Here is a 144,179-nt window from a genome sequence, read left to right on the forward strand (position 1 = left end):
CTGTGACGTTGTATTTAGTGTTTTAATGTCAAAGAACTTTGGCGTTATGGACGCTGAATTAATTAAAAATTCAGAAGAAATACCGGATGATGAGTGCCCATGGCCGCACCTGGGAGTTGTTCAAACAGAGGAAGGAAAGGAGACAGCGTGTAAATGTAATGCAAACTTTGTTTGCCATCTGCAGTGATTTCGGCTTACAATACTTCAGCCTCTAATCTCAAAAAGCACATTATGGTAAGAAGACTTATAACCATATTTATTTGATCGTTTTCGTTTTTAATGTTGGGTAGACCTCACGATAATTTGCCAGAAAACATCACTTGAAACATGTAGGTATGTGACAAAATGACGTAATACGCACGAGCGCTTTGTTCCCACCGCTGTGTTCCCACCGCTGTGTTCCCAGCAGGTATTCAGCGCCAGACGCGTTGTTGACTTAGGAAATCTGTCATATCTTTGCTTTGTGAAAACCTCTAAAGCCCATATACTAGTGACATAAATTACTTCCTCACGTTGATTCTCACGTTCGAATTTCCAAGATTGCTGTCGTAAGAAGAAAGTTATAAGCGAAGCAAAATTTCTCTCGTGTTTGGCATTGAAATCCTCTATGAAGGCGAGTATTTTTTGTTTCAAACCAAATACTTTTGATAGAATATACATTTAACTTGAATTAGGTGAAGTTTGGGATTGATTGTAACATTCGCATGTGCTTTTTTTAAGATCCGCAAGTGACGTTGTTGTCAAAAGCAGAATCGCCCATTCAATCATTTTGGCTTCCAAAACTTCTCCGTTTTCATCAATCCGTGCATTATTTTTTAAAGTAATCATACAGAACGAAGGATTAGACTCTCTAGATTACATTATTGGCATAATTTTGTCAAACATATAAATAAATACATGCATGCAACATTCATGCATTTATTGAATTATTATTAATGATAAATAACATAATCATCAATTAATGTATTAATAATATCTGACCATTTAAATTGCTCGCCAGCATTATTAGTCAATTAAGAAATATTACAGAAACAATGAAATGTTTCTTTAATATATAAAAATACAGCTTTTATTTGAGAGGGCTTTGATTTCATATGGAAAGATATGCGTGGATTGATGCTCTCGGTTTCATTAATTAGTGGTTAATCAAAAATAATAACATTTATATATATATCTTTTAAAAAGATGTCATCTTAATCTTGGACTTTTAATTACATACAATGTGGTGTTTGAATTATGCAAATAGACCAAGAAATGAGAAAGTTATGATATTTTAAAGTGTTTGGTCAAGCGGAAGTTTTTCATAGTTTTATAGTTTTAATTGGGTACAAAAATGCCCCCTAATTTTCGAGTTAAAAAATTCCATAACTTTCTTAATAATTATCCGATTTTAATAATTTAAAAACCATGTTAAAGTTCTTTTTATTATCTATCATATGGTTATAATTATGTATTTATATTTTTTGTCACATACCTAAAACATGAGCTTCAGTTACCTAGGTGACGAGCACGTAGACCGTAAAAAAAGATTTAACATTGTAAAATGGCGCTCAAAGTTAAATTTCATGTCATTGTCAACATTGTATTATTCATATTGAATCAATGTTTTAAGCTTATAATAATAAACAGTCTAATAAGGACTCTTTTTATCAAATTCGTCTGTTGCCGCGTCCCACTGGCGTAGCAGTGTAACTGCACTGACAGCCTGTCTAAATTACACATATGTCAGTGCTAAATCATAAATGCTGATAACTTTTGAAATATTAGTAGTGTACTTTTGGAAAGCTTTCTTGTCCAATAATATTTTTAACTCTTTTCCCCGCCATTGACGAGTTATCTTGTCAATTAAGAAAAAAAAACATTTGCATAAAACGTGTTTCTGAAGAATTTATGTTAATGTGCAATACCGCGATTGTCCACTAGATAGCGGACTTAACCAATTTATGGATAAACTGAAGCCAAAACGTTATTTACTAATTTTATGTTTGATATTCGTTCTGAATCTGATCTCTAACTTAATTCCTTCACAAAAATGCAATTGTTTCAGCTTTTTGCTAAAAAAATTTGTATTTGTAAAGAAAAACACCAATATTTAAGAGTTTATAAGCAGGGAAAAAAAGGATGGAACGGTTTTTCAATTTTTTTATTGTTTGTTTGAAAGTAGAGGGTCTGTTCTTTCATTTGATATATATATTTTTAGAAGAAAAATTTCCTGGAAGCATTTTGTAAAACTTTTGTGAAAATCATAAAAAATGCTGGCGGGCAACTTTTCGAAAAATGGCTGGCGGGGAATGAGTTAATGTAAAAAAATCTGTTTTTAAATAAAATAACCCAACAAGCTTATTTATGTTGTATCATAATTCATTAATAATAATAACATTAGACCATTTTTATAACTTGATAAAAATTATATGAAGAAACAATATGAAATAATATAGCTGCTGTTAAAATCATATAACATTCTTTAAACAGACAAAATTCCTGTACTATGTGTTTATTCGTATAAAACACAAATTGCCTGTTTTTAATCCATTCATATCTCTGATTTCATTCAATGGATTTAATGTTTATTCAATAAATATCACCGGGTAAAAAGTAATTTGTACTTGAGTAATTTTTAAGAGGGGTACTTTGTACTTTTACTTAAGTACATTTTTAACACCAGTACTTTTACTTGTAATTGAGTATTTTTTTAGCAACTACTTGTACTTGTACTTGAGTACAAATTTTCAGTACTCTTTCCACCTCTGATAATATATATATATTAATACACACACACAATCATGTATGTATTTAAGATATATATATATATATATATATATATATATATATATATATATATATATATATATGTTAACAATAAAAATGGATATATAAATAAAAATGTTCTGAAATGAATATACATATGTGGGTGTATAAATATACATAATAATTACACTTAGTACAGACCAGTGCCGGCTGGTGCTAAAAATTGGGGGGCACATACAAACTTGAAATTAAAGGGGCGGTGAATTTGTCGATTTTATTGTTTTATACTGTTGCCTGATGTCTACTTATGATGTCTGCGTGGTTTTTTTTCATTCAAAAACATCAAAAACAATAAGTAATAGGCTATTTTGTAACATGGATTAGTGGCTCTCTGGAGAAATGGTTCGTTTGAAGGGGCGTGCCGCATTGAAGACCTGGACGTAAACACCCACTGCTATGATTGGACGGCTTCATTCCCCGTCATTACATGTGGGCAAATGTTTTAAAAACATTAAAGAGCACCAATTATGCTAATAAATTAGCACGTTAGCACGTTATTGTAATATCCCATAGTACATACGTGTTATTAAAACTTGAACTAATGCACTGTGAGTCTTATAAATTGCTTACATACCTCACCGATTTCTGCATGTCTGGAAAACGCTCGGTTTAGTTCCTGTCTCCGCCTCCCAAAATGTCTAGTGTATTCGGATTGGTCAGATGACTACTCAACTGTTATTGGTCAACTGGGTTCGGCGTGTGTTTGAAAGGTTACGCCCCTGACTACGCGTGGGTTTTCCGGTTCTGACTGAGAGTCACAGGCAACGTAAACAAGCGCTATATTTCTCTATAAACGATGGTGTCTGTACTGCCTTACCACTTCAAGCTCGATCCAGAGAGTTCAGACGGCCGTTACGATGTAAACGATCTCCGTCAATGAACGCGATTGGATTTAACTTTTTTAGGTGTCCTTAGCTCTGCCAGAATGCTAAACGAAGACGAAAATGTGTTGCAAAGACATCCAAAAGGTAATTATAACGTACTACATTACTTTGCAAACTATATGGAAACACCAAATGTAGCACATAGAAAGTATTTGTTGAAATGATTATAAAACGATTTCACTTATTAACATTATTTTACTATAGTAAACTTTATTATAAAAGACCGCTTACATACTATATTACTGTGCAAACTATATGGAAACACCAAATGTAGCACATAGAAAGTATTTGTTGAAATGATTATAAAACTATTTCACTTATTAACATTATTTTACTATAGTAAACTTTATTATAAAAGACTGTTACATACTATATTACTGTGCAAACTATATGGAAACACCAAATGTAGCACAAAGAAAGTATTAATTGAAATGAATGTTCTACATTATTTTACTATGGTAAAGTTTATTATGAAAAACTGCTTACTTATAAGTGCTATGTTTTTACTTATTAGGTTTTAAGGAGAATGCAACAGGTTCCAGGGCCTCTTATCTGCGTGATTCATCATCCAGGTTTTGCACAAATTGTCTAAATCCCTACACACAGAACATTTATTGTACCGACTATAAGCCTTTGAGGTGCAGGACTAGAGTAAGTTTTATTACATTTTTAAACCAATAACACTAAAGTATCATTATAGTAACAAAGTACCCAAAAGAACAAAAGATGCAACTTTAAAGAAAATATAATAGTCAGTCAAAAGTTTTTTTTATTTATTACAAATATATATTTAAATGTTAAACAATATACAAATAAACATACTTTAGTAACCATATTGTGCTCTTGTTTCAAAAATTGTTCAATTCATTTCTTACAGCTATCTATTCAGATAAATGGCATATCAAAGCTTTGTCAGCTGGTGCTATTTAAGACGACACTATAAGGTTATCATCCTGTCGTGTGTTGTTCTCCAGATACGCTTGGAGCTTCCTGATCAGATCGGTCACAATTTTGGCTTTCGACGACCCCTGCACTGAAGATGGCATGCAATCACGTCCTCCTTTGAAGGTCTCTCAAACTGTGATGCCAGGTCCATTGGAATCGGGGTTTCCTTCAGCTTATCTTCAAATACCTCATCAAACACAAGCCTGATCACATCCTCCACATAACTGTAGAAATATTGCAGTCAATAAATCTTTTGTTTTGATAATTTATTTCCCTGCTTCATACATTAAGTTTTTAATTATGAATGTATTTGAAATAAAACATTACTGCTTATGGTGTGTCACTTGTGTGTTTTGGGAACATAGCCTTGTACTTTCCCTCTCCTGCTTTTGTTACGGCTTGGTGACATTGTAATGGATGGCTGCAAGGTACAAATACCTGTAAAATATAAACAAGCAATTAATTTATTGTAAAAGTAAATACTACTTTATTTAACACAGTTACTAAAATACTTAAATACCTGCACAGCATTCCAATAAATGAGAAAATCAATTTTTTTTGCTGCAAATCTGAAATCTCAGGCTACGGACGGCAAAGGCATCCACTGATGATGATGATGGAAACATTGTGAAACGATGCTACTGCCTGGGTTCCTATTATTATGCAGAGAAAAAAAACTTTGTCATCATCAGTTATTCATTTAAGACTGTTAGTGGTTTCATTAGCTAAATACATCATATGTGTTACACACCTTTGCTCCTCATATGCCAGTCTGACTCCTTGTACTGTGTGTAATGATGTTGCATGTTTGCATACAGTGTAGAAGGATGTGTACAGCTGCGAATCTAGGATATAGACAAATAAAACAAACATGTATTCAGTCAAAAAGAAATATTATAACAATAGAGTACAACGACTATAACTCGTTAGACTATTCATTAAAACGTAAATGTATTACATATTACATGGCCCAACATTAGCAACACACATTATGTGTTTACTTCGTTTCAAAATCTAAGAAAGCTTCAAGTAAATACAACAGTTAATTTAGATAACTTTAAACAAATCATCTGTACTTAGAGTTTCTTGAGTTTGATCATGAGAACAAATTTTACCGGTAACAGTTTAGCTGGCATTTGTATTTGTATTTATCTTAGCAACTTAGCAAGTTTGTAAACATGTCTAAACCAACATCGATAAAAAAAAAACGAAAGCCTGCATAATTCAACATACACGTGTGTAAATATGGTACGTTGTTTATGAAATACAGTATTACAACACAAAACAATTAGCTTGCAAGCTTAGCTCTACACGCACATTATGTTAATCTCCGGTTACCGGTTACGTAATGTACAGTAAAAGGCAAATAATAAACATGAATACTTACAGTCTGTGATCCAGAAGTGCACAGTAATCCAACTTTCAAGAGGAGACGTCGCGCAAATCCAGCTTCGGTTCATGAGAAGCAGTTATTGTGAAAACTCCGTGAACAACTTCTGACTGGATTTTTCCGGAACCGTATTAAACATGATGTCCTCTGTGGAAGTCCATAAAGTGCTATTTTGCCCTCGCATCTAAAGAGACAGCGTCTACTCGAGAGATTTAATCGCTTAAACAATGAAACAAGAGTTTGCAAACAGAGTCAAAGCAGGGACTCCCAACCTCCGCCATTTTAGCTCTCTTCTGACTCGGCGCTCCCCACCCCACCCTCGTCTTTGAGGGCGTACCCAAGCAAAGCAGAGAGGGCTGAACTATGATAATGTTGGTCTTATCTACGTCACTAATCCCAGGAAGTAAACTGTTGCCTACAATCCGAGTGTTTTTTGTAGTCCTCGAACGTTAGAGACGATAACTCGCGTCATCGTTTTCTTTGAGGTATGTGCTTTTTGAATATCGTTAGCATGTACTAATACACACTTACACACAAAATGATGTTTAAAAACGTGTATCCCATAATAGGTGCTCTTTAATGTGATAAAAATAGCAGCCGAAAACAAATATGTTTGAGCCACAAAAGATTCTGGGTGCTAAATATGATACACATAAATGACAATAAGTATATTAAAGTAGAAACAAACTCGACGTGACTAAATTACCGTATACAACAGATTTTGATTGTGCTTGTGAGGTTGTTTTTACATACACGTAATGTTAAATACCACAGTTATATGATAAAAAAATAAGCTTTGTTGAGTAACTCATCTAAATTACCGTATACAACACAGTAAACGGGCATCAGAATCTAAACTGCGGCTGATAAATCCTTCCTTATAACTAACTTTGTATATTTCTACCTTTAAATTACAGTCGTATTGTTAAGTGTTGTACCTTTATTAATCGTTTAATGTTTTAAGTAAATTAAAACAGTCAAACATACGTGTTTAGACACGGATGTTACAACAGGACATATCAAGCAATCTCTTCTAACAAAGCAATAGTGAAACGCAGTAACTTAAATAAAGTAAAATGTCTTACTGTGTATAATGCTGTGTCATTGTTGTCAGATCCAATATAAGTGGTGCTTTTAATCACAGTCTTTCTACAAATCCAGCATCGACTTCTTTACAAATTAATCCGTGTACACAAGGTTAACAAACACTCCCCACACGAGCTGGAACTTCTTAAAAAAGCAAACTTTTTCCACGCATTTAATGTTATGTTCCAAGCCTCCGAATTAAAGTGTTTAGCTTCTGTGTTGTTCCCACGCGGTTCTTCCACAACCGAAAATGCGTTTCCAGTCTATCATAACAGATCACCGCGTCAAAATAAAAGTCTCTCAGAAAAAATGTATTTAAAAGTCATTTTGGTTAAATTTGGCAATCTTTAAAGACATATTTACTTGTTGAGATATACGTGTGTCACGCGAGGCTGTGGGCGGGGCTACAAAAGTGGTCCTTGTATTTGGGGAGGTGCTTCAATTCTACTTTGACGTCATAGATTTCCGAATTCCACACTGGCTTGTTTTACTGGCTTGGTGCCAAAAACTGTTATATTTCAGTAGCACGGACGTTTTCAGTTCTGAAACTTGCAGGATGTTCATTTAAGTATGATGGCCTCTTATATAACAAATTATCAAGTTAAAATTGAGTATTTGATTCACCGCTCCTTTACACTTTTACTGTATAATGCAGGTCTGTAAATAGCCATTTATCAGGTGATGAATATCATAACTGCTTAGCTAAAATGCTGATAATTTTACTGTTAAAGTCAACTAAAGCATGAAATAAATGTACTGTGAATATTAAATCTGAGTATAATGTGGGTTTATTATCAGTAACTAATGAACTAATCAAGGTACAGTAATCATCATACATCAGAGTTTGCGTTAGACTGTTTCACTTTTAAAAATACCGTCATAGTCAATTATCTGTCATTTCATGTTTTAATGATAATAATTGTTTTCGTTCACCTCTTCATTTCTAATCATGAACTTACAAGACGAGCATCCAAGTTCAAATGTGTTTATTTATTTGTGAAGAGAACAGACGACAGAGACTGTGCATCACTTTAAATTTTTTACATCACATGAAGCAGATTTATGATTTATTTTTTCTCGCAGTGACAGACAAATGGAATTAAATTAAACTCATGACACTGTGTATCTGAAACCATCTTGTGTAATAAATGCATAAAGGCAGATAAATGCAGACTCTTGTCATTAGATTTTGTGTTTTTGCATCTTTTTCAAAATCTTTTCTCAAAGTATAATGAATATTTACACAAAACACCAAACAAACAAAATCAATCACAGGGGAAAAGTCATGGTGTGAGTGAATGAGGATGAAATATCACAAAATTATGTTGATGGACCGTGTTTCCCACAGATCTGAAATTTACTTGTGGTGGTAGCTGGTGAAAAGGGCAATCATTATTATCCACCGACAAAAAATGGTCTACTATACATGTGACAAAGAACTAATAATGTGTGACACAACACAATACTTTGATTTATAAAACATTAATATTAATTTCACATTATAGTTCATTAATCTAACCACCCCAAACTTTTTTTGCCATAAACAAAGCTGACACTGTTTGTCACAGGGGGCCCCCAGTTTTATGACATTTTATAAAATACATTAATTTATCATGAATTCTGTGTAATTAAACCTAAAAAAATAAGGCTACTAACCAAAAGTATTTTTGTATAATTTAATGGTTTTTTTATCAAAATGTTGAGTTTTAGAACAGTTTTTGTCACAAATGTTCTTTGTGGGGCCGCGAAGGAATGCACCATACACAAGGGGGTCCACACGCTGAAAAAGTTTGGGAACCACTGCTATAGCCTATATAGACAGTGCAGGTCTATAGATTATAAATGTGACTGATGTTATGTTAATAACTTTTATAAGATAGGCACTTTTACTGCTTCTGCTTTCTATTTCTCTTTTGCCGATTAAAAAAAGCTTAATCCACTAATTATTTCAGATTTAAAAGTCTACTTGCTGTCCCGATGACAGACTTTACATTACAGCTTTGCGTTTTTTATATCCGGAGTCAGCTAGAGCTTTGCTCATTCAGTATAAGCACTGCTTTTTGCTACAATCTCTCTGCAAACTGTTTAGATTTTAGTAAAGATATGGTCTATTATTAGTAAGATTATTAAAAAATGGGATAAAGAAAATGAAGCGGCGCATGGTCGTGACAAGAGCCAGTTGCTATCGCCATAGAAACCGGAGGCACGCTGAAACAGCACTCGAGCTTTAGCGCTCACGGCCGTTCTCCGATCGACTCGGGTTTTACACACAATATTAATCAGACTTGGGACCCGAAGTAATGAACTAGGACCGACCCGGACCCAACTGACCATTTAAAATATAAACCCGGAACCGTACGGGTCCTCAGTGAAGAAAGACCTCTAATGGTAAAACTCTGCTCAAGTTCAGAAACATGAAAGGATACAATGTGACACTGAGGTTGCTTCGCGTCGCGCCCAATTCATTGAGAAACGGAGAGCACGTGAACGGACACTCAACCGGACAGACACAACGTGCTTGCACGCAAAATGAAGCCAACTTAGATGCTATAAACACATATGCACATAAGCATATGTGACCATTTTGGTTGCAGTGTGTTCTCTGGCTGCTCCGTATGTGCTGCTGCAGTTGATCCAGTTTGCCGCGCTGGATGATGAGTTTATGACGCGTGCATCATCTTCACGGTCACCCGACCCCCACCTCGCTCTCTCTCTTGCGCGCTCTCTCGCGCGCTCTCTCTCGCGCGCTCTCTCTCTCTCTCTCCAAAACACGGGTCATCCAGTCGAGTTCAGAAAATACGAAAATTCGTAAAGTGATTTTTTTTTACCTGGGCGGGTCGCAATTTACCTGGGCGCACCGCCCAAGTAGAGCCTATGTATGGGAAACACTGATGGATAATGAGGTTGATGAAGTGAGCAGCATTTAGAAGGAATAGTCTTATCTAGAATTGCAGGGATTGATGATATTAAGTCTTTGTCCTTTTAGTTGTGGTCTGGGAGTCTTTGAATAAAGTCCTTAGTCAGTTGCACTAATGCACCCAAGCAAACTCCTTAATCCAGCACTCAAAGGCAATGTAAATCACAGGTAATACAAAAATCCTCTACAAAAGAAAACAACTCATTAACATTTTATCAAAATATACACATTCAGTTTCAGTGGATGAATACATCAGATGAACTAAAACTACAAACTCACGGTTGAGCAGCAAACTAAACGTTTCTCAGACCAGGATCACCATTGAGAACAGCAGATACCATGTGGTTACTCAAACTGAATCTACCTAATCTAACCAAATTATCCGCTGTTGACAACCAAGTGTCATCACACATTTTAGCCGCAGGGACCTCTGTTCTTCTATAATGTCAAAGTGTAGTTATTTACACAATATACTCATTGTTTTTATGAAGTTATCCATACTTGGTACAGAGTGTACACTTGCGCGTTTGGCTGCTGCTGCTCACTGGGATTATGGGTCTCTGAAAAGCCCTCTATTACAGTTTCCTTGAATTTGACTGGAGTTATTTGGATTGTTTTTACATATCGAAGTTTCGACCAACCTGAAAAGCCCTCTATTAGGCTATCGTTTCCATGAACTGGGTATGGGTCCACAGTGAGAGGTTTTTCCTGGCAGCTACTCCATAATTCGGGCTGTCTGCCTATGTCTAACTACTTTCCGTCTTTGGGACTCTTGTACAGGGCTTGCTGTCGGCGCTGGCACACGGGAAAGCAGGCTATTGGCAAACCGGCTACCTGTCGGCCAGCAGAGAGCGAAGCTACGTGGTTTTCCGACCTTGCCTGCCATGATGTTCAGTTATTCCGCCTTACAGCTCCACAAACTCAACTCTGAAATCACTCCTGGACTTAACTATCCCATCATAAATAAACCCAGAATTTTGAGTCAACCCTTGATATGTCCAGTGCATTCCTTCAATCTGTTATCTACTTGGCAGCTGAATTTATAAATCTTCTTGACAGTCTTAACCTCACCCAAAATGTGAATGTTCCAACACACTCCAGAGGCCATGCTCTTGATTTGCTGATTACTAATTCCACATTCATCAGCAATCTTTCAGTGCATGATCTGGGCGTGTCCGACCTTAAGGCCATCTCAATGGAGCTAACTATCCTGTCTCCCCTCAGTAAGCCCAGTAGACAAATCAGTTTCAGGAATCCTAAAAACATCAACCCAGTCAACCTGACTATTGACCTCAGCCATCTCTGTATGGCTTCCCCACTTTCAATCACTGAATCTGTGGATCACTCTGTACCCTTCTGGACCCCCATGCCCCAGTCAAGCTCAGAATCGTCACTTTTACATGCTCAGCCCTATGGTATACCATGGAGCTCCGGCTACAGAAGAGAATAGGACATGTCCTGAAAAGGAGGTTCAAGGACTCAGGGCTTGCTGTTCACAAGCTAGCCTACTGGGAACATCAGAAGGCCTACAGCAATTCCCTCAGTGAAACATGGTACTGGTTTTATTCTCACATTATTAACAATAACCCTGGTAACTCCAAGCAACTGTTCTCAACAATAAATCATCTCCTTAAATCTCAGACCTCACTACACTTATATAACACGCAGTAGCAGTGTAACAGCTTCATCTTCTTCTTTAAAACGAAAGTAGAGAACATCTGCTCCCTTCTCTCCATTCCCCCTGCCTCCCCACCCTCCAGCCTCCCTGCTGCATCTGCTCCCCTCCCTCTCCCTCCTTCTACTCCCTAGCCCCTCTGCCCCACCAGTTGCATCGACTGACCCTCAATCTAGGACTACTAAGCTCCCCACCTGTGATCTGGACCTATTTTTCTCAGCCCTGATAAAAAAGCATTCCTCTGCACTTAGTCCCTTGTAGAGATGCGCGGTTGGCGGTTACAGCCGCGAACTCCGCGGAAAAAACGCGGATCGGGCGGATGACGTGACGAAAAATTATATTTTAATTAAATTCGGGCAGGTGGCGGATCGACTGCTTGTTATTAGCTGTGTCCTTTTAAAGAGTAACTAAACCCTAAACCAACTTTTTTTAGTTAATGATCTGTAAGAATGATGCTTTATTAGTGCTGTTCATTGATTTTAGTAATTTTTTTGACATTTGGATATAAAGTGTTTCAATACTACAATATATGGTGTAAAAACGTCTGAGTGCTGCCCTCTTCAGGTTGAACGGTGGCTACTGCAGTTGAATTTTCCCATTGGATGTTGGGTCCAAAAAATGACTCATGACGTAAGCAGGTTCAAGCTCACCACGCCCTTGTTACGATCTCACCACACACTTGATAATAGCTTAGTTCGTCCCCTCTATCTCCGTTGGGATCTGCCCACTTTTCTTGCATTTTTCAAATATTGCCAGTGGGTGGAGTCAGGCTCTGACCAGGGGTTTAGTTACTCTTTAAGCATGCGACCTTAAAAGGTGAGCACTCTGTCTTTCAAGGTGGCAGCTCAGAAGTTCGCGAAGAGAACTGAAATGAGATGGTCTAGCCTTCTGAGGACCCATTATTTGCGTCACCTGTTGCACGCGCCCCCAGTAGCGCCCACCGTGCCTGTCAGCAGAAAACAGCGGAGACATTTCTGACTTATTAAAAAAAATATGTAATCAAAAATATTAATTTATTTTAGACAATATGACACATTGATGTAGATTAAACTATTCAACAGTATATCAAATAATCAACCTTAGAAATATATGCAACATAAACAGAATAATATTAACACAAAACATAACTTATAACTAAAACAGTGACAAGAAAAGTTTTCTAATACACTTTTATTTAATAAAGGCTTTTATTGTTTGGGATAGCCTCGGCATGTTAAGGATCCATTCGTTCTATCATTAACAGCGCGGAGAAATGAGGACGCCATTTGACACAGCTCTTATCAACGCCGGCAAAGGAGGTACGTGGCAAACTCAAAAAATGAGAATTAAAAACAAAGGAAATAGAAGGTCAGAAAAGGGTTGCCTGGAATAAGTTTTACAAAGTGGTAAATCAGGATGACATCAGTGCAGACTATGTATTTAGGCTATTTATTTATTTATTTTTGCCCCATGTGCGCCGATCAGAGACTGAGTTCACTGCTGATATTCTAGTCTCGCGGCTGTAATCAGCAGCGCCTTGCATCGCCCAGTCAGCGGATGGGGGGCGGGTGCGGTTTTGAAAACTGGTCAGAAACGTTGGAGCGAATGGATGGTGGACGGATGAAGAGTTTTGTGATCCGGTTGTGGATGAAATAATAGCCCATCTGCGCATCTCTAGTCCCTTGATCACTAAAATCATCATTCAGTCCTTTCGGTCCGGCAATGTCCCCATGTCTTTGAAAACTGCTGTCATCAAACCACTACTCAAAAAGCCCAGCCTTGACCCTAATGTAGCTGCTAACTACTGTCCCATCTCCAACCTCCCTTTCCTGTCAAAGGTGTAGGAAAAGGTTTCTGCACAACTTCACAACCATCTCATAACAAACAGTTTTTACGCTCTAAGATGCACTTTTTTGTATGCGATTAATCACGATTAATCTTTGCCCAGCACTACTTGTGTCTTCTTAGTATAAATGTGTCTGTACATTAAATTATATTTCATTAGGGCTGGGCGATATTGTATAGGAAAACCATTGTGCATATCATTAGTGTGAAGGATAAATCATGCAGATGCACTGGGACAGATCCTCAGTGATGTATCCTGGGGTCATTGGGTGTTTCGGGTCTTTCAATATCAGATACCCTCACCCAGGCAACCCAACCGGAGTTGATGAGACCCCGGACTGTGTCCCAGCAGCAGTTGCCCACAGTTCTGCCCTCTTAATCCAAAGCCAACGATTGCTTTCTCTGCAGCTTCAGTTGTGGATCTGATCGCCTTTCTTTAAGCTTCCCCTGTGATGCCTAGGGTTCATAAACGGATTTGCCAGCCCTGCCTCCTACACTCTTCCACTAGCTCCTGGTACTTGGTGCGCTTTTTCTCATTGGCCTTGTCCATGCGCTCTTCCCAAGGCACAGTGAGCTCCAAGAAGATCAACTGCCTAGTAGAATCTGAGAATATATTAATGTCTGGACGAAGCCTTGTGGATATTATTCTGGTTGGGATCTTAAGCTGTTTTCCAAGATCCACTTCTAGTTGCCAATCCGTAGCAGTAGTGAGGAGTCTAGACTTTGCTCTGGGTTGTGGAAGGGCTTTCTCCCCAGCTCTAAAAAACTTGATGCTCCTTGGATTGTGGTGGCCCTTGATGGTGTTGATAGCTTTGGCTATGCTCTCAGCAACTCCCTTAAGCACCTGGTCGTGGCGCCAGCGGTAGTGCCCATCTCTGAGGGCTTTTAGACAGCTACTAAGGAGGTGCTCTAGGGATCCTCTTCCTGGACAGAGGGGAAAGGAGGGTGTCTCAATTTTGCCCAAGATGTGAAGGTTTGCTGGACTTGGTAGGACATCATAGACAGTTTGGACTAAGAACCTAATACAGTGGAAGTATCCTTTCCAAATATCGGCCCAGTTGATCTTACATTGCCGGACATTTTCCCATTTTTTCCAAGCTCCTTGCTGTCCCACTCCCACCATCCTGCTGACCCTACATTCCTCCACACCTGCCCACACTTCCTCCTGAACAAGATGTTGACGCTCTTTGCCTTGAGTATTGTCAATTCTTCCTACCGAGAAGTAGACAAAGCCTGCACACCCTGTTGCTATGGGCCCCACCAGTGCCTTTTGCCTCAGCCATGACTCAGCCACCTCCAGCAATTTTCCTGCACTCCTTTTTCTGTCTGTTCGCACCTGTATTCAAGCTGCTGCCACATTTGGATCCCTGGACTCTCTATATTGCCATGCTTTCCGTGTTCTTGACATCATGAACTCCTCAGTAAGGCTGTCAATTGGGATTTCCAGGACATTGCTGGTGCCATACAAGTCAGCACTGCTCAAACTGCGAGTTAACCCAAGCCATCTACGCAGATAACTGCTAATCTTTTTCTCCAGGGCCTCAACAGTTGTTATAGGCACTTTGTACATCAGCAGGGGCCACAAGGTCTGGGGCAGGATAGAATGTTGGTAAGTCCAGGCCTTAAACTTCCCAGGTAGACCTTATTTGTCCACCCTGCTAAGCCAAGACTCAAACTCTTTGCTAGTTTTTTGGATGGAGGCAGAATCCTTGAGGCTACAGTCGAAGACCTTGCCGAGGCTCTTAATTGGCTTCTCGGTTATGGACAAGATGGTGACTCCGGACAGTACTTGTCCACTACTTTCCCCCTTTTGAGCACCAGCGACCTTGATTTTTCTGGTTTAAAGGTCATCCTTGCCCAGTTGATGACATTCTCTAGCCCTTGAAGAATCCACCTACTGCCTGGTACGGATGTGGTGGTGACTGTCGGGTCATCCATGAAAGCTCTTTTTAGGGACTGTCACACTCCAGATTTCATCAAAGGGCCTCTGCACTCAACCGACTGCCGACTTTACAATGATGTTCAATGCAAGGGCAAAGAGAATGACTGAAATGGTGCAACCTGTAATTATACCTGTCTAACCAATTCCAGTCTGATACACCTGACACAGTGGTGGCTCTAAACCTGAACTTGCTATAATAATCCAGGATAAGGTCTGTGATTTTGCTGGAAACATTATGTCGCTGGAGGGGAAGCACAATGAGATTGCTAATGCATATGGCTCCATACCACACAATGTCCAACCATAACATTAACAGGTCTCCTTTTCCTTCACGAGCCTCCCTAATGAATTGTGTGATGACTCCCGTGTGTTCCAAACATCCTGGCACTCCCGGGATTCTGTCCTTCTGAACAGAGGTGTCAATATAGTTGTTCTTCAAGAGGTCAATGAAAGACAATGAAAAATAGCTTACCTTCAACATTCAGCAGTGAGATGACTCTTAACTGACTGATGTTCTTGGAATTTTCTTTCTTGGGGATCCATACACCTTCTGCGTATCTCCACTGCTTATCACTCCTGCACCTTTGTCCAGCTGGGCTCCCTTATGACAAATTCAACTGTATGAGGATGTGGGGTTATTAGGGCTGTGTGTGGTTCCAGATCCAGGTCCCTATCTGGGTTGCTCAAGGTGTTGTGCAAAAAAGAGTTCACCTCCTCATTTGAGCATGTAAGACTGTGCTTGTCACCAAGAAGGAAAAGGGGTTGGAAATAAAGGCAGCATGCTTCCTCTATGATGGATCTGTGTGGCCCTTTGGTTCCTAGCATAAGAGGGCTTGGCATTTTCGTTCTCGACATAGCCAAATCTCTCGGCTGCGTAGCTGACTATAAATGCCGTCATGGCCTCTAGCCGGCTGTCCACTTCTCCTTTAAAGGATCCTTCTAACATCGATGTCAAACTGTGACCACATGCTTCGGCTGTTAGCTGAATGCCACTTGATCCGCTTCTGTGGGACTATTCTGCATGGATTGGAGGGTTCTGCTGCTTGGAGGGACTGGGCTTTGTGGGGTGAATCCTGGCCAGGCTCATCCTGCATCTCACCAGGATCAGATCCTGTGCGCTGCAGTACACTCTCACGCTCTGTGCATTTCATCCTTGCCTGATGTAGATGCAGGTTCTTACATTCCTTTCCTGCAGATGCATCTTGCTTACATTGTTGAATGTCTGTTTGCCTGGGTCGATAACGTTAGATCTGTCCTATTGGGGGTTTCATTCTCCCCCCTCTAGGGTTCCCCTGGGGGTATATCTCAGAAGGTTTTTACGTAGCAAATTGGGTTTCTCCCTCACAGAAGATTCAGGTTGGGTTGCTGGCCCTTTTTTTCCCGGGTGCAACCTTCCTCATTGTCAACTGTCTTTCCAGTTGTCACCAGACTATCCTTGGTTGCCACCCAGTCTATTGCTGGGAGTCACTGACTGAAAACTGAGTCACTAAGTAAAGCCCGTGATTAGAAGTAAATTGCCAACACCTACTTTCAGATGGAGCGGCACAGCCCCGGCATCAGCATGTTTGAACAAAGGGGCACACAGTGTCAGTGCCAGGTGGCGCTTAGCAATCACATTGGTGTCTTTTAATTTCAATTTAAATCAGTTAAGTCCTGCACTTTATTTTCTCTCGCACAGTTCTAGACACACTTTACTTCTGATGGAGAGGTATTAACTCTTTCCCCGCCATTGACGAGATATCTCGTCAATTAAGAGAAAACGCTTCCCCGCCAATGACGAGATTTTCCGTCTTTCCGCAATACTTCCGCAACTTTTTAAAACCGGAAGTATTGCCCTATGGCAAGCTGCTGCATGTCCGTGTCTGTTTTAAAGATCACTCTGAATGGGATCTCTATGAAAAGTCCGTCATAAAAATGGAATTATCTCTGCTTTTTGCTCAAAATATGGTGTTTTTGCTAAAACCTACCCATATTCAAAAGCTGATTGCAAAAGAACCACTAAAGGTAGGATGAAACGGGTTTTTTTGTTTGAAAGCAGAGGGTCTGTTCTTTCATTTGGAATATTGTATGTTTATATATTTAAAGAAGAACATTTTCTGGAAGGCATTAAACTTTGGTGAAAATCATGAAAAACGCTGGCGCTGGCTGGCGACTTTTTTTTTTAAACGCTGGCGATGAAAGAGTTAATATGTAATGGATGTACTTTATTTAGTCTAAAATAAAACTGTGCATTAATAAAGCAATAAGCCCCAAGAAGCAGTGCGTCATGCCTATCAACGCCCCTTAGCTGAAAAAAAAATTCCTCAGGGAAGCATTTTCTCTTATTTGACGAGATAACTCAACAATGTTAATTGACATTTATCTGGATATCATCATTAATTGTGCAATTGTAGAAAAATAAAAAATATGATTTAAGACTGGTGCTTATTTTCATAAATCAGTACGTAGCAACAGTGGCGCAGTGATATTTAAGAAATGTAGTGCAGTTTGAACCGTGGGGTTACCGGGGTATTTTATCACAGCTTAGAACGCGTTTCAACCCCACCAGATTGAAGGACCAGAACTGCCCATTTTATAATATGTATTATAGTCCTTTTAAATTATGTTTTGATTCTTTTATTTTTATGCATTCTTAGAATCAGCATAACAATACCTCATAAAAACCTTTCAAAAACATGCAAATGTAGAAAATTCTAGATGCTTAATTACTCTCGGGAGCATAGGGATCACTAGACGAGGGTTTAATAACCTTATTTTTGTGAAACCATATTTTTTGCCTGTCGTAATTAGCCTGTGCGCATTCTAATAATAATAATTCCTTACATTTATATAGGGCTTTTCTCAGTACTCAAAGCGTTTTACATATGAACGGAATCTCCTCAACCACCACCAATGTGCAGCATCCACCTGGATGATGCAACGGCAGCCATATTGCGCCAGAACGCTCACCACACACCAGCTTATTAGTGGAGAGGAGACTGAGTGATATAGCCAATTAGTATGAGGGATGATTAGTAGGACAATGGGCAAGTTTGGCCAGGATACACACCTACTCTTTTCGAGCACCCCCTGCTGGTCTCACTAAAACCTCTACCAGCAGCAACCTGGTTTTTCCCAAGTGGAAAAACCAGGTTCCCAAGTACTGACCAGGCTCAGCCCTGCTTAGCTTCAGTGGGCAAGCTGTCTTGGGCTACAGGGTGATATGGCTGCTGGATTCTGACTTACTTTGCCTTGTCACATATAAGGCGAATTCCAATTGGAAGTGAAGTGATCATCCCTATGCCCTATATTCCCTTCGAAGATCAGAGCTCTTAAATTGTGCAAAGAGTTGCATTGTGTGGCCGTTTAAAATACACATAATAAGAATATTACAGAATAGAGCCAAGAAATCAATGTATCTGGAGCGAGAGTAAATGCGGTGTCCCCTGCCCAAAGTGGCTTTACAGGAGCGATTCTTGGTGTTTAATGTTGGGGTGATGTTTATATTAGAGGGTGATTTAAAAAAAATAATATGATTGGATTTTATACAAACCTTAAAGGGAAATTCCACTTTTTTTAAAAATATGCTCATTTTCCAGCAGCAGACGAAAATAGTCTCCTTAGTAACTTTCAATGGCAGGGGACTATTTTTGGGCAGTGCAAAATATCATTGCGCCTCCTGCAGCCATGTTATAGCAGCAAAGTCATTGATTATTATGCCAGAATAAGAGTATAGTCCCTAGCCATATCTGCCAAGAAAATCACAACTTTAAATTTTCTATCTGTCTTAGTACACGATGTAACTACAGAAGAGTCAAGTTTTAAATAGGAAAAATAATGAAACTCTTTGGTTATTTTTAACGCGATGCTATTGGTCTAATCAGATTCAATGGATTATGCTAAGCTAAGCTAAAAGTGCTAGCACCAGACCCGGAGATCAGCTGAATGGATTCCAAAATGGTAAGAATCAACTGTTTAACTCTAGGGGAGCTGGAAAATGAGGATATTTACTTTTAAAAAAGTGGAATGTCCCTTTAATGCAGTATTTCATTGCATTAAGAAGATGTGTATTATATCTGTGTACATTTACTTTTGTGTACTGACTGCCTTTATGTGCACGATTGTATTTTCATCTAATGCCAAATCCACAATATGTTTTCAATAAAAAAAAATATTTCAAATGAACATAATATGACCAACCATGAAATAGTATAGTATGTCTTCAATCTTGGGTATTAAGAATTGGAGATAAACAAGGGGTGGACATTTTAATAGTGGATAGGAAAGCTTCTTGTATTGCTCCTATGAATATGAAATATAAATATTTAAAAAACATAGGCTGTCAGGCTGTGAGTCAGAACCGGGCGAGTTATGATGATGTGCAAGTCCATGTCAACATGCTGATGAAGTAAACTGTTCCTTACAATCCTTGTGTTCATTGTATTCCAAGGAAAGAGATATCAGATGGAGATATCTCTTTGCGTCATTGTAGACTTTGGGATTTGTAACTTTGCATATCGTTAACATGTACTAACACACACTTGCATACCAAAAGAAATGTAAAATCAAGAGAAGGAAAATAGGATATTTAACCAAACCAGTGCTTGACAAGTTTCAGTTTTCATAATTCATTATGACAATTCAAGTCTTAACTTGAGATGAGGCATTTATACTTATACTGTTATACAAGTTATACTTCACATAGATCATTTTGTTTATATGCCAATCTTGCCCTCCTATGTGTTTATATGCCAATCTAGCGAATAATGGTTTTCGCTATTGACCTGCCACAGTAATGACCCAAAGCACTCAGTATTCTCTTTTGACCCATTTTAAAAATGTGCAATGTAAACTATAGAACTGCAAACGGCATTTGATGCTTATTGTTAAATATTAAAGGATTTGTTTACCCCAGTTTACCCTAATCCGGACCTAGAAAGGCAGGAAAGACATTGTTAAAATAGTCTGTGTGACTACAGCAGTTCAATCTTCATTATGTGAAATGAAGATAATATATTTTGCATTTAAAAGTTTACAAAAACAGCACATGCATTTGTGAAACAATAGTGTCGTGTTTCAGCCATATACAGTACATGCCTTAATTTTTTGAAAAGTTACCCGCCAATATTTTTTGTGTTTTCACAAAAGTTTCACAAAATGCCTTCCAGGAAAATTTTCTCCTAAAAATATATAAACATACAAATATATCAAATTAAAGAACAGACCCTCTGTTTTTAAACAAATAAACAAACAAAATGGGAAAAACATTTATTATATCTATATATTTTTTCTCTACTTATAAACCAGGCCCGGATTGGCCATAGGGAGAACCGGGAGGATTCCCGGTGGGCCGGTCTGTTTTTTTGGGCCACGAGGGCCGGTGTTGTCATGCCACCGGGATGACGCGTATTTGCGGGTGAGAGATGTCCCCGCCGCTTTATGCACAAGTTGATTGTGTCCCGAGTCCCGACCACTTATTGGAAGAATTCTTGCATTAGGGTTCATTGACATCTAAAACGCATGGGAAACGCAGGACGTGCCGCTGTCTTCTGTTTTTCAAAGCGCTTACTTGAACACGAGTTTTGTTTCAGGGCGCACTCACATTATCCAAACCAAACCAAACCAAGCCCCAGCGCGATTGTCACCCCTCCCTACTCGCCCAGATGCACGCACTCACACTGTACTTGTATCGATCCGAGTCCGGGCGCGCTTTCGTCATTAAGATGCGATTGTTTTGAAAAAAGCAGGAAGTAAAGCTCTCTCTTAACACTGGAACCCACCGTAATGATAAGTCTGTGTTTTTTATTCGGAGTCATTTGGTGCGCGATTACAGACAGCCCTCTCACATGTCATCATATTGCTTAGTTCATCTGTCACGTGCGCAGCTCGGACATTCACGTAACCCGTGGCGCGCATCAAAAGGTTTTTACGGAGGCAGATGAAGGTGAGTGGTCGGGCAACAGACGTCTTCACCTTTTGAATCGCGCTCAGGCGCGAATGCGCTCACACCACAGCCTTCCGCGCCTGAGCCCAAGTGTCCCGCGCTCCGGCCCACCTCTGCAACCCGGCCGTGGCGCGAATAACCAATCCGCGCTCGGGCGCGGAACAGAGCGATCACACTAGTCAAACAAACCAGGCTTTGGGGGTCAAACGCGCCCGAGCGCGGTTTGGTTTGGATAGTGTGAGTGCGCCCTCAGACGCGTCTATATTGAGTGCGCTTACCGGCCGCGCGTCTATATTTTAAATAAACTTGAGCGCGTCTTTTAACAAACGGGCTGGTCTCTAAAAGGAAAAGAATTTACTGATGGATTTACTTGGATAAAATCAAGTCATAGATGAACTCTCTATGAATAGTCATTATTCATCGTTTATTGCAAGGAACAAAAATCTATTTGATGCAAAACTCATAAGTTTATTTGAAAAAAGTCGTTTCAAAAGTATATCCATTATGTTTTCTTTTTTTTAACACAATGTACCTTAGCCTACGTTATTTAGCAATAGACATGATCTAAGTACTAAAAAAATAAGATACAGATTTTTTCCATTTGTTTCCAATGCATACTTGATAAATCTTGCTTGTGTATTGTATATCAGGGGTTTCCAAACGTTATCAACCCAACAGTTAATCTCAAGACTCACCATTTTTTAGAAATAGAAATATAGAGGAAAACACAAACACATTTGTTTCCTTTAGTTTTTGAATAAGTTTACTTTAGTAATATTATGGTCTTATGGTAGGAATGCATGATTATGGCAAAAAATATAATTGTTTACTGCATTTGCACGGAATATGAAATTATTTGAAAAATACAGTGAATTGCAAGGCTGCAGAGAACAGTGCACTACTGCAGATTTATACTACTGAGGGTTTAAAGATATTATTTTAATAGTCAGTCGTGAACTAAAGTGGGCCGGTCTAAGGCATGAAACTCCAGGGCTGAAAATGAGTCCCACTCCGGCCCTGTTATAAACTCTTAAAGGTGCAATGTGTAATTTCTAGAAGGATCTCATGACCGAAATGCTAAATAATATACAAAACTATATTTTCAGGGGTGTATAATGTAAGGTGGTGCCAAACCCTGACAAAAGGTATTTCAAAAGCCAGCAGCAAATGGCTGAATCCACAGGGAACTGCTTCCTAATTCCTGTTGAATTATCATCTGAAACCTCTCTCAAAGAGTTCACATCTACCCCCCAAGAACACTACCCCAAGTTGTGAGACTGAAACCTCTCTCAAAGAAGAGTCACACACCCTACCACACGTTCTCATCCCCCTCTCCTCATGTTCTCAAAGCAAACTGTATATGGAATGCTACATTCTGCAAACACATGTATCTGAAACTGGTCTTGTTTGGTGTTATATGAAGTGTTTTTAATGCAAGTGGTACATCTGGGTTTATTAATATGACAACAGGATTCAATGTTAATCTGTGACAATAAATAAGTAAATTTAACCTAATGTTGGGAGACAACTCCCACCTTAGACATGTTGATCAATCACCAACTGTATGTATATTAGGCAACACCCCTGGGCTTACAAGAACCAATCAGCATGTCATATCACAATGCTTTGTTCTCTGGCTATTTAAGGAGATGTGTAGAAGATTTAGGCGGGACTTTCAATATCTAGAAATGCACCCCCATGATGCTGTATCTTTGATACAGCATCATGTTTCTTTTTATTTTACTTTGAGGAATCTGTAACCAGATCTTCATCTCCTTACCAGGTATGCAATGGTTTTTTCGTTTGTTTCGTATTTGAATTGGAATGTAAATTGGCTTCTGAATTATGTGCTACCTACCTGGTTAATAAATTGTTACATTTGCATTCATTCTAATTTGCTCTGTATCATTGACTCTTCTAAGTTACTATAAAGTATTACGATATCCTTTGTTACCACAAATCTTTGATCGGGGTTAATTCATGTTAATTAGATTCTGCCTCTTAACTATGTTGGTGGGCAGTCGCATGGACTATCGGAGTGATAGTTCTATTATCCATTTTATAATTAAGTTGTTATATAGTTCTATGATTTAACTATATGCGTCTAGAAGGAGCTAGATTGAACCTCTGATTATGGTAAGTTGTGTAAGCGACTGTGGGGGCTATATGGATACTATTTAATGAGAGCACGTAAACATGAAGCGGTATCATTAAATTGCTTTAGCCATAACCTCTGGTTTTTGTATGGTCAGATTAATTATTTAACCTTAACTAAGTTGTTTTGTAATCGCATTTGGTAATTATAATTACCTTTTCATAATTAAGTTGTTATATAGTTCTATGATTTAACTATATGCGTCTAGAAGGAGCTAGATTGAACCTCTGATTATGGTCTTATGTTTTATATTTAATTGGCGACTTTTGAGAGCTACATGGGGACCTTTTAACAAGAGATTGACTTTGTTAAATTGCTTTAGCTACAACCTCTAGTACGGTCAAGTCTGTGTTCAGTACCCACACAACGGCCGGTGTGGACTGATATGACATTGGTAATCGAATGAATGAGTTCAATGTAAACATGAGTGAATAAAATGATCAAACGTTTATCCAAATCCTATATTTACATCAATTTGATTCATATTACAATACGTTTCATATCTTTGGAGTCAGATATTAAGTTGCGTAATGTTAAAACCGGAAGCACCGGAAAAGACCGAATGTGCTATAAACCGGCCATGCCGTTTGGATTCCGTCGTTGGGCCAAACGGATGGATGGGGTCATATTTTTTCCCCTTACAAAGTGGTGATTCCCGGGACGTGATATTCAAACAGTGGAAATCTTATCAAAATGTACAAAGTACGACTGATTCGATCCCTGGAGAATAAGAGTCTTTTCATGGAGCTAAAGGTTTGAACTTCTTCTATTTCTTCAGCTGATGTGGTAAGTCAATCTTTTCTTTGCCTTTTAAAAATGTTTAAGGGAATGTTTTAAACATCCCACATTTATGAAATAGGTTGTAAATATACCTAATGTTAGACTGGAAATCAAATCCGGTGGGGCTTAAAAATGAAATGAAACCACATTATTAGGAAAATGCTGTGCAATGCTAAATGAAGAATGAATTGCTTTGCTCTGTTAAGATCTTTTGTTTGTGTGCCTACGGAAAGCAAAAGATCGTCTTACATTGGAGTTAAATCATCCAAAATTTATTCTGATTCTCAAACAAGGAAAACATCTAGAATCTAAATTTAAATCACCAAATCCTATACACAATTGTTTCTGTTGTGACAGCAAATGCACAACATGGAAAAACAGCTAAAAAACATTAACAATTGAAAAATGATGTTGGATGATTTAAACTACAATGCAATGAATGTGTTTGCATGTGAAGGGAGGACTTGGACAATTTATATGTGAAAAACAAACAGATAGTAAGATTTTTAAATGCTGCAAACATCAGTGTAAAATCTATATTTGATGAGTAAAGGTAATATTGTAATGAAGCTGGAGAATGAAGGAAATGTATGAATGATTGAAGGCAGCGTTGTTGGATTTAAAAATCCCCAACGCATAGAGAAATGTAACTGAATGCTGGACATTAAGCAAGTAGGGAGCAAGTAGGGAAATGATTTTAAATGAGTTGTTGTGAGTGAGCCTTCTAAAAGATCACTCTGAATTGAATGAGGATAGAATGGAATCAGTAAGTCATATTACAATTACAAACTTCTAATTCAATGTAGTATTTCTCCATTGATGAGATACAATTAAGCAAAACCTAAAATTGTTGCAGGAAAATACAATGTTGTTCTAGGCCAACACAAATGGTCTTATCTCTCATTGTGAGACACCCAACTGAGATGAAAGGGCTTACCCCCCACTCAGATGACGGGCTATCCATTGTTCCCAAGAGAGAACATTGTTTTTAAGAGAGACATTTGTCTGTAACCATATTTTTCCTTCTGTAAATCAATCTCAGTGTTCTTTAAGAACTTGATAAACACCAGGACTGTTAAAAGTTCTTGGCTTAGTCTTTCCTTATGAGTCTGTGAAAATTGTTTAAAGACAGTTTTGTACAGCTTTATAGAGATGTGAAAGGCCACACAATTCTTAGTCTTGAAACTGTTGTAGAAATACATTAGCATGAACCAATGAACATCTGTGCCTCACACCAGTCTGTCCAGGGCTGACACCTTTTCACATTCAAATACATTGATACAGTAACATCTTGCAAATTACAAACACCAGCCTGGTGTTCCTTAAAAGAGATCAGTAATGAAAGTATTTTTAATTTATACTATTTTAATGTAATATAATCTATATTGTGATGAAGTTGCAATATACATTATATTATAATGGCCAAACAGGCCTCAGATGGTAAAATGTGGTGCATTAAATGTACTATGGAATAACTTGCACAGGCCAAACCCACAGAATTGGTCCACTATGCAGTGTCAAAAGGGCGTAATGTGCTGTCACATGTTGCCATGTTTTAACACTTAAATATTACATGACACTTGTGATAGTAAACCAAACCCATTTAACTGGAAATCACTAACCCATTTTTAATCCAATACAGATTGGGCACATGCTTGTGTGGCTTAACAGCCAGTTAGCATGTGTTTAACATTCTCATTGCAGTGATCCGTTTACATTTTCTGATTTGTAATTGATCGTAAGGCATTGATATTTCTATAGAACACATTCTAGTTGTTTGTTTCGTATGTGTTTCTATGTTGAAGGATTTGTCTCCTATGTGGTAAACTCTGCTATTCCTTGTATAGCTGCAGTCAGACCCTAAAGAGGAGCACAAAAATGCCATGTGGCTACAATGTGTTAATTGCATTAATGAAAATGTTTTACCTCACAACAGGATCCAGTAGCACTTTTACCATGTTTCCTAACTAAAAACACTGGTGTTGGAAGACTTATTGAGCCAGATTACAACCTCATACCGATAATATCGAACTGGCTCCCTGTTTTAACAACAGGACTAAATTTGCATCACAATTTATCCTTCTCACCTTTGTTGCAGCATGGTATTCACACATAGCCTCAGTTAAATTAAATCACATAGCGAACACTCACTTACCAAGAATTAGTCATTATTTCAAACTGTCTGAATTTAAGCATCTGTTTTGGGTTTTCTTTTCAGAAGTTTGATCAGTTTAATGTCTACTGAAATCTTGATAAAGAGCAATTTTCTAAGTTTAATACTATTATCTTTGACATTTAATTTGCTCTGTATGTAAGACATTTAAAACTATCATGTTTATCACCACGCACCACACAACATATTCCAAACTGTACACTACACTTAAAACCAACATTCTCCTGTTACACCAACAGAGCCATCTAATCTAACACATATGCTAAAGTGATATCATTCACACCCATATTAGCAAAACTACAACACTCATAAGAAACTTACATGGCAAAGTCACACTTTGATGATTATGTTTTAAATTGCAATAACAAACTTACTGTCTTAATCTCAAATCAATAATCTTACTGTTGTTGTCATAAGTGGAGGAACAGTGGCGCCCTGATCCTCAACTTATCACTAAATAACAGCACAGACAATTGTCAAGAATCAATCAAACCATTTACTCAACTCCTAATATCAAATGTGACTTAGCCAACAGATCAGAGATCACACACACACCTATACAAATATTCACATATCTCTACACTCACACACCTACTTATACACGCTAACACATTGAAATCTGAGATTCTAAATCTTCAAGTATATGGACTACACATACTCATTAACATATACACACATACACATACAGATACACATACACATAGGCACATACCTGAACACATAGAAATCTAACATGAGATTCTGAACCTTCAATTGTTCTCATGGACTCAACATGTTCTGAACAAATTCTTAGTTAATCTTAGGCCTAGAAGGTGCTTATATTAGAAAATTCAGAGTTCCCGCGAAACATTGATTGAAGATGTGTGTATGGAATGATTACAACATTATGTGCCTATTATTATTATTATTATTATTACTATTATAATTATATGGTCTACAATGCCATACATAAATCTATTATAGCAATATTTCACTATTATCAATACACCCTATAGTATGCATAATCAAATTTTACTTTAACATATTCCATTTTTTATTTTCACATGACCTAATATATGCATACCTGAATATTATTTTAACACTTTCTGGGTTTTATTTTTTTATTTTTACATTACCCAATATATCCATTCATGAAGGTTATTTTTACATTTTCTGGGCTTTATTTTTCATATAATCTATAATATGCATACTTGAAGGTTATTTTAATATTTTCTGGGTTTTATTTTTCATATAATCTATAATATGCATACTTGAAGGTTATTTTAATATTTTCTGGGTTTTATTTTTACAATCTATAATATGCATACATGAAGATTATTTTTACATTTTCTGGGCTTTATTTTTCATATAATCTATAATATGCATACTTGAAGGTTATTTTAATATTTTCTGGGTTTTATTTTTCATATAATCTATAATATGCATACTTGAAGGTTATTTTAATATTTTCTGGGTTTTATTTTTACAATCTATAATATGCATACATGAAGATCATTTTAACATTTTTCTGGGTTTTATTTTCATACAACCTATAATATGCATACCTGAACAATTTCTGTTTTTTTTATTTTTCATATAACTTATAATATGCATACCTGAAAGTTATTTTAACATTTTCTGAGTTTTATTTTTTATAATAAGCATACCTCAATGTTATGTTTTTATTGTTTTAACCTGATCTTTTGCATCCTCTCCTTCAATATCCAGAGATCAGGTACCTTTGAATTCCAAATACAACGGTGGGAAAGAATGATGGTAATTTTATAGATCAGATATATTTGACCCTATCGTACCACTTGCTTCTTTTCACATCAAGTTATCATGTGTAATGATTTTATTTTATTTTATTTTATTTATGGTTTGCCCTAACTATCATGTTATAGTGTTACCAAGCCTATTGATATTGATCAGTGCTCAATCAATGAATGGTCATTTAAGATGTGCAGGTGTTTTACACAGTGATGTATTGTTAATGAAATGAACTTTATTCACCTAATGATGTCTGAATCCGAGGACATCACCTTACAGAGGTGACAACTTTCTTCAAAGGATCAGAACGTCTAAGAGCAGGTGGTTTCGTAAATGAATGACCAAACAAAGCACACAGGCCTGATTGAGCTTGACTGGAACACTATAAACACTACAGAGACTGGACACCACCAAGAGCTAACACCTTATTGTATATTGATCTCATTGGGAATGTTTTGTTTATCCCACTTCATCAAAAGGGCGGATTTCTGTAAGGTGGTGCCAAACCCTGACAAAAGGTATTTCAAAAGCCAGCAGCAAATGGCTGAATCCACAGGGAACTGCTTCCTAATTCCTGTTGAATTATCATCTGAAACCTCTCTCAAAGAGTTCACATCTACCCCCCAAGAACACTACCCCAAGTTGTGAGACTGAAACCTCTCTCAAAGAAGAGTCACACACCCTACCACACGTTCTCATCCCCCTCTCCTCATGTTCTCAAAGCAAACTGTATATGGAATGCTACATTCTGCAAACACATGTATCTGAAACTGGTCTTGTTTGGTGTTATATGAAGTGTTTTTAATGCAAGTGGTACATCTGGGTTTATTAATATGACAACAGGATTCAATGTTAATCTGTGACAATAAATAAGTAAATTTAACCTAATGTTGGGAGACAACTCCCACCTTAGACATGTTGATCAATCACCAACTGTATGTATATTAGGCAACACCCCTGGGCTTACAAGAACCAATCAGCATGTCATATCACAATGCTTTGTTCTCTGGCTATTTAAGGAGATGTGTAGAAGATTTAGGCGGGACTTTCAATATCTAGAAATGCACCCCCATGATGCTGTATCTTTGATACAGCATCATGTTTCTTTTTATTTTACTTTGAGGAATCTGTAACCAGATCTTCATCTCCTTACCAGGTATGCAATGGTTTTTTCGTTTGTTTCGTATTTGAATTGGAATGTAAATTGGCTTCTGAATTATGTGCTACCTACCTGGTTAATAAATTGTTACATTTGCATTCATTCTAATTTGCTCTGTATCATTGACTCTTCTAAGTTACTATAAAGTATTACGATATCCTTTGTTACCACAAATCTTTGATCGGGGTTAATTCATGTTAATTAGATTCTGCCTCTTAACTATGTTGGTGGGCAGTCGCATGGACTATCGGAGTGATAGTTCTATTATCCATTTTATAATTAAGTTGTTATATAGTTCTATGATTTAACTATATGCGTCTAGAAGGAGCTAGATTGAACCTCTGATTATGGTAAGTTGTGTAAGCGACTGTGGGGGCTATATGGATACTATTTAATGAGAGCACGTAAACATGAAGCGGTATCATTAAATTGCTTTAGCCATAACCTCTGGTTTTTGTATGGTCAGATTAATTATTTAACCTTAACTAAGTTGTTTTGTAATCGCATTTGGTAATTATAATTACCTTTTCATAATTAAGTTGTTATATAGTTCTATGATTTAACTATATGCGTCTAGAAGGAGCTAGATTGAACCTCTGATTATGGTCTTATGTTTTATATTTAATTGGCGACTTTTGAGAGCTACATGGGGACCTTTTAACAAGAGATTGACTTTGTTAAATTGCTTTAGCTACAACCTCTAGTACGGTCAAGTCTGTGTTCAGTACCCACACAACGGCCGGTGTGGACTGATATGACATTGGTAATCGAATGAATGAGTTCAATGTAAACATGAGTGAATAAAATGATCAAACGTTTATCCAAATCCTATATTTACATCAATTTGATTCATATTACAATACGTTTCATATCTTTGGAGTCAGATATTAAGTTGCGTAATGTTAAAACCGGAAGCACCGGAAAAGACCGAATGCGCTATAAACCGGCCATGCCGTTTGGATTCCGTCGTTGGGCCAAACGGATGGATGGGGTCATATTTTTTCCCCTTACAATAAAGGCCTTTCATAATGAACCCTTATGTTTTTGTTACCTTAGAATGAGACGTTTTTATTTACATACCGAGGGTCCCCTTACATAGAAGTCGCCATTTTGTGCCGCCATGTTTCTACAGAAGCCCTTATAAGACAAATATTTTTTACGAAGCTGTCTCCGAAGATGACATGTTTGTCTGGTGGTGACCGTAGCTTCTCAATGCGTTTTAAAAGCAAGGGGTGAGCAGTTAACTGAGCCATTGGTTGCAATTCACAACCTCACCACTAGATGCCACTCAAATTTACACACTGCACCTTTAAATATGGATATTTTTCTTTAAAAATACACATTTTTTGGCAAAAGGTGAAATAATTGCATTTTTGTGAAGGATTTTGTTAGAGATCAGATTCAGAACGATTATCAAAACATACACTGAGTTTAAAATTAGTAAATAATTTTTTGGCTTCAGTTTTTTTCATAAATTGGGTAAGTGGCTTCATGAATGTGACATCTATGTATACATACAGTATATATCTATGGCTGACACACAATGCATGTGCTGTTTTCATGAATACACGTCATAGACTGACTTTAAGAAATGAAGATTGAAGCGCTGTAGTCACACAGACTATTTTGACAATGTCTTTACTGCTTTTCTAGGTCCTGAAAGTTGTGAGTTGCATTGTTGTCTATGGGGGCTCAGAAAGCTCTCGGATTTCATTAAATATCAATTAATTTGTGTTCTTACAGGTGTGGAACGACATGAGGATGAGTAATTAATAAGAAAATCATTCATTTCAAATAATACTATTTGCTTTGATTTTGGTGATGTTCAGTTTTACCAGCTGTCCTATCTAATAGTACTAATAAATGTTAAACTCATTTATGAGATAACACTTTTTAAGCAGATGCAGCAAATAAATGGACACACGCCCTTATTCTACTGAACTCCACGTGTTCCTGGGTCAACATCCTTGTTGATCCTTAAAAACATCACTGACAGTCATCAGATTTTAGTGTTAGGTTTAGTGCTGATGGCCTAGGACTGTTTTACGGGGTTGTATAGCTTTTGTATCCACCTTTTATTTCCTTTTACGGCTTAGAACCTCACTTCTATGCAGGATGTTTTCTTTTAACACCAAGATAAGATGTTGACTCAGAAACGTTACTTTGCTAAATTAAAGCGCTAAACACAACCGTGTCGACTGCCCCCATGTGTTCACAGACCTTTGTGAACAACTTTATCTTCATAAGATTGACAGACTTGAATACAAAATGGATAACTTATGTTTGATGAGATGAAAATGAAACAAATCACTGACACCCAAACTAGATTTTAACTTTCACATAAATGGAATATCTTTAAACGACGACTTATGAAGGCTTTCCTAGCAAACTACTGGCATATGCATTTAACTGTGATTCATTTAAGTATTTATTATATCATATAATTTAGTTTTCAGTGTAATCTATGTTTCATATCAATGTTTTATATCAACTATTGTTTAAGAGAGTTTGTGAATGTGTCTCTTGTTTGTTTCTCTACAGCTACAAAAATTTGAAGTCTAATCCAGGTCCATTAGTGGAGCGTGTGAGTGTGTATGGAAACTCCATACTGATCATTTCAGCGTTTAATTATGCAGCCAACACTCGGCTATCCGTCAATGCGTTCAAAGTGCTCCATCCAATCAGACCCCAACAACATATGGTCTTCTTTTCCTCCAGTTACATGAAGAACCTGAGTGGTTTCTGGAAGAGGCAGGGCCTGAAAGGCGTTCACCTTTCCAGCGGGTTCAGGTTAATTAATGTGGCACTAGAGGTGTGTGATCACGTGCACGTGTATGGATTTTGGCCATTTGATACCAATCTGGAGCAGCAGAAACTTACACATCACTATTTTGACAATGTAGGACCCAAACGTGGTGTTCACGCAATGCCAAAAGAGTTTCTCAACTTACTGAAGCTTCACAGCCAGGGGGCGCTAACACTGCACCTACAGCCCTGCTTATAACAGATGTTCTCCTGTTGCTATTTAATGGTTGGTTGGTGAGGGGGGTTGCTGTGAATGTTTTTGACCTTTGGTCTGCTCTTTGGTGTATAAAACTATTTAAATATTTTCTATTTTCTATCTTGGACAATTAACTCCTATATTTTTAAATAAATACATTTGGGTTATCTTCTTTTGCGGAGTTTATGCTTCACCCTGGGTCAGGGGCGTCAGTTTGTGTTGAAAAGTGGTGGGGACAAAAGATCAGATGAAAAAACATTACAGCAGGACAGAAAAATATTGAATAACGGCGCATCAAAAATGGGCATAGCGTAGGCCGGTCATCAACACAAAAATACTCAGCATAAAACCCTCAACAATGGCGACTGCACATGTAACAGTCCACCAGCTCAACTGAACAGCGCCAATACACTATACTGTAGAAAACAGCAGCATGTTAAGTCAATGAAATTCATAACATATGTAAAAGAAAACACACTATAAGCATACAACGCAACATATGTGACCCTGGACCACAAAAAACAAGTCGTACACTGCAAAAAATTATTTTCAAGAAAAAAAATTCTTAGTATTTTTATTTTTTTTTCTTATGTCATTTTGCTCATAAAGAAACGCATCTATTTCTTTATGAGCAAAATGACATAAGAAAATAAGTCTAGTTTTTAGACCATAAATACCAAATGTAAGTGATTTTGTGCATAAAACAAGCAAAAAAAATCTCCCAATGGGGTAAGCAAAAAAATCTTGAAATTGTTTCTTAAACACTAAATTCAGGAAAAAATTGCTTACCCCTTTGGCAGATTTTTTGCTTGTTTTATGCACAAAATCACTTAATTTGGTCTAAAAACTAGATTTTTACTCATCAAGAAAAAAGCATCTTAATTTAAGATTTTTTAGATATTTTTACTGAAAACAAGACAAAAATACTAAGAATTTTTTTCTTGAAAATTTGACTTTCTTACTTAGTATTTTTGTCCTGTTTTTAGTAGAAATATCTAAAAATTCTTAAATCAAGATGTATTTTCTTCATGAGCAAAATTATTTAAGAAAATAAGTCTAGTCTTTAGACAAAAACTGTACAATTTAAGTGAATTTGTGCTTAAAACAAGCAAAAATATCTGCCAATGGGGTGAGAAAAAAATCTAAAAATAAGATTTCTTTTTTCTTAAACACTTAATTTCAGCTGAAATTAAGTGTTTAAGAAAAAAGAAATCTTATTTTTAGATTTTTTTCTCACCCCATTGGCAGATATTTTTGCTTGTTTTAAGTACAGATTCACTTAAATTGTATAGTTTTTGCTATGATGATGAGGTAAGGTACATCAAATCGACCTCACACTGATAGTAGGTTACTTAATCAACTTATTTTTATACTAAAGTTAACTGTTAAAAACTGCAATCATGTTTGTTGAAGTTTGCTGGCACAATCAATCCCCGTACTTCCCTATATGCAAAGAATGCAAGGTGCGTAGGATCCCCAAACCAACAGCTTGCTTTTAAAGATTAACTTGAAGAGGGTGTGACCGACTTCAGTATTATGATGTATAATAATTATAAAAAATCATATTTAATAAAAAATAGAGGGCGTGGCTAGGTTTTTTCACTGGTCTGATCTAGAAAAGTAATTGGTTCATTTAGAAATGGAGCTGACAGTTGGATGAGTTAACAGATTGATGTCATCAAGACAAACGTCTTGTTCCAAAGGAGAAGTAGATTAAAGATTAAAAATTTAAAGGTCACCTAATACTAGAATTTCACTTGTACATGTTGTTTAAACATAACTGTCTGTCACCTGTGTATTTACACAACCAACCTGTAATGAAGATCTGCCCACTCCATTTTTTTTAACCCTGGAGATCCCACGTGGTCAAATTTGGCAAATGTTAAGTAAGGGATAATGTAGAGGCAGCCGGTAGTTATGTAAGGGATAATGTAGAGGCAGCCGGTAGTTATTGGGAAATAAGCCCCGACAGTGTGATCAGGACCCGACGCGAAGCGGAGGGTCTTGTATCACACTGAAGGGGCTTATTTCCCAATAACTACCGGCTGCCTCTACATTATCCCGCTTATTACACGGCTACTTGCCACATAAGAAAAAAAACTGGACATGAATATGAATTTGAAACATTTTATTGGCATATTTGTTTTAAATTAACATTTTTATCCTTCCGCGAAACTTTGCACAGATGCATAAAATGATCGTAATACCTTATTAAGATCCTCTGCTTCATACTTGTCTGTCTCCATTTTTTCCTCTTTAACCAGTCTTTGAGAAGTTTTAATGCCCATTCTGTATTTTTTTTGTGTGTTGGCTTCGTAGCTGTCATGCTCTATTTTGTCAAGTGCAGTGTCAGTAAGCTCTCTGTGTCTTGTCGTGGTTGTCGAGTGTTTGTCACAAGATGGCGCCAAACAGACAGTAATCTTTATTGATCTTTATTGGCGCGGAGCGATTTTACTGGTACAAGTAGTCCGGCTATGCGTTATTATTTTGGAGCGGTTATTATTTGAAAAGAACGAACCTGCAAATGTCTCAACTGACCAATCAGAATCAAGCATTCCAGAGAGCCGTGTAATAATGGGAAATAAGCCCCGACAGTGTGATCAGGACCCGACGCGATAACTACCGGCTGCCTCTTATCCCGCTTATTACACGGCTACTTACCACATAAGAAAAAAAACTGGACATGAATATGAATTTGAAACATTTTATTGGCATATTTGTTTTAAATTAACATTTTTATCCTTCCGCGAAACTTTGCACAGATGCATAAAATGATCGTAATACCTTATTAAGATCCTCTGCTTCATACTTGTCTGTCTCCATTTTTTCTCTTTTAGCCAGTCTTTGAGAAGTTTTAATGCCCATTCTGTATTTTTTTGTGTGTTGGCTTCGTAGCTGTCATGCTCTATTTTGTCAAGTTCAGTCTCAGTGAGCTCTCTGTGTCTTGTCGTGGTTGTCGAGTGTTTGGCCCAAGATGGCGCCAAACAGATAAAGATCTCATTGATCTTTATTGGCGCGGAGCGATTTTACTCGTGCAAGTAGTCCGGCTATGCGTTATTATTTTGGAGCGGTTATTATTTGAAAAGAACGAACCTGCAAATGTCTCAACTGACCAATCAGAATCAAGCATTCCAGAGAGCCGTGTAATAATTGGTGCTGCTAAGAGAAGGGTTCTTGGGTTCCCCAGGGTTAAATCCCAGTAAAAACATTCTCATGGGATTACCTTCTGGTGTTTTCAGAACAAACTGATGCCACTTTGCGGAGTCCCCACCCACAACCATCCAAAGACTGAATGAATGAAGCTTTATTGTCACATGGTCACAGGTACCAGTGAAATTAAACCATCAACCTGTCCATACATACAATACAAGGGGGTAGACAGAACAGGCCAACAGAGCATTAAGGAAGAAGTACAGCATTACATGAGGGAGGGGAGGAGAAAAAAAACAAACCCCCAGACTATGGGATTACAGTCTGGGAAGAGACAAAAACACCTCAGCAACATAGTCAGTAAACCTTACAACATGAACAACACATGACTTGCAACAAGACCACAGTTATGTCATAAATTCATTACTACGTGTCATTAAAAACAATGAAGTAAGGTGATTGTCTTATTAATCTGTACTTATTGGTGTATTTTTCCGGTATAAGTACAGTAAACAGTAAGGAAAGCAGCAGCTAATTTGCATTTTAAGGGACACACACAAAAAAACACAAAAAGGATCCTGAAACTTCACATTGACAATTTATCTTTTAGACAAATGTTTTTGTTAATTGACTTGAATCTTGCAAGGATGAATTGTTCAACCTAAAATGTCTCAGTTACAGATATAACCCCGTTTCCTGAATGTATGGAACGGAGATGTCACGTCGATGACCGAAAAATTGGGAACTCGCTAGAAAGACCAATTAATATTGGCACGCATTATTTTTATCTGCCGGCCACGTCGTCTTTGATTGGTTTTATATTTCAACCAATCAAAGATGACGTGACGTTCCCACAGGGTTTCCAGAAAAGTGTTTGATAAACATCAGACGTTTAGCCAACATTCTGTCGGCGTGACGTCTGAGGCTGACATGGCCAGGCACCGAGAAACCACTCAAGGCCAACCTCCCTGGCTGCTCGTCCGAACATAGCCATCATTTCCAGATCGGACTTGGATCGCGCCACCTGTCCCGAAGGTGACACACATCCTTATTTAAAAGCTCACACTACGATGCCGTGACTGACAACTGGTCATCCACAGGAAACCTGAAGGATAGGGATGTTTTTCTATTTAGACCAAACAAACATAACACCTACACAAAACAAAAAACACCAGACGGACTGAATAGACCTTTATCACAGTGGAATTAATATCTGGGAAATCAAAGCCGTGTATCGATTCTTTCATTGGGTGCTATGCCACTTCTAGTTGTGATTCTGAAGGGTGTACACTGAGCCCCACACATAAGTAATTAGTCTATACGCATAAACATTTACACACACATACTAGTATGGTCCCCTCCATACTGATTTTTATAAATAATTATTAATTTATTTAATTCATTTTAAAAAGTATCCTATATTTTATAGGCTGCACCCGGTTACACATCCAGCCCGAACTGGTATGGCTGGAACAAATAAAAATGACAGATGTTGTTGATAAATATATATCTTCAGTTGAGTGCATCAGCCAAATGTATTAATGTAGATGTAGAAATGTTGTTCTGTAAAACTAATTCGAGACTAGATTCAGATGCTTTACAGTTTTTCTGAATAGCTAAAACACTAAACCCCAATCTCTGAACCAAATTCATAGTGGCCTAAACCCATTTGTCAAATCATGCACTCTTTTTGCAAAACTCTAAACACAAACTTCTCACTAAAACACACATTTCACACTGCAATGCACTTGTTTTATAAATGCTAAACACAGGCAGGCAAATGTTGAACACAACTAAAACACCGTTATCATTGAGTAAACACAACAACTCAAAATTCTACACACTTTTATCTAATGGTATTTTTTACCAATTGTGTGAATTGGAAACAGTCTGAGAGGTAGATGAAGAGTATGAGGAAGAAAAGGACACCAGAGACGATGCAATTGGCAAAATTTGCAGTTGGATTGCTGACTTTTTACCAAATACAAGTGCTGCTTACAGTAATATTGTAAACTTACTATTACTTGCAGTACTTACAGTAAATTATTCACTATATTCACTGAACTAAACTTGTGATTACAGTAATAGAGATTTTTAACAGTATTTGTCAAGTGTGTTGTTATGTACAATAAACGTGTATTTTTCTGTAAGCAGATCTCCTGGATGTTGTGTTTTCCATTTTTTAAGGTAGTGTCTAATGGATGCTTGTAGTGTTTTATATTATAGACTTATGTGTGTATGATTTGAAAGCTTAGTTTGATTTTGAGTTCAAGTGAAATGGTTTTGAAGGAATTGTTTGATTTTGCTGGAAGAGTCGGGGGTTCTGTAAATTTTGTTTAAAATTGGGATTTGTGTTTAAGGTTTTGAGAAAATAAGTGATGGTTTCAAAAAATGTGTTTTAGCAATTCAGAAAAACTGTAAAAAGGGCTTGCTTGACTGAGACCTAAACCAAGCTTATAAATGTTGCACTACAACTACATTTTTTATAAGAACAAAGGTTGCCATTTAGCCATCCACACCCTTCTCCTCAAAGAAACCTATTTTAGCCTGTGTGTTAATCATTTAGCATGTTGGACCTGTGCAAGTAATGGTACTATATGATTTCATCAACATTTTGTTTGCCTTTGTATGGTTCAATATAAAGGTACTTGATATTAACCTGTCATGATGATGAAAAGTTTATTTGTATTATTGGGGTACATTTAGGTGCGTAAAAGAAAAAAAAAACATGGCTTCTCGTGATGTAAATTTCGACTGCAGCCCTTCATCTCAAACTCTGTGTATTAGCTCCTGTCTCTTTAAATAACCCCTCCTGCATGCACCCAGTCTACTATGATTCAGCTAGCCCACTCTGTTGTTATTGCTCAAAAGTTTTTATGTCTGGGAAATTTAACAATCATGACCATAATAGAGTGCTACTAGGATGACCTGGAAGTTAGCAGGACACTGGTTCCCTCACAAAATTGAGCTCTTTAAGACCACTTAATGGTCAATCTGTCTGCACACTTATAAAAATGAAATATGAGGATCCATGCATGGATTACAATGGTTATTTTAATAGTTAGTTAATAAGTTACTTTAAAGGGAAGAAGGAACTTTACGGTTTAAACTGTTTAAATCTCCTACAGTTTGCAACAGATTCCAAAAGTGTTCTGGATGGATGAAATACAGTTTTTCTGAATTGCTAAAACACATTTTTTGAAACCATCACTCATTTTCTCAAAACCTTAAACACAAATCCCAATTTTAAACAAAATTCACAGAACCCCTGACTCTTCTAGCAAAATCAAACAATTCCTTCAAAACCATTTCACTTGTACTCAAAATCAAACTAAGCTTTCAAATCATACACACATAAGTCTATAATATAAAACACTACAAGCATCCATTAGACACTACCTTAAAAAATGGAAAACACAACATCCAGGAGATCTGCTTACAGAAAAATACACGTTTATTGTACATAACAACACACTTGACAAATACTGTTAAAAATCTCTATTACTGTAATCACAAGTTTAGTTCAGGGAATATAGTAAATACTTTACTGTAAGTACTGCAAGTAATAGTAAGTTTTCAACATTACTGTAAGCAGCACTTGTATTTTTTAAAAAGTCATCAATCCAACTGCAAATTTTGCCAATTGCATTTTCTCTGGTTTCCTTTTCTTCCTCATACTCTTCATCTGCCTCTCAGACTGTTTCCAATTCACACAATTGGTAAAAAATACCATTAGATAAAAGTGTGTAGAATTTTGAGTTGTTGTGTTTACTCGATGATAACTGTGTTTTAGTTGTGTTCAACTTTTGCCTGCCTGTGTTTAGCATTTATAAAACAAGTGCATTGCAGTGTGAAATGTGTGTTTTAGTGAGAAGTTTGTGTTTAGAATTTTGCAAAAAGAGTCCATGATTTGACAAATGGGTTTAGGCCACTATGAATTTGGTTCAGAGATTGGGGTTTAGTGTTTTAGCAATTCAGAAAAACTGTAATATAAAGCAAATAACATCTGTAAACCAATGCGGTTTCTCTGCTAGTAGTAAAGTGCAAATCAAATAAGAATAATAAACATTTCATACATTTCCATTCAGTTAAACTTTAGCTTCATCTCTGTAATTCTTGTTCAAGGTCATATTTTCCTACAGGGTTGTGCAAGTCTTCTGTATTACTCTGTAGTGACTTTGCTCTTTTTTTTTAACTCTTTTAGATATTAATGTTATTATATCAAAAAGCATAAACTCAAAAATCTGTTTCTCTCTGTTTTACATCTCGTTTGGCATCTTTCTAAAATCACAATACAATCATAATCACTAGCCCAAAAGTAAAATAACACAACAACGTTTACTAATGCCACATTCAAAAGAATATCCAAATTGTGAGTGAATGGGACCTAAAGAGACACTCAACCATTAACTATCACGTTTCATATCAACAATTAAATAGAGGTTTGGCGCCATCTTGTGATGGTTACTGTGGATATCAACTCTAATACATGACTGTAATATTGTTCATTTACATCCCTCACTTGGGGCCCTATTTTAACGATCTAAACGCACAGTCTAATCTGACTTTTACAAATCCACTTTTGCTAATTTAATGACAGGAAAAAAGGTTTGTGACATGTGATTCCCAATTAAGATGGTGGAATTTGTAAACTAAAAAACTAAGCGAATGAAGAAGTTTAAGATTAATGTAAAATTGCATTGATTTTATTTGTATTGAAATTGTTATTTTTTTGTATTTAAACCTTTCGTTCTCTTTAAAAGTTGTTTTCTTCCAGTTATGGAAATAAAATAGCAGGCTTTTAATTGCTGTAAATGTATAGCCTTCATAATCAATGAAATCTCAAAAAATTAATTATGAAAATATGCAAGAAAAGGTTTTTACTCTAAGACTTCGTCCACACGAACCCAGTGCATACCCTATCCGATCTTTTTTCCTCATTCTAAAAAAAAATTCTGTAAACACGGCATCGTGTCAAGAAATATCTGCGCACACACGAAACCACTGAAACCGTTTGAAAACGGTGCAAGACACTGCATGTCATTCCAGGACCGACGTTGCCTAACCCTGGCTTAGTCTATTTCAGTTGCCTCAAAATAGCAACGCGCCAAAATAGCCGTTAAATACACTTCGTTTTCAGACCAGAACTCCCATGCCTGCGAAATTTGGTGCAAATGCATTTGCTATTCAAACAATGTGGCGCTAAACGTGAAAATGATAATTGCGCTGGGTTGAACCTAGAAAAAACACTTGCGCTGTGCATTGCGCTGGGTGTATGGGGATCTTGATACTTAAAGGAGCGGTGAAATAAATACTCAATTTTAACTTGATAATTTGTTATATAAGAGGTCATCATACTTAATGAACATCCTGCAAGTTTCAGAACTGAAAACGTCCGTGCTACTGAAATATAACAGTTTTTGGCACCAAGTAATTAAAACAAGCCAGTGTGGAATTCGGAAATCTATGACGTCAAAGTAGAATTGAAGCACCGCCCCATAGCCAAATACAAGGACCACTTTTGTAGCCCCGCCCACAGCTTCGCGTGACACACGTGTGTCTCAACAAGTAAATATGTCTTTAAAGATTGACAAATGTAACCAAAATGACTTTTAAATACATTTTTTCTGAGAGACTTTTATTTTGACGCGGTGATCTGTTATGATAGACTGGAAACGCATTTTCGGTTGTGGAAGAACCGCGTGGGAACAACACAGAAGCTAAATACTTTAATTCGGAGGCTTGGAACATAACATTAAATGCGTGGAAAAAGTTTGCTTTTTTAAGAAGTTCCAGCTCGTGTGGGGAGTGTTTGTTAACTTTGTGTACACGGATTTATTTGTAAAGAAGTCGATGCTGGATTTGCAGAGAGACTGTGATTAAAAGCACCACTTATATTGGATCTGACAACAATGACACAGCATTATACACAGTAAGACATTTTACTTTATTTAAGTTACTGCGTTTCACTATTGCTTTGTTAGAAGAGATCGCTTGATATGTCCTGTTGTTATATCCGTGTCTAAACATGTTTTTTTGACTGTTTTAATTTAATAAAAACATTAAACGATTAATAAAGGTACAACACTTAACAATACGACTGTAATTTAAAGGTAGAAATATACAAAGTTAGTTATAAGGAAGGATTTATCAGCCGCAGTTTAGATTCTGATGCCCGTTTACTGTGTTGTATACGGTAATTTAGGCAAGTTACGTTTGAAAGGTCAAACACTCAACAAAGCTTATTTTTTATCATATAACTGTGGTATTTAACATTACGTGAATGTAAAAGCAACTTCACAAGCACAATCAAAATATACAAAGTTATTGAAAAGGATTTATTAGCCGCAGTTTCGATTCTGATGCGCGCTTACTGTGTTTTATACGGTAATTTAGACACGTTGAGTTTTGTTTCTACTTTAATATACATATTGTCATTTATGTGTATCATATTTAGCACCCAGAATCTTTTGTGGCTCAAACATATTTGTGTTCGGCTGCTATTTTTATCACATTAAAGCAACACTATGTAGTTTCCATGTAAAATTGACTTACGGCTCCCCCATGTGGTTGAAAAGTGCAACTGTGCCTGGTATCAGACACTCTTCTACAGGCAGGGGGAGGGGCGGGGCTGTGTGCTCTACCCTCCACCGCCACTTTCAGAGTGTGCTTGTAGCAGCTAGGAGGCTGCTCAGGTTGCAGCAACAGTACAATTTGTCCAGTTAAGAGTTGTTCTATCACTGAAATAATTTAAGAGACATTATTTAAAGGTTGAAAAACTACATAGTGTTGCTTTAATGTTATTAAAACATTTGCCCACATGTAATGACAGGGAATGAAGCCGTCCAATCATAGCAGTGGGTGTTTACGTCCAGGTCTTCAATGCGGCCCGCCCCTTCAAACGAACCATTTCTCCAGAGAGCCACTAATCCATGTTACAAAATAGCCTATTACTTATTGCTTTTGATGTTTTTGAATGTAAAAACCACGCGGACATCATAAGTAGACATCAGGCAACAGTATAAAACAATAAAATCGACAAATTCACCGCCCCTTTAAGAAACTATTATCCATTCGTTCATAACCTTTGTAGGGCTTTTGTAACTCATTATATTTCAGTTTACCTGACAAAGTTATTAATGTCCTCCAAATAGTAATGCTGCTTATACTCTTAAATAAGGTAGTCTATATGAAGCTACTTTAAAAGAAGCTTAGAAGTCTTTAGCAAACGTTGAATATTCCTACTGAAATGCACACAGATTATAGAAAAGTTTATAATAAACTTCTGGTGCTTCTATGCCCAGACTGATGCAATTGTTTCATATACTTTTAACATATATTGATGCTTTATATTTAAGATTATTTAATAATAGCGTGTTTTAAAATGTTTTTTTTTTTTTGGCATTTGTGTTTGTGTCCTTGGCTGTGAAAACCCAGCTAAAGTAATTTTCTGGCTGTTCTCCAAATAAAACCATCCTTCATAATGTAAAGAACATTCTGTGAAAATATAACATTGATATTTAATATTGACTTTACCCTTGTGCATCAATTAAAAAAAGTTACTCATAGGTTCATAGGGGACAAAAATGTCCATGTCCTAAAAGTGTCATAAAAATATTATAGATTTATATTTTTTCCACTTTCACTGATGCCATTTTTTTAACCAGCATCAGCTCTAATCACAATGACCAAACATTCATTAATTTTCAGAATTTTAACCCTTTAAATGCTGGTTTGTTTACATAATGACACTGCTGTTTTTTTATGGAAAAAAGGAAAAAAAGTAATTATTTTCAATTTACTAAATGCTAAGCAGATTTTTTTCTTTGATTATTACAGCCTTGGATATGTCAATGATTAACAACAACATTAATTTTTATGCATTCATATTTTTTATGCAGTTTAAGAATAAAAAAAAAAAGTTACCTCTCAGGTCCATAAAGGACAAAAATGTCCATGTCAAAAAAAATTTTTTCCACTTTCACTGATTTAACCAGCATCAGCTCTAATCACAATGACCAAATTAATTTTCTGAATTTTAAACCTTAAAGTGAAACCATGTAATTTTTCAACCTTCATAATACATTTTCAAGACCCTTGTGATAGTACATCGACTTTAAATAGGTTGAATGACATGTCTACCATAGCCTGACGGGGTCTGTATCACTTTTACTCGTATTTTAAAACTTAGGGTTTGTGGTAGTAACCAGAGCACAAAAAAAAACTACAAAATTCGACTGCTTTACGGCATACGTCACTTCCTCCACACAATTTGTTTTTAACGTGAATTTTGCTGGAGGCTACTTAAGGAGTGTAGAGAGCAGTTTCTAATATGTGACTCTGTGGCACAGTCTTTAGTGTCACGGACCTATGACACGGGCGACCCGGGTTCGATTCCCCTTTAAGGCAATTTTTTATATAAACTGTTGATTCATACATAAATGCGATGTTCTTTATAAATTACGGCGATTATATTGCATATAGTTCCCTGTATTCAGATGCTGTGTTCACGTATTTACCTTTCTTTTTACTGTGTCTATGGTATTTACATTACAATCCAGGATGCAATAGCACTCAAACTTGCTCACAGTGTAAAACCAAACCCTATTCATTCACCAATCAGATCCGAGCGTTTCTCTCTTCTCTCTTCCTCATTTGCTGCGTTCCGCTGCCACTCGCGTGACGTATTACAAAGCGGCAGACCTAAACGCATCGGTTTACTTGGATTTGGAGCGATTTTCACACAAAAAAGAGGAATAACGAGCGCCATTGCGGAAAATCCTGGTGAGGGAGAGAGAGAGGATGCAACAATATTTGTTTGGAAAAAGGCAAGGAAATACGTCTGGTCGTTTCTGAATTGGAAGGCTGCAGCCTCCGGAGGTCAAATATGCAGGCTGCACACGTCGTCAAGCCTGGGTTATTAAGGTAAACTGAGCATTACATTCGCAAGTCATAAGCATACTGCAACAATTTACGATTAACTAAGTATAATAGTCAACTTTGTAATTGTTAATATTGTGAAATAAGACAGTCTTGATGACGTTTTAGAAATACGACATCCGGAGGCTGCAACCTTCAGATTGAGAAATGGCTTCTGCCACGACGAGTTCCTCATCAGAAAGTTGTAACATGACTGCGTTTCTCCCTGTTGTCTCAAAATGTTGATCGTTTAGCATTTTAAATGTTTAGTTTTTAGTTTAGTTTTAAGGTTGGCCAGTTCCTTTCCTTTGCGACAGTGCTGCGGCGCTTGTGGGCTCTAGGGGCGCTAGAAGTGAAAAATACGTGTCTAGCACCCCCTAGTGGCCAAAAGTTTCATGGTGTCCCTTTAAAATGCTGGTTTGTTTACACAATGCCACTGTTGTTTTTTATGAAAAAAAAAACTCCTTTGCAGCGGTTGTAGTCTTGTGATTTCCAGTACAATATATATTTTTCAAACTGTTCACACACACACACACACACACACACACACACACACACACACACACACACACACACACACACACACACACACACACACACACACACACACACACACACACACACACACACATTCTGGTTTCCATGTTTTGTGGGGACATTTCATAGACATAATGCATTTTATACTGTACAAACTGTATATTCTATTCCCCTTACCTGCCCCATTCTCTAACCCCAACCATCACAGAAATCCTTCTACTACTTCACATTTTCAAGAAACATCATTCTGTTTGATTGATAAGCTTGTTTTCTCATGGGGACCTCAAAATGTCCCCACAAGGTCACAAAAATAGTGGTATTCCTGTCTTTGTGGGGACAATTGGTCACCACAACGTGATAATTCCCAGGTACACACACACACACATAAAATTTTCAGTACACACATACAAACCACACTCTGACATCCATACCAACACACCCACACAATTATAGCTTCATAATATATCTAATTGGCTCTATAATATGCATAAGCTGAAAACAGCAGAAAACAACAATAAAGCGATAATTTGACAAACCTAAAAAAATGGCACCATCTGGTAAAAAATAGTAAAAAATTTAAATTTTGAAGCCTTGCCAACAAAATGAAAGCATGTTAACAAAGATTGCATCATTTTATAGTTGAATGGCACCGGGATAAAAAATTGCAGTTTTAATGGGTTTCAATGGGGACATTTTTGTCCAAAAGGTCCTGAGAGGAAGTATTTTGTGTACCTAGTAGAAAATAGATTTTTAAAAGGAAATGAAGGTGAAATATTAAAATTCCAATAAAAATACACACCTGTGGCAAATTTTATGCAGTTAGCATTTACGCAGGCAAAGTTATCAAAAAAACAAAACAAAAAGCCAAAAATGTCCTCAAGGATGCACAAGGGTTAAGGTCATGTTGATGCTCCTCATCTTATTGTTAGATTATGGGACAAATTTGAGCTTTGTTTTATATTATTTGTTACAATGATGGGGTAACAATTTTAGAAAGTTACCAGCTACATCTGTCCTGATTGATTGATCAGTCATCTGGCAAAACTACAGTACATGGAGACGGGCCAGGTGTAAAGTCTCCGGCAGGTCAGAATCTAAGCATAACTGGGGTGAGTTTGGTAGTTTCGTTATTTTTATGTATATTTATGTTTCTAAGTTTTAAGTGTGTTTGCATATGTGTGCTAGCTAAATATATGGTTACTTTGTGGACTTCTGCCATTGTTCTGCATGGGAGATGGGCCAGGTTGGAATGTTATATTGTCAAACATTGACAGTTTGTTAGAACCCCCCCCCCAAAAAAAACAGTATGGTTTGGTTTTATAAAAAAAAAAGTATAAACATTCAATAATAACACAGATAGACTATTTATAATTATAACAACAGTAATTATTATAAGTTGTAGATACATTTTTGAAAAAAAGGAAAAAAAATCTTAAGACTTATGTAAAAAGAATAAATAATTTTAACTAGCTACATTTTTACCTTATAACATAAATGAATTAAACAAATTACAATACTGACCTTATATTTTAAACAGCACAGATTGTTTACAGTAATACGGTAAAAAAGAAAGGAAAATAACTCCAGCTATATTTTATGTCATATATGTGATTCTTAAGGCTTTCTCATTTTATTCTAAATATAGAAAACATTTAGACAATCCAATAAACTGGAATATAATCTTCATTCAGAGACATTCAAGCTTCAGTGCAGTTAGCAATTTTCCTTTTAAAAATATTTCACATTGCTTTGACGTCAATGTTGGCGACTCCATGCACCTGAGTTAGCTGTCGACAGTCAAGTGAAGCGAGAAGCTTCTGTGGTCCAGACTCTGTAGGAATAAACTTCTCTGTCAGAGTCACCATGGCTAAGCTTTCTATATTACTGAGAAAAAGAAAAACAAAGAGAAAGAATTATAAAAATATATTTCTGCAATTTCAAACACAACTGGTCCCCACAACGTGATAATTACCAGGTACACACACACACACACACACACACACACACACACACACACACACACACAGGTTTCCATGTTTTATGGGGACATTCCATAGACGTAATGCATTTTATACTGTACAAACTGTATATTCTATTCCCCTTACCTGCCCCATTCCCTAACCCCAACCATCACAAAAACCTTTCTTGTACCTTAGATTTTCAATAAACATCATCTTGTTTGATTTATAAGCTTGTTTCCTCATGGGGACATCAAAATGTCCCCACAAGGTCACAAAAACACTGGTATTCCTATCTTTGTGGGGACAATTGGTCCCCACAACGTGATAATTACCAGGTACACACACACACACACACACACACACACACACACACACACATATATATATATATATGCATTTAGTAGTGATAGTTGTGTTACCCATATGAAATCTCTCTAACGCTCTGCAGTCCCAGTCCTTCAATGTGAAACTTTACGTTCTTCAGTGTACAGGGCAGTGGGTTCTTGAAAATAATCTTAGCAATGAACTCTCTGCTAACTACAGCATCACCTACAGGCTAAGAGGCAGAAAGACAGACATTTATACAATTAAACAATACGTTTTTTTCCATTAAACTTAATGCTCCTGTATAGCTCAGTGGTAGCACGTTCATTAGTACATACACACACATTTTTATTGGGGGTGGACACAAAAAACAGACACTTTACTGTTTTAAATGATGTATAATTCATATCCGTATGTCTAAAATCCAGTAATCTAAATGTCTTTGTGTAGTGATTGAAAAATAAAATGTTTGTGGCGCAGGCGGTCGACCCCAGGGAGTCAATTTTTTAAACATTATTTATAAAATATTTTCTTATATTAAACATATAATAATTTAAATGTTTGTAATCATGAGGTGTTTAATGTGTAATACACAAATATTGTTCAGCGTTTCAGTCGTGATTCCTCTTCTTGGCCAGGTTATGTGTGTCCTAGGCATGTAAGGGATGAGTCCTCTTAATTTATATGGGAGTGTGTAACAACTGTTTTCAGCTGCCAGATTTATCAACAAACAATGTATCATTCATGAAGTTCAACGGGTGTGGGACATACAAATGTTTTATGAATCACATGAACACTGTCGGAAGATGATTTCTCTGATCAGATTTCTAAAATTCGATTGATAAATGAGGTCCATTATATCAATAAGCTTGAGCAGTTTTGTATCTTAATTTTTTACTCTCATAATAAAAAGAGTCTCCTATACACAATACAGTTGTGTATGTATGCATGTATGTATGTATGTATGTATGTGAAGTCTTGAACTTACAGTTATCAGGATGTCTGGTGTGCGAAGTCTGAAACTGAACTGGGTTGCCAAAACCTGTTTAGTCTCAGTGACCCGTCCAGTGAGAGTGAGCATCAGAATTGCATGATCCACCAGCTGGTTTTTATAATCATCATACAGTAAAGTCCACTCCACACTCTCAACTATATATAGTAAAAGTCAAACATTGGGTTTAAAGAAACAAACACACAAACATGAACATATAAAGTACAATAAAAACTATATAATACACAAACACATTTATGAATTTGCATTCATAAAAGACATCTAATTGTCATCCAAAGGTAGCCCAGATGTCCTGGCTAAAACAAGGCAAAATTTAGTGAAAATTTTATATAGACTTTAATAAATAAAACCAAACACCTCTGAAGAGTTTGCTTGCATGATAGAATATTATACATATCACAAATTATTTTAGTAAAAACAACTTCAAGATTCAAGTTCATTCAACGTCCATTAATAGCTTATGTAGGCTCTGTCAAATCGGTTATGACTGGGATGCTATTTTGGACCGTTTTTTTACTTTTTTCCAGCTGTAACTTATTTGATGGAGCCCACATTAGCTGTTGTTGGATGTGATCTTATCTCTCCGGTTGTCCAATGGCAACTTAGATCAACTGCATCAAATAAGTTACATTTGGGATGTACAATGACAGCCCAGACTGGTCATGTAAAATAAGGTAGTTTTTAGGACAATTTTTACACAGAAGGGGTGTGGGTATGATCCATCGCACCAACTATGTCATTTTGACGGTGGTGGCGTTTAGCAGCTTTTGCATCTGACCTCCTCATATACATCTAGAATAGCTCAGGGCTTTATGTAATTAGTCAGTTATGGGCTTATGTTAATTTTTGGAGGAACTATTATTTTAAGATGGGTTACACTGGGACTTTAATTATGGCAGGTGTAAAATCTCTCACCTTCATTAGGTTGAAGTTCAACAGGTATCTGGTCCTTCTTTACTGTCTCTTTATGTACTCCAGTATAGTACACTACTGCCACCTGACTGAAGAGAGTGACACTGCGCTGTTCTGAGCTTGTGTTTCTTATGGTGATGGACAGTTTAGCATCTGTACCCAGCTGAGGTTCTTCTTCATCCATTGTGATCTGAACGGTGACGTCCTCAGCCCCAGATGGACTGTAGACCGCTGCTTTGGTGCCATATTTACAGGCTGTTTCCACAGCGATACGTTCTTCCTCTGAACCTAAGACAGAACAGAGGCCCTGTTTACACCTGGTATTAAGAAAGTTAGCACTTTTCACTGTGAATGGATTATCATATAGCTAACTTGACCAATGCTGCCACTGTCTGTCCACTGCTCAGTTTAAAGTGTGTGTGTGGGTGTTCACCACACTGGGATGGTCCCATTTCGAGTGTTGGCTAGCACAGTGGTTCTCAAACTGGGGGCCGGGGCCCCAGTTTTATGACATTTTATAAAATACATTCATTTATCATGAATTCTGTGTAATATAAGCCTACTAACCAACAGCACTACTTTGTATAATTTAACATGTTTTGTTGAATTAAAATGTTACATTTTAGAACTAGTTTTTTGTCATAAATTTTCTTTGTGGGGCCGCGAAGGAATGCACTGTACACAAGGGGGGCCGCATGCTGAAAAAGTTTGAGAACCACTGGGCTAGCATACCTGACAATCACAGCACTTTTTATCTGTCTTTATATTCTGTCTCTTTCTATTCCTCACTTTGTTTGTCAAACTTTGTACTGTGAGACAATGTGGATCAACTTGTCAGAAGCTATTCTTAATTATGGCGGTTGCTTATACGCTGGCTCTTAAAATGGTGCGAAAAACGCAGAAAAACCAAACCTGATCTGAATTTTATAATAACAGAGGAAAGTTTCGGAGGCAGTGTGCAAAAGTGATTGACACAACATGAGGTTGTATTTATTTTTTTAACATGCAAAAATATTGGACAAGTATTTTAAAGCCAATGTGCAAAAAGACATTTAGAGGTCCAGATGTCACGTGACCCATTCTGTTTACGACAACATACTGGCAGGCAAGGACAGCCGGGAGCGCATATAAAATTTATTGTGCCAGCAGGAGTTTCATGGCACACTTTAATTCAAACTTTAATCCCTATAATGCCTTTTAACGTGTATCCGCCCAGTTATTTTCCATATTTTAAACTCTTTTATGTCATTTCAGGGTTACTATTAAACATAAAAAACCCTTATACAACATGTTAAAATAAAGGTTTGTAAGGTATAAGGGTAATTCTCACGAAAACCAGATTTAGGTGGTGTCCAGCATCAGAATTTTTTAAAAAGCCATTGAAGCCATTTTTTTCTTCACATATAACCATTCTTTTTAGAGGATTTAAAAATATTTCCTATAGAATTATTTAAATTTTTTAGATTATCATTATCAAAAAATAACATTACCACAACATGATATTACATTAAATATATGCATTTACAAACTCATGTTTCGGTAACGAGAATTAAAAATTTGTCTAGGTACTATGAAAAACAAAATTTCAACTTTTATCTGGAGAGAAAAAATAAGAACTGCTTACCTGGTAGTCATCTTGAGTGTCACAATCAATTATGTCCCTTCCAACAATTTTTTTTTTTTTTTTTGGACAATGATTGAAAATTGTTTCGGCGGATGAGAAAATTGGTCTTGGACACATTTATATTCCTTATTATTGTCTCTACATTTACCAATGATCACCAAATACCACGTTTCTTTACTGTTAATGTTTATAGTATAACATGCACTGAAGTTTTTTATTTTTAATTATAAATATTTCCGTGTCAAAGAACCCAAATTCAGTCATGGATACATTGTGGTAATGAGATTTGAAATGTGGAAAAAACAACAAAATTGGTTTGTATGATGTCATTTGAAATCATGTGCAAAATAGTACATGAAGACATGTTTGTAATATGCTGCTTATTTTGAGACTCTTATTTTTGCATTTACTTTTTTTATCAAAATGTTTTATGATACCTCATAAGTCTAATTTCGTGAGAATCACCCATAAACATTCTGGTTTAAAATGATTGGTTAACCACCATCGATGCCAATGCTACATCGGTCAAGCGCTCTACGCTTGCCTGCTAAAATGGCAAAGTTTGGGATGTTTGATGTCAACTGCAGAAGCTCTATTGGCGGCCATTATGCAAATGTGTTACAATGACCACATCGACATGTTACTGAAGTAACTGAAGGATAACAACTGAGCTGTTCACTGTAATCCAAAAAATGGCATTTCTGTTAAAGACGATAACTCTTGCTTTAGCTTTGAGATTTGTAACTTTGCAGATTGCTTACATGCACCAACAAACACCTTAACACTAAAGGGAAAATTAAATGGAGTTGGTGCTCTTCAATATTTATTTGACATTAATTATTTCACAACTGAACTGCACACATGTTTTATTTAGTTTTTGTGTATGCATGTTTTTTTTTACCTTCTGGATATTTGTAGAGGTGTGTGATGTCATCGCGGTCATCAGAGCCGACAGCTTTAGTGCTGATATAGTGACCTACCGCATTCTTCATAACCTGAACCTGAGTAAACATCCCATCAGCTTCCCTCTGCCAAAAGACTTTATCACTGTTCACCTATAATGAAAAGAGCAAAAGTTTTAACCATCAAGGCACTACAGATTCATTTATTTTCATTTATAAAACCTTTCACCACCTGTAGAAGCAAACACCAATTACAAATCAGATGAGATAATAAAGGTATTGAAAGATACCTCGGCAAAAACAAACGCTGCGTCATGCTTGAGGAAAACCTGTCCATTTCGTACAGCTGTGATAGGGGCGGGACCGCAGCGAAATACACCCTGACTGGTCTCTTGAGGAGTGGCATCCACCGCTTGCCATCCACCCATACCTGCAGGTAGATCCGGACGAGCCATCCAACAGTCGTTCCATACATGAAAGTTCCTGCAGAGACACCACAGGGATGGAGGAGGAAACATTTGAGATTTATAGTTTTTTCTTACAATATATAACTAACACTCTTTCACAAGTAAACGCTAGCTTCTCTAGTGATGATTATCAGATGAAATTCGAGCCTACCAGACTGAATCCTGATTAAAATCCTCAATTAGCTCATAGTTCTCATCTAAATAAACATCTGTGGTTAAGGAAACATCCGTGTCATGAGCCGAGTTGAAGTTTGTTACACAACGGGCAGGAATTCCTATACACCTCAGCACTGATGAAGTAAAAAAAAGATAAGGTTAAGCATGAAGCCTTAATCACATCACATATCTCATCTCTGATCTGAATTAACTGTGTGTACTAATGAATGTGTTTGCTGTATAAAAAACTGGATCACTGTTATGGGGAAAGACCGGGAACACTGTTCCAGGCCAAGTGACAAAATCCACCAGGGTTTTTTATGATGCTAAGGACCCCTACAGATGAACCTTTTATTACAGGCCTCTCTTTCTAACATATGAAGCCAGCTATAAGAGTAAATCCAGCAAACAATTTTGCATTTAAAAGACGTCTAATAGCCAAACACAGGCCAAATGTCTAGGCTAAAACAAGGCAAAATTTGGGCTGATTTGGGCATAGACATCTAACCATAGCCCAAAAACAAATCAGACTAAACGCCTTGTAATCACTGCTGACTTTACTCATGTGAAGTTATTTTGGTTAAAATCAAATTGTAACCAAATTTAAGTGTACTTTGCCTAGAATTTATTCATTATCATGGTAAATGAGACCCGTTCTGTTATGTATACTCGAACCTGTGGTGGTGACTCCAGAAAAGACCCAGCACTGTCCATATTTCACCGGCGTTCCTCCGTTTTCATAATACTGTCTCAGGATATCACTGCTACCGGTCCAGACTGCAGGTGATGTCCCATCATCATACTTACCTGACCAGTTACCTTCCAACACACCATTGTCATCTGGTGAGTTAATCTAATACCAGAAAACATAACATGGTTTCACTACACTCATATCACTATAAACAATTGCATTAGACCCTTAAAAGATAGGTTAAAAGATTGGGCTCTAGTTTGTGAATGCATTGCCTGTGCCTCTCCATAGCCATTTAATAATAGATCCCAACATTAGAAAACTGAGGCTGACAATTCTAGGAATTCAGTCTTATAGGAACATAAAATAAATGTGTAAATTGCTTTTCAAATACACTGCAGTGTCTTAAGTGGTGCCAATTTATGCAAGCAATCAATACCCATGACTGTACTTTTACACAGTAAAAACATAAACAACGGCTTTTATGTAACAAACCTAACTTTTGGTAAACTTTCACAACCATAATCAATAACAAAATAGTTTTTTTGAGTAGTACAGTTTCTGATAATAAGCAAGATAAACAACAAGTAAATAACCTTAGTTCAAAGCATAGATAAAGCGTATCAAAAACGACACTGAGCTAACGTTACTTTGTAAAATGTCTACTATATAATGTATACATTCTTAACTACAGATTGGCTGGAAAACCTCCCTTCACAAAACTCCCATTGTCTTTAGGAAACCAAAACATTAGTTTTTTTCCACAAGGTCTTTGTTCAAGAGTTCAGTTTAGCCACTAGTCACACCAGTAAACAAACAGAGACCAGATGTTAGGTTCTGTCCAAACGCGTATTCACGATAATGAAAGTGCGTCTGATGAAACCGTCTATATGGTTGTGAAGTAGTTGCTTTTAGTGTAGTGGTGGGGGTAGTTGCTCCAAAATATCTTTAAAATGACACTATCTCATGGGAATTTGGATGTATTTTACGAGGTGGCTAATTTGTATTAAATTAATTCAAATATTAATTTGTATGACCAAATTCGTACATTTTTTTATGATTTGCCTTTGCCCCTGTAATGTTGGGCTTAGGGGTGGGGTTTCATTATTGTTTCTTTATGAATTCATTAGCCAACTCATAAAATATGTACAAATTCTCATGAGATCAGGCTGTTAAACAATTTTTCATTTTACCAATGCAAAAAATTGGTAGGAGGGCGCTTATCCCTAACACGTAACTGAACATCATAATAAGCTGCTTACACAAACAACCATTGACCTACAGGGTGTCATTTAGCTCCCAACAGGCAAACCTTTAGTGTAGTTACAATGAAATAAAAAAACATTAACAATGTAAGTGGACTGCACAAAACAAAAAGAAGAGTTTAGTCTTACCATTGCAGAGATGAGTCTGACCACACTGACAGGATCTCCCCAACCTGACGCACGAGCACAACTTCTCTCCAACAAAAATAAACACGCTGACAGAACATCCTTATCAAACTAATACACAGAGAAAAATCTGATTTATTTACTTTGTCAATGTCAAGTAGAAGATTGTAGAAGACAAGGTAAGCATAGGGGGCTTGTACACCAAGGCGTTTATGCCGGCGTATGTTTTTACGATGGAAGCGCCGTGCTTTTCAAAAATGCCAGAAGCTGGTGTTTTTTTTGTGTTGAGCGCCCAGAGTTGAAACATTTTTAACTTTGGGTGAAACACACACCAAAAAGTCACTTTTCACTCTCCCATCCAATCACAGTGGAGGAGGGGCGGGACAAATATCACAACAACCAACCGGCTCATCCTTCACGACTGATAAACAAAGCAGTATCATAACCAAACCAAAGGGCTTAGCAAAAAAAAAACCCCGCCTACAGTCGGTATCCGCCTGGCTTTCTCAACAGCATTGAAATGCTATGGTGCACATGCCCCCTTAGCCTCTCCAAAAATGTAAAATTAGCAGAACAATTAAAATAATCAAATTAACTCGTTTCAATCCAGTTTTGTATGAAAAACATTTTAACCAAAATATTTCATCCAAATCACTGAATGATCTCAAAACAAAATAAGATAAGTTCCTCTGACCTGTCCAAAATTCCATGGTCTGTCTCCAATCTGGCTCTCAGTTCCATAATAGATTAGACCCGTGTCATTTAAAACATACTCTTTCTTCTCTTCCTCATTATCCATGTACACACAGTCATCTAGAAGAAATAGTGCATTAGGATTAAAGAGAAACATGATTTACATTAATTTAGTTTGTCTTGACCTTTGCTTTTACCTTCACACCAGGGATTGAACAGCATGTAGATGTCACTGTCAGAGGAGTAAGATGACTTAGACTCGCCTGTCAAGCTTTGTGTTATAACACTGAGCTTGTATTTGCCAATAGAAGCCGTTGGCATGGACATGACAGACAATTTGATATTTTTGTCCTTTTGTTCAACGATTTTGGCCTCCCAGCAGTTATCACTCAGACCCTCAACCAAATTCACAATCACAAGTGTGCCTTTGGAAACATCTGGGATATTACCTGAAAGACACACACATATATACATACAAAGATACTGTATGCATATGAATGATGCAGAATACTGACATGCAACATAATTAATTTTGACAAAAAAAATCAGATTGTTATCTGTAAGCCACCCGGATTGCTCCACAACCCAACATGACAATCTTGCCTTACAGCAGTGATTCTCAATCCAGTCCTGGAGTTCCCCAAGACTGTACATTTGGAATCTTATCAGGTCAGGATTGAAGACCTGCATTGGATCTGTCCGATAAGGGGAGACATCCAAAATGTCCGGTGGTTTCAGGACAGGCCTAAGAATCACTGCTATACAGATTGGTATGCCCAATCTTTGCTCCTTAAATAAACTTAAGTTTACAATAGACTCGCACACTGACTTGATGTTGCTCCAGGGATGAATTCTGTTAACGAAAATAAACTGACCTAGTCTCAGCTCTAAGTGAAGTTTATCTGTCTTTGGGTTGAAAGGTTGTGAGAGTTCAATCATCATCTGAAAAGTTTGGCCCCTGCGGATGATGAGGTGTTCACTGTTATAGCGATCTGTGTGATGTTCCAACCGGTTCTGTTCGGTCTTAGATTTAAGAAGGTCTATTGAACGTACCTCCAATAAACCTGAGAAAAGAGAAAGAAATTAAACTGGTCTAGACCTTGCTCTTTACATTTAATGAGGTGTAACCAGCATTGGGATACCTTTCGTCTCGTTGTTTTCTTTAGGTCCATCAGTAGGGGGTTTTATAATAACAGGTTCTGTGACATCTTTAGGTTTTTTATGGCAGTAGCAGCGGAGGCAGCACTGGCGGATCCAGCCGCTACAAGTCCACTTCTTCTTCTCTTCCTCCGCCGCCTTCGGTTCATCCAACACAAGAGTGCCAGATGGAAATCGGCCAATGGCGGAGGGGTTTCTGATTGATATAGTTTCTAGGGGCATTCTGTGAAACAGAATTTTCAGAGAGTTTTAAGCCATGAAGCAACCCAAGCACCTAGGAAGAATCCTTACAACATTTAATTTACTTTAAAACCTGTGAATCTACAAGAGTACTTTAATGGCCCTGTTTACACCTGGTATTAAGATGCGGTTTGGTGAATCAGTTTACCAGTGAATAGCAATAGCACTAAATACAGGTGTAAACAGGATGTGAAACGTTTTAAGCTTATACACTTTCAACAACATTCAGAGGTAGTCGAAAATGCATTAGATCAGATTGCTTTTGTGGTGTAGATAACATATGACTGCATGCCTGCTCTCCAGCTATTGATCTAATGTGTGATGTACTCAGCACAATGTTTTACATCATTCCTGACCATTCTTGGGAAAAGTTGCTTTTAAAACGAATGCATTACAATATTATGTTACTCCCCAAAAAAGTAACTAATTGCGTTACTTAGTTACTTTTCATGTAAAGTAATACTCACGTTACTTTCAAGCAGTAGCGGCCGGTGACTTCTTTTTTTGAGGGCGCACGATGCGAAGTTCGTCACAACATATATGTAGCTCGTCATGTGTGTGGTTTGTAATTTCAAAATATGTGTTCTGTGCGTCGAGTGAACCTATGTGCATCACGTGTCTTGTCAAAATAAGTGCCTGCTGCAGATGCTTCTAAAGGGTTTATGATAAAAGAGACGATTGCATTTGCCAGATACTTGCATAATCTCATCTGTAATCAGAGTTTACCGTTAAGGGAGTGTTTTGTGTGGATTTTGTGAACATGAGCGTCTCTTTTATCATAAACGGTTTTGACGGACTTATTTTGACAAAACACGGGATGCACATGGTTCACATGACATTTGCGCCCCTTGGAAGAGCAGTCATGAGCCACCACTGCTTTTAAGTTACTTTTTCTTACTTGGCTGAGGCTTGATCTCTTTCAGGCCTTGTGTTTTTATGACTGAGAAGTTTTGTATTCAGAAATTGCATATTTCCATCGCAAAAATGTCAAACTCTGGCCTGCCATCTCCATTTCTGACTCTGCGCGCATTGTACATTATTATTTTTTTTTATTAATTAAACTGAAAAGTAACTTGCATTACTTAAAAAAGTAACTAAATATTAAAAATACATTTTCAAAGTAATGCTACTTTACTCGTTACTTAAGAAAAATAATATTATTACGTAATGCATATTACTTGTAATGTGTTTCCCCAAGACCGCATACCCACAGTGTTCAGCAGGCACGTGCACACATAGACATCAAAGGGGGCTTGAGCACCTGCCCTTTTTATTCCTGGAGAGAAAGTGCCCTTTTTTCTGGGGGATTTTTAAAAATAATAATAATAATATGATCTTTATTCATATAACAACTGATGTCTGTCTGTTTCTTGTATTTTTTACTTGTTGCTTATTTAATTTAACATGAATTTATTCAGGAATCATTTAAATGATATTTAAACTCTTATATAAAGAAAAATAGCGCTATTTATGGCACACAAACGGTTAACAGATGAGTCCCGCCTCCAAAATTCACATCGCTAATATGATTGGCTTTACCTTTCCTTAGTCCCGCCTCTCTAACTTACTTCGCTTTATGATTGGTTTGTCTACACTTGTCCTGCATCATTCGCGCTTTAAGCGCCAAAGCTCAGCCCGAAGAACGAGACGCGATCATGTGCATGATTATGCAGACAGCTACCGGTAAGTGTTTGAGGAAGAAAGCATTCTTATATTAACAGTTTTATGCACAAAATATGGGACACGTTGTTACACATAATGATTCTTTCAGGGACATTGTTTTCCATGGCAATCCCATATTAAGCTGAAGAGTTGCAAACTTGTATCCGTATAGTGTATGTAGTTTAAACAGACTGCTCATAAAATAATAAAGCACAAACAATAAAATAATTGCTAACTACAGTAGTAAGCTTTTTTGTTTGCGTTTTTTGTAATGGCTGTTAAATAAGTATAATGTGTTATATAGTGGAGTGCTGGAGTAGATTGGGAAGAAATCTGATGGTTCAGTATTTTACTTGCCCTGTCGGAATTTTCACTGACATCACAAAAAAGTAAAATATAAAATACAAATAAAATAGGCGTAATCTATATTTGTTGTTTCTGACATGTGTGACCCTAATAAATATGAAACCTAAGGTTAAAGGTGCCATAGGATGTGTTGTCATAATATGTTAAATTGTTCTTTGACAATTACATAGAAGGTATGTGGCTTTATTAAGTGCAAAAATGATCCAGAAACGTTTTTACATGTCTATTTACAACCCTAGAATTTTTGCCCTATTTGAAAGGGTCATGAATAATAATGTTGAGCTCTGCTCTGATTGCTCTACTCTGAGGCTCATGCCAGAAGCTCACATTAGTAAACAGACCTTATATTTTGAGCCCTTATCAGACAAAAATACATTTTGAGTAACAACTAACAACTAATCAGCTAAACGCTAGCATATGATATAGCATTTATTGGCATGTAGCGCTAACTCAGCAGCCACAACTTTGTTTTTAGCATTTTAACAAATTTGTAATTAATGTGTAATTTAATGTTTTCAAAACATGCACATTGTGTAATGGCTTCCTTTGCTGCCCTATAAACCTAGACTACTAAGGAGACCATGGTGTCTGTGTGAACTGATTATTTTGTAGACATATTTTGAAAATTAAACAATTGCGTGAGTTTGAGGAAGATAAAATTAATTAACTTTTTTAATATTTTTTTTTAAAAAGGAAGTCAGAATTGCGTTAATATATATTCTTTTTGTTTAAAAAAAGAAAAATATATACATAATTATGAGAAGTGCCCTTTATTTCACTTGAGCCCCTGCCCCTCAAAATGTCTGTGCACGTCCCTGGTGTTCAGCCTAGTCTTTAGGCTGTCAATGATAAAACTAACGTGGCTGCTCTCTTCCTCTTTTATTTTTGTTTCATTTTGTGACCATGTAAATCTGCACGATCTTATTTCATCAATTGCTCTGAAAAATCAGAGAAAGCTCTTATATATACATGTACAAAAAAGAATGTTTACTAACAACACAAGCAGCGGACTCTGACATAATATTAGTGTGTATCAATTTAAACCCATCATTTCTCCCACTCGTGTTTTTACGACTCATAGACCACCCCTCAGTAATCAGGACAGAAGCGGTCAAAAGTGAACAAAAGAGATGGATTAAAACACCAGGTGTGAACAGACATGTGTCTCTCTTATCCACTTGTGATCCGAATGACCAAAACACATCTTAAAGGTCTTATATATTTTCTTTAACAGAATTCCACTTTCCTACAGCGAACGGCCGGTTTGGACTACAGCCCTCTGCTTTAATGACGTCTCTAGAACAGTTTTTTGGAGGAGGGAGGGAGGGACTTCATAGAACAAAGAAGACATCAGCACGTTTTTAGGACATTGAAAACAGCACTATACAGATAAGTAAATTAAATTGTGTGAAACATACCGCGTGGCTGCTCGAACTCATTGAACCACATGAGCATCTACAGCAATCCGGTCGAATGCGTTTTCGACTCTGAATGTGTAAGACAGGATTGTTTTCATTCTTTGAATACTAGAATGTCTAGAATTGGCCAATTTTATGATCACACCCCTCAGCATATCATGAATAAAAATCTAGCGGGTGTTCCTGTAGGTATGCGGCACTCTTAAAATGAAAGTGCTTAAAAGGTTCTTCACAGCGATGCCGTAGATGTCTAATCTTTTAAAACATTTTTCCACCACAAAGAATCTTTTGTGAAACAGAAAAATTCTTCAGATGTTCTTTATGGAACCATTCAGCACAAAATGATTCTTCTATGACATTGTAAATCACCTTTATTTTTTTAGAGAGTTTCTACTGCAGATCAGTAATATTTCAGTTGTGACTCATATCAGTGATTATTAAATCACAGCCCTATTGCTCTCATGCATGACTTTAACTTATCTGACAGATACTTATTTTTATAAGGCTGTGCTCACACAGATACAAACCTGGGTTTTGAATCTATTACTTAAATCTGCTGTCTATAGATGGTTTCATCGGACGCACGTGCGGTGACGTCGGACGTGTTTGGTCCGCACTTTACTTCCGGTTTCTGTTTTTTTAATGGACTGACTAGTTGCTGAAACTGAACTCTTAAAAAAATACATAATAAACTAATGTTTTGGTTTCCTAGGTAATCTACGTGTTGTTTATTTTGCTTGTTATATACATAAACTACTTTAAACGGATTTTGCTGTTATTTCGTCTTAGCGGAGTTTACCGGAAGTTACGTGTTTTCCAGGAAAGCCGCTTGTTTATGTTGTTATGGCTCAAACCGTCTATAGTCTTAATAGGACTTTTTTGCAATATGTTTGCTAGTTGGGTATTTTATTTCAATACCATTTTATACAGCGGATGATTTGCATGGAGGATGATTTGGACTGATGTATGTTATTCACATGACTGGGATGTTAGTACACTGTACTTTTTACTTTAACTCAATGAAGCAGTACAACCAACATCTGCATTTACTCATTACACTTAAAGGTCTGATGGTTTCACAAATAACCTTTAACATCCACCAGAATAAGCATAAATTTGTATAAATATAAAAAGCAATAACGTTAAAATAAGGTTTTTGTTTGAGATTCCTTTGGCATCTACCTATTATGAAGAAAACTGAGTGTGTTGTTGACCAAATCATGAAATCAAGCTCAATTTTTTAAAATACAGAACACAGACACCTTTCAAACATAACATTAAACTAATATGTCTGATGAGGTTGAAGTGATCTTAGATTATTTCTCCAGTCCAGACTCTTCATATGTTTCTGCTCTCTCCTCTTCAGTCATTTTCTGTATGGTTCATGTCAGGGGACTGAGATATGGCAGAACCTTGATTTTGTGCTCACTGACCCGTTTATTGTAAATCAAAGTCTTGACGAAAGATTGAATCACAATTATAAGATTTCTAGCAGAGCAAGTGAGGTTTTGACTTTTCTATCTGTTGGTAGTTGATATAATTGCTCATATTTACTAAGGGTGCCAACACTTTTGGTCATGGCTATGTAACAGAGAAATATCAGATGAGTTTCCAAATATTTACTACACAAAATATTTCTCCATACTTTCTGTCAGAGCAATTCATGTCAGTATGTCATAGTAATTGTAATTCAGTGTGATCTTTTGTTGAAAACAAGTTACAGAGCTTAATTTGTTGGTTTATAACTTTTAAAGGTGTGCATTAAAGCAAAAGTTTCAAAGAAATCTATTTAGATTATTTCAGAGGTGAGATCTGTTGATAAAGACAGAGTTTCTTACTTACTTTCAGTTCTTGTTTGTGGATATCTCAGCCCTGTTTCTGGTCTGTTTTTATTCACGTTTCCATACGAATAACTGCTGACTGTTTAGTGCGACTGACTCAAGATTTCTTTCAGAACTAAAACAAGATTGTACTGAGCTTGTACTGTACTAGTAGTATGTGTAGGGTAGGGCTGAGGAAGAAAATGTGTTGTTGAGAACAGGTTTAACAAGATAAATGACACAAGTGTGGCAGCCCATGCTTTCTAACTAACTAACCAACTAATAGTTAACTAATCAGATAACTTACTACCCTCAGCCACAGTGACACAATAAAAATGCCATAATTACTATGATGTCTATGTGTCCATATGCCTGATGAAAACATCAGAATTATTGACTTAATTTTTTTACTTTTTGACTTTAAGTTAAGTTCAGTTTCATAACCACAAACATTTGTGGAATAAGATGCATACAAATACACTACAAGGGAAAATGTTCTAGATGCTTAAACTGCTTGACGTTTTTATTCAGTAAATCAAAATGACATGAAAGTTCAAAAGCGGCACCAGCACAAATTTATTTCAAGATTTTGGCAAGTGTATTTTACTTAATAAAATATTTATTTCAGTGTATATCATCCTTTTTGGTCATTGAGAGAATAACCCTATACAGAGGATATAAAAAAGGTGACATTTTACAATAATCCATTTGTTAATATTACAGTAGTTACTAAAATACAGTTCACCGAACCAGTTCATGTTAATGAATTGCATCTATATTGTAAAGTGTCATCATAGACATGATACAAAAATAATAAATAGAAACAGACCAACAGCTAGAGCAGGGGTGGGGAACCCTGGGTCCTGGAGGGCCACTGTCCTGCACAGTTTAGTTCCAACCCTAATCAAACACCTGAAAATCCAATCAAAGTCTTCAGGATTACTTGGTAATGAAATGCAGGTGTGTTTGATCAGGGTTGGAACTAAACTGTGCAGGACAGTGGCCCTCCAGCACCCAGGGTTCCCCACCCCTGAGCTAGAGGAACATCACAATGACCACCACACTTGATAAGGTGAGTTACAACAATGACATTTGCCAAACACACCCATCCAAACTCACACATGCCTTGTGAATGCATTTACTGTAATACTGTAGATTGCATTTGGTGGTAATGAGAGATCAACAGGGAAGGGCACATCAATCTCAGAAATATTTTCAGTTTTATTAAAGGATTAGTAGTAGTGTGATGTCACATGGCCCTGAACAAAATGTTTCCTCTTAAAGTGAGTATAATTTATGGTATGTGACGGTGTTACTCCAAAATAGAAATCCAGAGTCAATTCGAATCATTAAACTCCTGCACGATGTTAAACTTTTGCCCAGAAAATATATGATCAGACTCTGACATGGGCACATCAGTTCTACACTTGTATTAACATTATTCATTAGACATGTTTGTTATAGTGATTTAGAAATACGGCTCATTGCGCTAGTGAGTTTGCATGCAAGCAATGTCTTCACTAAAACATCCATGCACATTAATGACAACGTCATCTGCATAAAGCTGGAACACAAGATCAAGACAAACAAATGGAAAAGTAAAAAAATAATATACATGTATTGATGTGCAAAGAAAAAGAAAGTGGTCCAAGTATAGGTCCTTGTGGAACACCTGTTGTATTATCAAAAACAGAGGAATTGTGATTATAAACATTCATGTATTGTCTTCTTCCTTATAAATATGACTCCATTAATTTAATGGCATAAGTAAAATTAAGGAAACATTTGGTAATTTATTAGAAAGTACTACATGTTCAAAGTCTTTCTATCAGACAGAAATCACGCCTTCCTTCTTCTTTTTCTTCCTGAATTCTTACTAAACTACATCATCATCAGTCCATCCACTTACAGTAGGCGGCTGTCATTGAAAGAAAAACCCCAGCTGGAGACAGAGAGGCAGTAACATGTTGCTTTATTTTCATGAAGTCTCATAACATGAATGAGGAAGCAGAACTGTAAAATAATAGTTTTGTTAATTGGAATTACCACATTTCAGCTTAAACATAACCTTTACAGTCATAGTTCTAAGGCTAAATACAGACGTGGAAATCTTTCAGCATGCAAAACGATGTTTACAGTATATATAGAGCATTTCAGTACAGTATTTGACACGGTTAGTCACCTGGCCCGAAGTTAACTTCCGGTCTGTGTTCGTTTATTATCAGTCTGGCTAGTGGCTGAAAAGACCTCTGAAAAATAAAAATGTTTCGGTTTCCTAAAGACGAGGGGAGATGTGAGCATAGATCACCGCTGTGTGAAGGGAGATTTGTCACCAGGGAAGAATTATTTGTCCCATTTTCGCAATAAACTAATCCAACAGATTTCTGTCTAAATAATTTAAAACTCTCAAGTGTGGGTCATGCTGTTCTCTGGAGGAATTGACAGACGAGTAAATGTCTCGGCATGTGGAATATTTAACCCTCGTTGATTGTAAGAATCAGTTATTACCTTTAGGTTACGTGCTTTTAAAAAATTCCTCTCAAGCTATTATTTACACTAATTTATGGGTTAATAATGATTAAGGTTTGAGTGGGGTTTCTTTGATTTAAACATTGATCCAGGATCACATCAGTAATCACTGCGACTTTATAATGACGGAGGGGGCTCGGGGACCCCCATAATCTCTGATATAATTCAAACACTGTTGATATTGATTATTTGTGGAAGCTTACCGGAAGTTAAGTTTGGTCCACAAAAGGCGTTTGTTTATGTTGTTACTGCTGAAACCATCAACAGGTTTAAATATCTCATAATTTATCACACACACACATATAACACTGGTTTTAAAGAGTTAATCTAACAAAAAATCCTGTCATTATTTGCTTAACCCCCCTGAAATAGTTTTCCATGAAACAATATTGGACATTTGCCGCTTTTATTTTCCATATAATTGACATCAGTCCATGAGACACATGTGCAGGTCTTGTGTTGTTAATAGGTTTGTTTACTATATGTTTGTGACATGTATGCATGCAAGTCACCATTCTTCCCCTCTACTGAAGCCCCCTCACGACATAAGAAATAATGTAGCAATGCGTCTCACGTCCATATCACCAAAACAACAACATTTGTGCTGTAACAAAACACGACACATCGGTCTGAATAACATTTAAGAGTGATAAAGTGAAAGATCTTGAATACAAGACAATTTTGCTCCCTTCCTTAAGCTACAAAAATATGATCATATTATTAGAGATGTTATTATGTGTTTGAATGAAATGAATGTAATCTTAGACTAATATAAGGTTTGGAACAAATAAATAATGACAGAAATGTCATTGTTTTGAGTGAACGTTTCATTCAAAATCTGATAAGGCCCAGTGCACGAGGTACAGTTGAAAATGAAACATTGGTGAAGTCTTATTAGACTTTGAAGAAGTACAGTTAATAACACAAACAGTAACACACAGACCACCCAATGACACACAAACACACAGACGCACATCAGTTAATAGTGGGTATCAAAGAGACAGGGATGTAACCGATGGCAACAGCTGGGATAACTCTGATTGTGCGTTGGCAATTTGACTGACAGAGTTTCCTCTGAGATCCAGCGTGGTCAGTTTGGGACAGGACGCCAAGACTTTAAGACCAGATAGTTTACCGATTTCTAAAACTGCATTAAGAAAAACATTTTCTGCATTGGTCACTGAATCACAAAATGATTCTCTGTAATGAGACACATCAAGTAAGATTCAGAAAAAAAGCGAGACAGTTAATGCAACAGGTAAGGGATAATCAACAGTCTACCATGCATTGATTATCACACCTATTCCATGGTCATTTTCCAAATTAAAGTTTATAAGTTAAAACTAGTATTGTGCGTTACAGCACACAATCTGACCGGCTGGGTAAAAATTACAGTAATTTCGTCAGTTACTGTGCATTAAATCATTTTATTTAATACCTTCCAGCCAATCATAATCAATCATTTTAACAGACCATGGAATAAAAATGATATAAATGTAACAGCTGTTATTATTAAATATATACAACAAATACATTTAATATTGTTTTGTTAATATCATTTTTTTTTAAAGCAGGGTTAAAATTTATGTGAAAGCATCTGTATTATACTTTGAGAAAAGGATACGATTGTTCTTCAAAGAGATTTCCTCTAGTTTAGGTAGATTGTACACACCCTCCAGATCTTCAATGGCATTATCATCTGCTTCCAACACCTGTGTGATTGACAGAATTACATCACTTCCTATGAGATCATTCAAAGTGATCGAGTAACAGCGTTTCAGGTGATCGGCTAAAGAGGACGCTCACTCACCTCGAGGCATCTCAGCATTGAAAACTGAGGAGGCAGCCTCACAAGCTGATTTGAGGAGAGGTTGAGATGGGTCACCAAGAGAAGCTGATCAAGGTGACACAGGGTCGACAAGTTCTGTTTAAGCAATGAGAGAAAGACAAAGAAACGAGATATTAATCATTTTGACCCTGTGGATTTTTAGAAAGTAAACACTGTTCAAAGAGATGTTTTACACAAAACAATGTTGAACATAAAGTAATATCAGAGGACAATTCAAACAGTTTTATCATGCTGAAACCTTCAGATACAACATCATTTCCATCACATCTCAAATATTGTGTTGCGTTCTGTGTGTGTGAAATATTAAAGGGCACCCAAAAGGAAAATTGTCATCATTTACTCTCATCTTGTTACCAACCGTTATAAATGTATTTGTTCTGATGAACACGAAGAAAGATATTTTAAAGATTGTTTGAAACTGAACCGTTCATTAGTCACACAACATATTAAACAATAAAGTCCTTCACAAACTAATAAAGGTATGACCTTCTGATGCACATTCATCCTGTTTACTGGAAATAATTTAAATATTTGTTATGTTTGGGTTGATCTTACCTTATTTGACAGGCTAAACACTCGAACTTCTGCATACTCCATTTTCAGAATGGTGTTTTCAATCAGAAACTTACTGCACAGATCACTGTAGTAAGAAGAGCGCATTGGATCCACTTCCTGATAAAGTAAAAAAACAGCTGAACATTCATCTCTTCTGTGTGCACTTAACTCTATCTAGCATGTAATAATAAATAAATACTCATCTGACCATATCTCTCTTTTCTTTAAAGGTGACATAGAATGATTGAATGGGGTATTTATCCTTGTTCTGTGATGTGACATGTAGACAAAAATGTTTTTGTTTGGGTCTGTAATGCCTTAGAAGCTTCCTAAAAACCTCTCTCAGATAGCTCTATTAGGGTGGAGATTTTAAACAAGTGGTTTTGCACCTATTTGGCTCCCCCTACTGGCTTAACTTGCAATCTCATTACTGATTGGCTGACTTTGCTGCCACTCAAAAAATGTAGCCAATCATTTTAAAGTGGAGGGGGAGTGAGATGCCTGTGATGTCATAAGAATCAGTTTTTCAGATTGGGCCGTTTTCTGGCTGACATTTCTAAAAGAGGAATTTCTATGAGACTGAGATGTTTAGCATGTTTAACACTTTTTGTATGTTTGTGAATGTGGGTAGACTACCATTATTCAACAAAGACAAGGTAAAAAAATTTCATTCTCTGTCCCCTTTAGAAGGAATAGTTCACCAAAAAAAATTAAAAAAGTAAATTACCCATGATTTCCTCTCCATCAAGCTATCCTCTATGTATGAGATTATCCTTTTTTAGATAAACACAATCTGTTATATATTAGAAAATGCCCTTGCTGTTCAATGCTTTATAAGGGTAGTAAATGGTGCTTTTGATTTGAAGCCAACAAAGTACATCCATCCTTCACAGATGTAATCCACACGGCCTCAAAGGGTTAATAAAGGATTTTTGAGGGCAATAAATTTGATTTTGTAAGACAAGTATCAATATTTAAAATAGAGATGCACTGATATATCGGTTGATAAAAGCACATGGTTGATAAAAAAAAATTCACACTATGGGTCGATAGTTTAAAAACAGCAAATAGGCATGGCTGTTATATCCGGTCAATCAAAAGAGAACAGGAAAACTTTCTACACTAAAATAAGTAGCTTCTGGTAATGACTGATGCCGTTCTTGAGAGAGTGCATTTCATGACGTAGCGTATGAGATGTAGCGGCAAACGCATCCCGAATACACAAGATCAAACCATTTTAAGCCAAATAAAAATCACTTTTTGCGGATTTCCTGACTGGCATTTTCTTTTGCTCTTTGGGCATCCAAAATGGTAACTACACCACTACGGCTCATAAGCTGAAAACGCAATCTCTCAAGAACGCACATCGTCATTAACTGAAGCTAGTTGTTTTAGTTTAGAGAGTTTTAAATATGGATATTTTACATCAATTGCCCTCAGTAGGCCTTTATTAACCCATTGGAGGCATGTGGATTATTTCTGTGAACGATGGATGAACATTTTGGGTTTCCTCTTCTACCTTTATTTCTTTACCCCATTCCAGCATCTAAGGCCATATTCATGGCGAGAACAAGTTAATCCATACACAAGTTTTATTCAGACAAGTTGATCCAAACACAGGACAATTTGGCATCTCCAATCTGCCTTACTTGCATGTTTTTGGCCTGTGGGAGGAAACCGGAGTACCCGGAGTAAACCCACACTGACACAGGGAGAACATGTTAACTTCACACAGAAAGGCCACCTAACCTAGCCGGTGCTCGAACCGGGCTACAGGTGAGCCACCGTGCCGCCCCCTTGTTTCAAATCAGAAGCACCATTTAGTACCATTGTGTTAGTCTGAAAAAAGATATTCATATACATCAAAGATGGTTTGAGGGTGAATAAATCAAAAGGTAATTTAAATTTTTTGGGTAAACTATCTCTTGTATCACTCGGTATCCACAAGTATTACCCAAGACAATGAAGCTAAATCAATGCTTGAGAAGCAGGAGTCTCCTGTCAAGTTTATAAGTAACTGAAGGACACTTCTTACTTTAAGGGTTTGAAAATGAGCCAAGGTTTCCTTCTCATGACCCAGTGGATCCAGAGCTCTCATTAAGAGTATTATAGTCAGCAGACACCCTTAAAAACAACAACAACACCATCATCTGTCAGAGGGAATGAAGTCATTGTAATGCTTTACTTTTGCTTTGATGTTATTCATTGTAATGCATACTTGACAACACATTGTAACACTATGTCAAGTATGCATGTACACCCACACTAAGCACACACGTGCACACACGTGCACACACACACACACACACACACACACGTGCACACACACACGTGCACACACACACACACGTGCACACACACACACACACGTGCACACACACACACACACACACACACGTGCACACACACACACACACACACACACACACACACACACACACACACACACACACACACGTGCACACACACACGTGCACACACACACACACGTGCACACACACACACACACGTGCACACACACACACACACGTGCACACACACACACACACACACACACACACACACACACACACACACACACACACACACACACACACACACACACACACACACACACACACACACGCTCACACTAAACACACAATAAACACAAACACGTTTACACTTTTAACTCACATTTGTTCTGAGGTTCCAGTTCCAGAAGTTGATTGCAGGACTGAAGTTCAGCTTGTAGCACAGAGGTCTTTTCTACAGACAACTCACTCCTGCAACACACACACACAAACACACACACACACACACACACACACACTTGCAAGTCACATTTAGAAGATTTTAACTTTAAATCTGTAATTACCCATCACACAAACACCTGCAATTATAATAACTACCATGCAACTACACATAATAGTCTTCTTTTGTTTCCCTTCATTTATGCCCAAGCACACTAGCAATATCCTTTAAGCTATGTATGAAATTTACAAATGTATAAAATAAAATGGTTATTTACTAAAGCTTTGTATGCAAATACTGCATTGGATAGAATGAGATTACGGTAATATGTTGCAAATATTTAGGACTGGGTACAAAATATTGAGGATCAGATTCTAATCTATCTTGAATTTAACCAAACAATATCTATTCAGGAAATCTCTGCATTGATTCTTGTACGCGTTCCGAATATGTCACTATCTTTCAAGTTCATTCACTTAAAATAAAACAAAACAGTGGGGAAGGTAATGGTAACCAACTGAAGCAATGCGAAATTAAAGATGTGTGGATTTAATGTTTAAATGCAATTACGGTAAAGTTGAGGTCCACATTTTTTTTATTGTACATGCAATGTCCAGACAAAGGCCTTATGGGCCTGTTTATGAATTTTGCAAACCGTTTTGTTTCATATTGTTAATGAATTTCACGGTTGTACATTTATAATAGTTTTTTACTGTAATGTGAACTGTTCAGCTTGTGGACCAATGCGAATATTTACCACTGATAAGTATGTTTATTACTCAAAGTAAAAAGTAATGAAACAATTGTGTGGGTCTATTGTTTATGTTAATGTGTATTTCACTGATATACTGAAGTTGGATGAGTTTCAGTTACCAGCACTTATCATATATAAACATACATTCAGCATTTTTAATGAAATATTGATAACTAATCTACATTGAATCAAATCGAAATTGAGATGCAACATATAAATAAGAATCAAACTGAATTGCCAAATATTAGGGTTACACATGTCATTTCCAAAAATAATTCCCTGCCACGTAAAGCTTAGCTTTATTAACAGAACTCTCGCACAATTGTACACTATTATAATCATCTGAATCTGGATGTAATTTATGGAGTAACATTTTGTGTGGTGGCACTGGTGGGCATTGGTATTTGACGAAAATAATCGTACATCTTATCTTGGTCCAGGGTCACCACTAAAAATTTGGGTTCTGAATTAAAATGAACAGAGAACCTGATGCTTATCAAATTACCACCATACATAGATGAATATTTGTGTAGAGATACCTGAAGAGCTCCTGGTCTGTGGCGGAGTCTCTGCACCAGCTTTCAAAAGAACCTAAAACAACACAGAAACATCTTTATCCACCTCTCAAACAGACAAAGGTAGCAGAAAATCCTAAAATTCTTCCCCTCCCCACAATAATCTGTTATAATAATATATTCGTGTGTCCCTCATAGGGCTGCAAAGCTTGGGAATTTCAGAAACATTTTAAGTCGGAATCTCAAGAAACTAAATGAAAATTATTTGGTTCATTTATACAAACTGCATTACATACAGACATTAGCTTCATCGACATCTGACAATTCCTATTTATTCCAGTTTATTGAAAGTTTCCAAAATTCCCAGAATTCTGCAAGCCTAGTCCGTTACCTGTATAGAGAGCACAGTCCCGGTGTATGTGTTTCTCTGTCCAGTGGATGGTCAGGTTGTGTTCATTATTGATGTCGCTGATAGAGCCGGGTGGAAGGTCACACAGCTTAAAGAGACGGTTAAAGTTGTAAGTGTAGACTTCATGTATTAATACTGAACTTCATTTTCAGAGCACCTTTCCAATAAAAATACAGCCTGATGGTAAGAAAAAGATCTTTATGTTATGCTAGTATAGCATGTTTGTCCTCTGTCAAACACAAAAGACTTTTAGCAGCTCGATTTAATCAAAGTGAACAAGAATGGACACAGCTGAGATCTAAAAAAGAAAAGTGACTACAAATCTCCACTCCAAATCTCACTTTATCAAATGTTTGGTCTTTCAATTATTCAATAGTCACTATTGACTCTTATGGTGGTGGTCCCAGTCGCTTTCCATCTACTGAAAAAAGCAACATCAACATGCTTCTTTAGCAAACGAAAGTCGTGTGGGTTTAAAACAGCATGTGTTAAAATTCATCTGAGACCAGTGGTTGAAGGATACCCAGACAGGGCTGTGACGAAAACGTGGATGAACACTTCTCCACTCCACCTGTTGAGGCTGACCATCTAACACCAGCATGAGACCCCCAGGCAGAGCCTGCGAGAGAGGGGAGAGAGATTACTTCACAGTCAGGTTTAAATAGGGTTGCAAAGGGCGGAAAGTTTCTGGAAACTATTGAAACTTAAATAGCAATTTATGGGAATTATTTGCAAAAATGTGGGGAATTTAGAGAAAAATGTATATCTCATATACAAACATAAATAAACATTTTGTTTGGGCATTAACAGACACGCATGCAAGGTTATACAAGTTTAAAAAGAAAATAATTACCCCAAACTTTTGAACAGTAGTGTGTATTGTTACCAAAAAAAATTTTTTTAATAAATTATCTGTTTTAATCCGTTTTATCTTTTTATTCATCAAAGAATCCTGATACTTGCGCTCATCAAGCCTGGATTTATTTGATAAAAAAATCTTCAGAAATAATTCTAGTAAGCAGTGTGCATGTGAGGAATGTGCATGGTAGAAATTTAACCAAAACTGCATTAAATCAGATTTTATTATATAAGTTCACTGTTATGGGGAACTCTGCAATATTTTCAAATTCCCATTAATTCCCAAATATTCCCGCTAATTCCAATCGAAAGTTTCCAGCCATGAAAATGTATGGAATTTTGCAACCCTATGTTTAAACAGATTCAAGTTTTTTTGCATGCGTTTCTTTAGGACTCACTTACATGAACAGGTTTGGAGAAAGCGACAGCCACCGTCTCACCCTCCCTATTGATGTAAACACAACTGATCATCTCTTCCCGCTCCGCTACACAAACACACACACACAGCAGAGATCAGGAGGCTTGTATTTTTTATAGGACGTTGTGAATCTTTAAACACACGCAGGCATGCAGAGACACACACAAACACACAGACAGAGACACACACAGACACAAACACACAGACAGAGACACACACCTCTGCCCAGCAGCCAGCGGTAGTAGAACCAGGAGCTCTGATCATTGGGGTCAGTGAAGAAGGCATTATGAACCAGCTCATACTCTAGAAATCACAACAAACAGCTTAAAACTCAATGTGTTTAGTTCGTATGAAGCATGTTTACAGAAAACTTGATTCTGATCAATCAAAGAGTTGATTATATAATTAATCCTAAACATAGACTGCCCTTTCATGCGTTTTTACTAGGGGTGGGCCGATCCACTTTTTCCATTGTCGATCCGATTTCGATTCCTGAATTCTGAGTATCGACCGATCCCGATCCAATTCTAGTATTTTCTTGATCCATTTGGAAATGTGTGTGTGTGTACACACATAAATATATATACACACACATATACACACAAAATCGGAAGAATATCATGTAAAATGTAAAAAACTCATTTAAATGAGATACAAGTTAAAAGTAAGTGTTCTTAAATATTTATTAATAATGCCAGTTTTTGAGTGTACATACGACTGAGCAAATAAATAGTTCAAATACATTTTTACTTAATAGCGCAAACTGTCACAACATGAAAGACTTCTGTGCGATGCATATCCTCTGAAAAGAATGATGCAATTGAATCATCCTGTCCGGGGCATCTTCTTACGGATCTTGTATATGCTAGGCACGTAGTGTATTGCATTCATCCAGCCAGCAGTTTACTGAGACTTTTTAATCAGATGATTAAAATATGGTTAGTGTGTGTGTGTGTGTGTGTGTGTGTGTGTGTGTGTGTGTGTGTGTGTGTGTGTGTGTGTGTGTGTGTGTGTGTGTGTGTGTGTGTGTGTGTGTGTGTGTGTGTGTGTGTCTTGTGTGTGTATGACGCGTTTAATTCACCGCTACTCCAGTGTATTAACTCTACGAGCACCAGACCGAAGAAAATATCTTTATATATGCAATTGTTTTTCGCATAAAGCTGTTGAATATATTAGGAAGACTTTGAATATAGTGTATAAAAATGTTTATGGTGCTTTTATAATAGTCTGACTTTTCTATAGCATGACAGTAACAACCATGAGTAACGCAAAGTATCGGATTTGGATCGGCCCTGTTATTTCGATATTCGATCCAGCAAAAAAGGTCCGGATCGACCCGATATTCGATCCAAAGTATTGGATCGGCCCACCCCTAGTTTTTACCATAGACTGTAAAAAAGATGGACGACACGACAGAACGTAATGAACTGAAAGTAAAATGTAAGACGATGGGCGCTGACATCTTAAGCAAAAACATCAGTTTGGACCCCTGGCAAGTGCAGACGTAATCGTCCCTAGAGCCCAGAGTATTAAACTTCTGCCCAAACGCTCGCACGCACAATTCAACCATGCCCCTTGATTTCACTGGCTTGCAAAAATAAGTTACGTTAAATACAAATACAAGTAAGGACTTAAATTTAAAGACACATAATAATACACTATATATTAAAAACAGTACCACTATTTTTTTAAATGATTGAAAATGAACAACTATTAACTCTATCACAATGTGTTAAGCAGCAAAATTAATGATCTGATAACGCAGATATCAAAAATGTATAATTAGTTATATATTCAATCTTGCCTCGAAGCTCCAACAGTCCTCTCAGAGAAGCTGTCAATCACGAATGTCAATCATAACGACACGCCTGTTTCTTTAGCATCAAATCACTAGCTAAAATAAAATGTATCACCAAAATAGCAATAACAACTACCTTAAAAGAACTAAAACCATCTTTCGGAAAATTTTATTGGAAGTGTAATACAGTCGTTTGCATGGAAAGGGCGGGGTTTATGACTTGTACTTCAGCCAGCCACCAGGGGGCGATCAAAGAGCCAGCAGCTTCACTTTTCAAGACGTATGAAGCACACCTGGTTTTTACTCAAGAAACAAGAGGCAGAGTTCTTGTACCTTTCAGAAGCTGCTCTTCACATACTCTGTGTGAGTGAGGAGTTTGAGGCGAGGATGTAGGGGAGGAGCTTGCATTGGGGGCGGAGTCAGATACAGGCTGTGGGTGGAGCTGTGGTAACAGCGTGCTTCTGTAATGCCAGCTGGAGTAGTTGGAGAAATTGGAGCCAATCAGCTGATCTGTAAACTGCAGTTCCTGCTCCACAGAAACACCGGATGCCTTCACCACCATTCGCCGGTAATCCCAACAGTGGACTGAGAGAGAGGAAAAAATATCAACTTTGTGCAACCCACATACAGTATGTCCTCAATCCCATTTCATTTTTGGTTTATCTTACAGTTGCGTTCATCCAGGCTGAGACAGCGATCGCAGAGGCCGAGTTCTCGCTTCCAGTCGGGTCGGGGCAGACGCGCGGTGACCCAAGTGCGATGGTGCCAGCTGCCATAAGACTTGGGGTTCACTTTCAGACAGGCTTCAATGAAGTGCAGCTCAGACTCGTAGAGTTTCTGAACATCATCTTTTTCTCTAAAGGGTAAGAGAGAGAAATACCTCACGATGATGACGTTAAACTTTGAGCTAAATATGAAAATACAATCAATGTGTAGTTTGATTGTCGTGAAGCTTGTAAAAACTCTTTTACCGTGACGTCTCCAGGTGCATCAGAACTTCTCTCCTGTAGTTCCACAGTGTGGCAAAGTCTGGGTTGGAGGAGAGGAGCTGCTGCGTCAACTGCAAAGCTTCATCGTCATTTTCACCAGCACTCCTCTGACAGAGACAAAGTTAAACTAACTAACTGACTCTTGACTTGATTTAAATATAATCAAACTTAAGAACAAACCTTTTTTAACACAGCATCTCGAGCAGATACAAACACTTTCAGCTTTTTCTCTCTTTCTTTTTTCTTTTCTTCCTCCTGCTGTGCGGTCGACTTTACTTTAACACGTCCGTGCTAAAAATGAATGAAAAATAGGGGGTCACGAACCATGAAGACTTAATGGGGTGGTTTCCCAGACAGGGATAAGATTGGTCCTAGACTAAAATAAATGTAAGAGCTGTCCGACTGAAAACAACTTGCAGTGACATATCTGAAAATACATCAGTGCCCTTTGTTTTGCCTCAAAATGCACACAGGTAATGTTTTTAGTAAGACATTTTATTATATTTCCTACTTAAACTAAAGCCTAGTCCTGGATTAAGTTAATCTCTGTCCGTGAAACCACCCCATGTCTTGTTGGACAGACGTGTACAGTAGTGAATGTGATGTGAAGAAACTCACCATTATTTACCACAGGATGAAAACCTATGTAAAGAAAAGGACATTGTTAATATAATGAATGAAAATATGTCATATCTTTGTGTGAATAAATCTACAGACTATTTGGACATCCCTACTGAGTGAGCTGGTTTTTGTTGGTCCCCCAGCTTGGTTTTAGCTGTGTTTTGGTCACTTTTAATTTAAAGCTGGACTTAGCTGTCAGGCTGGAAGACCAGCTGACCCACCAACTTGACCAGATTTGCCAGACTGGGTGGACCACCTTAAACCAGCTAGCAGCTTCTGCTGGTCTTAGCTCGAGAACATGTGTGTTTAAGACAGACAAGTCCTACATTATTGGTTTATATCAGTTCACCCTACTCAAACCAGAGCCAATAAAAAGCCAACATCAGCAACTACATCGCAACAACATTGAATGATAACCTATTAAGTGACAGCACATCTCTGATGTTTTCACACAGATTGTATATAAAGCATCAAAATAAGACATTTAATTGAATGCCCTGCATTAAACATGCATCAAACTTTGTGAGATTCGTTGTGATATTTGCTTTAAACCGCAGCTGATCAGCGACAAAACTGCGTTTTACCTCGATCTTGCTGGATATCCACAGAATGCAAGCTGTACTACAAACGACTGTTCCGGCGCATCATACAGACGTCACCGTGAAGTCAGCTTCCGTCAGCACGGACTAAAGCCAAAGAGTATAGAGAAGAACAAGAGGCGAAACTCTGATGCGTTTTTGTCAACAGCCACTAGGTGGCCGCCATTTTGGAATGAAAATTCTCACTGCCGATTCATTCTCAGCGAATCTCACAACCAAAGCAGAAGCGCAATATGAAGTTTCTTAAATTAAGCCATCAGTAAATTTTGTTCACTTGCTACACCTGCAGTACATGCTGTATTGTCTTGTATGTATGTGTTGGGTTGTTATCAGTTGTGGAATCCCATCATTAAACACATTTGAGGTAGTTTTTTTCTTGCTTTATTATTCTATATTATGCTACTTTACACATTTACTAAACTCCACTAGGTTGTCCATATTAGTCCCATGCATCCCGCTACAAACATGATAATCTTATAGAACATGATGCATTGCTATGTATGTTATCCTATAATTGCCACTTTTGGACATTGGCTGTGTTTTTTGTTTAACTTAATCCATTTCGAGCAATTCTGATGTATATGTGTATGGAGCCTAAATATTATGTGTTGATGGGTTTATGTCGTACGTATGTAGGTATATATGTATATGGGAGATGTGTTCTATGTTTTTATATTGTGTTAGTGTGGATATAACTTCTACTCCCGAGTCATTCCAAAATGGCGGATTCGTAGGGCTGCTGCTGGGCGCTGGTGTTGCAATGGAACGTTCACTTCTTGTCAATATAAGTTCTTTGCTAAAGCGGCGTATTGGTCATTTGGAATTTGTCGTCTTCTGATTTTTTCACAAAAACACCAATACAATAACACATCACATTGTAAATTAATTTTTTTATAAAACTAAATTTAAAGATTAAATGTAAAACTTTTCGTCAATGCATGTTTGTCACCTTGTCAAACGTGGTAGGCCTGTGCGTTGTATCGCTGGTGGTAAATGATTTAATTAAAAAGATCATAAATGCAACAACAAATATATTAGAAGTAATTTTATTGAGAAGCTTCATTCAAACCGAATTAGACGTTATGTTTTTAAGGCTTCAACCTAAATTAAATTAACTAAACGAGAAACGATCTCACTTTTAAAAGTCGTCCAAGTGAAAGAACTCCACTTAAAAGCAATAAACGACATATACCTAAAGGATTTATTTTTCTTAAAAATAACTTGGAAAAAAAACTAAATCTAAAGGATTTCTTTATTCACACTTTAATTTAGGAGAAAACACTTGTCAGTTTTGTGAAACTGTGCATATTTTCTTTAATTGTTACTACACAAAGCAATTTTGGTCCCACTTGTATAGTAAAATGTCAAGTATTATGACATGTATGAATAACCTTAAATACAAACAAATTAGGTTTGGTTTACTACAATATTATCCACAACACTTACTATTTAATAACCTTTTTGAACTTTTCATTCTGAATTTGTCATTCACAAGTATACATTTCATGCACAACTTTTTCAAAGATGTTTGTACCCAATAACTATTTGTGACCCCTTGTATTATCAATATTTTATTTAAAGTTTATTATTTATTAAATGTTATTTTTATTTATGTTTTTTATTTTCTTCTGTTTAATTAATTATTATTTATATTTGTTTAACTTTGTAATTCATATCTAAACTATGGCTGTTAAAAATGCAATACATCTGCCTGTGACAAATGTCATTTTATTTTTATATGTTGCAAGCTCATTTTGTATGTACACTTTCAAACAAAAGAAATATGATTTGTTTTAGAGACCATATACAGAAACTATTCCTTGCATTGGATATATTTCAGTTATTTTCCTTTCTAAACAACTTTTTTACGCATTTTAATAAAATCAGATGTATTTCCTTTTCATTCTTTATTTTTTGTGATATCTCTTACGTTATCTGTTATTTTACGTATATTTTTTCTCTTTGTAAATCATTTCTGTAAAGCACATTAAATTACTTTTGTGTAGTAAATGTGCTACAAAGTTGCCTTGTTTATTGTACAAATATTGTATTGTCAATAAAATGGTGCCAAGGATGAAAATAAAAACTAACATAATCAAATGCTGTAAAAACTCTAGGTGGCAGAAGTTTTCTAGAAGTCCTCTCACTTTACGGCACATACCTACGGCACAAGCCTTCCCACATACACCACAGATCATATCAGCTTTCTGTCAGCTTTATAAATGTATACAAGCATGCATTTAGTGCACAGTATGTGTTCACATAACCGCATTAAAGTTTAAGGCCTAAAACAGGACAGATTTGACACGATTAGATTATCAGACCCTCTGACACTCATCTATATTGTTTACAGGGGCAAACAACTCTGCAGTAATCAGATCTCAGCATCACTAAACAAGAGACAACAGAAGAATACATTTAATCTGAGCTCAAGTATCCTCCCTTATATCTGAGAGATGTTTCTGGAACATTCTGTACCGTAAGAGAAGAGGATCATGTCACCTTTCAGCCAGTTGTGCATCACATGAAGGAAGTTTAATCTATCAATCAAAGGAACTGAAAGAAAACAGTACAACACAGAGAGTCAGGGGTGGGCTTATCATATAAAATATGACACACTAGCAAAATCTTATATAGGAAATGCATTGTTTTATGTAGATTTTAGACAAATGAAATTCAACAGACCATAGTACACAATATCAAAACAATCAAGAAATTGAACCACATCATTCATTCTTGTCCGTTATTCAATTGCAAGACATTCATATATTACTTTTGTTAAAACCTTCCTTTGTTCATGAATGAATATATGCGTGTTATAAACGCTAAACACTTAGCAAGCAATCAGATAATGAATTCTTATGTACATAATCCCAATCAAGAATGAAAAAAAAAAAATGAAAACAGATACTTAAACTGACAGAAGAGGTTTCAGATAGTGTATGAGACAAAGAGAAAAGTGTAATAGTAAATTTAGTGTGAGCTTTTCGCCAACACTGGTAAGATTATGATAAATAAAGGCACTTCTGTGTCTCCTGATGCTGAAGCCCTTTCAGTGTCATTCATTTGGGTTAATGCGTTATAATAGGTTTGTAAATAAATCAGTCAGTATTATATTAGTCCATATACATTATAATGGCATACTGTAGGTTTGTATTTTCCATGCTTTATAAAGTATTTGACCTGCAAGCCTTAACATAGTGGGGTCACAAACAACCAACGCTCACTGAAATTATGATGTTGTTTTCATAAATATATAACCAAACCTTATATTAAGTAGAGACATTATGTAATCAAATCACCTCAATATTTCAAAATATTTATTTTTCATGTAGAACCATTATTTATTTTTATTTGCTTGTGTTTGTGATATTTACAGGATTTATTTTTTTAGTTCAAAATTAATGTTGTATAAGATGCTATATAGAAGAAGTTTATTATGTTCCATAAAGTTCTGTGTGTGTGTGTGTGTGTGTGTGTGTGTGTGTGTGTATATCTGTAATTGTGTATATGTGTATGTGTTTGTGTAGATGGATGGATCAGAGGGCTCTTCAGAGTTTCTCCTCCTCAATAATAAAGGTTTCCGTGGGTTGCTTGCTCAGGTTATAAATGTCTTCCAGCAGGCCGCGTGGAGTGAGGATGTGTGTGGAGCCTGTGGACAATTAAAAAGTCATGATTTGATTTGGTTTCCAAATCTGGTGAGCCGCCTGCATAGGCAAACATTTTAATCTGTGAGAAAAATAACTCGACAACCATTTCTCAACATTACTGTGCGGAGCATTTTATAATAAAGCCATCCAAATGCTGATGATGTTTGTGATGAGAGAACATAAAACATGCAAAAAGGCCTTTTGGAGTAATTTTGTGAGACGTGTTTTTGCTGTAGGTCTCTTAAAACATGTTTAAGGCTCTCCTACTCATTTTCGGGGGTGCATGATTTTGGAAAACACTTTGGAAAAAAGGGAGTTGGGTACCAAAACACAATACCTTGTAGCCAATCAGCAGTAAGGGGCATGTCTACTAAATACTGTCATTGCCTGGGTTGTGTATGTGAGGGGCAGGTCTATGAAAAGAAGGTCCAGATTCTATTGGGGTAGGGGCGTGCTTGTTTAGGTGATTTCAAAAATCAACATTGGCTTTCAGAAATCATGCACCCCTGCTTGTCTTTAAGAGACAACACTTTTATTTGGCAGCTTTCCTTATTTTTTGTATGTAATTATTTGTAGTCAATCTGATAAAAAAACAACAGCTTTTATATTGGTATTATCACGTCTATTATCACTCTATAGAAATCAACTGTGAGTCAGTCAGGTCAAAAGCCATAGAGAAAACCTCAGGAGTGATTCTCACAGTTCAGTAATAAATAATCTCACGGTGTTATTTATCTGTTTTCAGGATTTTCTCTTCTAAATGAGCACTTTTGTATAGACTCTTACCAATGATGACCTCACAGGATTTAGTGGCCTGAGTGACTTCATAAGCACAGCGCATTTCTGAGTAACTGACTCCACCCAAAACAAAGATGATGAGGCGTGAGCCGTTCCTGAGATCATCCGGAGAACTGCCCTTGTGTTTCTGTCGAGCACTAACAGAAAGAGACAGAACCAGAATTTAAAAAAAAAATTCATCATCAAGCTGAAGAGAAAATGACTTTAATGGGTCTTCATGCTTGGGGTCTTCCAGTGGTTGTCTGTGAACTTTAGGAATTTGTGAATGTTACAAGCAAACTCAAAGTGCAAACCAAACTAAGATCTCTTTATTAGGGGTGTGAATCCTCACTGGTCTCATAGATTCGATTATATTATAAATAACTTTTAAGTCGCATAACATCTGTTAATGAAAAAGGTGTTGATTCACAGTAGTTTTTGTCAACATTTAAAAAATAATCACAGAAGTTTGGTACAAATATTTAATGGAGACCACGCTATAGAGACAGTAAAAATCAAAAGAGAATGAATAGATCTAAAGCCATTTCAAACCTCCTTTTAAACATGTTGGTTCAATTAAAGGGGACTGAGTTTGGTTGATTTAAAGGGGAATAAACTGCTGCAATAAGGAGCAATGAGATCAATGACATCATTTTTCACCTGACACTGGTGCACACTGATGAAGAAAACACACATCAAAATGTGACCTACACAGTATGTGACAGGGGTTTGTTTCGTTCCCAGAGTCAAACCTGAGCCCAGACTGAGCCTGACTGACTATGCATTTGAAACAGGTTTGTAAGTTACAATAATATTAACATTGTTGTCATCTGAAAATACGTTATATATTTTAAGTGCTGTCAGCGGCGCACACACATCTATAGTTTAAAGCTTTACTCAGACACAAAGTGGTTCCATGTCAAATTCAGTCTTAAAATGTAAGGGCATCAGTCGGGTCGGGTCAGATCACAGGCTGTACAGGCTGGGTTCAGACCTCTAGATTGTGCATTTAGCTAAAAAAGAAAAACAAAAGCCTAAAGGGCCAAACCATCACGATTGTCTTACCTCACCACCCTGTGAGCCCAGCCAAACAAAGAGAGACAATGCCAAAATTCAAGATTTTTAATAATTCACACTGCAGACTGTAATAGTAGCTTAATTGTGGCAGCAAAATGAATGACAAAAGACTTATGATGGATGAATAAAATTGAACTCTTAGCCCTACCTTACAGCACGTGAGCCGTTCCATGCAGACGGGCATTCAGACTGGAACGGCCAGTCTTTAACATCCAGTTTGTTCTCAATTGCATCCTAAACATGCAAATATTAAACATGAATTGTAAGTGACAAACATACATAAAATTCTCACTGGCTTGTAAATCTGCTATGACTAGTAAGATCCGATTTTTCAGGACATTTTTGGCACAATTTCCAAATATTCGTATCACATGTCTGAATACAAGTATAGTATAATAATGTCTAAATGTGTTGCCTAGCTAGACAGCTCAACAAATCACATCTAGTCCCAGACAGTGGGATTTGTAATGCAATTATTTTCAGTTTATCACAGGTTAACAAACCGCTATTTAAAATAAAAATACCCTTCTAGAAAGACACATGACGAATGCATATGGGTCAATGAGAAAACAAGCCCATAAAGCAGATTTAAAATCTTTTAAAATGAATGTAAATCAAATTTTTGGATCAGGAACAATGTGTTTAAAATAGTTTTTTTTTTCATTATTTTAATGATTTTCACTATATAATTGAAATGTCAGGTGCTACAACTAATCATTGTTTATTTGCCAGATGCTTTATTTGCTTTATGTGATAGTGGCATTTAAAATTATAATCCAAAAATTTGTTTAGAAAGTTAAAACAACTTTACTATAAAACTTACATTTGACATTGACAGCTATACATTTAAGAACAATAATTTATAACAACAATAATAGACAACCTTAGATTGCATGTATTAAAATTATTAGCTTATAAAAAATTACTCCAATTTCATAAAAAGAATTCTGATGAATGACATGGGGGTGAGTAAATTAAGATTTGATCTCTTTCTTTGTTCAGCCAAATAGAAATTAAGTGTTTTGAGGAAAACATTTCAGGATTTTTCTCCATATAGTGGACTTTAGTTAAAATGCAGCTTCATAGGGCTCTAAACGATCCCAACAGAGACATACAGTAAGGGTCTTATCCACAGAAACCATAGTCAAAAAATATATAGTCAAAAAAAAGTACATTTAAAAAACAACTTCTCATCTTGCACTAGCCGTGTGATGCGCCACCTTATGCATCACATATGTGAAACGCACAGTTTCGGACCATTTTACTGACACAAAGACATACATTTTTATCATTCCACATACAACAACGTCTGAATGTTCTCTTTCTCCACACTTGTAAACACCAGGGCGGTAGTTTTACATTTGTCAGCTTACATTTTACGTTATTACTTTGAAAGGTCACGCTGGCGCATCACAAGGCTAGTGCAAGACGAGAAGTTGTGGTTTAAAAGTACAATGGTTTTGCTAGATAAGACCCTTATGCCTTGGTCGGGATCTTTTAGAGCCCATTGAAGCTGCATTGAAACTAAGGATGTTAACAATTAATCGATCTTCGATAGGGTCTGATACAGAAAATTCTAATTAGAGCCCGACAGATATATCGGCAGGCCGATATTATCGGCCGATATTAGGCATTTTCTAATCTATCAGTATCGGCATTCATAATGGCCGATAAATTAATATAAAAAAAAAAACGGACGAAACAGCCTTCAACCATGTCATGAGTGTTGCCGTTTTATAGTTTGTCCACCAGAGGGCACTCTACAACCTCCCTGTTGGCAACACTCGTGTATAATGCGTCACATATTCTGCAACCTGCTGATCCAGCCAGAGTCAGGCAGAGTAAGTTAAGTAAGTTCATGGTGAGTTGGTCACGAGACAATAAAAGAAACAACTTTCTTTTTAAAATGCATTATCATATTATTTTAGTTAAAACTCATAAATAACTACAAATAACTAATGTTAGGGAAATCTGTAAATGTTCTGTTGCGCGTTTCTGGGGAAAAAAAATCGGCCGATATATCGGAATATCGGGTTTTAAAACCAACAAACATTTGTATCGGTATCTGCCTTCAAAATCCTTTATCGGTCGGGCTCTAATTCAAATACGGTTAGCTTACTAAAAGCAAAGACCCTCTCTAGGGAAACCTGCTAGGGATGGTCCGTATGATGGTATATTTCGTTACCGCGAAATAAAATGTCAGACGTAACAGATTTTTCTATTCTGTCTATTCCGCGGAATGCAAAAAAATATTGATATCCCAACAACTACTGATATTGGAGAATTATATTGCATTTTTAATCATTTAATCACATGTCATTGACCTGTATATGTGAGCTGCAATTATTTTCCCATTTACAGTTGACAGGGAAATCGAATGATCTTTTGACATCTAATCTGCCAGTCAAGATCTGGGTCATAATGTTAATGGCTTCCGCCCTGAACAACATACACATACTGTATGTAACTTGGTCTCATTGTGGATCATAATAACTGTAAGCTAATATAGCTTTATATCTGTAAGCTGTTCTTTCTGTGTCTGTGAGTCAAATAGCATTAGTTTCCCATGATCACCAGATGAGATGTAAAACTGATGGCCTAAATACGGATACCACACCTTCCTATAAATCCCAAACATTGGATCCATTTAACATTTCTGAAGACTTATAATTACCGTAATTTAACATAATTACTTTTAATTCTTTTAAAAACAACACAGGTACTATCAGAATGTGTAGATAAATCAGCATGAATGGCAACCATATAGAATTAATTTGAAACTAAGGTCGGCAATGTGTGATGTTTAAGAGTCGCTCACCTCCATGACATCTTTAAGGACGGGTGTCCAGCGAGACACTTTATAGGTCTCCTCATCTGAACGATCCCTCCGAGATTGTTTCCGAAATGAGAAGAAACTTGACTGTTGTGAAAAAAAATGCAGAAGAAAATGAACAAAATAAACAATTCTTGTAATAATTCACCTGTACTTTAAACAATTTAAAACTGATATGCAGAAATGTACATGTTAAATAAGGGATAATGTATAGGCAGCAGGTTTTTAATCACAGAAATAAGCCCAGACAGTGTGATCTGGACTCAACGCAAAGCCTGAAGGCACTCGAAATATTTAATTTGCTCATTTTTAAAAGATGCAGACCTTCCGTGAGGAAAATGTGTTTACTTTCGGTTTTAAGTTATATGTTCAAATGTCACGTACGCATTATTTGGTTTATAAAGCACTGTACTAACCGAAGAGAGGATGGGAACTCCAAGATGTTTCCAGTTTAGGATATACTCGCTCTCACCCTCGATCTTCACATGCTGAATCAGTTTATTCAGGTTCTCCTCTGTCGTACCTGCTCATTACACACAAACATATAATCAGCTGAATATCTGTTGAGTTAGTGTGACTGATAGTCATAAGCAACATCTACCATTCAGGCTGAAAATATAGAGGAGAACGGCTCGAATCTTGTCGGGGGTTTCGTGGGGATGTAACAGTACTGGAAGAAGTGTCCTCATGGGATCCTTGACCTTCTGACCTTCGGCGTCTGCACCTACAGCCAGATCCTACGTTCAAAGCACAAATAAAAAACATGAACGTGCATTCACAGACAAATTCTGGCCAGAGGAAGGCGCCATACAAATTCAAGAGCTGCTGTAACCGTGGGACTTTACCTGTTCGGCTTTGCAGAGTTTCTCCACATTCTTCTGGAAATGACTCATGAGATCCTCGGCTAAATTTAAGTGAACAGTTTTCTGAGAGAAACGTGCAAAAGTGTCCGTCAGTCAAATTATTTTAGGGTTTAACAGAATCTTATGCCACAGACTTTCACTATTCAGTGACATTCAGTGGTTACTGTCATCAGTTATTCCTGTATTCACTTTTACTGGCATTACCTTATCCAGCTGTTTACGGAAAGCGGGCATTTTCTTCATGAGCTGTGATAGACCTGCGATTGTGATCTGCCCATGAAAGAAAAATATCACATGATTATTAACAGTCTGACAGAGGGCATCTATGACACAAATACTGTAAGAGAATCTGTAAGTGGAGACAGAGATTGTTCATGATATCAATTAACTGTAAATGAATACTTACCTTCCCATCGGCCTGCTGCTTACTGGCAGAGATTTCCTTCACCAGTTTGGGGATTTGCCTTTGGGAGACAAACATCAGTGTTATTTACTGTTACTTAGATTTATTATGATCATTTCAGTCAAGAAGTATGTGTTTCTGTTTGAAAACAGAGATCTGATAGAACACAATACAAAAATGTAGAAAAGACAGCTCTGTTTCAAAACATATAGACCATTTTGCAACATGTAAACAACACTGGTTCAGAAGCATTTTTTATGTTTCAGTTTTTTTAACACTACATAAATGTTGTGATAAAAAAGTTAAACTAACATTTTTATGAAATGTGAAAAAAAGAAAACGGTTACAAACGGAAACAGTAAGTGTTTCTGGACCAGTTTCGTTTACATCTTGCAAAATGGTCAATTGACCAGCCTTATAACACATCATAAACTCCCCCGCCAGCGTTTTCTTTTTTTAAAACTTGCCAGTCAGCAACCAGCATTTTTTATAATTTTCACAAATGTCTTCCAAAATGTTTTTTTCGTCAAATATGTAAACATACAATATATCAACTAAAATCAAAGACCCTCTGCTTTCAAAAAAAACTTTCATCCTATCTTCATCCATTTGTTCTCTTTTATCACCTCTCACATATGGGTAGGTTTATTCAAAAATACCAAATTGTGAGCAAAAAGGTGATTGCATTTTTGTAAAGGACTTTTGTTAGCAATCAGATTCAGAGCGATGGTCAAAACATACACATATTTTTTTACTGTTTTTGGGTCAGTAAATGCTTCAGCGTTTTATAAGTTGGGAAGAGCGTAAGAGTGCATAATAGCAGAAATATGGATTGGCGTAGTCACTCGGCATAGGTAGGGTAATGCTCCGATTAGGATTTTTCAGCCAGTACCGAGAAAAGAGTTCTTGTCATCATGATCGTCCGAAACCAATGCCTGATTCTTCAAGCTGATATGCAAGCTCTTTGATGAGTGTAACTGTTAACATTTATTTAACAGATAAAGTAATACCACAGATGTTGCCTTTGTTACATTACTTGCAGTAATAAGGCTGTCTATATTATTGTTTTCTAGAGAACCACATAAATAAGCAGAACAAATATTCCGACAAAGAGCAATTTATTATTCCTTTAAAAAGGCTTCAGCCTGTTAAAAGTAATGAAAATAAAACTTCACTGTATGAATTAATATACACGCATTTGTATAAAGTACAACAGTCTTGAGTCAAGAGCAGAGAGTGACTTTATTGAGAGATGAATTACCGGAGGGCACCCACTTAGAAAATATACATATCTATGTAAAGACAGAGAGAGAGATCCAAATTTGCAGGTTGCACATGAGCAACTGGTTGTAAAAATGCTTGCACTGCATAAAAAATCGACTCATTTAATGCGATGATCGACTGCCGTTCTGCGGCAGATTGATCAGATCATCTCTATTGGCAGGGTAGCGTTTTCTCTTAATTGACAAAATAACTCGAATAATCGCATGAGTGAAACGCTATATTCATAATCAGGATCTTTTATGCAGTATTGCTTGGCAACAATGAAAAGTCTAATATAAAGAAAAATTAAAATTTCACCTATTATTTACGTTTGTTATGCATTCTGTAGGTAATCGATGCGATATTGTAAGAAAAATATCCATATTTTAAACTTTATAAACTATAATAACTAGCTTCTGGTAATGATGTCATTTTGCACTCTTAGAAGGAATGTGTTAAAAACAACACACCCATGGCAACGAGCGCTCACTACGCTAAAACTCTTACGAGTCTAAGATGGCATCATTACGGTAAGCTAGTTTTTATAATTTATAAAGTTTAAAATATGGATTTTTTCTTACATAATCCCATCGATTACCAACAGAAGACCTTTATAAACCCATTGGAGCTGTGTGGATTACTTCGGATGAATGCACTTTTTTAGGGTTGATATCTGATCCCTGTTCATCCCATTATAAAGCTGGGAAGAGTAAGGACATTTACTAAAATAACTCAAAATGTGCTCATCTGAAATATGGACATTTGTATCTTGAATTGCTTTAGGGTGAATAAATCATGGGGTAATTTTGGGCTGCAGTATTGCTTTAATTAGCTTTCGGTGTGTACTTAATAAGGCAATTACTGCCAATGCAAGACATCTCCCTATGAATGCCAAGATAAATTCCTAATTAATGCTTGAAAGCAAATATCTGGACAGATAGCAAAGACACACAGAAGACATAAACAGAATAAACTAAAATTATTCAGCTCTACTCACTCAGTGACTTCAGCTATATGCATATGCCGTAATTTGACCCATAATTCATCCTCTTCATTCAGCAAGGCCTCTTTCTTAGAACCATCCTTTACTTTATACCTAAAAAACACACACACATACAAAACCATCAAAACATCTCTAAGATGAAAATGAAATGACATGGGACATGTCAATGCAAAACACAAGTGATCATGGTTGTCTAGACAATCACACACTACAAAATGCTACTCCTTACATTTGAGCTTTTCTTCAAATACTATTGCTTATGTAATGTATTTTTGCCAAGTTATTTAATTCATCAATTTAGTGAAGTATATTTATTTTTTATTTTATTTACTGTAGCATCACTAAACTCCTCCATCTAAAAAAAAATGCTTGTTTATTTTTACCCAGGGTTGGGTCAAAAAGGGAGGTCTGGAGCCCTGCAATTCAATGTTAAATCAAGTTAATGGATAGGGTCTTTTACTCATAAATGTTGTCCTTGATGGGTATGAGGTCATAAGCCATGGCCTGGTAGGTCAGCTCATGAAGGATTGGACTGACAGGGTCTAATGCACGGTCAACGATCAGAAGCTGGGCCTGTGTCTTGCCCTGCAGATGAAAGATGTGCAAAGTTAAAGGGGACAGAGAATGAAAAACCATTTTTACCTTGTCTTTGTTGAATAATGGCAGTCTACCCGCATTCATGAACATACAAAAAGTGCTAAACATGCTAAACATCTCAGTCTCATAGAAATTCCTCTTTTAGAAATGTCAGCCAGAAAACAGCCCAATCTGAAAAACTGATGCTTATGACATCACAGGCATCTAACTGCCCCTCCACTTTAAAATAATTGGCTACATTTTTTGAGTGGCAGCAAAGTCAGCCAATCAGTAATGAGATTGTAAGTTAAGCCAGTAGGGGGAGCCAAATAGGTGCAAAACCACTTGTTTAAAATCTCCACCCTAATAGAGCTATCTGAGAGAGGTTTTTAGGAAGCTTCTAAGGCATTACAGACCCAAACTAAATTTTTTTTTGTCTACATGTCACATCACAGAACAAGGATAAATACCCCGTTCAACCATTCTATGTCACCTTTAATATGATTTTAATATGATGTGATTGTAGGGTTGCTGGAAACTTTCCATGGGAATTAACAGGAATATATGAGAATTAACAGGAATATTTGGGAATTAATGTGAATTAATGGGAATAAACTGGGAATTTGGGAACTTAAATGTAGTTAAAACATCTTACAGCATAATTTTGTTTAAAACCACAAGATTTAATGCCGTTTCGGTTGAATTTTTACCCTCCACATTCCTCAGTCACACATACACCAAACTGCTTATTAGAATGATTTCTGGAGGATTTTTGATTAAATAAATCCAGGCTTGATGATTTATAGTATCTGGATTTTTTGATTAATACAATTTTAAAAATAACAAATTTATTAAAACAAAGAACAATTTATTTAAAACAGGGTTTCTGCAGGGTTTAGTCAGTCAAATTTAAGACTTTTTAAGACCTTTTTATGACCATTATGATTAAAATTTATGACCTAGACGAATAACGAAAAATAACATAAAAATTCCTTTCAAAAGTCTTTTTTTTACTTTCATTGAAACTAGTAACAAGTTTTATTAGTAAAGGTTCCACTTTCAATAACAAATTGAAGGCTCCCTTTTCTTAAGCATCAAGAACACAGGAACAACACTTAACAATTGTGTGTGGCACTGGATACGAGACAATCGGATGCTGTACTTGGACCGGGTAGTGAAAACTGACTGATCGCCTGCACCCGCTGCAGACCTTTTACAGCAACTTTATGCTTTTCTGACTTTGCATGCGAACGTAAGGCTTTTATGCTAAGGTGACCAGATTTTTTAAATGAAAACCGGGGATATTTCCTAGTTAAATGGTCAAAATATCATTAAAATCTCATTTTTTGTTATCTATAAATAAAAAAATGGGGACAAAACGTTTTTGAAAGTTTTCTTCTTTTTATTGTTGTGGGTTTACTGCAAAAAAAATGACTTACTTCTTACTTAATAGTATTTTTGTCTTGTTTTCAGTAAAAATATCTTAAAATTCTTAAATAAAGATGCATTTTCTTTATAAGCAAAATCCCCTAAGAAAAATCTAGCTTTAAGACAAAAAACATTTTTTGTGCTTAAAACATGCAAAAATCTTTTTCTTGATTTTTTTCTTGTATTAAGTAGTGGAAGATTTTTTTTCCCTGTTTTAAGCACAAATTTAATATTTTTGTCTAAAAATGTAACTTATTTTGCCCATCAAGAAAATGCATCTTGACTTAAGAATTTTTGTTGATATTTGTATTGAAAACAAGAGGAAAAATACTAATAAGAAGGTCATTTTTTTGCAGTGTTTCTAATTCAATTAATTGTAATTTCTGTAGCCTAAATCTAATTGTTTTCCTTTTTTTATACAAGAGACATACCTCATCAAAAATGACTTCTAAGGTACTAATTCAGTTCACTTCATTGGTTTATTACTTTAATTTAACATGCGTAGTTAGTACCTTAACCCCCGATAACTTCAATTGTTTTCATATCTTATGATGACTTGATTGATGATAATGACGCTCTCTCATGTGTCTCGTAGTAAATTCTTCATCGCGAAATCAGTGGCGTGTGCAAGTAATCAGTAGCTCGCGGCCCCCTCTGCTGGTGAAGATAATCATTACATGATTGCTTCGGTCTGGTACTACAAACACTACATGTTGATCCGGTTTTCAGTGTATTTGCTTGTTGTTTTGGACGTGCTGAAACATGGACATTTCCGGGGACAGAACACCAAAAAAACGGGACTGTCCCCGGAAAACGGGGACGTCTGGTCACCTTATTTTATGCCTAAACTAGACAGCTCCAGCGCCTTCTTACACAGTGTGCAATAGGCTTGATACAGATTGTTTGCTACGAGCTTGAGCCAACTACTAAACGCACCGTCTTCGAGACATAGCTCGTTTAATGTACACTTTCCCATTGTGATAGACCCGGAGATTTCAGTTAAACTAAGCTGACCCTCGAGAGTTTGCGGCTCGCGCGGGACCGCGGGTTTCTGAAGTACTTCCGACAAGTCTGTTTGCTGCACTGACGCATGGACCTTGTAGTCCTGGAACGCTGTGATTATCCCACCCAGATTCCTCAGACAGAACCACAACAGGCAAAACTAGTGAATGCCGCCGCCAGCGCATTTTTGTGGGGAAAGGCAACAATGAATGAACGAGTATATAAATTTAAGACGTGGCTAAATGTAATTTATGACCTTGTATGGAAAATCCGGATGTTTTTATGACTTTTTATGGCCTTAAATTTTCATTATTAAATTTAAGACGTTTTATGACTTTTTATGACTCCGCGGAAACCCTGTAAAATAAAAATCTTTTCAAAGTTCAAAGGTTTGGGGTCAATAAAATCATTTTTAAAATTTGTATTTCCTTGTATGCATGTCTGCTTATGACCAAACAAAATGTTTATTTATGTTTGTATATGATATAGTTTACATATATTTCCCTAAATTCCCAAATCCCTAATTCTCATAAATTCCTGTAAATTCCCATTAAGTTTCCAATTTGGAATATTTCCAAAATTCCCCAGATTAAGTTCCCACTTAAAGTTTCCGGGAATTTACCGAAAATGTTCCGCCCCTTTGCAACCCTATGTGATCTACTGAAAAGGCCAGAAACAGCATTTCTAAGATAAAAGTGGAACATAAATCTTTCCAAAAGAGCCTCAAAAAATATGTAAAGCACCACAAAATCAGTCCAAAAGTGATATTTTAAATGTTTTATGAGGCAAGACAATAGCTTTCTCAACTTTCTCATACAGTAAAGAGCAGCTTTTTAAAACATGTTGCGGAGTAAATAACTTTATTTTTTCTGTGAGTTAATGTTGTATTCCCACCTTTTTTTTCCAGTTTTCATCCATCTCACAATGGTGTGCCAATTTCTTATCCACCAGTTCAGCCAATTTCTTTCCATAATCGAGTGCTGAATCTCTGCAGATAATGACTTCATGTAAGTATATAACATTTTCATACACCAGGTGTAATTTTAGCATGTGTAAACTAAAAAAGCACATGGTTCACTGTACTTCTTATATCTCACTCCAGGATATTCATCCAGCGTGGCACAGAGTGTGACGATCTGATCAGCGAGTTGGTCCAGAGTCTGATCTCGGTCCTGACAGTGAGGGCTGTAGATGTTCTTGAAGGCCTCTGGGTTCTCACAGGTAAACACCTGTACAGGTGACACAAACACAACACTTGATTTTAAATAAGAGGTACCAGATAGATGATCCATCAACATTAATCCTGGTACTTTCATTGAGATGTTCACCTGTGCTTCATGTGGTAGAAATGAGATGTTGATCTCCTTACACACTTTTATGTACTTGGCACAGCTCTTCTTCATCTTGTCAAAGAGATCATCAGGACAATCTGGAATTAAGAGTTTTCAATCATGTTATGCGCTGCATAAAACACTTATCATTCTCCAGGAGGTCAGACGCATATTGCATTGTGACATTTCACCCTTAATTCTCATTACCGTAATACAATAAAGATCAATCTCATTTATGTGTTGCAAATAAAGAAAAGATAGGGGTGTAAATCAGACAGTTCATTATATATTTCAAACACTTCTTTAATGCCATTACGATTAGATTAATTTATCAATATTTTATATTACGTGCCTAGTTGAGCAGTTACAGTTACTTATAAATGCACACAAAATATATAACATATATTATAACATTAACGTTTAATTAAAATCTTTGAAAAGGGCACAATCTCTGTCCCAATTGGAACATTTACAACAACAAACTAACAAAAAATAAACTTTTTAAATAAAGACAAATATTACATAAAATCAAGCTTTTGATGGCAACACTCAAAGTCTTTTAGTATTTTATGCAAAAATGTGCAATAGTGACAATCACTGAAAAAGTTGTTTAAAAAAAAAAAAAAAAAAAAATATATATATATATATATATATATATATATATAAAATAAAGCTGTTAAACTTAAGCATTTGAACTGTCACACAACTTCAGATCTAACAGTCAAACACTTGCTGCAGTGGTCCTTCTTGAGAGATTTTTCTTTAAAAAAAATCAACTGATCAACATGTTCATGAGAGAGGACACTGCGTTTTACATCGACAATATCACCTGCAGTGTTTTCGCTGCTTCAACCACTTTCTTGCTGCATCGTATTCAATTTCTGACACTAGCGGACCAAAATAAACGAAAATGCGAGCTTTGGTGGGAATGCATAGATAGACGTTACATCAGGGAATGAGAAAGTGGAGACTGGAGAGTGTCAAAATAAAGGTACGTCATATTTCTATTTAATGCGTGGCATCGATGCATCGTATCGTTAGAAATATAAGCAACGTATCGATCCATATCAATATACAATTACATTAGGAACACAAAAGTTCTGGGTTCAATTATCAGGGAACACACATCCCTGTACTGATATAATGTTAACAAATACAGAGTAAATCACTTTGTATAAAATCTAAATGAATGAATGAATCAATGAATGAATGTAAAAGTGTTTTTTTATATTTCTTGGTAAGGAAAAAGTTTTTAAGAAATAAAAATTGAAGCAGTGGACTTACAGTCAGTAAAGTAGACATATGCAGCTTTGTACTTGGGTTTCACCTTAAAGTCATTTATGAAGGAATCAATACACTGTAAACAAAAATCAACAAGATCATAAAGAGGTTGTAAAAGTAAAGTGAGCAGATTAAATCAGAATACAACACACATGAAGAATAGTTCACAGAATAACACATCAGTTTATTATTAGCATTTTTATTGGGGCTGTCAATGCAACACAAAATGTTAAAGCAATTTATTTTTCACCAAATATCGGTACTATACACTCATCTGACACTTTATAAGGTACACATTACTAATAACGTGTTGGATTCACTTTTGCCCTCACAAACGTCTTAATTCTTTGTCATTGCTTCACCAAGAAACATTAACATATTATACTACTGTAACATCAGACCGTTTTGCAGATCTGTCAGCTACACATTCATGATGTGAATCTCCGGTTCCACTACATCTCAAAAGTTCTCTGTTGAACTGAGATCTGCTGACTTTGGAGGTCATTTGACTACAGTAAACTCATTATGTTTAACAAACCAAAATGAGACTATCTGAGCTTTGTAACATGGCTGGAAGATGTGATCTATTATTGACAGATGAATAAATTGACAGATAATAAACTGTGCTTATAAAGCGATGGACACCATCTGAATTGTTAATACAAAACCAGATGAAACTGTGCATTCATGTAGTTTATGTCCAATTCTGATCCTACTCAGGGTTTCCCACAGAAAATTTGTTAGTTAAGGTGGTAGGGTTGGGCGGGGCCAAGGACGTGGAAATCAAAGGGGTGGTATTTGATGAAAATAAAAATATTTTAATAAAATAAATAAATAAAATATTTATTTTTAAAACACTCAAATAAAACTTAATTTTGAAGAAACTATGACAAAAAATGAACACATACTAGATTATTAATGAATTTAAATGTTTTTAACACATACCTCTAACGGGAATAGCTGCGTTATGAAGTGAAACTAAAGGGTTAATAAACACAAACTAAACCAGATGTTGTAGAACGTGTGGCGAACGATGATAGATAGTGCAAAAATTGCAAAACTGATTATTTCTTCCCACTATTAATTACATTATCTTAAAGGAGTGTAGCTACTGTAGCATGTAAATAATGCACATAAATAAAGTGAGCAACAATTATATCTAATCAACAGGCACGTGAAACCTTAGCAGGTTGCTCAAACAACAAAATCACCAGCTAACTTCATTTAAATTAGAAAGAACTATAGACTAATACAATAACAGGCTTAAATAACCCCAAAACATAAGTCCACTTACAGTTCTCACGGACACGTGTTTTATCAACTGGCTATCCTCCAGACAGTGGCGGTCCGGACCACATCTTTTTCATTACGGCCGTGTGGCGCGCGTCCCTGCATGCGGTGTGATGAGCATATGCCCTATTCTCCGAGATGCACTTGACGGCCTCTTGTGCAGCGTTGTTTTTGGTTTTTTTGACGAGCTAGTTAAGGCGGTAGGGTTTCCAAGCTTAGGCGGGCGCCTTAACTGAAATATGCTGTGGGAAACCCTGCTACTATCTGACTCGTGCAGTAGGAACAGACACACATCAGACCAGGTAATGTTTTTCCAATTAATTCTTATACAGTTTTGGCTAGCTTGTCTGGCACCAAACATGTGTTCGGCTAGGTCTGTTAGGTAAAAGGAAATTACTATTTATGTTTTTAAATTTAAATTATTCATTTTTTTAAATGTCTGCTGTTTGTAGAGAGGAGAACGCTTGTGCTGCTGGAGAATGGTCCGCATATCAGACGCGTGCACAAAAGTAGCAAAAAAACACTTATTTATTTTAGTGCTACCTTTCATTTATGCTGTGATTTTGGCAAGGTGTTACAGCATATAATTGCTGTAAAAATATAAAAATGTGACCAGTCACGGAAAGTAGGGACAGAAGTCGGATCTGGGGTATTTTGAGTTATTCACAGATTCTAAAAGTGTAAATTCTAAGCTTTCCAACGATGTGTAACAGATGGAAATCTGATACGATTTTGAGAAGTTGTGGCCATTTGAATATAGAAACTCAGGAAAACTCAAACCTAATCTCTTTTAGCTCAGCCATACCCCCTGTAAAGCCGTTTGAGATACAGATGTTCTAGCATCATATGTAGTATTTTGTGAGAGAATTGTGGATGACAACATGCAAAAATAAACATGACTTTTTTTTCTTTGTGGGTATCACAAGTCGAATCCAGTCTGTTTCAGATGTGTGAATCATCCAATGAACATTTTTGTCCACAAATGCGTATAATCCGTGAAATATAGATATATAGTCTATTATTTACATCAGATTTCGCATGACCGTCTGGTAATAGAATATAATATACAATCTGAGGACTATTTACATCGTAACATGTAAGGGTATATGAGATTACACTCCGGTAATTTACGTTCCAGTAAACACATGAACCTGCCTTTAAAGTTTGTATTTAAAATAGGGAGGTAGTATAATAGATAATCCAAAAACAGCACCGTCGAAAACGTGACGTCCTTTAGGGATGTAACCAAATTGCTTTTTCGTTCCTCCATCAGCCAATGAATGGAAAATGTTGATAGACAAAACATGTAGCCAATTATATAACGATCTCTGTGTGAAAAAGTGTGTGTGTTTAACTTCATGCTGCGCTGCAAGAACTGACAGACAGATGACGTCAAAGTACCGCGAGAGCAAGTCGAAATGAAACTACTCCGTAAGAATTCTTGAAGAGCTCTCGCGGTACTCTGACTCCATCCGAATGCGGCGCCGCATAAAGTCGAGCAAGCCAGTGACGTACGACGGAGCTGACTGTAATCTGTTCCACCCCAGCTTCTTTTATGTTTTTTTGTTTTGTGTGCCCGAGCTTTGTTTACAGTACCACTATTAACGAAACTGCATCCACTAGGGGAAACGTAGTCGGCGATCCACTTTTTCTCCTCAAAGGCTGAGTTTTAACAAGGAGGCAGCCTCTCGCAATACAAAGTCAATGGAGACGGTTGGATTGTTTCCCCCCCGGTAGGCGTGGTTTTCAGGTTATGACGCGCTGCGCTCTGTCTCTATATTTTTGAGTAATATGTTTCTCTGGCTTTCCAAATAAACTGTTACATGTTAAAAATATCCTCTGCCTTGTACAGCACGCTCTCTGATCTCTGTGATGCCTCTTCAAGACATTGGCATTAATTAATGGCACAAATACCAGTATTATCAATTGCACAAATATTAGTAAATCACGTGAATCAATTAAATAATCTCCTCCCATAAAGAGAAAAGAAACTACAAAGGCAAATGTTACAAGGTCAGCAATAAATTTAGACCACACCTTTTCAGCGCTAATTATAAACTGTGTGTCTTAAATTAATCCCAACAGTCGTTATTTAATGCAAAATGATCGATTGCTCTGTGCAAGCTGTTCTTTGTATTACCGTAGTGCATATCATATACAGTACCAGACAGCAAGTTATCGCATACCGCCCCTCCCAAATATCGCACAGCCCTACCAAAGTTTTTAATGGGTTTACCTTGGCAGTGGGAGTCATGAAGTAGACAGCCTTCATTTCTGGTACTGGTTCTCTGTTCTTGTAAAGGTCTTCCACAACTGTAAACAAATCACTGGAATATAAATTAACTGCAAACTACAAAACAGAAAATATCAACTTCAAACATTATTCCTGTTGTAAGATAAACAAAGTGTTTGGACAAAACATTTAAAATTAAATGAATTTGTGCTTAAAACAAGCAACAAAAAAAAAAAGATTCACAATGTGGTAAGATTTTTTTTCTTGAAATTAAGTGTTTAAGTTTTTTTTCTTACCCTTTTGGCGGATTTGCTTGTTTTAAGCACAAATTCACTTTCATTTAATATTTTTTGTGCAAACACTTTATTTTCTTGGGTCATTTTGCTTACTAATTTAAGAATTTTTAGATATTTGTAATGAAAACAAGACAAAAATACTAAGTAGGAAAGTAATTTTTACAGTGAACAATGAAAGGTAACATGTTTATATTCATTCCTATCCTCCACATTTCTATACTTTTTTTCTAGGTGAGTGAGGAACTGAGAATGCTTCCCTTCTGAACAACACAGGAAGGAAGAGCGTTTGGTTTACACCCCACAATGAACCTCAAAGAACGATGGTATACTTTCCATAAAGCACAAAGGATGTTCAAAGGATGCCAGAGCTAAATCTCTTATCTGACTTACTCGTGATGCCCTCTGACATGAGATCCGACATTTTGCAGCATGCGGAGAGAAGGCGGGTGGTAAAGTGGTCCAGGATGAGGATCTGTAATAATAACATGTGACTTAATCAATCGTGTCTGATCACGACTGTCATTGGCAGTTAAAAACTCTTCAGTACAGTTTAGCAAGCCTGTAGACGCCCTGAACTGATACACTGTTTTTGAGTCAACCAGATTCTGTTTGTAGTAAACAATAGTGAATTATTACACAAGCAAACACTACATTGGCTCAAAGGGATGGCAATCAAACATGACCCCTGACATGACGTGTGTTTATATTATTTTGCTTTGGTTTAAATGGAGAGTCAGTAACTTGGAAGAGAAGGAAAGAGAAGAAAAACAATGCTCACTGACCTTCCATACTTCTGACTTTCTGCAGTCAGTAATGATGGTGTCCTTGATTCCTGTGATATATCACATAAATTAAGTTGTTATTTTTGCTTGACTCTGTTCTGCAATGCAGTATGAAACAAAAAAACAGAACATTTATTTCCTCATATCAGTTTTGTTCTGAACGAGAAGGGCAAAGACGGTTAAACACAACCGGCGGCTTATTTCACATCATGGTGACCTGAGAAAAAAAACACGTATTCTGTGAACAGTCACAAACAATTATGTTAGCGCACCGCTGCCATATACATGTTATTTTTTCACTCAGTTATGTCGTTATAACGATATATTATGTCATTAAAACTATAAGCTTTTTAATACGGGAAAATATGTAATTTTAATAAGAAAAATGTGTTGAAAAAAATAATAGGTCTGTGGCAGAAATGCGCCACCGTAAACAATATGATATATTTGTAATAAAGCGAAAATTTGACATGCTTGCAAAACACTTAGTAGATTTGTATGTTTAACGCACTTCATCTAATGATACGAAAATGTCAAATAAGACAAGACCGGAAGTCACTTGTAAACTTCACAAACTACCCATGACGTCATCAAAGTCATGATGGCAAAGCATACAAGCCCCCGATAATCAACTTTTCCAAGCATGACAGGGAAAGCTTGAGCAGAAATGTAGAAGTGAGCATCGAAGCACTGAAACTGAAACAGGACAGGCTAACATTAGCAAAGCAGCTAACGGATAAAGTGACTCTGTGAGACAAAAACAAAGCACGCGCAAACAAAGCAATGAAAACAAAGCACGCGCGCGAGATGCGGCTCATTTCCTAACTAAAGTTCAAGTAACTTAACTTTAGACTCCTACATTTAAACTTAACAGAAAATCTGTAACTTCTTCAGCCAAGCCCAGCTCTTTGTGCGCGTGTGTCTGTATTAGACATTTAAACCTCTGACAGTTTGAAGTGAGCTCATGTGAACAATGCTGCATTCACGAAGTGTGCAGACAAAACATTAGTTTAGTGAATGTGGAACTTACTTTGCCAAACGACTTTCTTCAAGCCGTGTTCTGGTCCAGTTGCCATCTTGAGTTGTTGAATTGAATCGAGGCGGATGCGCGCTCCCGTCACTGGGCAGAAGTCTGTGTGTGCGTGCACGAGCGCTCGTATGTGTATTTGTTTGTATGTATAATATTATAGTAAATTAATAAGTTTGCACCACTGTGTAAAATTCGTAGACCAAGTGTAAATCATCTTATTTTTACTACCATGACTTTTAAAATTGATTTTTATTTAGATATGTTTATTTGTTTATTAAACGTTTTAGTAATCGTTTCCACAAATATACAGAAAACTTGCAGCTTATTATACAAATAAGATAATGGTCTGTGTACACAACATGGTCCCTATTTAAAGCACAGCGAGATACATTAAAGTTAACATATTTATGTTCAAAAATAATTTCTTATTTAAAATAAAAATCACATGATTAATCTACCATTAAAGATTGTAATGTCGAGTATATAATTTTAGTTGTGTGCAAGAAAATGTATAAGAAATCTTAGCTTGTAGACAATACAGAGACACTAAAGTTTGATAAGAGTTATTGTATTAAGGGGCGGTTTCCCGGACAGGGATTAGACTAGTCCTAGACTTAAACGCTTTTAAGAGCTCTCCAAACTGAAAGTAACTTGCACTGACATTTCTTAAAATACATCAGTGCCCTTTGTTTTACCTCAAAATGCACACAGGTAATGTTTTTAGTAAGGCATGTTTGTTAAAACTAGTTATATTTCCTAATTAAACTAAGGCCTAGTCCTGGATTAAGCTAATCCTGGTCCGGGAAACCGCCCCTAAATGTTTAATTTAATTTAATTTTAAACAGATCCATAATAAATGCTAAATCTTTGACTAGCCAAGATTACAATATTAAACAGTCTGTGGTCAGATGTCTCCGTAAGTTTATTTTAGAAAGCATCTCTCATACTACTACCTGAAACACTTTTACTCTACTACATTACATTTACCCTAGTTTTGTGTTACACCTGTCTGAAGATTATTTCTCATCCCTTTGTCTGATTCGCCAGCTAACTCACACATCTAATTCTGATTGGCCACCTCTGTTAAGGAGGTGGGGCTAGATTAAAGTAGATGACTTGAAGATGTATATTCAGACAAAACAGAAAACAACAGACAGCACAGAGCTTTTATTAAAAAAGATTACAGATTAAGAAACAAGATGTCGGGTCTTGGAGGAATCAAGTGTCTGGTGTTTTTGGTTGGAATAATCTTACAGGTACAAACTTTAATGTATTAACTTTTATTTCTCTATATACTTGCATTCAAATATAAAAAAGTGGAAACTGTGATTTTTTTATGTAATAAAATAGAAATGCTTTAAATTATGCTGTCAAACATACTGTATGTTTAGGGTTTAATTTTACACATTGAGAATGTGTGTAAAATAATAACTATACTGAAATAATAATAATAATTGAGAATATAAAATGAAGTGAAATGCTTACATATCTAAGGCATCTTTTTGTTTATTGTTTTGTTTACAGGCATCAGGTACTGCTCTCCTCGACCAAACCTATCTACCGTATATAAATTCACCATACTTATTTAAGGCAATGTTTTGCTTTACACAATATTTTAGAAATGGAAAATTTTCAGTTTCTTCCCTTTTTTTCATAATATCTCTCAGGCAGCCCAATGACGGTGAGTGTTTTCACGATGACATCCAAGAGTGCCGTTGTCCGCTGGAGCAGATATGAAGGTGCGCTGTCTTACAGAGTAACAGCTTCTCTACCTAACTCTCAAGTCCCTGTGGTCTTCGCCAGCTTCGGACAGAACACCATCATGGGCTCGGTTAATTCATTGAACCCTAACACTGCGTACACCTTTCGTGTGGAAGCCTTGGGAAACTTTATGAATCTGCTGGCAGATGCCACTGTGGATGGATCTACTGGTATGTACCTGAGATGTGTGAGAACTTTCTAAACTGATGACACCCCAAGATCTACAAAATAATAATTTGACACATTTTAAATGAGCTGTTTGGTTCCTATTTAATTGTAGTAAGACGGGTCACACTGCATTAAGTGATTTTCACATATGCTCTGTGTGTTTAGCTCCTGACGTGCCCACCATTCAGACGGCCTCCTCCAAAGAAAGCCAGAAAATTACAGTGGAGTTCTCCACAGTCCCTGGCGCAACTTCCTACATCCTGCGAGCCGAGACCAGCGATGGCTCTTTCTTCTCGGAGACCCCGGTACCGAGCTCTCCGGGGACTGTCACCGACCTGCAGCCTTACACAGACTACACTCTCAGTGTCATGTCTGTCAACAGTGCAGGCAGGAGCCAGCCATCCATCTCCGTGGAAGCAAAGACAGGTACATTTCTCCCCTTTCTCCACCCTCATTGACCCCGAGGCCAAAGAAATGATCCATTCATGCAGGGACAGAGTTGGCTATTCTCTATCCCTCGGCCAGTGCGGTAACCTTATCTTCTATTTGAGGTTAAAGAGGAACGATCGGCATAGGTCACATAGCCGATCTCAGGGGCTTGACTTTTAGCAGCTTGTGAAGTAGGTTTCTCCCACATCTAACTGTAAGTAACGTTATCCGGCTTTGCTCTGCAGGCAAAATATGAGACGTCGAATCGTGACAAAAGAGCTGAGAAAACATTTCTTCCGTTTCTCCGGTGATAGCCCACAGCAGTTTTGCGTTTTTGTCAGGGAGCACGCTGAGAAGGTCACACAGGAACAAACAGGAGAATTGCTCAGAATCACTTACAAACGTGGCAGAATTACGTCATGATGTGGTTCATAAAAGTACAATGGGATGGCATAGTTTTTTCAAACACTTGAGCAATCTGAGATGACAACAATTAGGACAGATTAGAAAGTGGTAAATAAAACCACTTTTAAGGAATGTACTTTTCTAAATCTCTTGAACAAGAATCTAATGTGATATCCAATAAGGTCTGATCGTTTAGGGTTCATGCATCAGCAAATATCTTTTTTTGTGTCCACAAACCTGGTCACATAGCAGCTTTGTGCCTGATTATTCATCATCATCATCTTTTCTGCTTTTTCTTTACAGTCCTCCCTGCTCCTCAGTTCAACACCAGTTCACCCAGTAACAGCAGTATCCTGGTGAAGTGGGATCCAGTGAATCATGCTGTTCTCTACAGCCTCAGCATTGTCAGGGACGGCCCATACAGCCAAACCCGTCTCAATACTACCAACTCTCTGGTCACATTTGACAATACTATCGTGAACCTGGAGCCAGGGACCACTTACTGTATCAAGGGGAATGCCTGGAGTCCGGAGAACATCCCTGGAGATGACTTCAGTGTCTGCCAGATCACACGTGAGGACAAATGAGAAACATTTACACTAGCAATAGAGCTCAAGAGTATCGTTTTAAATCCACCCACTGGTTTTCTCTTTAGATGATTGAGGTGATTAGACATCTTAAACATCAGGGCCTGTATTCACAAGACATTTTAGGAGTTCTCCTAAATAGCAGGAAAAGTTCTTAGCTAAAAGTTTCTTCCTAAAACCTATTCACAAAGCTGCTGAGAGCAACCTTAACTAAAGAATGCTAAGAGAAAGGGTGGGGTTGACCTAAAATTACTAACTATGGCCACATGTGATATGGCTGAATGAGTCTCTGTGAGTGATTTAAGATCAGAGGTGTAAAGTACTTGAGTAATTTTACTTGATTACTGTACTTAAGTATTATTTTTGGGGATTTTTACTTTACTTGAGTACAAATAAAAATCAGTACTTTTACTTTTACTTAATTACATTTTTTAAAGAAAAAAAGTACTTTTTACTCCTTACAATTTTATTTACAGTCAAAAAGTACTTCTATTTTAGAGATCTATTTTTGCTTGCTCTGTCAAACCAAATGAATTGCGCTGATGGTCAGTTTAATTGAAATTATTCTGGAGCCTTTGGACCACACTAAGGAACTGGCCAACAGTTCATCTTATGATGAAGATTTTTTGCTTCTTTGAAATCGACAACACATGAAGTGTGACACGTTTCCTGCTGTTAGCAGCCTCTATCAAGACTAATACCTTGTTCACACTGTCAGTCCAAATTTTGGTGCATATCTAATTTGACAGACTCACTGTCCACATTGTGTTTCACAACTGTTCAGATCCGATCTGTTCATCCTGTAGTCGTTTTCCGGATTATCTGCACTGTTTCTATGGCAATGACGTCGCACTGGCATGACAATCTGCCTCGACGTCTGACGTGTTTTATGTGAAATGACAGCATGACGTAACTGAAAAAGCTACACAAATGCGATCAGGACGGTAAGACTGAAATGGATTTCAAACCACCTCTGGATGTAGCCTGAAACGGATTAGAAAAACAGATTTCATGTGGTTTTTAGCCGTTCACCGTTCTAAATGTGATTGGATTCCTATTGGATATGCACCAAAAGGGGATTTGGACTTACAGTGTGAAAAAAGTTTAATACACCTTATCCTGCATCGGCTGGATAGAGCTTGAAATTTAAGTTAAGTTCGAGGTTTTACAATTTTGAGTAGCATGTTGCATACTAAAATTCATTGTCACGGATCTCTGCATTTTTCTGTGTCTGTACCACAGACTTTCTTTTCCGTGTCAGTTTCACGTATTGGTTACTCAATTGTTTTTCCTATTTTCTTACAATTTTCCCGTGGGTTTGGGTTTAGAACGACTTTCTGTAACATAAAATGACATCCAAACCCAACCCTAACATCAGGCGACAATTGTTTAAAAGTATGGAAAAAATAGTATAAACCAATAGTTAAAGTGACATCCTAACCCAAACCCCAAATCTAACCCCAAATCTAACCCCAAACCCACGTGAAAATGGTTTAAAAATAAGAAAAACAATTGAGTAATCAATACGTGAAACTGACACGTAAAAGAAAGTCCGTGGGACAGACAGGGAAAAATGCGGAGATCCGTGACAATGACACGGATAAATGAGCAAAACATTCTGTGACTATACCACTGAACTTTGTGAGATCATGTTGGAAATTATGTAGTAGTCTTATAGTTTGATAATGAAATACAATTAAATACAAACAGTTGTAAAGGATAAAACCTTTTATGTGGTTCATTCACTTAATGTTTTTAGAGAAAGCTTAAACATGAATCTCTCGTTTTCCTTTTTCCGGTTACTTTTACTTTTTTAATACTCAAGTACAATTTTAATGTGGTACTTTTTACTTTTACTCAAGTATAATTCTGGCCAGATACTTTTACTTTTAATTGAGTAAAATTTACACTCAGTACTTGTACTTTCACTTGAGTAAAATTTTTGAGTACTTTTTACACCTCTGTTTAAGATAACACATATATCATAGAAAGTACCATGATAGCATATTCCAATAAAGATTTTAAAGGTATAACGGAAGATTTTCCCGAATTTTAGAAAAGAACCGCCCTCTCCACTTAAAAAAAAATGCAATTGCGCAACACTCCACCTGCTCCCAAGAGGAAACGCCTATTAAAGTGTGCAAGAGAGAGAATGCACAAGCCTAGATCTTTTTTTTGCTCTTTTACAAGTTGCTGTCGGCTCGGCATGGCTCATACATTGAGATGTTTACTGTGTGTGCAGTTCGTGACTTGTGCCAGGGCTAGCATCGCTAATTTATACTAGCAGTGATTTTAAATGGATTTCTCCAAAAAGCATGACAAACTTTACCTGTCGAGTAGAAACTTCGCAACTGAGACATCAGTGGGAAGCCCAACCTGTGCTTTTAGTGCACACCAGTGTGAATATATCCTTCCAAAAACACTCTGGTTTTGTTTCTTTCTTCACAAGTCTTTATCTTCTTGTCATACAATTCGTAGACACTTTTTCACTTGCGACCCTCAGACATTTTGAAAAAACACGGTGAAAACGCGAGCTTCAATGAATGGCTGAAACCGTATAGCTTACCACACATATACACCGGAAAGTGTGCATGTGCAGAAAGGGAACCTAGGGACGAGCATGTACGACGGCTTTACAGAAACATATCACCAGAATGATTGACAACGGGGATGACCAATAGTCTTGATGATCCACCTGGAAAAAGAAAACCGCTATACCTTTAAAATAATTTTTTTTAAAGATTGTAAAGTGTAGGCTATGTATTAATAATTATTAGTAAATGTTAATTTAATTTACATTCTCTTTTATGTCGTACATTCCATAACAAAGCATGGCAGTGATGAGCGGGTCAATGTATAAACAACCCGCACCTGACCAACATTTTCAACTAACCCGTCTGCAACTCTGACCGCAAAAATATTAAAAATAAATATTGTACCCGACCCGCTCCCTGGCCCACATTTTTTAAAAGTAGTAATTAAAATAGTTAATGGGCATCTTTATTTCAAATGATCCGACCGACTGCGACCCAAATATCATTAAAAATATTTTTGGATGACTCGTACCCACGGGTAACTCATTTTGGATCAACCCGCGCATCGCTGCAGTAGGGTGCTGTAAAATGGCAATTGGTATTCTATTTAGAATTTATTATTATGAACATCAGCTTTGGGTCACATCACCATACATAAAATATACCCCCACTTTTAAAATTTCTGGTTTGCCCCTGGACGCTCGGCAAGCTGCAGCCAGTTGAAAATACTTCAACTTTTCAGCATGCCGCTTTGGTAAGCCCATTGGGAGAAAAGCGGCACAGTCGCATTTTGCGCTTGGTTTTATATGCGAAATGTATACCGCCCATAAGACATGCATTCAAACATAAAAAAAACTGGATACAGTTTACAGCTGTTACTTCTTGCCTAACTTGTACATGAAAATAAGCCATTTTAGGATTGTTTGTGATTTGGTCTTGCAGTGTAAAAAATCAACATGGATTTTTATGTTAGTTTAACTTAACAAATTAAGTCAAATAATTTCAACTTGTTTTTATAAGTTATGTCTTACAACTTATCACAAGTCCAAACTTAAAATAGCAGGTTGAATTGACTTGCAAAAGCTTTGTGCTGCATTTGGGGCCAATCACACCAAACACGTTTTAAACGCTTGGAAACGCAAGACCCACCGCACTGCCATTTTTTGGTCACTTTAAAAAAAGAGCTGTGCCATGCAGCTTTTTATATTGCTAGGCAACCCTGAGGCGGTCTGCGTTTACATTGGACTTGGAGATTTGTCAGGTTTCTCGCAGGCAGTGACGTCATCGCCTATAGTACATAACAGTCGATCAAAAAGCAGATGGCATATCTGTCTTAAGCTATATTGTTTTATCTCTTTTCGTGTCTCCAGAACCTGTAAATATAACATCAGTTTTTATTTTCGCAGTTTCTCTGCCAACTGCTTTAGTAGAGCGGAGACTTTTATGCGTTACTTTGCGCTTACTTCCGCGTCTGACATTTTTCTTTCACACGCAGAGACATGCGCACATGGACAAAACCGTGAAAAAGCCGGTTAAGGTGTTTACATGCCATGCGAAATCGGGGTAATGAGCAAAAAAATTCCTGTGCCGATCGGCTTTTGCTTACGCCGCTTATGGGCTTTCCCCGATTAAAGTGCATTACATTACATTACACTTCCCTCACCACAACGGAAGGCCCGCCTCTCCCCTCATTCAATTGGACAATGGAAAGACGCAAATGACGTCGGGCGCTTTTCAACGTTTCTTCAAAAACATGTGCTGCTGCATGCGGCGAAAAACGCAAGGCGTTCAGCACACATAAACAGCGCACATAGCGCTCCCGGTCCATAGAAAATCGTTCAAAAAAGGTGCCTGTAACTGCCATAAATGCTTTGGTGTGATCGGCCCCATACAGTGCTTTGGAGTTCTCTTGACTACCCCTAACTTTTCAGATGTAGGAGCTAGTTTTGAAAATTAGTTTGTGAATATGGTGTCATGCATAATAATCAGAGAGAGAGAGAGAGAGAGAGAGAGAGAGAGAGAGAGAGAGAGAGAGAGAGAGAGAGAGAGAGGAGAGAGAGAGAGAGAGAGAGAGAGAGAGAGAGAGAGACTTTGACTTTTGATCCCCTTTATTACAAAAACGAGGTTCAATTAAATATTAAATAGAGTTAAGAGCATTGTAGTTAAAAAAACAACTATGCAAAATAACAAAATACAATAGCAACAACAACAAGATATCACAGTTAAATGTACATTTGCAAACAACCATTGATGTCAGTTTCACATATGCACTGATTGAATCCCCAGATATAATTAAAAGTCTCTAGGTCTTTAACCAGGTTATAATAGGCATATTCCACTTTTAACCTTGATTTAATTAAACCTTTTAGAATTGCCATCACATCAGTTGACCCATCATTATTAATCTTACTTTTGCGTGAGACCCAAATTCCCATTTTTGCTTGGCCAAATAAAAAGTTAAGTAAAACATGGATCTGTTTTCTGTTCTTATTATATTTTGGCCCATAAATGAAAAGTGTAGGTGAAAATGTCTCTCCTAAAACTGCACACCATTCTTCCAATTGAGAAAGCAATGGCCCAAGCCTCCCACATTGAAAAAATAAATGAAAAACAGTTTCAGTAGTTCCGCAAAACGGACAACCCTCCTGTACTTGGGGATCAATGTGTGCTCTATGTCTGTTTGTAGCTATTAACCCATGCACAATTCTCCACTGAAGGTCTCCAGACCTTTTTTCAATTGGAGGTTTGTACAGGGTCCTCCAGCTACCTTTGGGGGAAAAACCTGGTCCTAAGAACTCCTGCCATTTCGATTCCTTTATCCCTTCCAGGCTACGAATGTGTGAAACTTTCACACAAGTGATGTACAGTGCCTTTTTCCCTGCTTGGCTAAAAAGGTCCAGTTCAGGTATTTTAAAAGTCAGCAAGGCCCCCTCTTTTTCTTCAAAATCTTCTATGGCAGGGGATATCCTTAGTTCAGGGAAAACAGAACTCATATCCTCATGAGTAGCATCCAATGAGCATTTAAAATCCGCTGATAAACAATCCTGGATCTCCTTCACCAGCCTTTGCACCAGACGAATTGATCTGAACCCAAGCTTAGATGCCAAGATTTCAGCCGTCATCCACCCTTCCGATGTCAATAAATGTCCAATTTTTGTGATTTCTGCAGATACTAGAGCATTCTTCATTGAGGATGTTTTTAAAATCTCTAAGTCAAAAATAGAATTGTTCAGCAAAGGTTCTTCTTTAGACCAAAGTCCTTGCAACTCCATAGTGTCTCTTGTGATACTTAACGTCCTCCAGGCTTTCAGCACTGAATAGTAAAAAGAAGTCAGTCCAGACAAGTTAGCGTTTTGTATATCCATAAGAAAGAAATGTTTGTCTAGCCCCATTCCTCCTGCTCTCCTGAGGAGGCCACAAGCAACTCCAGACCAGCTTACATCTGTTCCATATAGAAGTCTTTTAGCTGTTTGGAGTCTGAAGGTCTTTATTCTACTTCTGATATCCACTAATCCATGTCCACCTTCTTGTCTAGGCAAAAACAACACAGGTGCTTTTACCCAGTGCTGTCCAGTCCAGAAAAAGTCTATTAAACGTTTCTGAATTCTTGATACCAAGTCTTCAGGCGGTTCCAGGATGATCATTTTATGCCATAGGGATGAGGCTATAAGGTTGTTGCAGACCAAAGCTCTTCCCCTATACGATAACTGGGGTAGCAGCCAAAGCCAGTGAGACAATCGAGCACACACCTTCTCCACCAAGCCCTCCCAATTCTGTCTCATATAGTCCTCCTTCCCTAAAAACACCCCTAAATACTTAAAACCAGCTCTTCCCCATTGTAAGTTACCTGGAAGGTTTGGAGTATTGTGGTCTAAACCACACCACAAAGCGGCACTTTTGGCCCAGTTTACTTTGGCAGAAGAAGCTTTACCATAATTCACTAAAATCTCTTTTACAACCTGAACATCCTTATCATTTCTTAAAACAACAGAAATATCATCGGCATATGCTGAAACTTTTATACAGTCATTAGAGCTTAACTCTTGCACCTTCAATCCCATTAATTTCTCTCTTAATTTGCATAGAAGAGGTTCAATAGCTAAACTATAAAGCTGACCAGAGAGTGGGCACCCTTGTCGTATTCCCCTCTGCACCTTAACAGGGACACTAAGGCCACCTGCTATCTTTACCATACATGTGGCCTCATTGTACAACAACTTTACCATATTTATAAAATTCTCCCCAAAACCAAAAGCCTCCAATACTTTAAAAAGATACTCATGATCTACGCGATCAAAGGCTTTTTCTTGGTCGAGTGATAAAATTCCCACATTAATATTGTTACCCAAAGCATAATCAATCACATCACGCATTAAATGCAAATTGTCAGAGATACATCTGTCTTTTATACAATAGGACTGATCCTTATGTATAAGTTTATACAGTATTTTGTTTAGTCTATTAGCGAGACACTTTGATAAAAGTTTATATTCGGAACACAGAATAGCCACAGGTCTCCAGCTCTTTAACAGTGTAAGATCACCTTTTTTCGGTAGTAAAGTCAAGATTGCCCGTTGGCAACTTTTAGGTAAAAAACCTGTACGGATACATTCCTGCAGCACTTCAAAGAGATCCGTTCCAATTATTGACCAAAAATGTTTATAAAACTCGCCAGGAAGACCATCAATACCTGGGGTACGACCTGAAGAAAGTCCCGCTACCGCAGTACTTAGTTCCCCAAATGTAAATCCAGCTTCTAAACCTTGTTTATCATCGTCAGTTAAACTGGGAAGATCTTGTAAGAGTTCATTTTGGATTTGAATATCTATGTCCTCAGCTGAATATAAATGGGAGTAAAAGTCCACAGCTAATCTTCGCATTTCCATAGGATCAGATGTGCATTGTCCATTGTTGTTTTTCAGACTAAACATTTGATTCACTTGTTCATTCTTGCGTTCCAAGTTGAAAAAAAAAGAAGTGGGACCGTCCATATCTTTTAGTGATAAAAATCTATTTCTCACCAGAGTTCTTTTGACTTTTTCGTTTAAAACCGAGCTCAATTTCAGTCTTTTTTCAGTCCACTCATGTGTATTCACAGAAGGATCTCCCATCATGTTCTTTTCAATCTCAATGATTTCTCTTTCAAGACATGCTAAAGTCCGTTTCAAACACACATTTGAATAAGATGTATACTGCATACAGAATTCTCTTATGTGAACTTTCCCGACTTCCCACCAAAGGGTAATATTATCATATCTTTCTTTCTCAATTTTCCAAGTTTCCCACAAATGTTTAAAAGAATCACAGAAATCCTTGTCTTGCAATAGTTTAACATTAAAGTGCCAGTACGCACTTCTTTTTTTCTTAACAGTCATATTACAATCGACAGTGATTAGTTTGTGATCAGTAAAAGGTGTAGGGACAATAGCTGTATGTACAACTCTACTTTTCATATTTCTTGATAAATACAATCTGTCAAGGCGTGCTGCTGAAATAATTCCATCATGAACCTTTACCCAAGTGTATTGTTTTACCAAGGGATTGTTTTCTCTCCATATGTCAGTAAAATTAAAAGTTTTAATAACATTTGCTAGTACTGTGGGTGACTGAAAATGGGGTTCTTCTCCGTTTCTATCCAGTACGGAGTTAAGTGTACAGTTCCAGTCCCCACCTAGAAATATTAACTCACTTTCTTGTTGTTGTCTTAAAAATACATTTAGCTTATTAAAAATGTGTATTCTGTCAGCCCCTATATTAGGTGCATATATGTTCACAAACACAAATAAAACCCCATTTAAATCGACCTTAACTGCTAAACATCTTCCTGGTTCAATTTCTTTTTTATAAAGAACTTTAGCTTTTGTGGCTGGGGAAAATAGAATTGCAGTTCCTGCACTTAAATTAGTCCCGTGCGAGTAAACACATTCATTCCTCCACCACATTTTCAAGTCAACTTCATTATTTACGTCACTGTGAGTTTCTTCTAGGAAAATCACATCAAGGTTTTTCAACCTGATAAATTCTAGAATCGTGTCAGCCTTTCTCCTATCCCTCATCCCATTAACATTTAGAGATCCCACATGTAAGGTTTCCATAAGGGGAAAAGAGAGGAGAAAAAGAACAATCAAGAAGAAAAGTGTATTGCCCATTATTATTAATTAAATTTTCCTTTCTTCGCTTTCCCTTTTCCAGTTTTACATATTTTCCGTATATCAGTTAAATGCTTCTTCAGTCTAAAACGTTTCTGCTGTGATAATTCGTCATAGCTGCAACTTTTTCTTGCCCATGTAACAGAGGAGATAAATTTATCCAAATCTGGAAAAAATTCTCTCACTTCTGTAGTTTTACCTTTGGTCTCATCTAAAAAAGCATTAATTTGAGCCACACTATACAAATCTTCTGTCACCACTTTAGACATCTCTGACCCTTCAGACCACTGCCCATCATCTCTCATGCTATCCTCAGTACATTGAGACAGTCCATCTAAATCATCTACTGAGTATTGCTCTCCTGTTTGTACATCAGTTTGAGTTACAGTCTCATTTTCGTTAACATCATCAACTATATCATTTGTATGCATAGCAACAGCAACACTACATCCAGCCTGGTCTCTACTGTCAGTCTCATCATCCACACCAGCATCGCTTTCACTCACCTCGTTGTGCCCGTAGACTTCCTCTAAAGACCTTTTGCTTTGCTTCTTTGTTGCTTGTTTCTTTTGTGTTACTGTATTCTCCACAGCATCAATAGTGTCGTTATGATGAGATGGTCCGCTTTCAGTTATGTTGGCAGGCAATTGTTGTTCATCATTCACTTTCTTATTGGGGCACGAAAAGCGTTTATGGCCTATATGTCCGCATTCAAAGCACCTCAAATTATCGGTACTTGCGTACACCATATACGAATCATCTCCGTGATTTACACGGAACGAAATCTCCAATGTGCGTTCTGATGAAGTCAGGAACATTAGTACTTGTCGCCTGAACGACATAACGTGTTTAAGATCCGTACTTTTACATCCTAAAGGGATGTTTCTGACAGGGCTTGCGATCTTGCCATATCGAGTTAATTCTTTAACGATAGTATCATTTGATACAAAAGGCGGTACGTTTGAAATAGTGACTTTAGTCGACGGAGCCGATAGAGGAGTCACGGGCACAAACGTTTCCTTAATCCACAAACCATTTTCAGTTACTTGGCTTACTAACTGCTCTGATGTTAAAAACACGACAACAGCTTTATTCATTCGTGATGCTGAGAGAATATTGTCATATCCGACAATTTCCCCCACCACCACGAGTACATCTTCGACACTGACGCCAAGTTCAGGCACACACCTGCATCCATTACGCAGAGACATGGCTGAGGCCATATCGGCACGCGGCTCGCGACACACAGCCGCGAGCCTAACCGTGCTTAATAACCAGTTACTGTTAAAACTATTGATTCTAATCCAGAGAGGGAAAAAATTAGAAAATACTTCCAGAAAACAACCTTGAAATCCTACGCTCAATCTAACCAGCACGCTCCGCTCGCCCCACTACACACACACACATGCGCAGGCAGAGAGAGAGAGAGAGAGAGAGGTCAAATAAAATCGGGACATTTGCATACATTAAAAAATTTACACTGAGTAATGAGTCACATTTTGTTTCTACACAGGTCCTCCTCTTGTGATACGGATACGGATAGAAATATGGGGTGTGGTAATTGTAGTGGAATTGGTGTTACGTACTATTATGGTGTCATGGGAACGGTCTCAAGGTGCAGAGCAGTATGTGGCCTCAAGTTCACTCGGACAAAACTGCACTACATCCAGTAACTCCTGCGCTATCCCTGTGAGTTGTGGAGAAACACATCTGGTCAAAGTGACCGCTATCAACCAAGCCGGACCAAGTGTCCCCTCAGAGCCAGTACAGTTTATTTCATGTGAGTAAACATATTCACAGGTTTACAAGATAAACTACTCCTTTTAATGTAGTGTGTGTACATACTATATAACATTGCAAAACTTTCATTTCAGTCCATTCAGACTAATCAGAGGTTTGTTAAAGGAACAGTATGTAGGATTGTGGCTAAAACTGGTACTCAACTGGTATCACACAACTGGTGGCCAATACACAAAATGACAACATAAACATCAGTTGAGGGCTGCAACTCCACTTTTTAAATGACAATATCCTGGCCAGACCACTGTTGTCAGTGATAAGTATTTGAAATGAAAATGATTTCTTAATGTCTAGTGACATATCAGGGCCATTTTATGATTAATTGATATACATTTCTTACATACTGTTCCTTTAAACCAAAAAATCATCTCATTTAAATTACACAACAGACATTAGCATAATCTAAGCACACTTTTAATATTTGTCAAATTACCATTTTTACGGCCAGCTTTTCCTAAAGAGCATGTTTTCATCAACTGGTTGATAATCATTAATAAAATGCTTTATACTACACTCACTGGCAGATTCATCTGTTGTGTTTTAGTCCCCTGCCCCCCACAGCCCATCTGGGTGGAGGAGACGGTGGCTGGTAACTGCTCCGTCATGTGGAACGCTGTTCCTAACGCTGAGATCTACACCACGTTCATCAAGAGTGATGACGGCATAGAGAAGATGATCAACTCCAGTCAGACCTCCTGTAACTTCACCTGTCGCTGTGGTTATACGTACATCATAACTGTATTCGCACATAACCAGGCCGGCTCTAGTCCACCGGGTCCTGTTCTCAACTACACCACCTGTAAGATTCTTAACATTTAACCTGTTGCGTTTGGGGTCCAAATCTCATGCAGAAAGTAATGAAGACAGTTAAATAAGGCAGTGTTTGTTTTTTTAACCACCTGACACTTAAAACAAATAACAAATCTTTTATAATGCATTTAATGCATAAATCCTAATTCCCACAGTGCCTTGCTGTCCAGAGACTACATCAATTTCCCTTGAGTCCTGGGAGACACTGAAGATCGAATGGTCTCCTGTACGTGGAGCGGATCTGTATGAGACTCGGGCTGTGGATACGTCTGAGGTGATTCTGTGTAATGACACGGCACCCATGTGTGCCCTCTCTGACCTCACATGCAACAGCAGGTACAGTGTAGTGGTCCTACCATGCAACGACCTCCGCGGATGTAACCTCACCTGCAGCCCACAAACACATGAAACAGGTAAAACCACTTATATACACAAACACGTTTACTGGATCTGTATATTTGACAAAAGTGTGTAATCTCTCCTTTCTTTCAAAAGCTCCGTGCATGCCTGAGAACATCCAGGTAAGTCAGAGTAACAGCTCCGGTGTGTTGGTTTCCTGGACTTCATCTAACACAGCTGCCAACTACAACATCAGTGTGATTGGCTCAGTGGGTGACATACACAGCTGCCAATCAAATGGCACTTCCTGTCTGGTGCCCAATCTGCCCTGTGGTTCAGTCTATGAAGTCAGTGCTATTGCATACACCACAGCCGGACAGAGCATGCCTAGTTACACCGTTCCACTAGAAACAGGTTAGGTTTCCTTAAAGGTGTCAATCTTACTGCTAGATGCCACTTAAAATCTACACTACTTTAATGTTTTTGCTTTCCTTTAAGGTCACTTTTGATGTTTTAATGTTAGCTTCTTTGCCTTGTAAGGCCCTGTCCCAAATGGCACACTTAATGTGGACTTTAGGTCTCGTGGCCTTAAATTGCGTGTGCTCGCTTAGTCTACGAGTCCGTAGGGTGTCCCATCTGTCATTTTTATGCTTTGAAGTGTGCTCATCAGCGCCTCCTTTGCCCCCTTGATGCGGTCTTCAGCGAAGTCGCACTGCAGCAGGCTTCGCTCACTTTACCAACCCAGAAGTCCTTGCGAAAGAGCAATCAGACCAATCAGAGGACGGAAGGGAGGAGTTCACACTGACGGACAACTTCTCTACCTACAGTATTTCCGGTGTGACACTCGAGTCTGTCCCAAAATACGACTCCGGTGCACCCACGTGGACTCGCATCGAGGGTCCCTAAAGTCTGGACTACATGATGTCATCAAAGTGTGGACTCAGAGGAGGACCACAAGTCCGGAGTGTGCCATTTGGGGCAGGGCCTAAGACGCATTTGAATCTGCAGGCAGTAGAGAGCATAGCAGCTAATGTTTAGCCTAATAGTCTATAATGCACTATATTTGTATTTTCAGCACCTTGTTGCCCAGCAAGCCTTCAGGTGAGCCAGGTGACCCAGGCCGTGAGCAACGTCACCTGGTCAGCTGCCACTGGAGCGCAGACCTACATTGTCACCCTCTCTTCGGCACGGGGCAATGCACAGTGTCACACTATGGATACTGACTGTTTGATGGGATGCATCACCTGTGGCACGAATTACACTGTCTCTCTGGAAGCCATCAGTCGTACTGGACACAAGTCGGAGTGCACGTATCACGGCTTCTCTACCAGTACGTGTTCATCACTGACCTTTTTAAATGCATAATATCCACAATATGTGCCCTTTAATAATGAATTATCACATATATACACACACAGTTTCTGCTGTTAAAACACTAAATACAATGCAAGAGTTTCATGCCATTTTCTCTTTGTCTCTGGAGGTGAGTGTTGTCCAATGGGAATTCGGCTTTTCAGAGGAACCAATAACACACTGCGTGTGCGATGGAGGTCCAACAACGTCCTGTCCAACTACACGGCAGAAGTAACTGGAAGCCAAAGCACCCACGTGTGCAATCCACAACCCGGCAGCAACATGTGTGATGTGTTAGAGATAGTGTGTGGTCAAGTGTACTCGGTGGTCGTCGCCCCGTTGCATAAAGATGGAACCAAGGTCCAGTTCTGTTCAAAGAGAATGTATTCAGGTAATGTTTGATGGCACCAGATTTTCTGAACGCTCAAGTCACTTTTAAAGGCACAATAAGTTATTTTCAACACTAGAGGTCACTAAACAACAACAGCAGTGCAACTTGATGAGAGCATGAAACGGTGGGAGTTGACCTTCATTGTCGATCTAACAAGACTCACAAACCATTTTCATGGATGATGGAATGAAATTAAGTTTTATAACCATTACATAGAAGCAACATCAGGCTGGCATGCATGCTAGACACACATACGGCACTGTGCATATTAATAGGCTTTATGCCCAGCTGCACTACTTCCGGAACTTCAGCCAGCTCCTTGTTTCCTGTCTGCCATTATTGGACCAATCCAGGTGTGTCTGATTATTGTTGTTGAGACTACTGAGGTCAGGCACACCTGGATTAATCAGTTTGTCCAATAATGGCAGACAGGAAACAATGATCTGGCTGAAGTTCAGGAAGTAGTGCAGCTCTGCATAAAGCATATTGGTTTATGACCTGTGATTTCATTAGGTTTGTTTTTAAATCACTTTCGTGATATTTTGATGTCACAAGCCAAATGGTTGGAGCAGTGCCACATGAACACACCAGAAGCAAAAGCAGAAACCATTGACAAGCGCTCCTTTAAAAAGAGGCGGAGCAAGTTAAAACTGTGAATTCTCTAAATTCAAACATTAAAAATATTTGGTATAAGTACTTATGTGAACAAAATATTGAATACTGTGCTTAAAGCAGACATATCATGCTTTTAAATCTGTCCTTTTTACATATAAATCATCTATTTGTGGTCTATGTAAAGCGAAACTGCAATGCTTGGGTGTGAATTCCTCATTATTATAGCCCCACAGGCCCCCTTTCTACCCCTTTTCTGATTTGCATCTGAGAGCAACTCGTTTTGGTACTGTCTTTTTAAATGCACGTCATACCCTGCCCCCTCTCCAGGTTGCAGAGGTGACACTCGGTTAAACTCCACCCCGTTCAGCCATTTTTGTAGTTTTATAGCAGAGATACGATTATCTAGCGGCACAGAAACTTTTTATTCACTCGTTATTCACAAAATGTCAACAACGGAAGACTTGTCCATCCAGCCTTACATGTTCGAGCCAGAGTCGGAAATGGAGCGAGATGAAAATAAAGACGACGAACCTGCAGAACAACGTCTTCATATGGAGGTATCGCAATGTGTGTTAATGCAGTTTGTCAAACCGAAGGCTGCAGCCTCCGGAGGTCGCATTTCTATTCTGCATACGTCATCAAGGCTGTCTTATTTCAGAATATTAACACTTATAAAGTTGACTATTATTCTTAGTTTACTGTAAGTTGTTGTAATATGCTATAACTTAATCCCGGGTTGATGACGACATGCGACATGCAGGCTGCAGCCTTCGGACTGAGAAACAGCACTGCTAAATCATTGACCACCGTGTACTTTACTGTTTTTAAAGTTATTTACAGCTTACCGAAGTGCTCTGCTCGTCGTCTCCAAAGATAGAAGTAATTGACCCTTCAATCAGACGAAGTCTATCTGCAAATCCTACTTTATACTGGTTGAGGTTGGTGAAATAGTTATCCTTGAACTGCTTCGCGCACAAAAAAATGACATTTCCGTGAAAAATAAAACTCAACCAGGCACAGGTTCAACAACCGAACATTTTGATTTACTCTCTCGTAACTTCTGCATCCTTGAGCTTGGACTACAATATCGCAGCGAGAAATTGAAAATGGCGGATTGCTCGTAGTGTTGGGCTGGAAGTCGATGTCCTTATTTAGCAGTTCCGCTGCAAATACTGTGACGTAATTGTTCAAAAAACGTAATAGATAATAGAAAAATCAGAACAGGTTGGAAAATATGACCAAAACAGAATATAAAGATATCAACAAAGCACCTGAAGAGACTAATTTCAACTTGTATGTACTTCTAAACACTTCAAATATACAACAAAATGCATTTAAGAGCTAAGAAAGTGGATTTAGCATGATATGTCTCCTTTAAGATTTTTGGATATTGTGCCTTTAAAAATTTGTTTTGTCTTTGTATTAGCAGAAAACATTTCACTGGATTACTTCAAATGTACTGCTACCTCTAGTAATGTCAGTCATTAAAGGAAAACCACAGTTTTTCAATATTTTACAATGTTCTTACCTCAACTTAGACGAATAAATATATACTTTTATTATTTCAATGTGTGCACTTAATCTTTGTACAGTGAGTCGTGAATGTGTTTAACATTTAGCCTTGCCCCATTCATTCCTTAGGATCCAAACAGGGATGAATTCAGAAACCACCAGACACGTCCAGGTTTTCCATATTTAATGTCTGTTACATGAGTAGTTACACTAGTAATTATTGTGGCACAAAATAAAATGTGGTGATTTTTAAAGCGGATAAAAAATGAGAACTATATTGTATGGCGTAAGAGCACTTAGTTTGCAGCACTTCAACCTCTGCGCAGTAATATTGACGGAAGTTTGAGCGAGAGTGGGAGGAGTCAGGAGTGATGATGTTACTGCGCGCTGAGGTCAAAGTGCTGCTAATTATCTGTATTAATTTGTCTAAATTGAGGTAAGAACATAGTAAAATATTGAAAACCGGTGATGTCGTCTTCTTTCTTTATTCTAATCAATGATAAAATTGATAATCCAGTATATCTAGCATTGCCTAATGTTTCTGCACTTTCTATATCTTTCAGTTTCATGTTTAGGCAGCGATGTAGGAATGGGTAAGACTTTCTTAGACTTTAAATGATTTTTATAAATTTCTTTAAATGCATTAAAAATGAGAATTAAAAATCTTCTTTTATTATCAGTGCTGTATAGAGGAAGAAGATAATGATCAGATGAGTGTCGTCCACACAATGAGGTATGGACAGTAAAATACACATCCCTCTCAGTAAAGTCATTATATTAAAACCCCAGATGAACCTTTCATGTGAGTGTCATATCACAGGTCTCTTTCTAGAAAAATGGCCCTCTTTAACTCTTAAACTTTCTTGCTAATCATAAAAAACTACAAAAACTATTGCAGTATTTTTTTTAAGTGTTTATAGTATGCTAAATGTATTTGTATTCCCTTAATTTGAATGTTTTTAAATATATTTTGTTGTATATAACAAGATCAATATATACTGTATACGATCATCAGTGTTGTATATAAATTTGCTATCTTTTTTTCTGTTGTACAGCTTTTGGTAATATTGGACTTTACAACCCCCCAAAACCTGGAAAGAATGAACAACACAATGACATCTCAGTTTATGAACTCACCGGTTTACAGTATGAATAATATAATTGAGTCAGGCCCAACACTGGGCAAATCACTACTGTTAATATATTTACAGTAAATTACTTTAAAGTAATATTTAGATCTATATGAGATGTCAATCAATAACAATTTTAAGAGTTTTGACTACAAGCGTTGCATATGAAAAATGATTGATAAGAGGAATTTGACAGGATCTGGACTTTTTTCTACTACTGGAATTAATAAAATTCTTTAATAAATATTTCTGATATAAGGTAGCTAAGTCTGATTTCTGAAGCGTTTACATTCACTCTGTCCTTTAAAACATCAGACACATACCCCCATTTCACAGACACTGCTTAAGCTTAGTCCTAGACTAAGACACGTGTCTTAAGCGGTCTCATCTGAAAATAACTTGCACTGACAGATCTTAAAATAAGCCATTTCCATTGATTTGTTTTAAGATACAAACCAGTAACATCTTTCTCTAATGCATGTTTATTAAAGATGCTTAAACAACTTAATTTTACTAAGGCCTAGTCCTGGCTTAAGCTAAGCCTTGTCTTTGAAACCGGGCCATAACGTCTTTACTTTGAAGAAAGTCAAAGTAACGACGGCCAAAAATAATTTGTCAAAAAGTGAAGCGTTAAATCTCAAGTTAAGAGACAGTCAATAGTAAACTTAAGCAGATTATTCCCCATATGTATGGTGCCTCTGAGGGAAATGTAGATCTAAATTAACTGTTTATTTGACTTCCCTTAGATGTTTGTAAAATGGATCATTTTGTAAGATGTGTTTCTTTGACAATAAAACACATTCACTGCATTAAAAATCATATTGTCTGTTTGATTTGTGCATCTTATTACAGAATAAGAAAAAGTGAAATGGTCAGAGCTGTTAACAGCTATTATTAGGCATTAAAGGACCCCTAACATAAGGGTTTTCAGCAATATAAAAATAGTCTTTGGTATCCCCAGAATGTGTCTGTAAAGTTTCAGCTCAAAATACACCACAGATCTTTCATTATACGATGTTGAACATGGACATTGTGGCTGCAATGAAAAACGCACTGTATTTGTGTGCATTTGTGTATGTTTAAATGCAAAAAAAAGCTTCTGTTCTCCTCCCCGTATGAAAAGTATGCTGCCGTCCAAAGCGAAAGCGCAGTAACTACACACTTGGTCGAAATTGAGTTAAGGCTTGAAATGAGCTTTATGACATCGGTTCTGTCTTGTGACAAAGTCTCCTGGTTCAATTTTGTCCCGTTTCAGAGAAATGAGGGTGTCAAAATTGCAGTAACTACAAAATCCATGCTAATACCAAGGCAAACCGCAGTAAGTGATGTTACTGCGTTCTGGCTTTGTTTCCCCGGCTTTGATACCGCAGATACTACGGTTTCCCCCGATCGTAACACACAGAAACAACAAACCATGGCACAATCCCGCGGCCAAATGATGGTTGAACTCGCGTTAAAACGCAAAAAAACAAATACTGGTAAGGAAGATAGCTAAATAATACCTCATGCTAAGGCAAATTACAGCTTTATAAGTAGTTAACATTGACTAGCCAGCTGCTAGCAAGTTTTGACCTACCTGTGCTCGTCCATTGAAGGCAATATCCTCTGACAACAATGATATAATCCGATTCAAGCGCATTGGTGTTTGTTGATTCGAACATCTCTCCACTTTTTAGGCAGCTAATCAAATTGTATTGACAGGGGTTACTCCTTCAAAAGTTTGATAAGAGTCTGGTAAAGTTTTATTGTTAGGCAAAGATAGCGGAGCCCAGTCAAACTGACGAGCGCAGCCGGGCCAGCAGAAAGCACACTATGTGAAAAAGTACACTTCCATAATAAGTGCTCTTTCTCCACGAACTAATTTTGTAGGCTACTTAATATTAAAACAATTAGTTTAGTACTTCTTAAGCTAATCTTAAAAATATCTAAGTTTACATAACTGTGCTACTTTGAGATGAAAATTAACTAAAATGTACATACTGTTAGTTACCACTTATAGTACATTTGAAACAATAATATCTTTGGGACAAACATGTTCTTCTATTTTTAAATTATGTTAATTTTCAACTACTGTTTTAAAGTAAACCTCGTCTAATGTAATTTTTTTAATAAATAAAAATTAATAAAGTGAGTTAAATACTCTCTTTGTGGTAAAAGGAGCATTTTTAGCATTCACAAACATAAATAAAACTATTACAGTTATTAAAAACAATCAAAATGTATTAAGAAGCATGAGAAAAAGTTGAATGAACACATTTAGTTCGTAGATACTGCACTTTGCTTTTGCAGTAGTGTTTTAGTTGTGTAAGGTCTTTCAAAGGCAGAGTGCAGTATCTGCATTTTGGGAGTCAAAGGTCACATCGGTGGTCATGTTTTTTATCTATAAAAAATTTCTTCCTAACAAGGCATTACATGAATGCATTACCACTAATCTACCTACAACATGTTTGGCTGGCTAGTGTAAAAACTTTAAAGCCATTTTTCTCAGTTTCAGTGTTTGCGTAGATACTGCACTTAGGCTTTGGAGGGCAGTATGGTGTAGAGCAGTGGTTTTCAATCTTGTCCTAGGGGACCCACTGCCCTGCACATTTTGCATGTCTCCCTTATCTAACACACCTGATTCAGATGATCAGCTCATTAAGGGACAGATCCATGAACAGAACTGGGTGTGTCAGTTAAGGGAGACATACAAAATATGCAGAGCTGTGGGTCCCCTAGGACAGTGATTCCCAACCGGGGGTACGCGTACCCCAAGGTGTACATGAAGAGTTTCCAGGGGGTACGCGAAAAGATTTAGATTTTGCTTTGATCTCATTTACTTTTAATAAAAATGTCTTTCGTTTGTCCAGTCATTGACCTAAGATTGATTTTTGTGAGGAAATCATTGTAAAAAGGACTACTTTAAATGTAATTTTAATCTTATCATTAATATTATAAGTCGTCGTGAGTAAATGCGCTGCATGCTCCAAAACGCAATAGCGATGTACAACTCAAGAACGATCTGACTATTTTCAATAAACCTGAATAGTTTCTAAAGACACAAAGTTTATTAACTATAAGTAATGTTCAAATAATGATATTCATTCCCGCTGTAATTGCATTTTCAAATGACGCAAAAAACATTTGCATTGTTTTTGGCTAACATATTTTGTCCCGTATGATGTCTTTTGTATTTATAGTAAATGTCTTAAATAACACATTTTGTTTCTCTTTGTATTTGAACAGAATAATTTAAGTTATTTGCACACTTTAATTATCAGTAACTTAGTAAATTTAGGGCCAGATTTAGCCTAATAAAAAGGACATGAGAGCTCAATTCCAAACAAGCGCCGGAGTGGAAAATTTGCGTGTGATTTACTACAAAGGCGCAAATAAAATACACAGGCACAATAATGACATAAGCACATTTCCATAATGACCATTGCAATCTACTAAGAGCAGCGAAAATTAGTACAGGGTCGCAAATAAGAGACCTCGGCAGGACATCGCAATGAAAATGCGGACTGCGGAGTATGAAACTCCAGCTAAGTAAAAGTAGAAGAACCGGAGGACAAAAGATGAAGGGTAAAAGAAGTTTTGAAATACCTGATTTGACTTCTCCTCGTGACTTCTCCTCCTCTTTTCTCCAGCAACTTAAACATAGCATGGCTTGGCAAACTATATACACTAGTCAACATTTGAAGTGGATCAAAAAAGTTCACTAAAGTTGTCCTAAGACAAGAATTGGTATTGGGTATTGATATTAAGACAACTTTTATGTAAAGGTTTTGATCCACTTCAAATGTTGACTAGTATATATATTTTTTAAAATATGTTCCTCTGGCAAAATGTAATACTCTCCTCCCATTAATGTTGCTTCTAAAAGGAAAACTTCTACAAATGCATATGCAATAAGGTCGCAAAAATAACACCTTTTCAGAGCTAAATATCTACTGCGAGTGTAGTGGGTTGAAAAAAATGAATGTGTTTTAAAATAAAATGCATGTGTATATGGGTAGAGAGGAAGGAAAAAAGACACCCCCCCTTTAAAATGTAAATGTCATGTGGCATTTATGTGTTAAAAGCATTTTCATCATATTCTTAAGTTCATTTTATTGATATAAATTGATGTAAATGCATCATTTTCATTCTTCAGTTCATTTCATTGATATAAATTGATGTAAATTCATCATTTTCATTCATCTTTTCATTGAGTAGAAAAAATAATGCTTTGTTGCTGTTTATAATTGCTGCCTGTAGAGGGCGCTGAGCGCTATTGCTTCTAGGTGATGAACCGGGCGAGTCAGAGTCAATTAAACATTGTCCATGACTGCAGCCAGTACTCCGGTTTCACAGTGCTTCTTATTATAACTTTACAGTGCTGGCCAGTGTGGTACATGCAACTTACTCCCTCAGGCTTACCAGACTTGAGGAGGGTAACAATTTGGGGGCTCGTCCGGGATCAGCGCCACCTGGTGGATGGGTGCTGATCAGTAAAGAACCACAGTGGTTAAACGTCATACATCCCAGACCAGTGAGTTGAACGGTAGACACCAGCAGTCCAGCCATGGCTACTCTTTGGGAACATACTGTGGTAGATCGAGAAGCAGCTCCACCTGCTGGTCAGCTCTTCGAACTGCAAAGCCCTCTACAAGGTAGCCCTGTATTGTGCAGAGGAGAAAGGAGTGGGGGTCCCAGACGGGGAGGCAACGGAAGTGGAACTCTACAACTTTATTGTTGATTTCATGCGAGGAGAACAACTGCAGAGTCTGGAGGACCAAGGAATGGCCCGCATGCTGACCCTTCATGACCTCGTTCGTGAGTTGACCGCTACGGAACAAGATTCTGCCTCAGATATCACCGAAAATGAAGAGACTTTGGGACTGGTATCGCATTCTGCATCGACATCAGAGGCTGCAAGGGTGCAGGTAGCACAAACGGCAGGTCTGACATCACATTCACGAGCTGAACAAACTGTTCCACTGCTGAGAGTGTCTGAACAAATGACTGGTCTGATTAAATTCTCTGATGTTGCATCATATTTGCCATGTAGAGAATTAAAAATTTATGGTGGTCAAATCTCTGATTCCAATTCAGACTTGAGTTTCAACTGCATTTGTAAGCAAATTGATGAAGGTATAGCAGAAAATTTCTCTGAGTCAGAAGTTATTCGAACAGTGTTAAAAGTTATCAAACCTGGTACTTTCAAAGAGACGCTTATTACAAAAGACAGCCTTACCGTAGCTGAGTTGAAACGGTTCCTTAGAGCTCACCTTAGGGACAAAAGTAGTACTGAATTATTTCAGGAACTAAGCAATGCAAAACAACAGGACAAAGAATCCCCACAACAGTTTATGTATAGGTTAATGGGGCTTAAGCAGAGGGTAGTGTTTGCTTCAGAACAGACAGAATCTGAGTTTCAGTATGATCGTAAACTGGTCCAAGGTGTTTTTCTACATTCACTATATCAGGGTCTAAATGAAAAATACATGTTTGTCCGGAGGGACATCAAAACAGGAATAGTGACACAGGAAACTTCAGATGATCAGATCCTAGAACTGATTACACAGTCTGTTAGTGAGGAAACGGAAAGACAAAAACTAATAGGTCACACATATAAATCTAAGGTCACAATTGCGAGTGTGACACAGCAGGATGATGTGAATATGCAATGTTCTCCCCTGACTCACGCATAAATTAAAGCAAATCGTGATGCCATTCATGAACTTTCTGCACAAGTATCTGCGTTGACAAAGAATCTAGAGAAAGTAGGCATGTCAATGGGCCCTGGTGTTCAACAGCAAACCCAAACAGTCGCGGCAAGTGCACAACAACCATTAATATCAGAGACAAAGGGCAGATGCAAACAGTGTATATCCCAAAATGTTGAAATGTGTACTCACTGTTTCTTGTGCGGTCAAGCAGGGCACCAAGCTGTGGGCTGTCTCATGAAAAGTCGGGCTTTAAAAGAGAAGAGGTCACTGGGGAGGGACCACCAGTGACCGTAGAAGATCTTGTGTCCCAACCTCCTTCCCGTGCATCCAGAGGTGAGCAACCTGTAACACAAAACACATCCAACAGAGCAAAAGAGATTGGAGAGAGACGTGTTGCACGATTGGCAGTCGCTGCATGATAACTTGCCATTTAAATGGTGTCCAGACACAAATGCTTTTGGACAGCGGAGCTCAGGTCAGCATGGCTGGACGAGTGTGGCTAAAAAAACACTTACCAAACATCGAAATCCAACCACTAGAATCTCTACTAGCAGATAACCAACTTCACGTCACTGCAGTAAATGGGACAGCTGTACCCTTTGATGGATGGGTTGAGGTTTCATTACAGATATCAAGTGGCAACCAAAACAAAATCGCCATCCAAGTGCCAGTGGCGGAGCCAGAGGGGTGTCCAGGGTGGCACTGGACACCCTTGACAGGTCACTGGCCACCCCGTGTGCCACCCCAAATTTAATGCGCTACTTTCACTTAATCCCTATGTTTATTTTCGACGTGCGGCAGCGCAGCACATTGTTAAAAACATTATGAATATTAACCCTCCCTGCGGTCGCGGCGCAAACTCTTTATTTTTCAATCACTGCGCAAAGAGACTTGGATTACTCTGCTGATTTTGGACATACAGATATTATTTATACATCATTTAAAACGTTAAGGTGTCATTTTTTGTATGTCTATAAAAACTGAATGTTGTGCTTTTCACAAAATTAAGAAAACATACTGCGCGTTCATCGTGATGTCTTTTCAAAAACACGTCAGAAAAATTACTGTAACTTAACGAATACTTTTCATACCATCAGAATATAAATGTCATGTCTACATAATTGGAATCTCTTTAAAATTATGTAAGTGAAGTCGTACATTGCTAATACTACATGATTTCACCGTATATGCTGGAAGTGTGGTAATTTTCTTGTGGACTGAATAAAGTCTAAGATTGCCAATTCTGTTTACAACAAAACCCAGCACCATGTTTTCATTCTTGATGTGATATTTATAGGCTACTGTATGATTGTTAATTCGACTGGATTGCCACATTGAACTTGAAAGAGCGTTGCGCAAATCCGATAGAGCGCGTGCACAGCAAGAGCTTACGCCTTCATGCTCGCAACTTCGCGTCTTTTTGGTTTAAACTGACAAATGCTCATATGTCAAAATAGCTGTCTTGGTGATTTTCATACTAAACATTTGGTTACTGTACGTCTTAAACGAATAAACATTGTATTGCATTCGGATCTTAGCCTAACCTGTTGAAGTCTCTCTGTCATTAAAGTTAATTAAATATCAAAAGAAAAAAGAAAACTTTTGCATCTTCTGTATCTTCGTAAATAAACATCCTTGTGTTGAGCTCTGCTATTTGAAGTAAGTTTAAGGTTTATCATGGAGTTTAGATTTCCTGATCTTTTGCTTCATTAAAGGGATAGTTCACAAAATGAAAATAATTTTTACATCCTTATGTTGTTCTAAACCTGTACGAATTTCTTTTTTCTGATGAACATGTCACAGGTAGGGGTGGACCCAGATGTAAATAAGGTCACGCCCCTTTCTCCACCTCGAGGAGATTCCCAAAGCCACCCCAATGACCAGACACACAAGGTAAGCATAAAATTAAAATATCCTTTATTAAATTACTTAAAAATATTAAATAGGGAAGGGGAAACGGGGGACTTAAAACAATGGCCACTCTAGGCTCTCCTCCACCACCACTGTATCTTCACACAGTCCATTCTCCTCATGTTCCTTCTCGTTTTCCGTTCTCTCCACAGGAGGCCACTAGGACACAAAGACACTGTTACTGAGACTCCGAGTATTTCTCGCCTCCTCTGCTGTTTACAGCTTTCTGGGTAGGTATCACGTTCACAGTTTGTTCTTCGATTATTCACTCTCGTTCTGCTCTCTCTCCACAGGTGGCCGCTAGGACACAAAGACACTGTTACTGAGACTTCGAGTATTTCTCACCGGCTCTGCTGTTTACAGCTTTCTGGGTAGGTATCACGTTCGCAGTTTGTTCTTCTATTATTCACTCTCGTTCTGCTCTCTCTCCACAGGTGGCCGCTAGGACACAAAGACACTGTTACTGAGACTTCGAGTATTTCTCACCGGCTCTGCTGTTTACAGCTTTCTGGGTAGGTATCACGTTCACAGTTTGTTCTTCTATTATTCACTCTCGTCCTGCTCTCTCTCCACAGGTGGCCGCGGCTCTGCTGTTTACAGCTTTCTGGGTAAGTATGGTTCTTCTCTGTAAGTCAGCAGAGGGGCGAAGGTCACACACCACCTCACCGGGTCGAGCGCTGCCCTATCTCCAAGGCCCATAGGCCGATCGATTCCTAGACGGGGGCGCCCTTTTCGTAGAGACCACGGGGCGGCGGACCCTTTCGCCTCTGACTCTGCGACAAAACAGACACAGGTAAGTTCACACCACGAATGTTTCCAATGGTTTACTCACGGTCACGGACAGCTCTTAGTCTGCGTCCCTTCGTACTCCAAACAGCACACTACAAATAGTAACAGTAGTTTCTGAGGTCGTTGGCCTCTCCGTCCTCTGCCCAGTGGAAGAAAATGGATGATGCGGGGCTTCGTCTACAAGACACACAGCAACCCACAGCAAATACACAGCACCACTCCAACGTGAAAAGATTTATTACACAGTCTCACTCACCACACTATAAGTGCACCACAACAAGGGAAGCGCCCGGTGTCCTCCACTGTGCTTGGGCTACGATAAGGCGATGGGAAATACGACCACAATAAGTCTCGTTGCGGCGGCTGTTTGAATGTGTACTTCTAACGGCTCGCCCACCACACTCTCGTAGGGGTAGGGCCGCCCTCCTTTTCCTGGAGGTTTCCAATGGCTACACAAGTTAATTTTTGCCAGTTACTCCACACAGAAAGGGTATACTCACGGCGGATAGCCTTTATTTACGTTGTACCAGGCGGTCAATATCTCTTCCTGCTTTACTCCTTCAGTATTGGTTAGAACAAAGTTCCTTCTTACCCATAGGACTTTCCTGTTCACTCCAGCAGGTCCACAATAAAGACTGAAACGAGAGAGAGAGAGAGAGACACAGATAGCCACCACGTCCAAAAATGAGCACAGCTCCGTTTCCCAGCACACACTAAGCACAGGCTCGACAGCACAATGCTCTCTTCGGGGTGCTCCTTTTCTCCACTCACGTATCGCCTTTCTTTCACCCCAGGCAGCTCCTGTCTTCTTTCCGCGCGCTTCAAGCGCAGCCCGGATCAACAGAGCCTGCGGGCTCTTCAAAAGGTACGTAGTTACCTCTCCTGCCCTAAGCAGAGGAGCTCTCCCCGTGTCAATCCCCCTCTCGTGCCCGAACTCCCGAACTGTGATCTAACTGTGCTTTATATACTCCTCTCTGTACTTCAGTCATCCAATTGCCCAGCGATCTCTTCAACTAGGCACAGCTGTGCCCAATCGGCTGATTACAGCCTCCGCGAATCTGCCGGATGTCCGGTGTTTCCGTTCTTCGGTCTGGGCGGAAACATCCGGGCGGAACCAAAGTTTCCCGACTTTTGGTTCCGCCCAAGAGATCGTCACCTTGTGACAAACACAAAAGAAGATATTTTAATAAATGATTGTATGCACACAGCTGTAACCATTGACTTCCATAGTAGGAACAAAAACAACATGATGGAATTCAATGGATATACCATTAATTGTGTGCCATCATTTATCAAAATATCTTCTTTTGTATTTATTAAAATAAAATACAGGTTTAGAACAACAGAAGGGTGAGTAAATGATGACAGAATTTTCATTTTTGGGTGAATCCCTTTTACAGACAGTAAATCAGATGTAAGAAATACAGTAGAAAGATTTTATTTAGATTGATTATGTTTACATCTAATGCGATCAAAAGATTAATTTATGCTTTCTTGATACATGGTTACACGTCATTTTCTTTTATGGATTATGGACCCCCTAAAGTAGCTTTGGCCACCCCCTGGCCACCCCATTAAAAAAATTCTAGTTCCGCCACTGCCAAGTGCCCCTGTTGGTGAGTCAAAGGAGCATGGACTGTCCACTGCTTGGATTCAATGTGATCGAGGAGATCATAAGGGAGAATAATGATTGTGCAAATAACATCAGTCTAATTGATCTTCTCTCTGAGGCCTTGCAGATGCAAAAAGGTGTAGCTGAAACCTTAGTGTCTACAGTGAACTCTAACTTCTCACAAGAATGCACTGCCAGCTGTACAGTAAAGACTGGGAAGTTGGGGGTCACCATCGCCTGTGGTCAAGTCTTAGAGGTGAAATGCAGAGTAAAAGCATGGCACAAAGGTGGGACCATGATGTTTGAACCAGTGTCAGGACGTTTCATCCCAGAAGGGTTGGAGTTATTTCCTGCTGTTATAAATGTGCCTCCTGGTGCCTCAAAGACAGTGAAAATTCCAGTTCAAAATTCCACAAACCATAACATTTACCTACCTCAGAGACTTGTGTTAGGTAATATCGAACCCATCAATGAAATCAGACCAGTTTGCCTGTCCTCCAACATTCAACAGATGGATAAACAGATCAGTCGTGCACTTTTGTGTTCATCTCAGCTCACGTCAGCGGACGATGTCTGTAAAAGAAAAGAAAATCATGAGAAAGGGGTAGGAGAAAAATGGCACCCACCTGTTGCTCTTGAATACCTCAATAAACAGGAACAAGATATTGTGAGGGAAATGTTGTTTGAGGAGTCAGATGTGTTTGCTTAGGATGAGGGAGACATCGGGTGTATTCCTGATCTGCAGCTGAAAATCCGTCTATCAGATAACACACCAGTTCAGAGGTGTTATAATGCCATCCCAAAACCCCTTTATAAGGAGGTCAAAGACTATGTGCAAAATCTGTTGAACAGAGGTTGGATCAAGAAGTCGTCCTCATCGTATTCGTCACCAGTGGTATGCGTTAGAAAGAAAGACAGTAGCTTATGCTTGTGTGTCGATTTTCGAGCTCTTAACCACAAGACCATCCCTGATAGACATCCTCTCCCCAGGATTCAAGATCTGTTAGACAGCCTTGGGGGAAACTCATGGTTTTCTATTCTGGATCAGGGAAGTGCATACCATCAGGGATTTGTGAAGTGAGGACTCAAGACATGTCACTGCCTTTAACAGAACATCAAAGTGTTGTTTCCAAATTTGTGGACATGTTGACAAACCCACCAGTGTTAGCTTACCCAGATTTTGAACTGCCCTTTGTATTACACACGGATGCTTCAAACGAAGGGTTAGGTGCTGTACTTTATCAGCAACAGAACAACAAACTCTGTGTCATTGGGTATGGGTCCCGTACACTAACTCCGGCAGAAAATAACTACCACCTGCACTCGGGTAAACTGGAATTTTTGGCACTCAAATGGGCCATCTGTGACGAGTTTAGAGACTATCTCTACTATGCTCCAACATTCACAGTTTACACCGATAACAACCCACTGACCTATGTTCTCAGCACAGCAAGGTTGAATGCAGTAGGGCAGCGCTGGGTGGGTGAGTTAGCAGACTTTCACTTTGACATTCGATACAGGCCGGGTAAAGCAAATGTTGACACCGATACACTGTCAAGACATCCTCTGAAACTGAATGAAGTCATGGGTGAACACACACAAACCTTATCACCTGAAACTGTGTCTGCTGTTTGGCAGGGTAGTAAAGCTGTGGCTGACAGTGATGTTCCATGGGTTGCCACCTTAGAGCTAAACAGTCCAAGGGAAGAGGTAATGTGCACTGAGGGCAGCATCTCCACAGTGACCCCTGAAGATATCAAATCTGCACAACGAGATGATGCAACGATAGGTGAGATAATAAAGTTGAAAGAACAGGGCTGGACACTAAACGAAAAAGACAAGAAAAACAGGAAACAAGGAACAAGGCGGCTTCTCTTTGAATGGACCAAATTGGAGCTAGAGGATGGGATTTTGTACCGTAAAATAGGACAGACCAGACAACTAGTTCTCCCTCTGCAGTTCAAAACAACAGTACTTAAAAACTTGCACAATGAAATGGGACATGTAGGAGTGGAGAAAGTGCTCCATCTTGCTCGTGAACGCCTCTATTGGCCCTCAATGAGGAAGGAGATTGAGGAGTATGTAACAACCAAGTGTGCCTGCATAAAACAAAAGCACCCACATGTCCACCAACGAGCACCCATGGGATCCATTACAACTAGTTCCCCGTTTGAGCTTGTGAGCGTGGACTACTTACATCTTGAGCCAAGCAAGGGTGGTTGTGAGTATATTCTTCTGCTGGTAGATCACTTCACCCGCTTTGCACAGGCGTATCCAACGAAAAACAAGTCCGGTAAGACCGCCGCGGAAAAGATTTTCCAGGACTTCATTCCTCGGTTCGGGTATCCTGAAAAACTCCACCACGACCAAGGCAAAGAGTTTGAGAACCACCTGTTTCAGAGGTTACAACAGCTGTCAGGAATAGCCCACTCGAGAACCACACCATATCATCCACAGTGTAATCCTGTGGAGAGGCTAAATCGGACAATTCTGCAAATGCTTAGGACTCTGGAGGAGGAGAAAAAAAAGGAATGGAAGGACTACCTGCCTCACATTGTGCATGCTTATAATTGTACCAGGCATGAAGCGACCGGCTATTCTCCATTCTACCTTTTGTATGGCCGATCACTCCGATTGCCTGTCAACTTGCTGTTTAACCTGGAACACAAGACAGAGAGTTCAAACCAACAAGCTTTTGCAAGGAAATGGGAAGACAGAATGAGGCAAGCATATCAAATCGCAAAAGAGAACAGTCAAAAATCTTCAGCAAAGGGCAAGAAATACTATGACCGAGCAGTAAGAAGTGCCATTCTTCAACCAGGAGACCGGGTGTTGGTCAGACACCTTTCGGAAAGAGGTGGCCCGGGAAAGTTACGTGCATACTGGGAAAAGGAGGTGCATCGGGTCGTAGAGCGCATCGGTGATAGCCCAGTTTACAAGATACAATCTGAGACTGGTTCCAAGACCCTTCGTGTGCTTCATCGCAACCTCTTGCTTGCAGTCAATGATTTACCTTTGGAAGATCCTGTTGCTGAAACAAAGGAAACAAGGAAAGGAAAACACAGAAAACAAGTGAGAAATCAGCTGGAAAATGAGTCAGACTCTGATGCTTCAGAGGAGGATGAACATACTTACCAGTATAACCTTCATACAAACATACCTTGCTACAGATTTGTGACAGTTCCAACAACAGAAGGTGAACCTGAGACTCAGACAACCCTAAACCGTTCTTACCTCCGTCCAACTGCAACAGAATTCTATCCTGACGAAAGAAATCAAGTTGAGGAGTTGGAACAAATCTTTGAGACTCCATGTGTCCCTGGCCCAAATCATAGGTCTTTGACACCAGATAAAGATGAGGAAAGACAAAGGAGTGAAGGAGAAATAGACAGAGTTACAGAAAATGAACTAGAAAGAAAAGCGATGGAAGAAGGAAATGTGAGGAGGACACAAAGAGTGGGGAAACCAAGAGAAATGTTTACCTACACTGTAAAAAAAAATCCGTAGAAATTTCAATGTTATTGCAGCTGGGTTGCCGGTAATTTACCGTAGATTTACATTTATGTTATTTACTGGCAAGAGTTTGTTCAAAGTTAAATAAATTTTAAATATTAACAAGTCTTTATCTTTACAGAATAAAACTATACAATAACAGCCTCATGCAAAGCATTCTGGGAATCAGACATCATCATCAACCTTTTTCTGTTTTTTGCTTCAGATTTTGTTTCCCAGAATGTTTTGCTTGATGCTGTTTTTTTAGTTTTACTCTGTAAAGACAAAGACTTGTAAATGTTTAATGTTCATTTAACTTTGAACAAACTCTTGCCAGTAAATAACATAAATGTAAATCTACGGTAAATTACCGGCAACCCAGCTGCAATTTCTACGGGTTTTTTTTACAGTGTATGACACACTGGGCAAACCATCATATCGACCTTGGACAGCAGAAGCAAATGCACTTTGGTCCTTACCGTAATACATCCCACATGTAAATGCCCCTTACCACCAGTATATGCCCCCTCATCCCTGCTGCCAGTGGTATCCTACTAGTTACTGAGGTTGTGTCTGAAAAAAGAGATCAAAGAAAGAAATTATAATAATAACGAGTAGCAGAAGTAATTCAGATGTCAGGAGCCATCTAAGAAAGTAGGGGAGAGTGTAGTGGGTTGAAAAAAATGAATGTGTTTTAAAATAAAATGCATGTGTATTTGGGTAGAGAGGAAGGAAAAAAAGACAACCCCCCTTTAAAATGTAAATGTCATGTGGCATTTATGTGTTAAAAGCATTTTCATCATATTCTTAAGTTCATTTCATTGATATAAATTGATGTAAATTCATCATTTTCATTCATCTTTTCATTGAGTAGAAAAAATAATGCTTTGTTGCTGTTTATAATTGCTGCCTGTAGAGGGCGCTGAGCGCTATTGCTTCTAGGTGATGAACCGGGCGAGTCAGAGTCAATTAAACATTGTCCATGACTGCAGCCAGTTCTCCGGTTTCACAGTGTTTCTTATTAATACTTTACAGAGCTGGCCAGTGTGGTACATGCAACTTATTCCCTCAGGCTTACCAGACTTGAGGAGGGTAACACGTGTCTTTAGTGAGTTCAGTCGTTATTTAACCCCAAAATGATGGTTTGCGCAAGCTGTTAGTAAATCTGGCCCTTAAAGGGGTCATATGATGAAATTTCTTCATTTGTAAAATAAGTCTTTGGCATTCCAAGAGTCCATATGTGAATTTTTATCTCAAAACTAAAAACACACTACAGATAAAAAATGAGAACTATATTGTATGGCGTAAGAGCACTTAGTTAGCAGCACTTCAACCTCTGCGCAGTAATATTGACGGAAGTTTGAGCGAGAGTGGGAGGAGTCAGGAGTGATGATGTTACTGCGCGCTGAGGTCAAAGTGCTGCAAACTAATATAGTTCTCATTTTTTTTATTTGTGTTAATTTGTCTAAATTGAGGTAAGAACATAGTAAAATATTGTAAAAACGGTGATTATTCTAATCAATGATAAAATTGATAATCCAGTACATCTAGCATTGCCTAATGTTTCTGCACTTTCTCTATCTTTCAGTTTCATGTTTAGGCAGCGATGTAGGAATGGGTAAGACTTTCTTAGACTTTTAATGATTTTTATAAATTTCTTTAAATGCATTAAAAATGAGAATTAAAAATCTTCTTTTATTATCAGTGCTGTATAGAGGAAGAAGATAATGATCAGATGAGTGTAGTCCACACAATGAGGTATGGACAGTAAAATACACATCCCTCTCAGTAAAGTCATTATATTAAAACCCCAGATGAACCTTTCATGTGAGTGTCATATCACAGGTCTCTTTCATAACTGTGTGAGAAAAATGGCCCTCTTTAACTCTTAAACTTTCTTGCTAATCATAAAAATTTACAAAAACTATTGCAGTATTTTTTAAGTGTTTATAGTATGCTAAATGTATTTGTATTCCCTTAATTTGAATGTTTTTACTACATTTCACACTACAGATAATTAATTATAGCATGTCAAAATTGACATTTTATAGGCCTGAGCAACAATGTGCAGTTTTTGGGGGTGTCTTATAAAATGCAAATGAGCTGATAAAATGCAAACACTGATCGCAATGATGGTGGTTTGTTGAAATAAACATGCTTCATCAGTCAGTGTTCTTTACTTTAATGTTTTAAATTAATTAATTAATATTACTAATTATTTGTCTTTAAAACACAACTTTGGTTTAGTTTCGATGAAGGGGTACTTGAGCCTTACTGATAGGGCTGTGGGGGTACTTCAGGCTAAAAAGGTTGGGAACCACTGCCCTAGGACAAGATTGAAAACCACTGGTGTAGAGTGCTTACACATGTGCTTTGGACTACATCAAAACATGTGTCTCTGACAGAAAGTTGAACTACACCCTCATAAGGCGGAATCTGTGAGCGGTTATGCATGGGGCGTAATCAATGTGACATCACATTGATGGGGGATCCCCAACAGCCTGTTTTGTGTGACTGTTGTGATTTGAAGTAGATTACACGAAGAATAGATGGATTTAAGAATAGATGGATTTAAGAATAGATGGATTTAACACGCATTTAAGTCAGTCCTTGTCCGGGAAACCATTTCTATATGTTTTCTCATTTACTGTAAATCAATATAAATATTGAATCGAATCACGTTCTCAGATGTTTAGATACCTCTTGTGAACAATGCGCCGCATTGCGCCGGGTGTAAGATAGAGACCCTTGTTCACGAAAAGGAATGTTTTTATTTAAGTATGTGCTTTAAAGTGCTATTGTCAGGTATTTTATTGAATAAAATGTATTCAACAATATGTCAATGGTTATGTGCTGTTTGTGTAAGACGGTCTAAACATTATATGGGTTGGAAGATAAGTTGGAATAAAGTTGAAATTAATCTTTACAATGCTTCCTCAAATACGTTCCACTTGGCTCATTTAAATGGTAAATGGTAAATGGACTGCATTTATATAGCGCTTTTAACAGACCTATGGCCATTAAAAGCGCTTTACAATTAGCCTCACATTCACCCATTCACTCCCACATTCATACACCGACAGCGGTGTCAGCCATGAAGGCGCCAGCCAGCTCGTCGGGAGCAGCTGGGGTTAGGTGTCTTGCTCAAGGACACCTCGACACTTGGTCCGTTGGAGCTGGGGATTGAACCACCAACCTTCCGGTTTGTAGACAACCTACATGAACCACTGGCCCACTGCCGTTTTAAAGAGCTGAACAATATATCTTGTTGTGACGAAGTGTATATTTTGTGGGATCAAAGTGCTGTGTGAATGGGGTTTTAAGGTCCATATAATTTAAACTCCATTTTGTGTTGTCGAAAATTTCATTAGTTTCGCCTCCTGCACTCCGGGCTGTGACACAAGGTAAATGCAATTTTAAGGCTAAAAAACCAATTGTTTAATTAAAAGGCACCAGAACACAAGAAAATGGCATCTACTCCAGTAAATTTTGGACTCACCAACATTTATTTGACTTCTGACTCCCACGCTTCTGTATGATTTAGTTTCGCCCCTGTGATATTGGGTTAGCAGTGGGGTTTAATTGTTTTTTCATAATAATTGTACATATTTGTACAATTCACTTTGTGTAAATTCATACAGTTAGCTAACTTGGCAAATACATACTTATTCCTGTGAGATCAGGCTGACTATACACTCATATGAAATGTGAAGTCATTTGATTTCACCAATAGACGTTGCAATTTTATACAAAAAACGAAAGCGAACTTTAATGACATTATCAAGGAAAGTGGAATGTTGGGAGATTCCATGTTGTTACGGTATGCAGGTCATCATAATAAGTTAAAGGGTTACTCCCTTTTTTTTAATTCCTGATATTTGATCACCCCAATGTCTTAACTAATGACGTCTGCAACTGCACTGTGTGCAGCGTCTGCCACCAGAATAAAGAAATGTAACACGATCAAAACACTACGAAAATGGCGATAATCTCCGAAAAGTGACAAGGATGCAGCACAGAATTGATAATATTGTGCATATTAAACAGATTAAAAGTCAAATAACCGATTAATGGACGCTTCTTTGATTTTGAGGTTGCATGCAAACGTGATTTTGCATTACGTAAGGTTCACATCACACTGCTGGTGCAAGTCGAGAAGTTGTGGTTTAAAACTGCATATTTTTAATTGTTCTTGCCGAAAATGACAATCGTTTCGCTAGATAAGATCCTTATGCCCCGGTTGGGTTTGTTTAGAGCAATTCGAAGCTGCAAACTGCAATTTTTAGCTCCATTTAAACTGTAAACTGCTGAGGTCTAATAAAGCCTATTAAGCCTATTATTCATGTGGGTGAATAAATTATTTGTATTTTTTTCAAGAAAGTGGAATAATCCTTTAACACCAGTGGCCCATTGTTGGTCATGCTGTACATTGAGGTCCTCTCTAACTTTAGGGGTTGGTTTTTATTTTGATGTCTCTCTAAGCATTTATCTTACACGTGGCTTGAAACTTATTTTCTATGCAGATTAATGGCTTTAAAAAAACATCCATATAAGGCAGAAATGTGGGTCTGCAAGTTGAATACCATTAATAACAATAGACAAACAACCCCCTATACACACACTCTGTGTATTCAGCTCTACACATTGAGAAAGCATTTGTTCTGAGACCCAGTTTCCAAAACAAACACAGTTTCCACATCACGCTCATCTCAAAGCTAAAAGCTCCTGACAATGTTATCTGCCTCTTTAACAGGTCAAGTCTACTGTTCTCAGCCTTTGTTGTCTACATGAATAAAGTGCAATAGAAAAAGAAACACATCTCTCCCATGCCACACATGTGATCCTTTACATGGTAACTTTGAGAAATGAGAAGTGTGGGGATGTTTTACACAACATTTTCTTATGGGTAAATCACGTGGCACACGGTACTGTACAGCAGAGTTTTAGTGTGTTGTTTAAAGTCTAAATACACCTTTTATACAATTTATTTCTCCTGTTTGTCTCATCCTTTTAACACAATTTTTATCGCACACAGTCAAATCTGACCGATAAGGCTGATTGTTACAAGGCCATATGCAAGGAGGTGTAAAAGCTCCTGAATTATCTGAGATTGACACCTGAGGAAACAAAGACTTATATAATAAGCCACATAATGAGACTTTCAGGCAGGAATGTTTGAAGGAACTACAAGGAAGACTGTGAGGAATGTAATTCTTTAGCAAAAGAAATGTACTTTTGTGGTTAATTTAAAATATAGCTAAAAATATAGTCCAAACATATAAGGGTCAAGGCATTTTGAGAACACGGTCGTATTTTTATAACAAATAAAAAAGGTTTTAATGGGACGTACACACCAAACTCATACAAAGTCAATGCAAGATGGGAATATACGCGAACTCGCACTGGCTTAGCGAGTCACGAGCAAGCAACATGCACAAAACATTATCTCACTATCTCTGGATAACTTATCATTCACTACATGTTTGTGTCATTAACATTATATGCACTTATGCCACAATTGCCAACAAAACACAGACATGCAATTTAACTTACCACCTGCAACTCGGATGCTTTATCACTGGGACTGAACCTTTGCCCATGTTTAGAATGAGGAATCAAACTCTTTAACTGTGTTAAGTCAGAATGAAATACCGTTAAACACCATGTTTTCAAGATTACTAATACTAGCCTTTACGCAGGTGAGGTTTTTTCAGGGTTGGAGCTAAACTCTGCAGGTCTGTGGCTCTCTAGGACCGAACTTATAGCCTTGCAAATGCACCGTCTGTTTTCCGATTCTTCATAAATGAAATCTTTAGAGACCCCTTGCAACAATTTGTCATAGCATCATTGATGATACAGGTGCATCTCAAAAAATATCATGGAAAAGTACTTTTTTGTACTTTAATTCAAAAAAGCAAACCTTTGTATATCGTCACCTTCCTAAACTAATTGCCTAAGTCATTTTTTTTTCAGGTTTCTCAGAAAACACAAATAAATGGAACTAACTTCAGAGATTGAGTAGATTTGTGTTCTCAATGTCTTTTGACTTAGGCAAAATAAAACAGCCTAAAACATTTTTGTCAAAAAACGATATGCAAGATTCCTTTCACACAAACTAAAATATTTTAAGACCCTTTTTGTTTTGATTCTGATGACTACAACTTACAGTTTAGGAAAAAACAAATTCAGTACTTTCCATGATATTAAAATTTTTTGAGATGCGCATATTCTGATATGGTCTAAAGCAGAACACATACAGCATGTTAAGACTGTCCTAACAAAAACAACTATACATTAACTCTTTTGCCAACATTGATGAGTTATCTCACCAATTATGAGTTAATATTTACCTGATAAATATGTTTTTTTGACGAATTTCCATGAAAAGATGTAATACTGCTTTTATCCACTATAAAAGTCTGATCTCTAATATGAATTCCTTTTTAAAAAACGCAATCTTTAAGCTTTATTCTCAAAATGTTGTATTTTTGAAGAGAAATATCTATGAATATACAATGAAAGTTTTTCCCCGTTTTGTTTGTTTACTGTTTGTTTAAAAGCAGAGGGTCTGTTATTTCATTTGATATATTTGTATGTTTATATATTTATAGAAGAAACATTTTCCTGCAAGGAATATTGTGAAACTTTTTTGAAAATCACAAAAATGCTGGTGGGCAACTTAAAAAAAAGGCTGGCGGCGAATGAGTTAAAGCTGAAACTATACTAAAAAAGTGCAAATTAAATAAGACAGGCACCACAGCTCCTTCCATAATGACCAACGCAATCTGAGAGCTGATGCTCCTCGGGGGAATTGGAGGACATAAAAGGAAGGGTTGCAAGAAATTTTGAAACACCTGGTATTGTGTGACTGCTAGTTGATGGTTTCAAGTTGTCTTTTATTTCCTCCAGCAAATTAAAAATAACATGACTTGACAAACAATATTTTGTTCCTCTGGCATTCCAAATAAATTAATGTGTAAAAAATCATCTCTCTTCTACAATGCGCTCTTTGTGATGCCTCCTCCTAGCAGCAACAATTGCAGCCATTTTAAGCACAAAATTATTTAAGACATGCTTTTTCTGTGTTAAATAGTGGCGCAAATAACCTTAATTTCTCAAGTGCAAACATTAGTAAATCATGTTGCGTGAATCATTTAAATACCTCCATAAATATTGCATCTGAAATGGAAACTTCTAGAAATGCATAGGCAATAAGGTCAGTTGCAAAAATAACTAGATCACATCTTTACAGTGCTAATTATCCACTGCACATCTTTAGTAAATCCTGACAGTCGTTATTTAATGCCAATATGATGGTAAATTTGGCCCTGTGATCACTTAATGGCAATTTACCAGTAATTTATAGTTTAATTTACTCAATAAGGATTAGAGGAGACTACATCTGCGCCTGTAGCAACCCGGTTGAAATAAAGAAATTAACTCTTGCACTGATGTTGGCATCTGACTTTTTTTCTGTTTTATTACAATGCATCATATCTTCACAACACTTTCTTAAGTCCACAACATCATATACAAACATCTAACATAGAAAAGATAAAATCACTTTTACAACAAGTTAATACTTATAAGCAAGCACAAAGACTATACAAGAATGCACAAATACACCTTTGTGCCTCTTTCAACCAGCTACTAAGGCCAAAAACCCCAAAATAACACAAAAATAACATAAACAGTATGATAGACTAATCAGGCAACTTTTATTACTTTTTAGATGGCAAAACTACACTTGATAACTGGAATAAACATATAAATAATATCTAGAAAGTATAACAGGGCGGCAGTGGCTCAGTGGTTCACGTAGGTTGTCTACAAACCGGAAGGTTGTTGGTTCAATCCTGGCTCCACCTGACCAAGTGTCAAGGTGTCCTTGAGCGAGACACCTAACCCCAGTTGCTCCCGAAGAGCTGGATGGTGCTTTGCATGGCTGACACCACCGTCGGTGTATGAATGTGTGAGTGAAGGGGTGAATGTGAGGCAAATTGTAAAGCGCATTGGATGGCCATAGGTCTGTTAAAGCACTATATAAATGCAATCCATTTACCATTTAAATGTTTTAAGACTGATTTCTGAAAACCACTGAAATAACCAGAGTTTGTTTACATGCCTATTCCCTAGATATAGAAAGTAAGCCATTTGTTCAGTGCAGGTTCATATACAATATTGCAGTGTGTGGCGTATTGTCTGAGCACTGACAATCTTATCTTCTGCAACCTGCAAAGCAATGTTGGCAGCACTCAAGCCAGATTCTGACCCTGACACACAACACATGGACTCAACTTTTTGATTGACCCTTGCGTGTCCTGTTCCGAGTGGAAACAGTCTTGGAAAACCTCTGTATGACTCTGGCCACTGTACTGTTTCAGGTTGTTACTCATTTTCTCATAGCCTAGGCCATCTTTGTGGAGAGCAACAATTTTAATCCTCAAAGAGTGGTTTGCCATGAGGTGCCATGTTCAACATCCAGTGGTCAGTATGAGGTAATTGTACTGAAAGCAACACATTTGATAAGCTCTAATAGAAGTTAAACAAATTTGTGTGGTCCTGGCAAGCAAATAAAACATGAACATGATGAATAGGACATGTGGCTTTGCATGGTTAAACGATATACATCTATCATCACTTAGGATATATACACTTTTGTAACCAGCTATTTTACAATAATAAGTAGGCCTTAGTCAAACGGGTTGGTGCACATGTTCGGGTTGCGGTGAGATTTTGGCATTTTCTTGTGGTCTTGTGTATGGCAGAAAATAGTATGCCATACAGAACCGTTTGCCACTGAACCTGCATTAACAACGACAGTGGGGATTCTGGCCTTAGTCAAACGGGTTGGCATGTAGGGTCAGGTTGTGGTGAGATTGTGGTTGTAGAGATCGAGGTTAGCTCATGTCATGGGTTTATGCACTGAGTTACGAGAAAGGAGCAACCTCAGGAGATGGAAGGGCTAAAGAACAGTGTGGCAGAGGGTCACTCAATTGACCATTCCACAAAGTCTCATCTGTGCCTCAAGTTTGTTTAAGGGATATCAACATCAAGTCCTATACAACAAATCTGATCATCTGGTGAATCAGTGACTGCTGTGAAAGGGCAGCTGGTAACAAGGGAAAGACCTTGCGACCACATGGAAAGACAGCTGACAGGAGGGAACAGACCCCAACGGGGCTGCCATGGGCTACTTAACTGTGGCGGCAGGACCCAGCACAAGAGGTGTATGGGTCCCACCCAGACATAGCTACGAAAAGTCCTAAGAAGAAAACACAGATTACGAGATTGATGATCAGCATACCTGAGGCTCCGACAGCTACTGCAGGATGTAAGCTCCAGAACTGCCTTTTTTGTTGGACAAAAGTTACTTCCACCCAAAGCCTGAAAATACACGAGGGCAAAAAAGGGTGCCTAAATATGGGTCAACAGGGAAGCTGCATTGACAGCTACTTTCTGAGAAGCAGGCCGAGTAAGTCGACAGAAGTTCAGCAGCAGGACACACACCACAGTCTGCAGGACATCAACACCCCGGCCCTAGATGAGGAACAGCATCGCACAAGAACCCAACCCATCACGACCAACAGCAGAAAAGAAGATTCAGGGGCGAAGACCATTAGTCAAGTGGCCCAAAGCTGCAACAAGACGATGTGGAAGGAGGCCAACACCAATCTCTACAACATACTGGAAGGGATCAGAGGCACAGCCATGAAAAAGTTGGAAAGGATGGGCGATCTTTTCTATGTCTACAGGGTGGAACGATTTGGAGTGATCAAAGACAAACAAGCTACTCGTTCAATCCCCACCAAGTCCAGATGGCAGACGGAGATGGATTGCCTAGTAGAATGAGATTCAGGGCAGGCTTGCAACACTGAGGAGAGACCACATTGGCGAGGAACCCATCCCAACAAAGAGCAAATAGAGCAGCTTAAGAAAGGAGATAGCCAGTGGCCTGGAGAACATTGACAGAACCCTGCTTTAAGGCAAGCTGAAGCTCTGGTGCATACAGTATGGACTACATCCACATCTCCTGTGACCACTAACCCTCTATGAAGTCCCGCTTTCAATGGTGGAAAAGCTGGAGAGATTGGTCAGCTCATATGTAAGGAAGTGGCTTGGCCTTCCCAGGTGCTCAGCAGTATTGTTATTTATGGCAAAGGAATGCTACTCCTGCCCATTACCAGTCTGGTAGAGGAGTACAAGTGTGCCAAAGTCAGACTGGAGATGATGCTACTGGATTCATGCGATCCATTTGTAGCCCAAGCTGCCCCCATATTGGCAAGCGGAAGGAAGTGGACCCTGTTGGCTGCAACTGAGCAGGCAAAGGCAGCACTCAGACATAAGGACATTGTGGGCCAAATGCAAGAGGGGAGGAGTGGTCTTGGTCTTGGGGCCAGTACACCAGTGTGGAGCAAGGCCTCTCCATCTCAGAGATGCAAGATAGTGGTACAGGAGGTACTTTGGGAAGAGGGAGCAAGAAGGTGTGCTCAAGCTGTGGCACTGGCAAAGCAAGGGCAGTGGATGGCATGGGAAGGAGTGGAGAAGAGGAAGATCTCCTGGAAAGAGCTGTGTGAGATGGAGCCATTCAGGCCAAGCTTTACCATCAGGGCTGCTTAGGATTTCCTTCCTTCTCCCGCAAACCTAAGCCAATGGTATGCAGAGGACCCCACATGCCCTTTATGCCCAAGTCTAGCATCACTGAAGCACATCTTAGTGGGATGCAAGGCCAGCCTCACCCAAGGCCGTTACACCTGGCGGCACAACCAGGTGCTCAAGTGTCTATCTGCGGTGCTGAAAAATTGACGGACAAGTGTGAATGCCCTTCCTCCCACATCATCCCAGTGCCAGCCAACACCATTTGTTCGGGAGGGTGAGGGTCAAGCCAACCTCACCACCATAAGATCAGACTCTGGTCAGCTGGACAGAGCATAGGACTGGAAGCTGTTGGCAGACTTGAATGAACCTGGGACGCTGGGATTCACTGCTGAACCCTCTGGAGGTGTCATAGGCCTATCAGTGAAACACCCAGTAAGGAGGGCGCCCCCTTGACAACCCAAAGGGTGCCATCACTCAATTGACCATCCTACGGAGTCTCAACGATGCCTCAGGTAAGTATTAAGGGATATCAACATCAAGT

At 37.7% G+C, this 144,179-nt stretch overlaps 6 protein-coding genes and 3 long non-coding RNA genes across 13 annotated transcripts in view; 3 read left to right on the top strand and 6 right to left on the bottom strand.

The window, feature by feature from the left end:
• Nucleotides 1-1,511, bottom strand: part of LOC135775928 (alpha-2,8-sialyltransferase 8F-like) — a 1,056,838-nt gene extending 1,055,327 nt beyond the window's left edge. For all 3 annotated transcript variants that reach the window (XR_010543973.2, XR_010543972.2, XR_010543971.2), the window contains exon 1: nt 1,497-1,511. The gene's annotated coding sequence lies outside the window, so the exon portion shown is untranslated. The remainder of the gene's footprint in view (nt 1-1,496) is intronic.
• Nucleotides 1-32,606, top strand: part of LOC135775930 (alpha-2,8-sialyltransferase 8F-like) — a 72,422-nt gene extending 39,816 nt beyond the window's left edge. For both annotated transcript variants that reach the window (XM_065286519.2, XM_065286520.2), the window contains exon 7: nt 31,952-32,606. In XM_065286519.2, the coding sequence (XP_065142591.1) occupies nt 31,952-32,414 (463 nt within the window). In that variant the 3' untranslated portion in view covers nt 32,415-32,606. The remainder of the gene's footprint in view (nt 1-31,951) is intronic.
• On the top strand, nt 3,336-4,806 carry LOC141281365 (uncharacterized). Its single transcript, XR_012335652.1, has 3 exons — nt 3,336-3,776; nt 4,207-4,343; nt 4,667-4,806. It is a non-coding gene; the product is annotated as an uncharacterized lncRNA (long non-coding RNA).
• Nucleotides 4,352-6,570, bottom strand: LOC135775931 (uncharacterized). The gene is made up of 5 exons (XR_010543974.2): nt 6,025-6,570; nt 5,389-5,482; nt 5,158-5,290; nt 4,965-5,075; nt 4,352-4,861 (listed from the first exon to the last, which is right to left on the bottom strand). It is a non-coding gene; the product is annotated as an uncharacterized lncRNA (long non-coding RNA).
• A 12,515-nt stretch (nt 32,607-45,121) lies between the features above and the next one.
• On the bottom strand, nt 45,122-61,977 carry tgm1 (transglutaminase 1, K polypeptide). The gene is made up of 14 exons (XM_065286522.2): nt 61,837-61,977; nt 56,293-56,531; nt 56,026-56,214; nt 55,348-55,599; nt 55,152-55,270; nt 54,461-54,568; nt 53,051-53,228; nt 52,371-52,509; nt 52,043-52,235; nt 51,752-51,905; nt 49,230-49,514; nt 48,291-48,451; nt 47,398-47,534; nt 45,122-46,901 (listed from the first exon to the last, which is right to left on the bottom strand). Exons 2-14 carry the CDS (start codon nt 56,528-56,530, stop codon nt 46,757-46,759), a joined length of 2,298 nt encoding a protein of 765 aa, XP_065142594.1. The 5' UTR covers nt 56,531; nt 61,837-61,977; the 3' UTR covers nt 45,122-46,756.
• An 871-nt stretch (nt 61,978-62,848) lies between these two features.
• rabggta (Rab geranylgeranyltransferase subunit alpha) lies at nt 62,849-76,499 on the bottom strand. 2 transcript variants are annotated; one of them, XR_010543975.2, is made up of 18 exons: nt 76,427-76,499; nt 75,840-75,863; nt 75,402-75,512; nt 75,204-75,328; nt 74,901-75,088; nt 74,566-74,817; nt 72,654-72,737; nt 72,419-72,501; nt 71,682-71,777; nt 71,141-71,246; nt 70,774-70,825; nt 69,424-69,512; nt 68,783-68,871; nt 66,748-66,864; nt 66,154-66,267; nt 65,968-66,055; nt 64,372-65,484; nt 62,849-64,322 (listed from the first exon to the last, which is right to left on the bottom strand). XR_010543975.2 is itself a non-coding variant. In XM_065286523.2 (17 exons), the coding sequence occupies exons 2-17, from the start codon at nt 75,840-75,842 to the stop codon at nt 65,336-65,338; spliced, it is 1,746 nt and encodes a 581-aa protein (XP_065142595.1). In that variant the 5' UTR covers nt 75,843-75,863; nt 76,427-76,499; the 3' UTR covers nt 62,849-65,335. The 2 variants fall into 2 exon arrangements, 1 of the variants encoding a protein (XP_065142595.1); XM_065286523.2 differs by having other exon boundaries at nt 62,849-65,484.
• A 2,533-nt stretch (nt 76,500-79,032) lies between these two features.
• On the bottom strand, nt 79,033-99,654 carry stxbp3 (syntaxin binding protein 3). The gene is made up of 19 exons (XM_065286524.2): nt 99,560-99,654; nt 98,530-98,579; nt 98,138-98,219; nt 97,455-97,531; nt 93,932-94,004; nt 92,645-92,745; nt 92,400-92,545; nt 92,211-92,304; nt 88,771-88,895; nt 88,305-88,403; nt 86,048-86,105; nt 85,846-85,911; nt 85,624-85,704; nt 85,380-85,515; nt 85,195-85,301; nt 84,764-84,865; nt 82,094-82,179; nt 80,878-81,026; nt 79,033-80,093 (listed from the first exon to the last, which is right to left on the bottom strand). Exons 1-19 carry the CDS (start codon nt 99,603-99,605, stop codon nt 79,993-79,995), a joined length of 1,779 nt encoding a protein of 592 aa, XP_065142596.1. The 5' UTR covers nt 99,606-99,654; the 3' UTR covers nt 79,033-79,992.
• A 1,574-nt stretch (nt 99,655-101,228) lies between these two features.
• On the top strand, nt 101,229-120,232 carry LOC135775935 (fibronectin type III domain-containing protein 7-like). The gene is made up of 12 exons (XM_065286525.2): nt 101,229-101,490; nt 101,654-101,914; nt 102,626-102,895; nt 113,106-113,372; nt 113,937-114,191; nt 114,358-114,615; nt 114,698-114,955; nt 115,617-115,871; nt 116,025-116,285; nt 118,976-119,005; nt 119,093-119,145; nt 119,468-120,232. The coding sequence occupies exons 1-11, from the start codon at nt 101,235-101,237 to the stop codon at nt 119,113-119,115; spliced, it is 2,394 nt and encodes a 797-aa protein (XP_065142597.1). The 5' UTR covers nt 101,229-101,234; the 3' UTR covers nt 119,116-119,145; nt 119,468-120,232.
• A 6,903-nt stretch (nt 120,233-127,135) lies between these two features.
• Nucleotides 127,136-129,096, bottom strand: LOC141281340 (uncharacterized). The gene is made up of 2 exons (XR_012335602.1): nt 127,633-129,096; nt 127,136-127,305 (listed from the first exon to the last, which is right to left on the bottom strand). It is a non-coding gene; the product is annotated as an uncharacterized lncRNA (long non-coding RNA).
• Between the last annotated feature and the right edge of the window lie 15,083 nt (nt 129,097-144,179).

The sequence above is a fragment of the Paramisgurnus dabryanus genome, chromosome 21 (assembly GCF_030506205.2).
Source record: "Paramisgurnus dabryanus chromosome 21, PD_genome_1.1, whole genome shotgun sequence".
Taxonomy (NCBI): Eukaryota; Metazoa; Chordata; class Actinopteri; order Cypriniformes; family Cobitidae; genus Paramisgurnus; species Paramisgurnus dabryanus.

Bases quoted from the DNA above. Each gene is read 5' to 3' on its own strand.
- tgm1 (XM_065286522.2), bottom strand. From the start codon at position 56,530: ATGCCCCTAGAAACTATATCAATCAGAAACCCCTCCGCCATTGGCCGA. The intron at 56,215-56,292 runs GTATCCCAATGC...CTCTTTTCTCAG, and splicing joins AGAAAACAACGAGACGAAAG to GTTTATTGGAGGTACGTTCA. The intron at 55,271-55,347 runs GTAAAAGCAAAG...TATTTCTTCTAG, and splicing joins GTTCAATCCCTGGTGTGAAG to ATGACTGTGTGTACATGGAT.
- rabggta (XM_065286523.2), bottom strand. The intron at 66,056-66,153 runs GTGAGTGAGCGT...TCAATCACACAG, and splicing joins CAATGCTGAGATGCCTCGAG to GTGTTGGAAGCAGATGATAA. The intron at 65,485-65,967 runs GTATCCTTTTCT...ATGCAGTTTTAG, and splicing joins AATCTCTTTGAAGAACAATC to AAATCGGTAAACTATCTGGT.
- stxbp3 (XM_065286524.2), bottom strand. From the start codon at position 99,605: ATGGCAACTGGACCAGAACACGGCTTGAAGAAAGTCGTTTGGCAAA. The intron at 82,180-84,763 runs GTGAGCGACTCT...TTGCATGTTTAG, and splicing joins TCCTTAAAGATGTCATGGAG to GATGCAATTGAGAACAAACT. The intron at 80,094-80,877 runs GTAAGAGTCTAT...AATTGTCCACAG, and splicing joins ATCCTGTGAGGTCATCATTG to GCTCCACACACATCCTCACT.
- LOC135775935 (XM_065286525.2), top strand. From the start codon at position 101,235: ATGACGGTGAGTGTTTTCACGATGACATCCAAGAGTGCCGTTGTCCGC. The intron at 101,491-101,653 runs GTATGTACCTGA...CTGTGTGTTTAG, and splicing joins CACTGTGGATGGATCTACTG to CTCCTGACGTGCCCACCATT. The intron at 114,192-114,357 runs GTAAGATTCTTA...TAATTCCCACAG, and splicing joins TGTTCTCAACTACACCACCT to TGCCTTGCTGTCCAGAGACT.